At 38.9% G+C, this 132,306-nt stretch overlaps 4 protein-coding genes and 1 non-coding gene across 7 annotated transcripts; 2 read left to right on the forward strand and 3 right to left on the reverse strand.

Moving 5' to 3' along the window:
* Window positions 1–5,385: 5,385 nt before the first annotated feature.
* LOC140227683 (myb-binding protein 1A-like protein) lies at window positions 5,386–52,242 on the reverse strand. The gene is made up of 33 exons (XM_072308097.1): window positions 52,063–52,242; window positions 46,572–46,676; window positions 45,682–45,765; window positions 42,547–42,618; window positions 42,081–42,191; window positions 41,285–41,407; window positions 40,526–40,618; window positions 38,820–38,931; window positions 38,028–38,206; window positions 37,141–37,284; window positions 36,488–36,561; window positions 35,099–35,153; window positions 34,105–34,227; window positions 33,620–33,737; window positions 33,108–33,208; window positions 31,252–31,302; window positions 30,769–30,930; window positions 30,100–30,166; window positions 22,015–22,157; window positions 20,038–20,083; window positions 18,878–18,981; window positions 18,209–18,346; window positions 17,584–17,784; window positions 16,919–17,035; window positions 16,284–16,359; window positions 15,120–15,169; window positions 13,695–13,924; window positions 12,095–12,146; window positions 11,393–11,461; window positions 9,412–9,462; window positions 8,793–8,957; window positions 6,642–6,760; window positions 5,386–5,750 (listed from the first exon to the last, which is right to left on the reverse strand). The coding sequence occupies exons 1-33, from the start codon at window positions 52,240–52,242 to the stop codon at window positions 5,666–5,668; spliced, it is 3,600 nt and encodes a 1,199-aa protein (XP_072164198.1). The 3' UTR covers window positions 5,386–5,665.
* On the reverse strand, window positions 24,117–24,189 carry Trnas-gga (transfer RNA serine (anticodon GGA)). Its single transcript has one exon. It is a non-coding gene; the product is annotated as a tRNA-Ser (tRNA).
* A 205-nt stretch (window positions 52,243–52,447) lies between the features above and the next one.
* On the forward strand, window positions 52,448–76,062 carry LOC140227591 (eukaryotic translation initiation factor 4H-like). Its single transcript, XM_072308010.1, has 8 exons — window positions 52,448–52,551; window positions 61,465–61,669; window positions 62,357–62,405; window positions 63,762–63,826; window positions 64,541–64,613; window positions 65,399–65,461; window positions 66,114–66,407; window positions 73,367–76,062. Exons 1-8 carry the CDS (start codon window positions 52,478–52,480, stop codon window positions 73,531–73,533), a joined length of 990 nt encoding a protein of 329 aa, XP_072164111.1. The 5' UTR covers window positions 52,448–52,477; the 3' UTR covers window positions 73,534–76,062.
* Window positions 76,063–82,561: 6,499 nt separating this feature from the next.
* Window positions 82,562–94,188, reverse strand: LOC140226982 (GPN-loop GTPase 3-like). Its single transcript, XM_072307416.1, has 9 exons — window positions 94,097–94,188; window positions 91,736–91,844; window positions 90,329–90,437; window positions 89,680–89,767; window positions 89,263–89,342; window positions 88,574–88,708; window positions 85,074–85,179; window positions 84,220–84,310; window positions 82,562–83,305 (listed from the first exon to the last, which is right to left on the reverse strand). Exons 2-9 carry the CDS (start codon window positions 91,781–91,783, stop codon window positions 83,132–83,134), a joined length of 831 nt encoding a protein of 276 aa, XP_072163517.1. The 5' UTR covers window positions 91,784–91,844; window positions 94,097–94,188; the 3' UTR covers window positions 82,562–83,131.
* A 9,550-nt stretch (window positions 94,189–103,738) lies between these two features.
* On the forward strand, window positions 103,739–122,916 carry LOC140226983 (sialate:O-sulfotransferase 1-like). Of its 3 annotated transcripts, none has more exons than XM_072307417.1 (5): window positions 103,739–103,831; window positions 109,065–109,499; window positions 114,576–114,740; window positions 118,444–118,647; window positions 120,446–122,916. In XM_072307417.1, exons 2-5 carry the CDS (start codon window positions 109,259–109,261, stop codon window positions 120,799–120,801), a joined length of 966 nt encoding a protein of 321 aa, XP_072163518.1. In that variant the 5' UTR covers window positions 103,739–103,831; window positions 109,065–109,258; the 3' UTR covers window positions 120,802–122,916. The 3 variants fall into 3 exon arrangements, with proteins under 3 accessions (XP_072163518.1, XP_072163519.1, XP_072163520.1); XM_072307418.1 differs by having other exon boundaries at window positions 114,576–114,737; XM_072307419.1 differs by having other exon boundaries at window positions 114,576–114,707.
* The last annotated feature ends 9,390 nt before the right edge of the window (window positions 122,917–132,306 follow it).

Genomic DNA, 132,306 nt, shown 5'->3' on the forward strand with positions numbered 1-132,306 from the left:
GGGAAATCAATTTATTAGTAACTTTATAGGTTGGCTTCGCTTTCACTAACAGCCACAGAAATCCTTGCCGAGGGGAATCTGGTACCATACAAAATAAAAGGATCCACACAGCCAGAAAGGCATGTTCGAAAAGGAGATTGCTGCAAATATCCCACTCACCCTAGCTCTCTCGTCAAGGTCGACACAGCCACTAACATTATTGTAACATGACAAATCTGCTGCTTCTATACCATCTTGCTACAGGCCCTATAATAGGATTGGGAGGCAATGCATACAAAATTAATGCGGCCATTATAATTGATTTTGCGATTTTGTCACTGTAATGGAAAAATCCCTCTATATCACTCAGGGGGATTAATTTTGGATATTAAAGGCCCATACAGTTAACAGCACAGATCGTCTAGTGTAAGATGATAATTAAAGGAAATTCGAAGGGACATTGTCGATTTCTATTTCTCTCACCTCCCTGGTATAACAGTTGTGTGTCTTGAGTGATTCATTCTGACTGCTGTCTTTAATAGGGGATTTTATGAAATGAAGTTTACTTTAATATAAAAGAGGAATAAATATCAGAGGAAATTAGAACTCATGAAAAACACCCTTCTGTCAACGCAATACAAAATACAATACATGTATATCGTTCAGACATACATTATGCAGTTCTGTCCATTGTTATCTTTTTTCCTCAGCAGTACTAAGCCTACCAACAGCCAACATACATCGCACACACAACATACATGATGTACTCGCGTAATGTAAACTTGCGGCATCCCACCGAAGTTGAACTGATGTGCTCAGTGCTAAACTGAACTACTACTGTAAAAGTATTAGTCCCTCCGCCCCCCCCCCCCTTCTTCATATTGGCAGACGGCAGATGAAAGTTTGTACCAATCCCTGGTGAGTGTATGCTTGGGAAAGTCCCTTTTATCAAGATATCCTTTTACATTGTGACAAAGGGGGAAAACTGTAAACTAATGCACCAACGATGGACGAGTGCATTCTATGGGGAAACCCCTTCTGAGATCCAATTGTCTGTTTTCCCTCCACATTGTGACAAAGGGAGAAAACTGTAAAGAAACGCCATTCATCTTTTCACAAAACTGGATTTGATTTGATTTGATTTGATTTGATTTGATTTGATTTGATTTGATTTGATTTGATTTGATTTGATTTGATTTGATTTGATTTGATTTGATTTGATTTGATTTGATTTGATTTGATTTGATTTGATTTGATTTGATTTATTCATTCTCCGTATGGCATCATTTACAATTTTTTTCAACATAATAAAACATAATGATAATATACAAATATGAAACTCATTACAGCTAGTTTCAACAATTTCAACAATTTTGATTACAAATACATTTGAGACATAATTACAATGCATGTGTTATGAATTACCATACAGAACGGATGAGCTGGGTCTTCAGGCAAATCTGCTTCAAAGGAAATTGCTGATGTGCAAATATATCGCGTGTACAGCTTTTTACACTGCAGTTCCGCGGCTGCACGAGCGATTCCAGCAAGTAGTCTTATAGTGCAGTCGCAATGCCACTTTTCGCGAAAAGGACAAAACTGTGGTGTATAAGTAATGATACATGTAATAGCTAAAAAAAAAACTAAAATAAAAAAAATACGTGCAAATGTATAATGAAGAGTTTTTGCAAAATGGGCTAGGCGCCATTTGTAAACATTTCAAAGAAAGTCCATCATCAGATAAAGCAACCTTTCCAGTAATACCTCACTTCTAACATAACAAGGAATAATCTATACATAGAATTTATGATTATAAATACAACTGTATCCTGTATTTTCTTACCATTTTTTGTTTTGTTTTTAGCGGCTTTATTACAAATATTTCAACTTAACAAGAGTGAAGTTAGCTCGTTTTGCGATAAAACTCTTCAAATATACTGTATGTATAATATAGATATATATATATATATATATATATATATATATATATATATATGTGTGTGTGTGTGTGTGTGTGTGTGTGTGGGTGTGTGTGTGTGTGTGTGTGTGTGCGTGTGTGTGTGTGACACTAGCGTTGGAAAGGCAAGCTATCTTTGTCTACGGGCAGTGGAATTGAATGTTTTGCTAAATGCATTTCCTCCAGTTTTCTATATCTCAGTCCAATTAAATATGCCACGGCAAACAACTTACGATTTCTATCTGTCCGTACCTCTCCTCACCAACCACAGACTCCACTGCAGCCAACATAGCAACAGACCAACAAATCACAATTTTTCACTTTGAAATTTACATTAGAAAAGCGAAGTTTATTAATTATAAAGAAAGACGCAAGTCGTTTTTGATCCAGGAGTCAAGCCCTCGAAGTAGAGGTGCAATAGTAAGGCCCGAATTTACGAAGGTGGTACAATGAAATAGTTTAAACCATGTACAAAAACCACGGAGCGCCAAGTGTCGCATATAGAATATTTCTTTACGAAATCAGTCATTTCGTCGATGAAATGAATTACAACATTTTGTAACTAAATGAACATTTCTTCCACGAAATGATAATTTCGCTAACAAAACGGTCATTTTGTCGACGAAATGACTAATTTCGTAACGAAATACTCCATGCGACACTTGGCGCTCCATGGTTTTTGTCTATGGTTTAAACCATGGTTTCATTTGTTCCACCTTCGTGAATTCGGGCCTACGTGTTCATTTCTCGGCATGTATGATTTGTTTTGGGTTACATAAGTGGTGCTAATACATGTATTATGCACACCGCGAGATTGCACAAGTTCAACTTCCCTTCGTCATTTGGTGCTCCTGTCAACACTTTATTCGCCTTTCTTTCTCTATGGTGAAGACTTGCCTGCTTTTGTAGGTCTCTTTGTTTGAATGACCAAGAGGAATTCTTTCATATAATTAAGACAGATGTCATGGTGATGGATGATAATGCTTGAAAGTGGTCGTCCGCTCTTCCACACCCGTTATAGATAATAACGCCACGAACACTTCACTTTGGATTTCATTCCACACACAATAAAGCACTATGGATGAAACTAAAATTAGACAGTATGCACCACAAAGCACTGTCAACCCATCGTACTGCTAAGACAGCACGTACATAACTATCGAGAAAATTCAGGACAGTACTGAACAGCATTTTTTTTTTTATAGATTGGTATTCACTATTTTAATTCCATTACCAGGTCATTTAACGTTCCTTTCAGTTTCACTAATCCACAAAAGGAAATACAGTACTACAGTGTACCGCCTGGCAACATCAAGAACAAAGGAAGGGGCTAATTTTGTTGTTTTTTGTCGAGTGCGATCGTCTGCGTGTGTGTGTTTGTGTGTGTGTGGGCGTTGCTTTGATTTCATGTGATGCCAGGAACTCGTGACTGCAGGGTAAGATTACAGTGGGCAAAAAATCTGACTTGTAGATCACTTGTGTATTTGAGGCATAATCTTCGCATCAATTTTGTGAAAATGTCAGTCGTGTGACCGAGCCTTTCTCATGCCCATGTGTTTTCATTACAGCAAGGAGGAAGCAAGTGCATAAAAAACAACACGAAGGAGGCAACTAGAATAGAGCTGGGCTAGTTAATCACATGCCAACTAATGAACTCTACATAGATTGGGTTGACCAATCAGAGAATATCTAATGAGGAAACTTTGAATTCCTCTTAGAATGGTATGCTGTGTAAATGTATTATTACAATATATTTTGTAAGTGGTTTCTTGGTATCTCACAGAAAGTTAGAAGTCAAATCCTCATCTCTATCGATACTATAACATCCTTTTACAATAACTTTTGAACAGATTGTCCAATTTTCCTCAAACGTATACTAATGTGTTCTCGTAGTATCACTGCATTCACTCACTCCACACATAATATTTGGGTGACCTTGTCCTTTAAGAAACATCAACCATCACCAGGAGGTAAACAAACCACTCACAATCAACACTGATAAATTACTGTGTTATAAGAATGATGTAATTTATTGAATGACACACAAAAACAGAGACAAGAAGTGACAGGGGACCCTCCTAATAAGAACAAGGACCTAAAAATCCTAAAAATTACCTTGTTATATAATGTTTTTCACTATACCAAGGTACATGTACAAATAACTGGGAGATATGATTGTTTTGTTATATCTGACCTTTTAATAGCAAGGTTCTACTGGATAAAAATTCATAAATCTCCACAAATTTATGCTGTGAGTGTTGCCAAGTGTGTGCTAAGACAAATAAGAGGAATACAGTGAAGTACATGTACACTCCTCTATGGATGGATATGTAGTCTATCAATATCTCTTCTAAAAGAATGTCTCCTTCAGTAGTGTACCCATCTGTGATGAAGAATTTAAACAGATGGCAAGGCAAAAAGTGACAGCTTTAATAGAATTTGAGTGACATGGGATTACTGGTAGCAGTTATTGAATTTTTACTCTTGAATTTTGGTAATTGGAATTTTGAAAATTATTGTAAGACAGGGATCTCAATGTAGCTACAATCATAGATATAAAGTGGACTCCTGTTATAACCAAGTCCTTGGGACCAGCGGTTTTCTTTCATTATATCGAAATTTTGTTACAACCAAACATATGAACAATAAAAATTAATAGAGCGGATAATGTTGCGGCCTGAATTCTTACTTCACTGTAACCAGAATTTTGTTATAACCGTGTTTGTTATAATGGGAATGCGCTGTACAACATGTCTTTACTGATGTTGTATTCTTCACTTGTTCTACACTCTATATGGCCTCGTTCGAGCATTCAAAAGCAAACCAAAGCAAACTTATCCCCAATGTGTTATGTATCATACTGTACCAGATTTGGAGAGTTCGAGTGCTCTGTGGAGAAGGCTTACTTCACGAGTTATTTTTAGGGGTGGGGGTCACATATTTTATAGCAACAGGGTCACCTCTTTTAGATGTCCCAAACACAGGAATAAACTCTTTGTATTTTGATGTATGTGTGTGTTATACAAATTCTTCTCATGCCAATTTCTGGTTTGGTTGTGGTACGCTTTTGGAGCTTATCGGGAAGTGGTCCACTTTTGGCACATTATAGTACTGTACACTTTAGGAGCGTTCAAGTGCTCCTCTGGTACGGTATGGTACGGTACAGTACACTTTAAGAGAGGGCTCGAATACATCCTATGTCTAACAATGCATTAATATCAAGTGTTTATGTGAAGGTATTCATTTCTTCTGTTTCCAGAAATGATTGGCATCTTTTTATCTTTGGTACACATGTGTCCTTTAAGAAAAATCATTGGAAGTTTACATGAGGTGACAAAAGGGAGTTATAGGATTATGAGCTGCATATATATATATATATATATATATATATATATATATATATATATATATATATATATATATATGACTAATAACAGCTTAATTGAGGTACCAAGAATATGCAATGTTGGAAGAGTAATGAATATAAAATCCACCCTTACTTTTTATTTGCCAATATCACTCACATTTTCACTGACACGTTTCACTCATTTTACTGATGACATAAAAAAGTTGCAATCCATCATTTAGACTTTAACTTTCACTAGGATATCAATAAGACACCTATAAATATCTTTGTCTCTGATCTTGCAATAAAATTAAGGCTAAAATATTTTGAATATAGAGATATTATTACTACTGCTATCTTGCATCAAGGAGCTAGTCTTTGATCTATGACTGTGATGAGGTAGAGAGGCTTCGTCGCCGCTTCCTGGACTTTTTCCTCCTCTTCTTCCCCTTCCTTGTGGTCTCAGAACTGCGTGTGATGGAACGAAAATTGGATACGAACCAAATAACTCATGAGGTGGTGCAAGAAGATGAATTCTAACATATTTGTCAAGCACAGCTGCTACTCAGACTATGTTCTACTACATCATCAAAATAACTCCTGACTGTTTGAACACTAATGATCAAATACCAGGGGCAGATCCAGGAATTCTGTAAAGGGGGGGCGTGACTAATATTTCTGGTGCCACTTCCAGGTTTCATTTCATTTCTTTCTTTTTATTTCTTTTGTTTTTAACGAAAAATAAAGGGGGGGGGGGCGTGCGCCGGTTGCGCCCCCCTCTGGATACGCCACTGAATACGAAATGCAAAGCAAGATGAACTCCATATTTTTTCACCCGTTTGAAATAGCAGTGGATGGTTCATCTTGCATACATATTACTTGAATACCTCAATGTGGCAGAACTGAACTTTCAGAGGCACTGTTGCTGTCCGATGAACAAAGAAACAGGTAGGAGAATCAAAACTTTAAAACACCTGGCTCTCTACATCAGATAAACATCATTAGTCCTTGAGAATCAATCAAATTCTGTGAAGAACTGTAAAAGCCAAACTAGAACAACAACAACAAGGATCTTGGTCCTCTGAGCTTCAGGACATATTCAATATTGGTGCACACCGCCTGTAATGGCACAGAAGGATATGGGGCATAAAATAAACTTAGAGCCTCCAGGGGCCCTACAAACTTGTGTCTTTGGCTCAGGTGAGCTAAAAAGAAATCACGATATCTGCAATAAATCACAAACAGCACCCAGCTCATCACAGGTAAGCAGGGGGAAAAATAGGGTGATAATACAGTGCATATCCCAAACTAGAGCTAATGAGATGTGACAAGCACCTACTCGGACAGCTGACCACTAACCTGTTGGAGATGGCTGATACTGCTGCGGCCAGGGCTGACCGGAGTTCTCCTGACCTCTTCACCTCTTGTCTCTCCTTGAGTGTCTCCAAGACCGCCGAGATACTCGTGAAATCTGGTGTCTGGATAGTGTGAGATCAAGTACATGAATATGTCTTAACGTTTCTGGTGAATATCTCTTTGCAGTGTTACCGGAATACATTCTCCAAAGCAGGAGAGAAAAGCATTCATTCAGACACATGCACTGAATCTTGTACAGTGGAACATATTTATACAGCGGTCAGATTAGAAGAAAAAAAAAACAAAACACCAAGGTGATTGCACAGGTCCCAGCTCAAAATATTTCTTGGTTCTTGTACACTGATTAAGTGATAAACCTGATATGAAACAGTAATTGTCACGGTTTTTAGGTACTTTGGTTATGACGAGCTTCCCCTTTACCACATCTGAGAGAATATGAATTACAAAGTTTCTGGTCTGTTCACTGTGACCTCATTTGCAATAAAGCTAGTAGTACTACTACTACTGCTACTTCCACCACCACCACCACAACTTTTACTACTCCTGCTACACAACAATAAATAGAAGCTAAACAACAAAAACATTCTTTGCCTAACATAGCAAAGTCCAATGACTACATTAACATAATTTCAACTGACATACCCTGCAAAAAAAGCTTTTATTTCACTTCTGGTTGCCCATACTACCCTGCACAGGTGTTATGTGATGCTTTATCAGTGCAAAGTATTCATGTTTTGTTGCATGGCAGTGACTTGTCTCTGTACGTTATCAGTGCAGACCACATGGTCAGGTCAACACAGTAGCTGTACAGAGTTTTGATGTCCGCAGTGGGAACGCCAGACCGGTCATTGACATACCGGCCCGGAGCAGACCTTTGGTCTGACCTGCGAGATGATGGAGCAATGTCGTAGCTTCAATAAATCAGCACAATACCTGACCAGATTTTACAAGCTACTGCTACATACCTTCAGGCTCAATCACATAAACTTTAACCCTATTCTAACTGGGGGGGGTCAAATTGACCCCCCCCTCGACGTTTCGCGCCATGATTCCGCAACACGCAAAGATTTTGCCGCGTCGTTTCATGACTTTTTTCATTCGAGTCTCCCGCATATTTTGAGACCAAATTTGCGACGTCCGGGTACACCGTTCTGAAGTTATGCAATGTTTTGCATATGCATGTCAACCCGAAAAACGCTCGAATTCATGATTTCGTGTGCAAATCCAATGCAAACTGTGTTTTTTTGTTTAATTGATATAAATTAGATTATTTCAACTTTTAACCATTGAAATAAATCAATTCTAATGTAGATAAGCTTGAAAAAGTGCCTCCAACAAATTTTGGCAAAAAAACAATAGAAAACAAAAGATCGAAAAAACAATAAAATACATAAGAAATTAACAAAACAATAAAAAACAAAAGAAAATGATTTTGATTGCGCTATTTTTTTACTAGAAAATTGTTTGATGTGTCTTGAGGAACTCTGACACAAAAATTTAATAATCCTTCAGTCTTTTTGATGGAGTTATAGGTGAAAATATGATTTCATGCGTTAATTTGCATAATTAATTTATTAAAAAATATGAAATCAAAATTTTTCTACTGTATGACCATGTAATCTTGTAGTTGACATCCGGCTCTATGTTCAGGCAAAATTTTGCGGCGATCGCGCGATCGGCGGCCGAGATCTGAAGGGGGGGTCAAATTGACCCCCCCCCCCCCAGTAAAAACTTGGTCTCAAATAGCCCAGTTAGAATAGGGTTAAATCAACAAAAAAGTGCACCACTGACATAATGCAAGACACAATTTGATCATACATGTGCACATTTCTGTACATTTTCTTTACAATGTTTACTCATGTCCTGAAAATTGTACATGTAACCATTTCTGCACATTCACTTTCTTTACAACATTTGGCAATATCCTGAACTGCACACTGTATACACATACATTCATGACATCTCACACTTAACACAGCTGTCAAGAGACAAGGGAATTAAGTCATTTTCTTTACAATGTTTAGCAATGTCCTGAATTGTATGCTGTACAGACATAAATTTATGATATCTTTCACTATACACACCTGTCAAGATGTACGGGAAAAATGGTTATTCATTCACCACCATCATTACCTTTGAGATGTGATGTCCAAGTGAAGCGCATTGCTGCACAGTGTGCAGGAGTTGAACCACAGACTTTGCCTTGAACTCTGACCCTTCTCCCAGCATGCCTTGCAGGATGAGGGTCAAGACAGACAGGATGTGCTCACTGACCTTTGGCCAGGTAGCAAGGTTGCCCTGGAAATCAGAAAAGAACGAAAACACAGAAAGAGTCATCTCCATGTATGGACCCTGGGGAATGCCACTGGCACAAGATGTCTTGCATAACTGTAAACTCACAAACACGCTTCTCTCATTCAAATTATTCTTGCTCCGAGTTGTCTTTTTCAATGCAACTGACTGACAAATTGCCCTTCATGGACGTAAATGAAGACTTAAAAGTATTCTCTCATGAAAATGTTAATAAGACTCCTATTCTCTAGCATCTCCCAGCAATTCTCCGGCAATTCAATCTACCTCCACCATTGTGTCTAGCAAGCCTGACGACATGTTTTACAAGGACACTTACGGGTGCCCATTTCCAGAGCGAATACAGTCTGCAACTATAAAAGACTTGATCACAACATTGCATAAAAATTTGTAATGAAACAGAAATGAATCTCATGAAGGCATGTGAGAGTAAAATACTCACAGCATAGGGTCTCTTGCTCAGTAAAAGGGACAGCATCCGACATGCCTGTGTCTGCAGGATTAAAAAAAAAGAGAAGAAACATGATTGAATTCAAAAAGGTTGAGACACCACATCAGAAATACAAAAATAATTATTTCACAGAGAACTAGAAATGTCGCTTTGGCGACTGGTATGCCTCCGCCATAATGCATGATTTTCCCAATAGGTCTAGACAGTACATGTGGACAATGTGTAATTACATTTTCACAAAATTGGCAAAATATTGAAATAACAAATTTGTCACAGATGTGTTGAATGTTCACCTTCCTTGACCTAGGTTTAATTGGATGAATAGGAGAGCATGTATCTAGGGATTTAAGGACTTTAACTTGACTTTGACCCATTCATACAATTAGGCATTGAGTAATTTTCAAGGTACAATTGTGGAGAATTGGTGTGAATTTCTGAATTGAATAGTAAATTGTTACCATTTTCATCTGGCCCTTGACCCTAAAATTCATAAGATAATCACTTTCAGGTAGAACATGCATAATATGTACTAAGTTTCAAGATAACTTGAGCCACTTCCGAGATATGGAGGAAAAAGTTAGTTCAGCACTTTCACTTGATCTTTGACCCTTTGACCTTTGAGGCAAAAAAAGAAAACAAAAACTTTCCAGAGAATTTCTATTAGGTTACACATGCATACACCAAGTGTTAAAAAAAATAACCCTGCTGGCATAGCATAAATATGAGGGAAATAGTGAATTTTGAAGTGTTGCACTTGACCTTTGACCCCTGACCTTTGACCCCATGAACCCTACATTCTCTAGATAATCAATTCCAGTCAGTACATTGTATGTATGTTCCATGAAGATACCTTGAACAATTTTCCAAGGTACGGAGAAAAAAAAAGAAGTTTTAATATTTTTACTTGACCTTTGACCTTAAGACCCAAACTTTCACCAGAGAATCTTAATTGGGTAATACATGTATACACTAAGTTTCAAGAAAATATCTTCAGGCATTCAATAGATATGGTGGAAATAGTGAAATTTTATGTATTTGACCCTGACCTTTTGACCTTTGACCACATGACCCAAACTTTCACCAGAGAATCTTAATTGGGTAATACATGTATACACTAAGTTTCAAGAAAATATCTTCAGGCATTCAATAGATATGGTGGAAATAGTGAAATTTTATGTATTTGACCCTGACCTTTTGACCTTTGACCTCATGACCCAAACTTTTACCAGAGAATCTTAATTGGGTAATACATGTATACACTAAGTTTCAAGAAAATATCTTCAGGCATTCAATAGATATGGTGGAAATAGTGAAATTTTATGTATTTGACCTTGACCTTTTGACCTCTGACCATGAGCATGTGCACCCAAAAGTTGATAGGCACAACTTCACCCCCTAATACACATACATGCCAAGTTTCATTAGGATACCTCAACAGGTTTTGATAGTTACCTTGTCCACAAAATTAATTACGGACGGACGGAAGGACGGACAGACGGACGGACAACCCGAAAACATAATGCCTCCGGCACCACTTCGTGGCGGAGGCATAACAAAAACACTGGAGTGTCTATTTGATGTACTAACAAATAAGATATCCTTTGTTTCCATGTGTATGAAAAAAGGAGGAAAAATATCCAAAAGTAAAAAGACGTTCAACAATGCTGCCACGTTCTAGATCTCATGGTGTGGGCCTAACTTACATCACAAACATCACAATTCTGCTAATCACCCTTTTACACCAAAACTGATAGATACTACTTCTTTTCTTCCCTAAATATCGATTGTAAAAATGCAATTTGTTTCTTTTTTTTTTTGGAGGGGGGGAGGGGGAGGACTTCACAGGTTCCCACTGTCTCGGTGACATTAAATGGATCTTCACTACTATATGTGGATATGTACAAGAATCTACTGAGAGGCAGGGAAGTCTGCTGCTTTGTTAAGGTGCAACTGATGTGCATCCAGTCCTCACCCTTCTATAGAGCTGAACTCCATTCTGGACAGACGTTGTGAGTGCATCTGAAAGGTGCCATGCCAAGGCCTGCAGAATGATGAAAAGAAAAACACAGAAAATGTTAACAATAGTATGCAAACACAGAGACAGACTGAGGGAGAGATAGCAGAGAGTGAGTGACAGACAGACAGACAGACAATTATAGGGGATGCACAAGACACTTTACAGAAAAATCAAACATGACATAAAGAAGGATTAACATGTACATGATGGAGATACAGAGAAAACAAGCACCTGACTCAATTGAACATCAGACATGTCACTGACAAACCAGAGAACTATGACAGCGGCACACATATCTTCACATTCAATATATCCCTACACTTTGTTAGTCAAAATCAAATTCATGTGGTCTACAAAGGAAATGGCTCCTGGTGATGGAATAAATAAACAGATAAACACTGTATTCCAAACAGCGCTGATATCACCGTTGTCTGTTAATGACAATGTACCCATGGTATTTTCAACGTCGTTTATAACAGGCTCCCCTACACAGTACTTAACCATAGATTACTTCACAGTCAGCGGCTAGTTCTTCATAGTCCATTGCAATTTCTACTGACCAAAGTCTCAGTCTCTCTATCACATTCCTCTGTCACTATTTCACATTTCTGCAACTTGAAATAGTGACAGACAACTATCTCATACACAAATACTTACTGGAAATCTGTCAATCAAGTCTGTGAAGAGATTAGGGTGCAGACATGTAGCCCTGCAACATGAAGAAAATAGGATGAAATATGAGTAGTTACTACCTGAGAAATCAGGGCATGAACATGAGATGACAGAAATACGTTGGGGAAAAGTGGTGCAAGATGATTTATTGCCAAAAGCCATGACCTGCTTTGGGAGATACTAACAAAAATAAAAGACGACACAACCAAATTAGTATTTCTGTGACTTCAAAAATTACTAAACTGGTGTTGCACCTCGTAAGTAACTAAGTACAGACAGTAGAAATATTTTCATAAATTACAGCTCTTGAGTGACGCCAGGATGCTACAAATAAAACAACAAAACAAAAATGTCTCCATCTTATTGATCTTCCTTTTTCCTCAGTTGCTGTCGTCTAATCATTTACAATGGAAATAAAAGAGCTACATGTTCCTTGCTAAATGTCTGGTAACATGGCAGTGACCTGTCTCTGTACGTTATCAGTGCAGACCACATGGTCAGGTCAACACAGTAGCTGTACAGAGTTTTGATGTCCGCAGTGGGAACGCCAGACCGGTCATCGACATACCGGCCCGGAGCAGACCTTTGGTCTGACCTGCGATGGCAAAATACTGAAAGTGGACATGGGCAGGACACGGGCTTTTCTCCATTTAATATAAAAAACAATGCACTGACTCGTTCTTTGGGGATTGTAGGGACACTCGGTCAGTGTTGTGTCTGTGCAATTATCTCTTCTGTTCACCTCTAATACACTGCACAGAAGCAAATAATGTGGACCCTTTGGAACAAATTCAAAAATGCACTCTACATCAAATCCATGGTTTACATCTAATCATGTAGTGAAACAAGTGCTAAATAGGCATCCTGCATACGCTGGCATCAGGTTGTCCATTATCTGTTGGCATATGCGACGTGTCACATGCATTTGTGCACTAGAAATTTGTATAATCCAAGGACTATATCTACTCTACTTTGGGAAATCCCCGCCTGTGTGGGTCCCCTGAGGAGATTAGCAGTAAACTGTGCATGGTCATCAACCCACACATCCTACCAAACAGATAAATGATCAACAGTGAGTCTTGCTGTCCCTGTATTTTTTTCTGAGTTAATATATGAAGATTTCTTTTCAAAAGTTGCTAAATCCATCTTTTATCAAATTGGAGTTAACAGAAATGTATTCAGTTTCAGTGGTCCCACACCATTAACTCTTCAAAGTCTTAAAATTGTGAGAAAATGGAGAAATCGGGCAAAGGATATTGACTTTTGTTCCAATAAATGTTAAATCCATTTCTGTTTTGTTCCAAAGGGTGCTAAATAGAGCAGGATCAAATCAGAACCAATCAGAAGCCTACGTGCATGCTTGACCGTACTTTGACCCCAGAATAAGGCAAGGCTGGCTTTCTTTCCTGCCTGTGTAGTGTTCCAGATGACCTTTATATTTATTATTTGATTATTGGCCGTGGAATCATCGCATGAAAACACTAAGAAGCTTGAGAAATAAACACCCAGGTTTTTCTCCTTACCATCAAAAGTGGATTCAACACCTTTTGGAAAGGAACTCTTCATACGTCAAAGCTTTACCAACCTATGCATGGTGAAGTCCTCCAATGCCTCAGAGTAAAGACCAGTGATTCTGCCCACATCAATCAGTCCCATCGTTGGCTCTTCACTGCCTGGACTCTCCTCTTTCTCACCCTCCTCCTCCTCTTTCTCCTCCTTCCTGCCCTTCTTCTTCTTTCCCTCCTTTAACCTCTGACCTCTAGTCTTCAGAGGTGATGGGTCGGTGTTGACTTCATTACCCCGCAGAACTCTCATCTGAAAAACAAACAAACAAACAAACATGAAATGGCTGTACACCTTACACACTCCATCTCTGGATATTCTGTAATATCTAAGTAGAAGTGAGTGATTCCTTTAACACTAACTAGGCCGGGCTATTTAGGTAGATGATAGAGCCGGGGGGGCCTCCCAGGCCCACCCTCCAGATCTCGGCCGTCGACTGCGCAATCGCGACGAAAATTGGCACACACATTGCCTATGATGTAATCTAAAGTACCATGAAGTTAATTTTTTCAAAAATGTTTCATTTACACCAAATTCTGCTAATTTATGCATAATGATGCATGAAATCAGACAATTTGGTATAAATCACTAAATAAAGCTCAAAATAGGCACATTTTTTGTGTAAATATTCTTTTTAGTGTCCTTAGCAAATGTAAGAGAAAAAAATTGCGCAATCAGAAAGTATTTTATTGTTTTTTTAATTTCTTATGTATTTCTTTGTTTTTTCGACTTTATGTTTTTCATTGTTTTTTTTTAATGAAATTTGTCCCCGACATTGTTCCGAACAAGAAAATATGTTATTAATTGATTTTAATCAATAAAACCCAAAAATAACCATGCTTTTATGAAATTTGCCTGTAAACACAGTTTGCATTGAAATTGTACACAAATTCACATTTTTGAGCAATTTTTGGTCTGACATGCACGTGCATATTTATGCGCAACTTCGGAACCGCGCACTCGGGCATCGCAAATTTGGTGTCAAAAGATGCGGGAGACTCGAAAGAAAAAAGGTCATGAAACGTCACGGCGATAGCTTATCGCAATAGGGATATATCGCGCGAAACGTCGGGGGGGGGGGGGCCTTGGAGGGCCCCCCCCCCCCCCCCCCCCGGCCTAGTTAGGGTTAAAAGTGTAAAATAGAGCATATATCATCACTTGTCAAATAAAATTAATCAAACAGTGATGCAAGTCAGAAATGGGTTTAACATATCTCTGGTTTCAATTTTCCACAACCTACAGGGTTCTTTCAAGTCTCAGAAACTGAGTTTCTAAATGAATTTAAACATGTTGTGTGTGTGGGTTTTTTTTCCAAACATCCACATGCATAATAATAGCAATGAGAGTGCCCTTACACCAACTCCAGTGAAACAAGAATTTTTAATCGTTAACCTTGACTCTTCGCAACTTGAGGAGATTATCTAAACTGTCAGCTGACTAGACTCACCAAGAAGAGGCAGCCGCTGGAAACCAGGGAGACGATTGTGACAGAGTGAGCTGGGATGGACATAAACATAGAATGATTGCTTAAATACATCTTATTTGATTTGAACTACTATTAGTGTTAAATCCTGACAAAGAAATTCACTGTTAAGAATTCCTTCTCACTTTATATTTGTTTATTACTTACATTCTACCCAATCACAAACAATTAAACACAGATATATCAATGCAGATTTAACTGAAAGTCAACTTTCCCTCTATGAATGTACCATTACTTTATCAAGCATAAGCTTACAAGAATGAGAGAGGAAATTTACGATTCCCCAGTTGTTAGACAAATATAATACAGTCAAACCTGCCATAGCGGACACCCGTCTATCGCGACCACTGAAAAATCCCCCAAGAGAAATGCCCTGTTAAAGACCCTGTGTATAGCGGCCACCTGTCTCACGTGGCCAGCGGCCACAAATTTTGTTTCCCACGGTAGATTTTAGCCTGTCTATAGCAGCCACAGACCCAATGGAGCCGTATCCGAGCCAATAATTCAGTGTGTTTTCTGCTTTGTAGCCATGCCAGTCATTCATGGGCAACGTTCAGTGATCGCCACCTCTGCATTCATCACTAATTCAGTCATAATAATGCACTAGTGTTAAGCTTTCTTCACGACTGTACACATGCTTCTGTGCAACAATTTCATGAACACCAGCATTGTTCAATGCATGAAACACATGTGCGTATACGTATACACACATACATGCAAGTACTTAAAGATGTATACAACGATGATACGTGTACATGTAGGCAATGCACACAAAGTTGGACAACCTGTCTACAGCGGCCACCTGTCTATAACAGCCACTTTTTTTCGTCTCACTTGGGTGGCCGCTATAGACAGGTTCAACTGTATCATGGTCATCACAGAATGGCCACTGCTAACCAACATCCCTGTTTCTGTTCCCTAAGTAAGCAAAGTATTTTTTTTTTTTTCAGTAATTACATATATTTCTCCTACAGAACAATTATTCTTAACACACAATCATATCTAAATGTTCAAAGATGTTTGCTTTTGCATCTGTAAAGAAATGCACCAAGCATGGCATGTATTCAGGAAATGACAGAAGGAGCAAAAGTTGGTGACAAAAATTTCTGTTACAAAGGCAAAACTCACCTTTCTGAGCAATTTGTAAAAGCTCTTTGATGGTTTCATGAATCTTGTCTCTGCTGTCAGACAGATTGTGAGGGTACTGCAGAAAAAAAGTCAAAATTGAGGGAACATTAGATCACTCTGTATGACAGCAAAACAAAGATCTCCCGCAGTTGTTTTTGTTGTAACGTATGATTAAAAACATGACCAATAACTTCATGGTATGACCAATATACAAAAGATGACAAATAGGCAAAATTTATTTCCAACCTCAGAAATAGAATAAAGGATGCTGATTGACAGTCCATCACACGGCATGCCATCCAACAACAGCAGCAAAATTCAGGATTAATAAATTTCTTCATGATTTTTTTTTTTTTTTTCCGAATAGACAACACTTTCCTCATACCTTGAGTTGCAAAATGACCACACTAACAATCTCACTCAGGAGTATAAAATCATCGAAAACTCTTCATTGACAACATGAAGAGCAGCTAGAAATACAATCTTTCGTACACTGAAAAGTACACAAGTACGGTCATAGTGGCATACTCTGAAAGAATGAACTATTGATATGACCCATGTCCCAAAGTCACTGCAAAATCTAGCTGCATCAAGCAAAGCTCTGAGCAGACTCGTCCTACAGTGTTACTACAAACCTTTTTGATGCGGCACAACTTGTTGCGGTAGATGTTGAGGGCTTTCTCCGCCAGCAACTGGTTGTCCTTGTGACCAGCCGAAGAGTCTACTACCCTGAGCAACGGCACCACAAGATCCTGGGGTGCACAGAGAAAGTGGGAAAGGGGGTTGTTAAATTAAACCCTCATCCACCCATGTAGCATCATCCTAAGGCAATTCTCTTGGTACAAAGCCACTTACAATAGCTGGGCATTGCAAAAGTTTGTCCGTCTTCTGTTCGTTGGTGAAGAGCATGACAAAGGACATTTCTCCTACTTGCCCGAAAATACATAATTTATGAGCAAGGGTTCCAGTATTTGCACAGGCAAGTGCCCTTTCAGTTCATTTGCCCCACAGTGACTTTTAGTTGCCAAAAGCAAGTGCTAAGTGGGTCTGCAGCACACTGTGGTGGCTGCAAAGTTTTCATCACCCTCTTTATCTTAATACCCGTCAAACAAGTAGTGCTCTAAATAAATTGTTTCTTTCTCTGAACCTAGTCTATATTTACAAGTGAAATAAGAATGAGAGTCAAGAGAAAAAGAAAAGAAAAACTAAATGGAGAGCTCACTTTGACATTCATTACACCAACAAAACTCAGCATTTTGCATCTCTTGTTAACTTCTCGGACTAAACTGAGCAACCTTACCAGAATGAGAGGGTTTGACTGTTGCCGCTTGATGAAGATATCGAGAAGGTCCAGGACTCTGAGTTTGAAGTGGAGCATCATCGTCGAGGCCTCCTTCTTGTTCTTCCGCGATCTCGCGGTCATTGCCTTGAAGGCCTGGCTGAGAGCACTGTCCGTCTTCATCATAGCATCGTCGTCCAGTTCGAAGTCCGTTCCGCTATCCTTTGAATTACATGGGGGGGGGGGGATACTGTATTAAACTGTACTGCAACTGAAGTGTCACTTTTCCATCAGATAATGCATGAAGTAAAGCTCAAACATATTCTGATTTTAAAAATATGGACACAACTCTCACATTTCCAATTCTAACTCTACTCGATTAACATTTTCGCAAAGTTAGCGCCCTAGACTTCACCTACAACTTGTTGAGTAGACAGACATGATCAGCCGTTACATAGTAACAGCCTGAAGCGAAGGCAATTCAGTGATGCAATTTGAATAGAATAATGCAATTCGATTCGATGACACCTTTTCGTGTCAATTAGTGAAGAAACTATACTGGTATATCAGCAATCTAATCAATCATGGCAAGGGTTAAATTCAATATTCATGCCTTTATGCATCTACTCCCTTGATGCCAGCTTACCTCGGATCCAGACTCTGCAGCAGCGTCCCCCAAGGCAGCCTTAATCTTCTCCTTCATGGCAGGATCGTGGTCCTCATCGTCCTCCTCATCGTCATCGTCATCATCGTCTTCCTCGGATTCATCAGATTCGCCATCATGCTGCACAGATATCAGAGAGCACATTTAGAAAGTTACAAACTTAACGGGCCAGAGCTCTTGGGTGATATCAATTTGAGTACTTTATCTCTGCTTTGTCAAACTATGCAAGCCTCTTCATTCTCTAAACAAATGATTTGTTCTTTTTTGTTCACAATTTACCTCACACTGTGCTTTCATATTTCAAGCAAGCAGGATACAAAGATGAATTGTGCATAGGACCAAATGATCAGGATGCTGAATGCCATTATAGCTTTAAGGATGTGGGATGCTTGATGTTTCATTACAAGCTTCTTCTTTTTTTTTTTTTTTTACTCAGATCAAATACATGGCTTACCTTTATTATTTTGTTTGGTCTCTTGGAAAAAAATCACCATCAAAATTTTGAAAATAATAACTTTACTGTAATACCATTTTTAAAGTCTTAATTTTGAATTCAACTTTGCAGTGACCACATTAATTTGAGGGTAAACTGGCACAGAGCACTTCCATACAAATTATTGAAGCATGGGAGTGTACTGGAAGGGTACGCACCTGTTTGTGTCCGTTTGTCAGTGAGTTCTTGGTCTTGACTTTGGTGAAGGATTCTTCTCCATCGTCCTCCTCATCGTCCTCCCCCTCATCATCATCTTCATTGTCTGAACAAGAGAATTCAAATCAGGAAAATGCATTAACCTTCACTACAAGGAACAAGAAAATGTCTGAACAAGAGAATTCAAATCAGGAAAATGCATTAACCTTCACTACAAGGAACAAGAAATAGGAGTTTCCTGTGCAGTCTATAGTCCTTAAAAGCTACGAGAGAGGGCTGATGTGGTATGGGGGTGAAGTGGTACCCTGGTATAGGGTATAGTCTGAGAATATGAAACTGTTCCTTCAGGGGGATGTTATACGTATCTGCACAATCACATTCAGCAGCTCTGAGTTGGGGGGAGGGGGGAACACTGTTATGCTATAGAGTTATGCTATCACAGTGACCTCTATACTACTTCATCACTCTCAAGTAGGAATACAGTGCACTCCTGTTATAACGAACATGGTTATAACGAAATTCCTGCTACAATGAAGTAAAAATTCAGGTTGCAACATTATCCCCTCTATGTATTTCTACTGTTTTTATGTTCGCTTATAACAAAATTTCGATATAACGAAAGAAAACTGCCGGTCCCCGAGGACTTTTTTATAACGGGAGTCCACTGTATCTGAACAATCATATTACGCAGCTTTGAATATACAGGAAAAAAAAAAAAGAGAGCTGTCAACAAGAGTTATGTGACCATAAAAATTCAATACTAGTGGTGAACTCTACATTACTTCATCTCTCTTCCAGAGAAAAAATTGCTTGTGTACAATGTTCTTACGATGCTAAGCAACTCTTTTTCATAATCAAGTTTATGACAAGAAATAAGGGGAAATATAACCAGACGTCAGAAACTTGTAATTTCATGGTGTCATCTATGCTAGAAATGCCCACTTGATGCCTTGCTGTCAGCTCCAATTGTGCTTAAACAGAAATGAACTGAGAGCCTCCCTTACAGGACTGGACGTCAACTGGACAGATCTTTATTAGCCGAGAACATAAAGGGCTGTAGTGCCGTGTGATCTGTGGAGTTAATGCCTTCTGTTTGGACACCGATGACAGGTAACATTTGAGATCAACAAGAATGATCCAACTGTTCCATCTAACTACTCACCAGATTCCTGTCCCACTTGAACATTGCTCTTGGCAGGATCAAGGACCTGGATGGTAGTGGGATAGAGGAGAAGGAACTGTGAGGAGAGTATCATATCTCATGTATAATCTATTCTTATGTTAAAGGTGAAAGACATAAATTCAATGGATGGTTCATACAGCGTAGCCCAATACGCAAGTATCTGAATAATCTGATCTATATCACATTGCAGAGAATGTTCAATATTCTAAAATAGTACTCCTTATATGTAACATAATACTTTATCAAACTGACAACAGTTTTTGAGGTTTAATCATTTTTTATACATTTGCAAACCTAATTATATGATTCTGTTTCACTAAATTCTTAAAGTTTTATAGATCATGTAAAATATTTCATCAATATCAGGGTTTATGAAGATCAGAGAAAATATGCTATATAATGAGATCTCATCTCATGCTTCAATGAGCACATTTTTGTTTGTTTGTTTTTTAATATGTCCCATTACAAACAAGGGCTACTTCTTTTCACAAAGGGCACATGCAGACATTGCAAATCTCAAGATGTAAAATAAAGGTGAAAGGTCAATGTTCACTCTGACAGGATCCAGGGAGCCTGGGAAACGTTGCAGCGCTCCTGGGTTTTAAAGAGTGATGGAGTTAATCTATCCCCAACGATCATAATACCACGACAACAGATTGAACGCTGTAGACATGGCCGTTGGTGGGGAGATGACACACACACAAAATAAACAATGATTATTTTGGGAAATGATATTCCCATACATCATGAAACCACAAACCCACAGAAATTGTGACAGACAAACTTCACAATGTCCTTGACCTTTTCAGTAGTACAAAGATGAACTGACACATGTCACTTTTTCTTAAACTGTGCTTTAGGATATCTTAAGTATTAATCCTGCTTTATGCACACATACTTTGACAAGATGTTTTACCCACTCTATCTTTGGTGAAAAAAGGGCCATTGAGAACAGTTTGGTAATATAAACTAGTAATGTCGCTACAGCGACTGGTTATTCCCCCGCCAAACAACATTTCATAAGCTTTGGTCAAAAAACTGAGGAAGTAGTTAAATCCGCAAGATCTTTCCTTGATCTTCTGCCATTAATATGCCGTTACCATGGCAACGTACTTTCGGGTACTGTCGAAAAATGCGTCTTGCACATCTACAACCAAAGGCACACATCTGTACCAAGTTTCATGGAAATTGGGCAAAAACTGAGGAAGTAGTTTGCAACACAAAATTTTCCATCATTTTGGCTCATAATATGTGAGCTGTTACCATGGCAACATACTTTTTGTCACTGTCAAGAAATGTGTCATGCTGACCTATATCCTAAGACAAACATTCAATATGAATTCCATGAGAATTGGAAGAACACTGATGAAGCAGTTTTGCCATGAAGCATTTTGCCCTATATTTTACCAATAACATGCCGTTACCATGGCAACGCACTTTTTGCCACTGCGGAAATATGTGTCTTGCACATTAACATATTCAGATGAACATCTGTACCTAATTTCATAAAAATTGATCAAAAACTGTGGGAGGAGTTCGCGACGCAAGATTTGTGCCCATTTTTGCCCATAATATGCCGTTACCATGGCAACGTACTTTTGGGTACTGTAAAAAAATACGTCTTGCACATCTACAACCCAAGGCACACATCTGTGCCAAGTTTTATGGGAATCGGTTGAAAACTGAGGAAGTAGTTCGCGATGCAAGATTTGCAACGGACCGACCGCCCGACCGTCCGCTGATTCCTATATACCCCCTTCAAACTTCGTTTGGCGGGGGTATAATAACAAAACGGGGCCTCCTAGGAGCAAGACCAAAACACTGAAGATACAGCTGGCAAGTAAGACTACATTATCATAATTACTATTATTGTTGCAATAGTAATTTTGTCAAACACAGTGACGTTAGGGGACAGCAAAGGTGAAAGGTCAAAGTCTGCCACAGGACTTGACTCACATCAAGGAGGAGCTGCAGGGCAGGGGAGGTCATACCAGGACACATCATCCTGAAGGCAAGGTCCACTACGGTGCGCAGGAGGTGAGAGGGTTTGGAAAGTAGACTGAGCAGGATTTCGGCGATCACCTCCACCCAGTCTGGCTCTGTGGGCGTTACAAACACACAAAACGTCTACATCAACAAAACGATGCTTACTCTCACTTCAATGGAAAAAGTTAAGAATTTACCCTGTAGCCATTGTTCTTTCAGAGATTTTTATTGTTATATGGCATTTGTTCACACACACATATTTTGGAACAAATGGGGAAAAATAGAGACAATTTCTCTAAACAGCAATTTGTAATTATTAAATGGGGATACCAGGCAGGTCACTGACACATCATCATAGAGCAGATCTTTGGTCTGAAGTGTGATTAAGCTGCCTAGGGTACACAGAAAATCCATATTCCTTTCTCACAGTAGACTTGTAGAGAAAAGCCCCAATAACAGAAATTCCGCTGTGGATAAGCTTTCACAAGACAATAAAATTGTTGACAGTGATCAATCTTCAAATAACAATTGCCAGAAAAACTTTCAGATGGAGAAATGAACCACTAGGAGGACCAATGCTGTCGTACATTATCTTACACATTTCACTTGGGTTAAGTAAATCAGGTAATGCATGTGGCTTCAGGCAGCCAGCATAACACTAATAAATACAAATGGGCATTTCCACAGTAAATGGGTAGTTTTAGGTTGGAAAAACATGAAAAATTAAAATTGTCTTCAGAGTATCCATATTTCAGAGTTTGGTTGCCTAATACCTATATTAAATATTTTTAAGTAGGAAAAGATAACTTTGTATTCAAATAGAGCTTGAGTGGGTATGTAAGTAAGACATGTGTAATAGGTATGGGGCGAACGCGTGTAACACATAGAGTAGGACAGAAATATTGGAATGATATATTCCTCATACAAAGAATACAAATATTGATTTGAAATCATCTGACACTATTTATTGTACTGATACATTATGATAAGAACAATTTAGGTTGTCCATATTTGTGAAAACATTCATTATTTGTGTCATTTTGAAGTGTGCATTCATGATTAATGCCAGAAAATTTGTGCATCATATCCGAAAGGCGAGATCGTGTTTGTACCAAGTTCCTCCATAATCGGGCGAAGTGTTGTCATATTCATATCTGTGTGTATGCATGTGTGTGTGTGAGGAAAAGCCAAAGCTTCATTGCAATAGAGTTTCTTGAAATTCCAAAGTACATGATATGACATGTATCACTGCATTAGTGGTGAACGCATGTAACACAAGAGTAGGACAGAAACTTGAACTTTACAGAGTTTTTTAATTTCCAAGGTTAACAATACACTCCCGTTCTCCAGTATATTGTGTAGTTCATTTTAAACCACAATGTGCAGTATATACAAAGGCTGAAATATCAAAATACTGTATGCAAAGGAGCATTTTGCTGTTGTCATTGGGTTAGCAGTTATCATTTCGTGTCCATTACGCCTTGATATTCCTAGATACACGTATGTAAATCAAGTGGATTGTATTTGCCTGTCCAAATTTAAAACTTTTTTTTACTGATACAAAAATACATGTGTATTGATACAGTTTATAGGGACTAAACTAGAATTTCAGTCATCACATCCCAAACTCAATCAACACACAGGCTCTGGAAACAAGAATTAAAACTTGCATTGTTCATTTTTCTATTGCATTTAATGTCCATCAGCCACAGTTAGAAACATAAAGCAGTTAATGTACCAATAACTGATTTCAATGTGAAAAGAAACTGTTATTTGATAGTGCAACAGGTAAATCTGTTCATTTCAATTTACATTCATTCGAAAATGAATAGTTGTAACATTCATTAGGGAAATAATCCTTATAGGGAATCAATACACAAAGAATGACACTTTCAGAATTGTTCAGGTACTGTACGACAACTCTTAACTTTACAACCCATGAGGTGATTTGTAAATTAGAGAACAAAGCATCCTTTGCAACTGATTGACAATTTGCCCTACATCAACGTAAATAAGCACTGAATTGATCAGTGTTTCTATAGTAGCCATGATATAAAAAATCATGGGCGTACATACTCGAGCAGGATTTGAACCTACGACCCCCTGATCTCCGGACAGGCGTCATCTCCACTAGACCATCGAGCAGCAGAAAAAAAAAAAAAAAATGTTAATAAATCATGGACGTACATGCTCGAGCAGGATTTGAACCTACGACCCCCTGATCTCCGGACAGGCGTCATCTCCACTAGACCACCGAGCTTCTGCCTGACAGCAGTGAAAACATCTTGACGGAAAAATTCCATGAATTTGAAAGCACCCTTTTCTTTGCCTGCCAATTTAATACAGTGTACATTTTTATATGGTGTATAGGGCCTAAACTTGAATTTCAGTTATCACATCTGAAACTACATCAACATACAGGCTCCATAAACAAGAATTAAAACTTGCATTGTTCACTCTTCTATCGTCTTAATGTCCGTCAGCCATAGTTAGAAACACATGCTTTATCAAGAATAATACTGATATCTCCTTATACTTTCGGCTTTATTGCGATCATTTTAAATGGTAGGATATTGTGATACAACAGACTGACACATATGCATCGAATGTGATATCTTGAACATATTTTAAATCATTGCTCCCAAAGGTAAACTGGACCTTTAATGTAAATCAGCCACAGTAAGAAACATAAAGAAGTTAATGTGCCATCAACTGTTTTCAAAGAATAACACTTTCCAAAATGTTCAGGTACTGTCAGAGAACTCTTAACTTTACAACCTATGAGTTGATTTGTAAATTAGACACACACACAAAAAAAAAAAAAAACAAGCACAAAAAAAAAACCACCCTTTTATGTGCCTGCCCATTCGATACATACGTACAATGTATTCAAATGGTGTATAGGGCCCATTCTGGAATTTCAGTCATCATATTCCAAAACTCGATCAACATACAGGCTCTGAACACAATAAAAATTGACATTGTTCATTCTTTTATCGCCTTAATGTTCATCAGCCACAGTAAGAAACAAAGCAGGTAATGTAACAACTTTTTTTATTCAGTTGTATCCCTGTTTATATCTTGCTTTAAAACAAAAGGGATGGTAAGTATTGGTTTAGGTGATGACTCAGCTTTTAACTTTTTGAAATAGCATACAGGGTCTCTTAAAGGCATTGAAAGTTTACTTAAGTGAAAATCGGTTTTGGAAAGGCTGAGATATCCAAAAAGAAAGTTAAACAAAGTGATCCTAATAAAAGTTGAAACCCAGATCTTCTATTTCAATAACATTGGTTTACTTTGTGGCTTCATACCTCAGCCATTTGAAGACCATGTTTCATAAGCTAAACTTTGAATTCCTTGTAGAATTGTATGCTCATAAAAATTTCATAAGTGGTTTCTTAGTACATTGTATTAGATCTTGCAAAAAGTTAAAAGCTAAAGTCATACCATCTGATATACTTTACAACTTGAAGGAAAAAAAATAACAACTGCTGTCTTGTGGTGCTTTGCTCCTCCAAGAGAATGGGATCAGGCATTCTGCACAGGATGTTGTCTGTAGATTCTCCGGAGATGTCGTCTTTGATCGACCACATGAAAACTCCATGCCTCTTTTTTCCCCATTAAGTCATCATCCAGGATGTCTTTTACCTGTCAAAAAAAAAAAAAAAAAAAAAAAAAAAAATATATATATATATATATATATATATATACATAATCAACAAATACACATATTGAAGTTCATTTTATCAAAATTTTTGAAAGTTTGGAATATTCCTATATACTGAGCGCAGATAAAGATTGTTCAAAAGGCATGTACATGTCACCTGCAATTGAAATATAGTTGAATATTTTGCTGCATAGTTATTCCGTAAACCAAGCAATAAAATACACAAACTACAAATACAGTAGACTCTTAAAAAAAAAAAAAAAATATCTATCAACCCACCTAGCAACCTTTCCTGGCCAAAGTTTCAAAAAAAGGATAGGTGTAATTCTTGGTATCACCAATACCTAGGTGCCGTGCGGAGAGCAGTGTTTTAGATGCATTATGAGATAGCCTACGGGACAAACTTGACCTGGTTTTGGCTGCACATGCACTAAGATCATGCTTTATCTTTATCCAGAGATATTTTTTGTTGAAGATTTCTTCGCTTTCCATCATGTGACCAGCACATTGAAGCCTTGCAGTAGTGAACCACGACTCTAGTGACCGCAAATCAGTAAGATTTAGAAACTTTTAACTCTTTTCAGCTGAATTTTAACCAAGAAAAAAAGGGATGGCAATGGAAAAGCAGACGATTAACTCTCTTGAATCATTTGGGAACTGCGACCTCTACTTAGCGTGAGACAACCAGAAGTGAACAAGGGCACAAAAGAATCCCACAGTGTATCTGTGACAGAGCTCTTCAGCATGCACAGAAGTTTTTTTTGCACACTGGCGATACAGAGAATTGATTGCAACGTCATGAAAATATTAAAAAAATTCAAAAAGATATCTATGATAAAATCTTCATAATAAAAAAGAATATGCCATAGTGTAAAAAAATAAAATAAAAATGGAGGCCATGGCTTCTATCTTTGAGGGGTAACAATTAATGTTTGTTTTACACTGTAGAAAGCAATTCAATATCTCCAACAAACATCCTACACAAATTGCTCTGCAATCATTTATTCATGTATGCACTATAAATTTATGTGCTTTAGAAATGAACAAGAAATAGTCCTGTAAATAAAAGGAACCTTTTTTTTTGTCATGGTCTAAAAAAAAAAAAAAATATATATATATATATATATATATATATATATATATATATGCAACCTTAACATATTTAAGAGTGCCAATGTAGCAGCCTTTTTGGCCAAAAGAAAAAAAAAAAAGATTACATAATAAAACGAAAATATGCATTCACACCTTATCACTACAAAGCAGACAGGCTAGGCATGATGAAGGGATGCTCTGGGCACTCAGAAAATCTCCACCACAAGCTGTAGAACAGGGCCATGCAGCTTCTATAAATAAAATGATAATCGTATCAGAAGAAAACTCCAAATAAGCACAGATGTGGCTACATGACAATGGACCAAAATATCATGGAAGACAACAAAATGAAGACTAGTTATGTACCAGTTCTATGACATCTACAAATAAAATATTTACAATACATAATAGCATGGCATTAAAAATATGGAGGCCATGGCTTCTTTGAAAGGTATTACTGTTACTTGTAATGTCTGTTTTCCACTGTAGAGAGAGATTTCATTTCTCCTACACAATTTGCTTAGTGGTCATTAAATCATGTATGCAATACAAATTTACAATCTTCATTAAATAAATACAAAATAGCTCTGTACATAAACATAACATCGGCATCGCAGAATTTCTGCGAAGTGAAGTTGCGGAACTTCGGTCATGTCATATATTTATTAGAGCAGAAAGATTTGGGGCTGATTTCATCACAGGGATCGTTTTTAGGACACAACACAGGCCAGCAAAGAGCAAACATGGTGGATGGTGCAACAGCTGGAATGAGGCTCTGCACAGACAACTGTCCAGGCCACACAAGACAGGGTGTTATGAACAGATTGTACATTGAGTCAGGGTCGCTTAGCTCCAATGAGCCCTCCCGCAAAATCATAAAAATATGTATACACACTCACCGTAACACTGGAAAGCAGACAGGCTGGGCACCGGCATGATGATTGAAGGGACGCTCTCGTCACTCACGACACAGATTGAATCACCACTATTGCACTAAAAGGTGCAGAACAGGCCAGCACATCTTCTCACATAAGTTGCTAGTTGTCTAGTCTACATCAAAACATAGAAATAGAATCTAAATAAATAAATCACATCATGGAAATCATGAGAGAACTGCAATGAGTAGACTGAGCTCATGTGGCTGAAGGACAACATCAACAACGTTGGAAGTCGAGTTTGCACTTTGGTTGCTTACATTGTGTTAGGCAGAAATAATCAAGTCAAATCCTGATGTAAACCTAATAAATTTTCTTTTCTAACTTGTTTGATCATGGGTGTCTACATACACTAACGTTATTGTGTGGTTACACTTGGGACTCGTGTCACTAGCGTAGCGCTAGCCTGGCTTTCTAAATTCTATATTAAAAGTAAAACGTTACAGTTAGATTCTGTTACAGTAAATTTACACTCGTATTATACAGTGCGTCAGCTCACGATGGACAGTGGGAGTTAAACTTGTATTCAGCCATTTAAAGTACCACTCTTGGCTTAGCTTTCGTTCATTGCTATTCTGTCACTGTCAGTTTGGTTTTATTTTGAAGAAAAAAATATTACGAAAAGATGAAAAGAAAGATTATTTGAAGCTGGAAGCAACGAAGAATTTACTGACAAAAAATAACACATGTGGGACTAGGTTCAGTTATCGTCCGTGTAAACTCGAAAACGAGTAGTGAAAGCTAGCATACAGAGAATCTCAAAAGAATTTCTAATAATGCCAGCAGGGCCATTAATCCTAAAACTACGGAAGATTCTACTCTAGAATGCAAAATTTACCTTTTGTCAGCGAGAGTCGTAATCACCTCCGTCATATTCAGATCTGAGCAGTCGATGGGTTGCACATACGCAATTGCAGACATAACACGGGAAATTTCATGCGAACGATACGCAACCTCGGACAGAACGGCGCGAAACAACGAGGTATAAACAAGACATGGGAACAATCTGTCTGAGTTACGCGCGTTCAGAACACACGTAACGAAGACCGATTGGCGATTCTGTCCACCGTTCGTGCGTCCCACCAAGCGGAGCGTACCCACTGAACGCACGTAACATACTGGACAGAATTAGAAAAGGAAGCTGAAGCAAGATAACTAAATGTTCTGAAAAGACAGCTATGCTTGTGGCGCGAAACCGAAGGCAGATGTCTAACTTCAGGGTAGTGTCCGCGTTTCTGTGTTAAATCGAACGACACTGGAGTGTCTCAACTAGCAGTTACGTACGTTCGCGGCGTGGACAGAAAATTGAATTTGGTAACTTTGAATACGGATATTAAATATTTGATTTAATTTTCTGTTGAATTAGTGAAACCTAACTTGAAACTGTCGTCAGCAAAGTGTATTTAACACAAAATAACTGCACTCTGACGCCTGGAAACCAAACGAAATTGAGGCCGAACGTACGTAACTGAAGTAGGACAGAACGCCGATCTTTTCGGTCCAGCTTGCTTTCCACTCTCTCAAAACTCTTGTAATCGTTCAGGGCGAACAAGAAAATGATTTCTCGGTGCGTTGGTGATAAATTTTGAATTATAATCCACCCAGGATGTGTGTCTTCTAAGAAAATTTATTTTATACAAGTTGCAATTTATGTCAATTTTTATTTCAAATTTGCACATTATCAACAATACTAAATAAAAACAAACAAACCAGCACATCACAAAAAAATAACAACAGGACTCAACGAGGTTGAATATTTTATTTCACCTTACCACATGTATTCAAGAAATAAAGAAAAAAAGATGATTCAAACAAATATTTTCAAATGAAATTGCTCCATGTCTTGAGCGCATAAAACTACCCATTTACCGTGGAATTGCCCAAATATGTTTTCTACATGGTTCCTGCACATAATTGTACACTACCTTCTGGCATTACTAAGTACTACAAAAGTAAATAAAAAATAAAAATAATTGTTGATTATTAGTCATATGACCTCTGCTAGTGAGAAACATCTAGCAGGTCACTTTGCGATGACAGCTTCATAAAAAGAATGCTACAACCTGAGAGAAATAGGCCGACATGGCTTAGACACATGTGTAAAATTCTCCAAGTTCCACTGACATACCCTCTAACCCGACAAACACACAATGGTAATAATATCCTTCCAATACTTCCAGTTTATTTAGAAATTTTCGCATGCATGAAACTTTTGCAAATTTCACAAGGAGCCGAGATTTGCGAAAACAAAATGAACACAAAAGTTCTCTCCAACATAATGCACTGAATGCCAGTAGTAATTCACGAAAAGTTTCATGCTGTGAATGTTTCTGTATTTTACAGCATTGTTTACATTCTTACCTTCCTCCTTAGCCTTCTTCACTGATCGCCGTCTCTGCTGCGCTCGTTCGTAGCAAGTCTGCAGATCCTGTAAAAGAAACGCCCAGTGAGCAGGGAATTTATACATTTTAAAGATGGTATCTTGCTGCCTTTGTGTGTGGATTATCACCATAGGGTGTAAATTACAACATACAAGCAATGTCTACGGGAAAATAATAATTGAATCCCTTCACTGAAAAGGAAACGGCCTTCTTGAAATTTTTTAGTTGTATTGAACAAGTTGTCATCTTGACATCTCATGTCTATACAGATAAAAGTTACGATCATTACCTATAGTACTTAACTATCAGCATTCCCATCAATGCATTTGATGAAAACAGAGGTAAAGCAACATGGAAGCTGATTGTTTTGCATAAAATATCACCCAGGCTTGCAAAAAACCAAAAAAACAAATCTGATAACTACTGTAAATTCATCAATTTCAAATAAATTAAGAGAATTAAAAGATGCATGCACAATATACACAACATCGTCAGATAAGTCAGTGCTACAGCCACAACAGACAAGCATGATTTTCCAAGAACATGTAACATGACCACTTTTAAGAGCTTTCAGATAATATCTTCCTTTTCATCACAAATGAGATTTCTCATGTGGCAACATCTTGTATTTATCATAAGTAATGCTTACTTGAAGAATATCAGCCGACTGTTTTGGTTCTGAGAACATCTGCAGTCCCACGTGCAAGAAAAGAAGTTGGAATGCCAGACCAGATGACAAGGCACCAGACTTTGTGGATTTCTGCTGTATTGCCTTCACCGATTTCATCATGGAAGCCCAAGCATCTTTTGCCTGATTCAGTGGGTTGAAAAACAGCAAGAGACTGGATAAAATCACATCATTTTATATGAAGTATTCTTAATGTTAATATCTACAAATATTGTACAACCTGCATTCACATTGAACATATCAATTTAATGTAACCCGCCCGCCCCCCCCCCCAAGAAAAAAAAAAACCTCTAACTTTCCAACAGCTACAGTAACAAGAGTTTAAGTAAAAAATGTACCCAAAATGTCATGAATTTGAACAATCATAGGAAATGATCACATGTCAACAGTCAAAAGGACCTCAGGAATTTTTCCTTTTCTTTCTTTCACAGTGGTCTATCTCACCTTCTCTGGGAACTGCACACAGCAAGTTACACTGGAACTCGACAGCAAATCCTGGAAAATAAAAGCACAGAAATGTCAACATAAAGCACCAATTGCAATTAGTTAAAGATAATATAAAGTTTTGGTACCTCAAAATTTTCCCTGAATTTCCTTGTCTTAGTTTGTGTTTTAGGTTAAAGTACCTTTCATATAACTAACACTGTGAGACTTACTCGCCCCAAAGTGCTCTCATGTCTTAGTAATCATGCAATTAACTGCGACCAGCAGCCCCATGCGCATAGCGTAATGGGGCTTCGCATTGTAGTATTCAGGATCATGAAAGATTTAGTATCGCTGGTAAATATCAACTTCAAATCCAAAAATTTCTTCAATTTGAAGACTTACCAATTAAGTCGAAGTATTGAAAACAGGCTTCGGGCAACATTTGGTTCTGCCAATAGTCCCTTTCTGTTCGAATTGATGACTGAATTTGACTCGGTCGAGAGGACCTTGGGAGAGCTACATACACTGAATACAACGGCCAGTGCATTGGCACACATCACATGCGCACAACTTTCAAATCCATGAACGGATAAGATGTTTGTGTGCGCACGCGCTGGCCATCAATTTAGTGTAGCTCTCCCAAGGTCCTCTCGACTGAGTCACATTCAGTCATCAATTCGAACAGAAAGGGACTACTGGCAAAACCAAATGTTGCTCGAAGCCTGTTTTCAATACTTCAACTTAACTGGTAAGTCTTCAAATTGAAGAAATTTTTGGATTTTAAGTTGATGTTTACCCGCGATACTAAATCTGTCATGATGCTGAATGCTAAAATGCGAAGCCCCATTTAGCTATGCGTACGGGGCTGCTGGTCACAGTTAGCTACACGAATGCGTATGGGGCTGCACGCTACTGGTCGCAGTTGTCATGCAATAATGGTTTTGTACAATACGTGTACTACCTCACCGCCATACGGCGGCGGCTCTGGTACGAAACCATTATTGCATGATTACTAAGACATGAGAGCACTTTGGGGCGAGTAAGTCTCACAGTGTTAGTTATATGAAAGGTACTGTAACCTGAAGCACAAACTAAGACAAGGAAATTCAGGGAAACTTTTGAGGTACCAAAACTTTATATTATCTTTGACCAAGCAAATTTCCACTAATGTGTGGTTTCAATATACATTCCAAGGGATCATGTATTTGAATTTACCTTATTTTTTTTTTATTTGCCCATAACCCCGACACAATATTACTCCTGATGACAATTTTCTAGTAATTCCAGTATATTATTCCATACCTTAAATTCTATACACACTCACTTCCCACATGATGTAAATTGTTGAGTTTATACACACTGATGTTTGATTTGTCCAAGATGCATATTACTTTTTGTGACAAAACTGTATCTGCACGTCGTCAAAAACAACCACAAGGTCAGGTTGTCCAGATAGCGGTACAGATGTTTGATGTCCGCAGTGGGAACGCCAGACCGGTCATTGACATACCGGCCCGGAGCAGACCTTTGGTCTGACCTGCGATCAATCTGTAATCCTTCTCTCCGACTTCACTTTGACTACATCTATAACTTTGATGAAGTATACTTGCTATTGTTCACATATGTCCTGTGAAAGTAATCAAATTACCACTACCATGAAGTTTACAATATCACGACAAAAAGACTGTTTTGAAGTGATTATGACTGATAGTAAAAAAATATAATTTTACTGCATAGTCATTGAAAACAATGCATTCTACTACGAATCACTGTCATGAGCAGCAGTTTGCCACTAGTTGCAGCTAGTCACCAAAGGCAGCATAAGTCACAACACACTTTTTGCTCAAAAGCACCAGACGAAAATATTTCAGTACCTGGGCATAATGCCCGAGAAGTGAGACCCACAGCTCCCCTTCCTTGGTTGTTCCCATGTGTCTCGAATCAGGACTAGCCGAGCGAGTCTCCCCCGAGGTTTCTGCAAAAGAGGTGTAGATGTTTGAAAGTCAGGCCATTCTACAAATCGTCTTCTCTGAATTTACTCTCTTGTAACATCAAATCAGGCCTAATTCAACTGAAAACATCTTGTCTAAGGACTAAGCTTTTGACTGGGTTCAAATTTGAGACCTCAAAATGAAAGTCAAGAGTCTTATCCACTATACTACAGTGGACTTCCGTTACAACAAAGTCCTCGAAAGTCCTCGGGACTGGCAGTTTTCTTTCGTTATATATCGAAATTTGGTTATAACCGAACAAATAAACAATGAAAAAACATACAAGTAATGTTGCGGGCTAAATTTTTACTTTGTTGTAACTGGAATTACGTTATAACCATGTTCATTATAACGGAAGTGCAGTGTACAGTGTCACAAGTAATTTGCCTGTGTACCTGTGTCAGTTTGCGCTCTGGGAGACAGCGTGCTGAGGACACCCAGGGCGCCATAAAACTGGTTTGCTATCGACTTCCTCAGCTCCTCACTGATGGGCTGGTCCAGGACCTGAGAACACTGGGGGAAGAGAGGGGAGTTTGATGACAGGCTTGGATTGAAATCTGCCCCTGTTCTTAATGTCTAAATGGAGACCATTTTGTGGTCAATTTATACACAGGAGTTATCATAAAAAGTACTCTGCATAGACTCAGAGGAAGCAAAAGGCAAACTGATAAAGCTTAGACATTTATAATACAATGTTAAAGCACATTTTAACATTGGTGAGTCATCTGGCACTTATCCTACAAGCAATACTGGTCTCTCATTTGTATCATCATTTCTAAGTTAGGAATTGACAGCAACACAAAACAAAAAATTGCATGAATTTATAACAGACTACTGAAGTGGTTATCTTCTGGTAAAAATTAAGCAAAAGAATCTGTACCTCTGGGATAGCTGGTTCAGGGTGGTCCACATTGAAGAAGGCGTGGAGGAAGAGAAAGCGGCTGGCATCCAGCAGCCAGGAGTCCTCTCGAGGGAGGCTGGGATTTCTGATGAGAGTCAGGATCTGCCTCAGACATAGGAATATACCAGATAACAGGCATGATCAGTGTAATTACACAGAGCACTCTCATAATTATGGTGGAAATAAAAATACCACCTCATCTAAACAAATATCACAATTTTAAAAAAAAGTCTACAAGTCCCTAGTGAAGCACCAAACAAATAATTTTGTTATCACCTGGCAATTCATGCAAATCAGCTCCTAACCTAAATCATCCTCGACAAATTGCACTGTTCTTGAGACATGAACACATCACTGATTTAAGCATAAAAGCATGCAAACGTGAATGACATTTCAAGCAAGCCATAAATCTAAAAATGACACTTCACTTTACTTAGTTACAACTCTGCAGCTCATGTGGGGAAAAAGACTGAAGGAAAAAACTCCTCAAAAGTAGTGGTATCTTGAACTCACTCATTCATTCAACCTCATGTAAGTCACGACTGCTGGACAACTTTATCAACTTCATGTGCATGTCATACATCGACTTCATTATGATCGACCCTTTACATGAACTTTTCATGTGAATAAGTCTTTGACTTTTGCCAGATCCATGAATGGCAGGTTGATTGTATCTTCCTAGAGTTTGCAAGGCCTCCCTCATCACAAGCCCTCTATTACTGTAACTTTGTATGTCACTGTTGTTCATGACTTTCACAAACATCTGCCTCAATGTAGGTAGATAAAATAATTCTGTCATCTCTCATTCATAGCAGAATGCCACACAATATCTTGACACCTGCTGCAGTTGCTGACCAGATTGTTTGATGTCCGCAGTGGGAACGCCAGACCGGTCATTGACATACCAGCCCGGAGCAGACCTTTGGTCTGACCTGCGATCAATCTCTGAAGCCGTTTCGAAATTTTAACTCACCTGCATGCAAACCCAAGCCCTGTCGTCATTTAGGTTGGGCTCCTGCATCCTGTGACTGATGTTAGAAGATGGAGACAAAGCAGAAACATGGAGAGTGGACACATGAATATGAAAAGTTCATCTCTACGGCACTGCCACAATGACCACTGGTTTGTTAATTGATTTATTTCAACATTTTTCAAACACAAACATAATGTGATGCTTCAATAACATGATATACAATTCAGCCAGCGATCAAGTTCCCCCCTAGATCGCGATCACGGGCGATCAGTGATCGCATACGCGATATGTCGCAATCAATTGATTGTATGCCGAATTGCATAAAATCAATGATCGCGTATGCGATCACTGATCGCCCGTGATCGCGATCTAGGGGGAACTTGATCGCTGGCTGAACTGTACACTGAATACACAACTGAATACAAATTACAATACATAATACAACATAACTAAGTAATAAACCAATATAACTATACGCCTTACAAATAACATCAATAACATGTCCACATAGTGAGGTTCTTACTCTCTTGGAAATTGAAAAATATGTGAGACTGTCATCATCAGCAGTTGCCCGATTTCAGATTTTTATGAAAGATCGCTTGATAAGTCTCTACAATACCTGCCAGGTTTTGTTTCAAATCCATCAGTGCAGTTCAGGGGGGCATTTTATGAAAGATTTTTGGACAAATTGGTTGGACAAATTTGCTCTCAGCCAATCAGGTGCAAGGAATTTGATTGCTTATAACAGTTTGTCTGAAAAAAATTATCTGACGAAACTCTTCATGAAATGCCCCCCCCCCCCCCCCGAATAAAAGATGGACACAAGTGGACCCACAATTGACAATGAACTAAGAGCAATGGCAGCAGATCATTTGAACTTAGAGCACGTACCTAAAGGACACATATCACACGGTCACTCCTCCATATGACTTATCTACAGTGTACTGTTTACTCTGACAGGATCCAGCAAGACTTGGGGCATCAAAATCCGCTGGGTTTTAAAGAGTAATGGAGTTACTCTATCCCCAATATTGAAATACCCTGACAACAGACTGAATACTGTAGTCCGGGCCGTTGGTGGGGAACACAGTTATGATCTTTACATGTTATGGAAAATGCTGCTTGAGTCCACACTGCTAAAGTATTGCTGATTTCATCACCGGCAGTGCAGCTTTACTCCCCCCGGTACAAGCAAAAAACATGACTGTCAAACATATAAAAGTGTCTTTAAATGAGGCAAAATTGTATTATTATGGGGTTACCACAGACAGACAAATGGTAAACTTGTTAAGTCTGAAAGTCATTTGCACTTTAAATAAAACAAATTAAAGAGTCTTGGCATTTGTTGCAGTTGCTGTTACTGTTGTTGCTAATGTGTACAGAACAAACCTGATGCTTGCTGTGCCACTGTAGAATAACTTCTTCAGCCACTTCAGGAACAGCTTCAAGGCACCCAAATTGAACTGTATGGGGGGAAAAAAAAATCAGTCATTAGAAAAATACTCCTCAGTTAATGAATATGTCCGCACATGTAAGACACTGCCATTAATTAGCTCATGCAAGAACTTGAGATTTCAACACAACCAACTTTTGAAAAATTACATGGGTGGTAAGAGCATTCACAATATAAGAGGTATCTAGACTCGGAAAAAAATCTCTGATAACAATGCTGATGATGAAGCTACTTTCTTGGAACAAAGACATAAATCTCAAATGAGACTGCAGATGACCTCAGAAGAAATAACATAAAAGGGTCATGTGCACTTATAAGGCATGAATTGTCTCGGGGGCAGCTGGACAACCAACTTGACGCCTGTACTTCCAAGCTTGCACAAAAATTCCATCAATCACTCAGGGATACCAATCTTGTAAGCAGCATTATAGTATTCCGATGGCTGATTTTGGTGGAAAAACAGTATTTTCTGTGAAACCTGCCATACTTTTGGCAAAAAAACAAAAACAACAGAACTAAATACTGCAAACAAGTAGCAGTAATCGGCCTGCACCCCACTGCCTGTCTAAGGTCATGAAGCACTACTCACATTGCTCACAATGGAATGCACAGTCTTGGACTTGGTAATGTCATCAAACTTGATGTGTCCTGGGCTGGACAGCAGGCATTTGACCACACCAAACTGGACATGGGAGTCCTGGATGCCCTTCACTTCCAGGGCCAAATTCTCGCTCTAGGGGGAGAGAAATGTAGACAATGCTGACAAAAATTTCTTTGATTTCAATTCCATGTGGACTAATCAGCCCCAACAGGCTATGATAACTGGGAGGACTTGGGAGAAAATCATCAACACTTTGTTCTGATAAATCATGGATTGAATCAATACCCCAAACTGGGAAGTATTGGGATTATTTAGAACACAAATGAAACAAAACATTACAGCTTGCTGCATGGTACATCACTTAAAAAAAAAAACAACAACAACATACAAAATAACCCCAAAACAAAGACAAAACTCACACTTACAATGATAACAGGGTGAAGGGCAAATCAATTTTCACTACAATTATTTTCTGATGAATAAAGAAGAAGATATTTAATCCCTGCAAGACACAATTGGATTATATGATTGAATCAAAGCTTTGCCATTTTTGTTTTTTTCGTATTGTTTGTGTGTGTGCGTGTGTGTGTGTGTACTCTGGGCATGAAATGCAGCTATGAGACAATGCCCTTCCCAGTGCATATTGAATGATAAGTCAAGTTTGAGAATTCTTACAGCTCTTGGTTTGAAAGGTATCTATCATTAGATATGAGAAAATATGCTCGTCAACACTAAGTTCAAATGAAGTCAACTTTGGAGGAAAGGGATTGTACACGGAATATGTGCATTTCCAGCTAAATGTCAATAGTGAAATTTCCAAAGAGACAGATGATTTTTCAGCTATTTTTGTTAGAATCAATGTTTCTAATGCTTACTAGTTTGACAGCAGCCGAATGAAGGATTGCCTGCTTGTTGGCGAGATTGTTGATCATACTTCGCACAAGTTTCTCACTGAAAAGTGCCCTCAGCTGTTTGGTCTCGCATCTCGGTAAGGCACGCTCGAGGAGAGTAAATGCCAGGAACTTCGACTCGTGCTTGGCTGTGCACAACCCATCTGAACAGGAGAGTACACAATGTGAGAATGTTAGCATTTGAAATGGACAGGCTTCATACATCAGTCATGTCATGACAGCTAAACACAAATCTTTATTACATGTGCAAAGGCTTGCACATTAAAGGCATTCCACAATACATCAATAATTCCAAACACCTTCCATTTCATTCTACATAGCTTGCTCCACCAGCTTTTATGGTTGCTCTATATTGGATGCTTATATTTATTGATACAACAGCTGAAAATTTGGCCCTCATTTCAAAAACTTGATGTCCTCCTGCCAAAGTGAGGAGAGCTGAAATACGGCTTTCACAAAACCAAATGAGTTATTCCACACTTTTTCTTTTTCCAACTGTTCTTTTCTGGGTTTTTTTTTGTTGTTGTTTTTTTTTTTTAGGTATGTGTGAAATAAAAATTAGTTAGTCATGTAGTTTAAGGGATTACACACCCTACTTTGACACATGTCACTATCCAGTCACTTAACACAACACACAAACAGACAAAACTTTATAGGAATGTGATTATGGTCATTTATATCAACTTGTTTTGAATAATGATGAGTCCAAAATGTAATTTCTTTGCTGGCTTGGTGACATATTCCTGGTTGACTTACCATCTACCACCACCTTCCAGAACTGGGAAACCCTGCTGGGATCTTGGAAGACTTGAGTGAGCAGCATATCACATACTGGGTGGATGCTGGGGTGACTCACTGCTGTTGATTTCTACAAGCAAACAAGAAAACTTAATTAACAGACTTTACATGATCCAGAATCTGGCTTTTTTTTCTCTCAACAAAATACAGATTCTTTGTGAGCTTCTTAAAATAGCCGAAGATGATTGTAGAGCAACATACATTTTGCATCAAATCATGCACTGCCTTAGAAGATGTGCAACTCTCCAAAACTAGCACCATAGTGTAAGATTAAGAACCACAGGATGTAAAACAAAGCAAGAGTACATACATATGATGTAGTCTGTCTCATGAAAAAAATAGAAATGTCGCTATGGCGACTGGTGTATGCCTCCGCCATAATACATGGTTCTCCTAATAGGTCTATAGTACAATGTCTTGACAATGTGTGATGACAGTTTCACACAATTGGCAAAATATTAAAATGACAGGTTTGCCACAAATGTGCTGAATGTTCACTTTCCTAGAACTAGGTTCAATTGGATGAATGATTAAAACGTCAGAGTGCAGGTATTTGGGGGAACTGATGATTTTCACTTGACTTTTGACCCTTTTACAAGTTTATGCATTGAGTAATTTTCAAGGTATTGAGAAAAAGTATAATTTCAGTATCAAATGGTAAAATAGTATTATCGAAACCTGGCCTTTGACCTTTGACCCCACAGTTCCAAAGAGAATCACTGTTAGGTAGAACATGCATAAATATGTAAGTTTCATGACAATACCTTGAGTTATTTTTGAGATATGGAGGAAAAAGTGCAATTTAGCACTTTCACTTGACCTTTGACCTTTTGACCTTTGACCTTTTGGCAAGAAACTTCCCACAGAAGATATATTGGGTTATACATGCATACATCAAGTTTAAAAAAAAATCCTTCAGGCATTGCATAAATATAAGGAAAGTAGTTATATTTTGAGGAGTTGACCTTGACCTTTGACCCCTGACCTTTGACCCATGACCCCCCAACTTCCCTAGATAATCACTGCTCATCGGTACAAGCATATATACTAAGTTCCATGAAGATACCTTGAACCATTTGCGAGATATGGAGAAAAACATGAAATTTCATTTTTTTTTCACAAAATAACCTGTGACCTTTGACCTTTGACCCTGTGACCCTAAAATCCACACAAAGTATCATCCCCCAAGGATATACCCTCATACCAAATTTGATGCAAAACCACAACACGGTTCTTGACATATCGACAAAAACAAAACGGGACGGACGGACGTACGGACGTACGGACGAGCCGAAAACATAATGCCTCCGGCCACTTCGTTGGCGGAAGCATAAAAAAAATCTTACTTTGTTTTACTTCTCATGGTGGACTCTGTTGTGACTTTGTGAGTCTACACCTCAAGGTATTACAAAACATTTTTTTGCTCTTTTGCCCAACTGGGCATTATGGTGAGTGCTCTCATACTTTTATTGAGCAAATGACCACGCAGCCTGCTTGCCCAAATAGGAGTTCTAGTTTCCCTGGGCAAGTAATTTCACAGCTGATACCCCTACTTACTGCAGACCATGACACTATGATCATCTTTTTTTTTTTTAAATCAAACCTCCAGCATTACTAACAACCATGTGCTCCACTGAAAACTTTGTCTCAGTATGTCTACTTACAGTGAGGATCCTGACAATGTGCGGAAAATTGCTGGGGTGCACCACATCGGCGTGGCCATAATGGGTCTGCAGAAACTTTGCCTTCACAACATCCTGGTAGAGCAAGAAAGACATGGAAGACTGTTTTGTTTACAAAAGTAGTAGTGCCACTGCTACTTGCTAACTGCTTATAGCAGAAAATCATAAGAATACTCATGATGCAACCTAGTAAACTGATACATAGGCAAGTAGAAAAAAGGCATGAAAAGGAAAGGTTTGTTGACTTGAAAAACATGATACAAAATGATTTGAAAATAGGACAATCATTTTAGAGGTAGTAAATTAATTTGAAAGCATTTGGACAGTCTGCATTTCATGATGCTGTTTCAGAATAGTACACATTTGCCATAGATTTCAATTGTACATAAGCAATATGCAAGTGTACTGTACTAAGTAATAAAATTGTCAAATATTTAAACAAAAAGTTTAAAATGTTCATGTGCAACTTTTGGAACATACAAATAATGCCAGCACTCTTCATTTCAATGCAACACTGTCACACAGAATATAAGGTCTTTCCCTTCTACATACAACCAGTGTGGATAAAATTGAAGGGAAAAAAAAAATGCTTTTAGTACTGTCTACTAATTCTTTGAAGACAAACACAAACAATATTGTCACTAATTAGCCTTGTGTGGACATCAGGCTCTTGACATCAGCACTCAGAAAATTACACCTCCCATTTCTAAAGGGAATGTCATTTTCTTCTCCTTTGCTCACCGGGAACTTTTCTCTGCAGACAAGGAGAAGAGCCAGAGTGCTGGCCGAGACGTCCTCCCATCCCAGCTTGAGATCTGACTTGATCACCGGCCAGATGTGGTTAGAGAACAGCTCCTCAGAGGACTGCATGGGGATGGAAGAGAATGAAGCATTACAGGGTTGTCACACAAGATTGCACACAGTGTACACAGTGTACAGTATATTTTTGTTTTGTTTTGTTTCATTTTGTTTCATTCCATTTCATTATTTTTTTTTTTCTATTTTCAACAACATTGTATACAATCACAGTCACAACATGATTATGTGAATACCAAAATTTCAAATAAAATTATAACATTATAACTATAACAATTAGTATATAAAATCATAAAAGTTTATACCATAACATTATATTCATGAAGACAGTAACATCACATTTCATCAACTCATTTTAGTACAAGTCTTCCTATCCCTTTTGTTCTTTCTCTACTCTCATCCACATTCCAATCTGCTGTGTTACATGTAGCATATTCCTCTGAACATCATCTGCCTGACATGGTATAGCATTAGGAGGGCAGACCACATGAAAATGCCACTTACTTTCTGATTCCAGGGAGGTACAGTTACGAATGGTGTGCAACGAGATCAAACTGGGCACAGCACCACACGTAAAAACAAGCACCTACTACATTTCCAATTCATCAATTTGACATGAGCAACATCCATTGCCATATATCGAGCTTAGTAGCAGTGTCATGAAATGTGAGAATTTTTGTATCAATTAATTGGTTGATAAGTTAGAGAATCACCCACTCACCCTTTTTATGAGGTCAATGACCCCTTGCAATGAGATGAGCTGCAAGTAGGACTTCTGCTTGGCAAGGACCTGCAGCTGTTGGAGAACATGGACTGAACTGGGGCCCTTGTCCTGAGAAATACATCAAAGACAGGAACATAAGTATCAAAATTACATCTATATGCACACTGCTGTACATTACAGAAGTGCACGAATAGCTCAAAAATACGAAGTGTACATTCACAAAAATTGATCAAAGTAAAATGATGCACAGATACATACCTGTAAAAAATATGTTAATAACTGCCTGGAAAAACAAAAGCTTTCAAAGTGTTTTTTTTTTTTTTTTTTTTCCATTTGCAAGCACACCAGGGATAAAGCACTACACAAGACATTTTTCCCAATGTCAATCACTGACATCAGCCATTTAAGAGCCACAAAGCACCTCACAATGTTAGTGTCTACTGACATAGTATCCAATACTCACTTGGCCGAGTCTCCCAGACTGAATGACGGCAAGATAGGCAAAGACCTGTCCAAAGGCATACTCCTTCTCTTCCTGTTATGAATATGGACAAAATATTATAAGCAAAAGAGCACCAAAATATATCAACATTTTCCAACTCAATGCAGCAAAATAGAACAAGACAAAATCAATTCAGTAACAAGATTTCTGAAAAAAAAAAATTGTTTTATCGAACGATTTATATGGATAAATTGGGTAAAGGAGGCAGGATCTTTGAAAACAATTTTTGATAAACCATATGGCCTTGTGGTCTACAGTTTGAGATCATGTGGCATCTTCATGTCTCTGATTCATCACATGGAAGTGGACAATCCGAGATCTTTGATGATTTTTGGGTTATGGACCCATATTATGGATTTAATATCTATTTAATAGCAATTTTCTATTTATTTAGAAAATTTAGAACATAGCAGCAAAAAGGGCATTAAGCCATTGCAGCTCAGAATAAACACACATATTTTCTGTGCTCAAAACATGATCTCATCATTATTATTGTAAAAGAGGAAATTTTTCACATTACCTGTGACATGAAAGTAGCCCCAAAATAAAAGTACTACACATACTTTTTTTTAAAGCTACCTATGTTTGTAGGCATGCTGAATTATGCGCACAAGTATCACGCTACATGTTTACATCAAATAGGGTTAGGCTGCACTTTGGTTTACATAAAATTTTTACCTAAGGAACTTGTGTTATTAGCAAGATTTATTCTTTAGTGTTTTGTGTTTAGTTCTTGTTTATCTTTCTTTTTATTGATTCTGGTTTATTGTTTATTGTTTACTGTTCACATACATGCCCCTTTTAAAAGGAGAGGAAGAAAAAATAGGCTCCCAAAGTCATCTAGTGTTCATGGAATTGAGCCAGCATCAGTACAGAATGCAAATGGTAGCATCAAAGAGGCCCTAAATCTGGGCCACCTGCTGGATGGCCATCATCTCAGACCATAGCTCTCCAGCAAACACGGGGTAAAAGGGAGGGAAGTATGACATATAGCCAAAAGATCTGCACGCAAAGATCAGGTTTGCAGGTGAAATGGGAATCAATGCTCCTTGCAAGGAGATATACATGTATGTAGTAAGAAATAAAATAGACCCGTATATGAAAGCACTGTCAGGGAAATGAAGAGGGCATGTCTCCTTAAAATTGAATCAGGAGGCAGATGTGGGAGCTGTCTCCATCCCCAGCCTGCCACAAAAGTGTAGAGAATTGCCCTTATTTCTTGGCAAAGAGGGTGATAAGCGAGTAAGGAAATTTGTGATAGCCTTGAGAGATAGTGGAGGTCCGATTTCTACTTCAATTGTCATTGTGGCCACAAAAGTTCTGCTCAAAAAGTGTGAGACTCCACTGTTGAAGGATTTTGGTGGTCCGATAACCCTTGAAAAATCTTGGGCCTGTTTACTCCCCCAGCGAATGAACTTCATAAAAAGGAAATTCATCAAGGCTGCCAAGCACCAACCAGATGATCTCGGAGCACTCAGCAGCAAGTTTCATGGGCAGCACCAACCAGATGATCTCGGAGCACTCAGCAGCAAGTTTCATGGACAGATTGAATATAAGGTGAAAAAGCTTGTCATCCCGTATAAACTAATAATCTAGAGGGACCAAACAGCAGGGAAGGTGAAACCATATAGCAATTGGACCATGAATGAAAAGGGGGCAAGTATCAATACACAGCTTTGTTTGCATGTACCCTTAGTGGTGAAACGATGCTTCTACCAATCATCAACCAGAGAATAACAACATTTGTCATCGGAATGCTGACATCCTGGACTAGTGGGATGTTTGGCATTATCCATTGCACTGACAGGCACCACCAGACATCACAATTCACCAAGTTAAGAAGCTCATATCTCCATATGTGCATTGTGCTCAACAAGAACTAGGAACTACTTTGCCCCCTCTTATTGTCAATATTTTGCTGCTCATTGCACAGAAGAAGTCAGCAAAGGTTATTGAAGCTCTTGGTGCAGCTTGTGTCTTCATTCCTCTACACAGCACTGATGAGTTCCAGCCACTAGGATCTATCATGAATGGAAAATACAAGCAACTCAAAAGGAATGAATGCCAGCGATGGTTTGCAGAAAAAAGTTTCAGTGCTGGCCGAAGAAGAGCGCATTGCTGAAGAAATTGCTAGTTTGATTGATCTGCGAACAGCCAAAATCAAACCTGTTCATGCACGGTAGCTAGCGAACACTCATCAACTCCTGCACAATGTGGAGCTGGTCAAACGAGGGTTTGCAGTGACCGGTATTGCCACGGTCATCAACCAAGTGAGGGAAGCTCCTGTTCCCACATGCAATGATAGCAATATGTAAGATGAAGAGTGGGAGGAGTACGGTCATTGTCTGATGCTGAAAAACATCTGTAAATGCATTATATGTTTGACTTCCTAAATTTCACATTTTTGAACATGTTTGTCCAGGTCAAATCCCAAACATTAGATTTTATGAAATATCTTCGGTGACAAGTTATTATTCATTCCGCATGCGTTTGGATTGTCTGCTCAGGTACCGGCTTTATATGGAGAGGTACCATTACTGTACATGCAAGGATGGGCTGACAAGTCATGCCATAAATATTTTCAAGTAAATATATTGCTGATCTCTTTTTATCATCATTATAATTATTTCTTTCAATTTTTCACACGAATGCTAAGAGAACAGGGAAAGAATCAGAATTACTGAATTATGGTTAAAATGTTGGTTGAAAAAGAAACAAAAGAAACATCTAACAAAGGCAAATAAAAGGGGGAATAGGGAAACAATGGCTGAACCCCCCCCCCCCTCTAAAAAAGAAAAAAAAAGAAATAAGAGAAAAATCAGAGGCAATGAATCAACAGCAACAAAAATTAATGATACTAGTAAATAAACAAAAAGTTTCTATATGTTACATTATTCTATATTTTTTATCTCAAGGTAGGTATATTGTAGGGGTATCGCTGTTACGATTTCGTTGTCACATTTACTGGTCCTGCAGCATAAGTAAATGCGCTGTTTTTGCACAACGCAATCACGAAAAATTTTGAACAATACTTCAAGAGGTGGCAACATCGCAGAAGGCACACATTTGCATGTGGCACCATGATCACTGACTTACACTCTTTTTCCCTGATATTTGCAGCTCCTGTTGAACAAGTTTGAAGACATCAGACAGATCTACATCCTTTACCTTGGAGAGAAGCTGCAATATATAAGAAAGCAAATATTAGTTGAATCTTAATCCTCATACACAGCAATGTAGTGTGTATCGTATATATGTATATGCCTACTGTGAGATACTGGAATAATGGTCAACCTTGTTTCCGGCAGTAGTGAAAATCAAACGGCTATACTGTACAATACAATACAATACAATATTAGTATTTCTATAGCGCTCTTACAAATAGTACAAATGTATCACAGCGCTTCACAAATCCATCTTTCACTCGGGAGGTAGGAGAAAAGAAAGATAGGAAAAAAAAAATACAACAAACAAGGAGAGAAAGAAAAAAAAAACTGTAACATGAATCATCTGTGAGACATCATGATTCATTCCTACAGGTACACTCATACATACTTTGGTTTTAAACCTGTTGAAGATAAAATCATTTCATCAAAAACCTGAACAATGTAGGCCTACACAAGGTCATTAAGTAGTAAGTGATGTATGTTTGCAGGGTGACATGACATTTGCTTCTGCGACAATTGCTCCGGTCTTATTTTCACCAAGGACTAAAGGTTAGAGTTGTGATTGGGTACTAGGTTTACTTTTGATGCGAGGATTAGGATTAGGTTTAGGGTTATGTTTATGGGTAGAATTTACTTTTGGCTCAGCTTGCAGATATTTCATGGTAGGAATTGTCGCAGGAACGGATGTCATGGAACCGGTTTGCACCAAGTTGGGGGGAGTCTGATTACATGGTAAATTTACTGAACTAACACAAACATTTAATTCACACATAAAAGAAAACGGAACACACTGGGGATGCCCGCTTCCATACACCATACCTCAGTGAGTGCCACAGCGTATCCTTGTCGAGCTCCCTTCCTTGATGAGGCCAGACCACGTATTAATCTTTTCAGGCTGTACGAGACCTCAGAACAATAGCGTTTCTAGGAAATAAACAAAGATCTCTCCATGTTACTTTACCGTAGTTTCATATTTTCTTTACGACTCACTGGTATCTCAAACACTCTGCTCACTTGATGTATACACCAGTGCAACACAAACATCAGCAGGCATGTTTCACAAGTCAGGACTTGAGAGCCAATTTGAGAGCAATCAACTTAGTAACTGAGAATCACAGTAGTGCAATGAAAAATTAGCATTCTGCAATTTGTACTTGAATTCAATTTTTCAACTCCCAAAGACAAACAACAAACGAATCCTATCAAAGTTGGTATAATGTGCAAGAACTTAGTTTCCAGTTCTTTGTTAGAATGCTGACCAGTACATGAATCCAACAATTGATGTGAACATCATTAGCATCAAATTGAACCCCATATTTTGGCAACTGCTTGGATACATGAACCAACAGTGTGTGGCTAGCAAGTACTTTCAGATATGCTGAATCCAATGGTGTGGTCTCGCAAGCTCAAAGTCTTCTCAAGTATGGACAATACCTTGAAAACACCCCTTACCTTTTTTTTTTATGGCAGCAAATATCTATAGGTGTACCTTTCACAAGCAAGGGCCATGGTAACAACAGTGATAAGGGCCCAGGGCTTTATGCACATAAGTAAATTTAATGCTCATAGGTAAATTTAATGCTCATCGCAGTAACATGGCATTTGTGGCCAAAGCTGTGTAATATGATACTGATTTCAAAGGTAATTTTCTCGAGATAGAATTAGAAACATTGCTTTGCCATGAAATTTGAAATTCATACTCATCATTATCTTTCATAATAATTAATAAATCTAAAATTCATCCTCATCATTATCTTTCATAATTAATAAGATTTTATAGATATTTATAATCTAGTCCATTATCCACTTTTCATGGAATTTCAAAAATTACGAGTCCACCTCAGACACAGCAGAACTAGTCTATTCACAGTTTCTATTGCTGATAAATGGTAGGTCCTAAACCTTCATGCTAATCTTGGATTATAACAAATGTACAAAATTGTACCGGTACTTCTGTGTGATGTCAATGAATTCAAACTTCTGCACAAAGTTGGAAACTCCTTACGTACCCTCAATTTCGAGTTGATCTTTCCCAATATGGCCCTAATACACCTTCATATCCATGCAATATCTCGAATTCCACTGAACCAAATTGCATCAAACTCACAGGATACTTAATTATTTCTAGAATTACACATTGTATGTGAATTTGAACCAAGATCGGTTGTCGGAAATCATCAATATTGATATTCAAATTCATGAAATTCTTCCGTCGAGATGTTTTCATTGCAACTGATTGACAAATTGCCCTACATCGATGTAAATAAGCACTGAATTGATCAGTGTTTTAGTAGTAGCCATGATAACAAGGAAAAGTAGAAATTACGCGGTGCGTAATACATGTCCCCGCCGGAAGTAGCATTTTGTAGCAAATGTACAATACAGGTCAAAAATCAAGGTCAAAGGTCAAAGAAGTCACAGGTCAAAATTCTGTGTAGAAGTTCTGAAGCCCTCACCTAGTGCCATCACATAAAGCAAACGGAATTGAAATCGGGTTAGAAATGGCGAAGGAGTAGCATTTTGTAGCAAAATGTACAATACAGATCAAAAATCAAGGTCAAAGGTCAAAGAAGTCAAAGGTCAAAATTCTGTGTAGAAGTTTTAAAGCCCTCACCTAATGCCATCACATAAAGCAAACGGAATCAAAATCGGGTTAGAAATGGCGAAGGAGTAGCATTTTGTAGCAAAATGTACAATACAGGTCAAAAATCAAGGTCAAAGGTCAAAATTCTGTGTAGAAGTTTTGAAGCCCTCACCTAGTGCCATCACATAAAGTAAACGGAATCGAAATCGGGTTAGAAATGGCGAAGGAGTAGCATTTTGTAGCAAAATTTACAATATAGGTCAAAAATCAAGGTCAAAGGTCAAAGAAGTCAAAGGTCAAAATTCTGTGAAGAAGTTTTGAAGCCCTCACCTAGTGCCATCACATAAAGCAAACGGAATTGAAATCGGGTTAGAAATGGCGAAGGAGTAGCATTTTGAAGCAAAATGTACAATACAGGTCAAATATCAAGGTCAAGGGTCAAAGAAGTCAAAGGTCAAAATTCTGCGTAGAAGTTTTGAAGCCCTTACCTAGTGCCATCACATAAATCAAACGGAATTGAAATCGGGTTAGAAATGGCGAAGGAGTAGCATTTTGTAGCAAAATGTACAATACAGGTCAAAAATCAAGGTCAAAGGTCAAAATTCTGTCTAGCAGTTTTGAAGCCCTCACCTAGTGCCATCACATAAAGCAAATGGAATCGAAATCGGGTTAGAAATGGCTAAGGAGTAGCATTTTGAAGCAAAATGTACAATATAGGTCAAAGGTCAAGGTCAAAGGTCACAACTGAAATTCTGTGTAGAAGTTTCAAAACTCCCATGTAGTGCTATCATATAAAGCAAACAGAATCAAAATCGGCTCATAAATGACAGAGAAGTAGCAAATTGAACATTTTGATCACACACGGACGCACGGACGGACGGACGGACAGACGGACGGACACACACACCTACGGAGCCCGTTTCATAGTCCCCTGCTTGAACTCGTTCGGCAGGGACAAAAAATCATGGGCGTACATACTCGAGCAGGATTAGAACCTACGACCTCCTGATCACCGGACAGGCGTCATCTCCACTAGACCACCAAGCTTTCGCCCGACAGCAAGTGTTGGTTCTAATCCTTATAGCATGCAGCGGGTACTGCTTTGTTATTCAAATTCATGAAATTCTTCTGTCGAGATGTTTTCATTGCAACTGATTGACAAATTGCCCTACATCGACGTAAATAAGCACTGAATTGATCAGTGTTTTAGTAGTAGCCATGATAAAAAATCATGGGCGTACATACTCGAGCAGGATTCGAACCTACGACCTCCTCATGAATCTGAATAACAAAGCAGTACCACCTTTCCTGCAAGTTTCATTCAAATCTGTGCCCAACTTTTTGAGTTATTTTGCACACGGACAAACAAACAAACAAACGGTAATGAAAACATAACCTCCTCCCTTGGCAGAGGTAATAACATCCTCTAGGTGCTCTATTCTCTCCGACATGGATTCAGGCAGAAAAGATCATGTGAGCTCCAGCTGCTTCGCTTCATCAGCAACCGCACAAACAACATAGAAAAGAAAAGACACACTGATGTCATCATCACAGACTTCGGGAAAGCCTTTGATAAAGTTGGACACTGAGAGGCTCCTGCTGAAACTACCCCACTGCGGAATACGAGGGCGCGGAGCAGCAGGTGGATATCCAACTTCCACAGTAAGTGAAAGCAGAGAATTGTTCTTCAAGGATCTCAGTCTACAGAGGAAGAAGTCGATTCAGGTGTCCCACCACAGGGTTCAGTCCTCGGCCCATGCCTCTTTTCTACGTTTACTAGTAAATGATTAAGTCTCCATCACAATCATACTGACCATAGCACATCAAGAGTTGGAGAAATGATCAAACAACTAGGATGGTCTTAAAATACCTGAAGAGAGCACTCATGACTTGCTCTGTTCTACAAAATCCAAAAGGTTGTAGATTTCAACCCGACAAACCACATACATGTAACTCCTGTGAGGAGACCATCAAGGACAGTTTACCAATCACACTGATAGTGATAGGTATCACTCTATCAGCTCCCTAGGTCAAGAACTGAACAATGCAACACAGAAAGCAATCATTCTGTGCAAGGCCAAGGACCTTGCATACATGTACAGTACATGGAACTCTCTCCCAACAAAAAAAAACCTTGTAGAGTCGTACCAAGGACAAGGCTCGATCTCCCATGCCAAAATTTGACCACACACAAAAGCATACGTTTTACTTGTATATCATGATGGCCAGTACCAGCAGACAATTTTGGATGGTGTTATGGGTGGCTTGCTTTATAAGTAAAGGCTCCATTGATTGGTAGAAGTATTTCATTAAATAGCCTAGTAGGCCTTCTGGCAAAATGTTGTGGCATACTCATGAAATAGGCCCCATTACTGCGTGTCTGTACTAATACTACAGCGGCTCGCCCGTTAAATACTCGTGAATTCAGCCCCACGGTGCATGTGGCATTCATAGGTAGATAAGCACGGCAGTTGGGCTTTCTTCCACAGTATAACACTCGTTAATGTGGCTGTCCCCACCAAATGACGGTGTTAACGCAAGATTAATACAGGTGTGGGGCCAATTTCCACAGGCCTCTTTCGTCTGTCCTCCCTCTCTCCAGTTTTTTTTTTTTCTTTGTTTAGTCTTCAACTTTTTATTCTTGGAAAGACTCCCTAATGTCCCTCGACTAATGGCCAATTTAACCATAAATACAACCCTATACCGGTACCTAACCCTAAAAGTAAAACTATATAACCTAACCGTGCTTGCTAATGCACAGGTGCATACACACTGCAGTGGGGCCAATTTCACGATTATATACCGATTTTGCCAATGTTGTGGCTAAGTAAACCAAAACGTAAGTCTAGAATCAGACTGGAAGATTTATTTTTTACTTGCACCTTATTATAGGGCCTAAATTTATTTGGTACTTATTTGGGAACTCTGTCTGCACCTCGCGCCTGCCCTGGCACCTGCACTTCACTTCCTTTGCATTAGCTGCAACACACAGACTACAGCAGGCAGGCGCAGGGCTGCCCACTCTCACTCACCAGCTCACTGAGACTAGTGAGAGTGAGACTCACTCATTTTGGTCCTTTCTCACTCTAAAACTTTATTTCATTTGCATGCACTTCTATTAGTATTGATCTCACTCATTTTGACTCCTAAATTATAGCATTGCCATTGATTGGCCTATGGGAGTCTCACTCTCAACTTAGTTTCCAATGTTGGCAGCCCTGCTACACAGAGTAACAGTAACACTGTAACAGACTTTTAGTAACAATTTAATAACTGTTACAACTACAGAGTGCACACATACATAATACACACACATTTTTTTTTTCTAGCTAACGTTAGAGAAGCATTGTTGGACGTGATTAACACAAGGCACATTTTTTTAATTCCATTTTTTTTTTCTTTACAAGGGGAAGGCATTACAAACCAAATCCTCAACCAAACCACCAACGTTCTGACTAGTAAATTTATAGGCCTAAGTTACACTGTTGTATGTTGTGATCGTCAACGCACGAGGTAGCGGTGGCGGCGCCCCAGTAGCCATGCGGGTTTTAGTGCAGTGCTCGTGCAATGTGGTAGGCGAGGCGATGGCCAAGATCGCGATGGCGCAGGGCGGGCGAGCCCGACTCGATCTCCCATTCATCGTGTGTCTGTGTACCCAAATTGCGACACCCACCCGGCGCCACGCGCACCTTACGATCAGTATACCCGGTCATACCCGATGCTCACCTCGCTCGATTCATTTTGTTTAGAGATCAATATTTCAAGCAAAGTTCTTGCTCCAGAAATCCGTTCCTTGTCAGATGGCACAGCCAATTTCCAAAATGTGTCAAGAAACTGTTTGTCCATTGGCACTTTCGTCGCATTTTCTGAGCCTTTTCCCACGTGGTCTTGCAAATCGGCTGCCATTCTTCTTCACATGCAAATGATGTACTGGTAATATGTAATATTTTTGGTGAGGGTCGTAAGAATGCTATAAATATTTTTCTGAATTGTATTTTATTAGAATTATATCAAAATTGAAAAATATATTTTTGTTGATTTATGTAGGTAGTATCTTTTGGTCAGCATTCAAGTTCTACATTTACCTCTTACAACAACATCATTCTTCAAACCGGCAAGTCCTCTGTAACATTTCTCCAAGATGTCGCACTACACTGACGACGATGATCGATACAATCGAGGTTATTCGGCAGGCGGCGGTGGTGGATATTCAGGGTAAAATATCTAAAGATGTGCCATAAATGCTTGTTGATATACTGCCGGTGTCCTATGCACCGCTAATTTGTTATTAGGAATTTGTTTCCGAGAGATATTTATTGTAATATGTGCAGTATGCCGTTCGTCGAGATCATGTGTGTGTTAGCAAATGTGTGCGCTTCCCATCCCATTCGATCCGAATCGCCCATGGACTTACAGCTGCCTGCGCATACGAAGTGTGGTGACTGATGATGTGAAGTGAGACTCTGCTCTGAAGTCTGATGTGCGAGAGAAGTGCACACACTGCTGAGCTGACTGCTTATACTGTATTATATGCCTACACTACAGATTACAGTCTATATCCCACTACTGTTAGCCAGAATCATGACGGCATGCCAATGAAGAATGTAGTTTCTATAGACTATTATGTCCTACTTCAAGTACTGCTACTGGCCTGGAGTGCCACACGCTCATCATGCTCATGTGCAATATTAAATGTCACCCATACCCATCCAACATACCTACTGATTGTATTTGTATCATGAATGATCATGACATGACATGAATGTGATAGCATTAAACGACCAGTCCATGTGCAAAATAACTCGAGTCAAAAAGTTGTGAAAGGATTTGGATGAAACCTACAGGGTACAGCATGTACAGGAAGGTTGCAAATTACAGAAGGAACAGATGAGTTAAAATAAATTTTGGTAGTGATTTGGAAATTTTTATGGGTTTTACGAACGATTTTTGATATTTTGGTAGAGAGGGTCAATACACTGATGAACTTGGTGAAGTTTGGGAGTTCATATAAGCTGCCCATTTTGGGGTTTTCATACACATACTAAATTGCGTGCTCTAGTTTCTGCTACGCTACTACTGTAGGTACAGTGTAGGGTAAGGAGCGCCGTGCAGCTGGAAGTTGATTTTGATGTAACAAAAGGCTTCTATATTGGGAAATCCGGTGATTTCCACTCATTGATGCATTACTATTCACTGATCTCTGCTGTGTGGAAGAACTAACCCCAGGGCGCTCTTTCACACAGTTGGAGAGCCCTGACTGAGTCAACCTGTACGATGAAAAAGAAACACAAATTCAAGCGCCTCTAAAAGTGTCCTATTTTACCAGCAAATGGTTTACTTTTCTTGTCTTTTTTTTTTCCCCGTATCTAATTCATACCAGTTGTGGACTTGCTCATTTTCAGATTGATCCCATGGTCTTGAAAAGACGTTTTTCCACCCATTCTTCTCCATACCTCCCATTCATTTTTTTGTTTTTTGTTGCAACCTTTGCGTGGCACTTGTACTTGGGTATACTTGGTGTAGAGACTGGAAGCAAAGCTTATTTGTCCATCGTTACTGTTTTGTCCTGTCTCAGGTATGGTTCATACTTGATTGAGTTGTTTTTCCAATGTCTTTTAAGGGAAGACATGAATTGGTTTATGTTGCTCGTGTTGATGACTCCTTGGGTAGTGCATTTCAATTGTTTACCTTTCTTGTTGAGAAAGCAGACTGCCTCAGACTAGAATAGAATGGATATGAATATGCATGGGAGCCGCAATGTCTTTAACCTTTGAACAAGGCCCTTTCACAGTGCGCTGTGTAGTGGCGAGCGAAAGGGTTCGAGTGAAACACGCCCACCAGCAGAGAGCAATCAAGCACCACATGATGTCGCACAGCACAAGAGTGCCTGGTCTAAAAGGCTATGTCATCTACCGGCTAGCGCAAGTGCATAGGTTTCAAATCTGTCCTACGGAGCAGTTGTTCGCTCAAATTCCTCTTGACCAAATCAAAGTCATCAATTTGGACAGAAATGGACTATTAGCAGAACCAAATGTTCACCATATCCTGTTGTCAATAATTGGACTGCATCTGTATGTATTCAAATTGATGTAAATTTCTAGTTTTAATTTGAAATTTAGCCGCGATACTACAGTAGCCCATATGAGACCCAAATCCTATTATCCGCAGCCCGAACGCGGTCTCGGTTACATGTATGGAAGAACAAGATCATTGGTGGAAATAACTACAAACGTAGCCTACTGCTTGGCGGAGGTCTGCGCTCTCGAGAGTGCTTCTCTAGTTAAAATGTTATGATCATTATGATGTAGGTCTATGTCGCGTGTTTCACTAACAGTTAGTAATACATGTATAAGACAATGTAGAAATCTAGATCTAGAAATTGACAGATCTAGATAACTGTATTATTACCTCCACCAAGGGAGGATGTTATGTTTTCATCGGCTTTCATTGGTTTGTTGATTTGTTTGTCCGTGTGCAAAATAACTAAAAAAGTTGTAAACCGATTTAGATGAAACTTACAGGAAAGGTTGAGAATGACACAAGGAACACATAATTAAGTTTTGATGGTGATCTGGGAATTTTTGTGGATTTTACAAAGGATTTTCTGTATTTTGGCAGGTAGGGTCAATGAAATAGGGAGTGCAGGCTGCGCATTTTTTGAGGTTTTCATATGTGCACTAAAGTGTGTTCTCTAGTTTTGGCTAGGGCGAGGCGTGCCGCGCAACTAGATATTCATGACATGTCAAAAGGCTTCTATTATTGGGAAATCGAGCGACTTTCAGCATGTATGACTACTTGTAGGTGAAACTCAAATGCCTGCGCTCACAGAGTGCTTCTCTAGTTATTATTGTAATGACTAACACTAGTGTAGACTAACAACAACAGTTAACCCTGTGTCAAAGACAAGTTCCATGAAATTGACTTGTAGCACATGCAAGAAACCAGCATCAAGTCCAAGGTTCGACCTCCTATCCAGTGCCAGTATTTGACCACAATAAAAAACATGGGATTTACATGTAGTCAGCGCTCAAATTTTGGATGGCATCATGGTTGAGTTACATTGTATGGGCGGCTTGCTTTATTCGCCTTTACTTACACTGTATGAAAAACTTTGTTGACTATCAGGTGGCTACATATGTTTGTACAGCTGTAGTATCACAGTACTTATCATTGATGGTAATTTTAGATTTATTTGAATTCGAATTAGTCTATTGTCTAATCATCCGCCATGACCATGACGATAAGTCATGATAGTACTCCATGTGTCGCTATGAAAATGATTCTTGCCACTCCTACCTGCTCTCTCTCTCTTCATGTAACTATTTGTAACTCAATATAAAGTCAAATTCACATGTTTTTTAAGCTTTTGGAATGGCAAAGTGTGCCACTATCGGAGAGGTGTTGCTTGTGATTCTGTCTGAAAATTTGCTGAACTTTGATTTGAAATATTTCAGTCGTGAAATGTTGGTAAGTCATGAAATCTGAAACGACTTTTTTCTCTAAGTTCCTTAGGCTAGCACTGTGCTGCAGAAACCATTAAATAATTTCATAATGGCCAAAGTGAGAAATACTGTACCATGAATGCTTAGTCCCCCTAACCATCAATATAGGAACTTATGATGTGTCCACAACTGCACAAGATTAGTACCCTTTTCTTCTCTCGTGTAGAATATAAATAGGTAAGGGCATAAGGCCAAGAAAAAAAAAAGAAGAAAGTAATTTCTCATCCTTCAATGAATCAAGTTGAATTGAATTGAATTGATTTTTTGATAAGGTTTATTATTCCTGAAATTGGCAGCCCAAAGGCTGAAATACATTCAGTTTACAGAGTACATGTACAGTGTGTATATAGATAAAAATCACAGTGCTTCACAAATAACATTTGAAGGTGTTTACAATAAACATATTGAGAAATTATACATAAAAATCACACAACTGTTAATCTAAAACAACAAAAACTTACATACATGTATACAGTACAACAACGGAGAAAAAAAAAAACTACTCAATACAATCACTTTCTTTTAAAACTCTGGATTATGAATATTTATTAAAAAAAAAAAACCCTTAATCTAAGCAACAACAACAAAAATACATATGCAGGGGTGTACAAAAATGAGGAGACGTTATTACACAGCAATTACAAAACTTTTCACCAACCCTCAAGCTAAAATCACCAAAATATTGGAAAAAAAAATCAATGACATTATTAAACACCAAAAGCACCTAACATAATATAATTCATCAAATGTTGCATTTATATTTTACTATATTATATCATAACAGAATCTAGTATAACAATTACACTTCATTTCTTTCCACATACATGTATATACATACATCATGTATACATAATAAAATCATGATTACATGTATACAATAGATTCAAAATTGCACTTTCATATTCCTCGTAATATAATTATAGTTGTGCATGTATCAAGATATCCATATACCATCATGCGTCATAAAAAGTGAAAGAAATGTACCTTAAAATGCAGTCCGATAAAAAGGGTGGGAGGGAGAATAAAGCCTAAAAGGCTTCTAGACAAACAAAAGCAACCTTTTCATAAATCAGTTACTGGTTTTGTAGTTAAAAAGGGAAAAGAGTATGAAAATAGAAAGAACAGCAAACACGTGTGGAAGAAAATTGGGGACATCAAATCTTGCAGCTTTCACATACAAATATATAAAACAATTACGAAGATGCCTTTGACAAAATTTATAAACATGTGATTCCACAATAGATTCAAAATTGCACTGTCATATATACTCATAATTGTATGCTTGTATGTACCAACATTTCAATGTATCTCATAAGTCATGAAGAGTGAGAGAAATGCGCCTTAAAATGCAGTCTGATAAAAAGGGTAGGAAAAAAAAAGAAAAAAGGAAAAAAGAGAGAAAGAAAGTTAAGCCTAAAAGGCTTCTATAGATAAACAAAGATGACCTTTTCATAAAACAGTGACTGGTGTTGTGGTTAAGGAGGGAAAGAAATTTGAAAAGAAAAAGAAACATAGGGAGTATATACAACAAACATGTGTGAAAGAAGATAGGAAAAAAACAGTCTTTCAACTTTCACATACGACATACATACAACAACTATAACAAACTAAATACCATAGAAAAAAAAAAACTTATTGTTTATTAAGAAGGCGAACTACAGATGGAATAGTGGATCTACGATAACGTTCAGTTCTGCAAAAAGGAGTGTTCAGGGCATGAGAATTGCGAAGTTGACGTGTGGAGATCTGATTCCGTGGAGGTGGCAAGAAGTCTCTATGGCGGGGGGAATGGAGAAGACCACGTCTGAATGAATGGAGGAGCTGCTCATACCGGGACGTTAAACGTGGGATTTGTAATTCATTGAGAGCGTTTTCATATGAGGTGTACTCATTGCCTAGGATGATGCGACAAACGCGTTTCTGAACTCTTTCCAAGGCATTAGCCTGTCCTTTGGTTATGTTAGGTGCCCAGAGAGGTGACGCATACTCGAGAAGAGGGCGAATATAAGATATGTAGATAGTTATCAGGTCAGCCCGGCTCACACTACACCTACGCAGACGGCAGAGAATGAAGAGTCTCCTCCCCGCCTTCGATATCATATCAGCGACTTGCGTGTCCCAATTAAGGTTTGACTGAAGGGTAACACCGAGGATCTTCTGACACGCAGTTTCCTCCAGGGGCACACCATTGATATCCAAGCGCACATGATGGATCTCGCGTCTGCTGAAATTGATGGTCATTGCATGGCTTTTTGTCACATTGATTTTAACATCGTTTCCAAGACACCAACCGGCAAGATCATCAAGATTTCTCTGTAAAAGGGAAACTGCTGTGGTCGGACGGATTTCAAGGATGCTCAAATCATCAACGTACAGCTGTATTTCCAGCGATTATTGGTGTAACATGCAGCGTCATTGACCAGGGCTAAGAACAGGACGGGTCCCATCTTGGTTCCTTGTGGCACGCCACAGGACAAGGTTTTCATGTCCGAGATAGCGGAGCCAATTCTTACAGCCTGGTTACGATCACTCAAGAAACTGCAAATGATTGGGAGAAGAGCTTCATCAACACCATACTCGATGAGTTTGCGAATGACGATGTTGTGATTCACTCGGTCGAACGCCTTTGAGAAATCGATTGTGCAAAGTGTCGCGCATTGATTCACTTTTTCCAGGTCCTTCAAAATTGTGTCGAGTAAGCTTACAAGGTAGTGTGTCGTCGAGCTGCCGCGAATATTCCCAAACTGACGATTATCTAGATGAGGTGCCAGATCACTCATCAAATGCTGCACAACAAAGGTTTCAAACACACGGGAAAACACGGGTGTAATCGATATTGGTCTCAAATCAGTGCAGCCAGAAACCGGTAACTTCTTTGGTATTGGTGTCACGACAGATGATTTCCAACACAGAGGAAACACCCAAGAAGTGTAGATGGCATTGAAAATGTTGGTAAGTGGTGCCGAAATCTCGAAAGCGAATTCACAAATCAGCCTCATGGGAATGTCGTCTGGGTGGACAGCTTTCGTTGGATCGAGTCGTTTAAGTTCCTTGTAGACTTTGAGCCGAGGAATAAGCGGAAGTGGTTGTCTTGCAGGGAGAAAGGCTGGACATGAAGAAGTGTCGAGTTCAGGCAGATCTCTGCATATCTCTGCAAAGAAATTGTTAATAAAAGAAGCTCGCTGGAAATCGTTCACACCAAACTCGTCAGGAAAGCTGATGGTTTGTTTCGTGTTCATACCAGCCATAGATCGAATTCTGCGGTGCCATTTTCCTGGATTAGAGCTTTTCAAGGGAGTGATCTTTGAGTCATAGAAGGCAGCCTTCCGTTTCTTGATATCACGTGAAACGCGATTTCGTAGAGAGCGAAATGTGACAAAATCTCCTCTATTATAGGCATGCTGTCTTCTTCGGATGAGCGATTTTAGACCGTTAGTTATCCAGGGTTTATCGGTTTTTGCACGTTTGCAGATCACAAGAGGAAAATGTTTTCTGTAAGCCTGTGAGAGCACTGTATTGAGATATTGGGCCATGTCCTCCGGAGAATGTAGTTGCGATATCTCATCAAAATTGTATTCGGTGATCCAGCGGCCAAAGGAGCGCACACAAGAGTCTCGCAAAGGACGATAACTGCGTCTAATTACAGACTTAGCTACGCTAGAGTGTGGTAGTAGGACGATAGTTGCATGATCAGAACGGCCAATTGGTGCTGTCACAATAGGCTCTCGGAAGTACTCCCCAGAGTCTGTGAATATCATGTCCAGGAGACTGTTGTTTCTCGTAGCCTGATTGACCAACTGCTGAAATCCAAGCTGTCCAGAAAATTGGTTGGTATCCAAGTCATTGAAATCACCTAAGACCATTATTGATGCATTGGAGAAGGAGTTCCGAATGCTATTGGTCATAATGATCAGATGGTTGATGATTTCATCCTTGAGAGGAGATGCAGGGGGTGAGTAGACAACACAGGTAAAGAGATCGATAGGTTGCTTTACATAACGACGGAGATTCATTTTAACCCACAGAACTTCGAGATTACCTGGAGTGAGATCACTTCCGTAGATGGTCGCAGAAATGTCATTCCTGACGTAGAGGGCGACGCCACCACCGCGTCTTGCAGATCTGTCTTTATGGAAGAGATTATAGCCGTCCATGAGATTCTCATCAGCAGGATTTGTCTCCGAAAACCAGGTTTCCGTAACTGCAGCTATGTCAGCTCCATGGACCTTGACAGTGGCACAGAATTTGTCTATTTTGTTGCTCAGTGATCGAATATTCGTTAGAAGAAAAGAGGGGAACCTGCATTTGTAGGTGTTAATGCGTTGCAAAGGGATAACATTGTGAGATATGGGCGAAGTCCTGTTGTTGTTACCACAATTAATCCGCCGAAAACGGTGATGCACTATGATCTCAATGGGCTGTCCAATGTCCTGATGAGTGCCCATGTGCACTGATCCATCAAACGTATGAGTTTCAATATCATCAGAAGTATTGGCAGATGACTTGGCCTTTTTTGTGATGACTACAGGGCCGTTGTTAATTTTCCTCTGTCTTCTCCCTCTGTGAGTTTTACGCCTTCGCGCTATACCAAGGTGATGAATAGTTTCCCAAACATCTTTGTGAAGTCTTGAGGGAATTGACAGGCTGGGCTTCAACACGTAAAGGGAGTCAATGTTGTATTTCCTTCACTGGTGCGTATCAAAAAAAAAAAAAAAAAAAAAAAAAAGTTTCGGCTACCACATCAATTCATAACTATTTACTACCAGTATTTTTCAAAATGGCGATGAAAATGTGAAAAATGTGCATTTCTCATCCCTGTCCGCATCCTTTTTTGAGTTGCCACATCAATTTTTCTTATGTTTGCCCTTTTGGGGCTGTTGATAAAAGAAAAAGACAAACAAAAAAAGACTGTCAACTGATATTGATGTCATGCACGCATGTTGGAATCTCCTCTAGTATGTGTAATAGTATATTGCGTAAAATAACATGTACCACAGGTATGCACTATTGTACTGCTAAGCAAGAATGGTCTACAAACTAGCTTTTACTGTGATGGGCCTGGATATGGCTCGCTATTGAGAAAACATCAGCACATACATTGTGAATGGACAAGTTGCCTTTGCACCCTCATACTGTATGTGCATGAGCTTTGCTTGATTTAAAAGCTTATGCTCTTGATCCCACTATTGCAGTAGTTTGCACATGTATGCTGCAGCTCAGATGAGAAAAACTTGGGAGATATCAAATGTGACCAGCGACAACGGTTTCAGGCAAAAGTCAGGAATTTTGAAAATTCATTTTTTCGTTGAATCACTTTGCCCATTTCCCAGTAAGCTTTACATTGTAGTACAGTAGTACAGTGCTGCACACACTGATTAGATGTCTTATGCAACGTGCAATCTGGGAGGGGAAACTGGTTTTAAAAATGCATTCATATTTGGCATTTTCAAAAAATAAACAAATATATTTGTGTGTTCTTGAATATTCACGCTGCACAATTTTCAACCCATTCAAAATGTGCAGAGAAGATTGTGAAGATATTTTTGTAGGTTTCCAATCTATCTCTCTGTTCCTCTGTGCCTTTATCTATTCCATCTCTCTCCCTCCTTCTTCCCCATTGATACAGTGGAGGCGGAGGAGGAGGTGGTGGCCGTTACAATGATGGTGGTCGATATGGTGGTGGAGGAGGTGGAGGGGGAGTCGGAGGAGACAGAGGCGGCGGACGATCAGGAGCAAACTTCCCCACAGCACCCCCCTACACCGCCTACGTAGGAAATCTTCCAGATGACTCGGTTCAAGGGGACCTTGACCACATATTTGAAAATCTGAGTGTAAGTGTATTCAGTTTTTATTTGTATTGTAAGTGCGTGTGTCGTTACTCCATTATGATTTTTCCTCCTTGAATTTCTGACCATGTGAGATATCATGTAGCATTTGTGTCGATGTAAGGGTAAAGGGGGTTGCCTAGAGAATGAAACATTGATGTTGGTGTCATATCCTGCTACTTATAATCGTAATTATGATATCACTCACACAGTGCAGATTCTGTTCCCACAAATTAAAATACTTTTTCCTTCAGTTTTACTTATGAGGCATCTACCTTCAGATGTTTGTACTCATCAGACAAAGCAGAAGTTCCTTGTGCCAGTAAAAATAGATTAAAAAAAAATAAAATAAAATAAAACTACTTTTTTCCTTCAATTTTACTTTTTAGGCATCTAACTTCAGATGTGTGTCCTCAATCTCATCTAAAGCAGAAGAGTTGAGTTCTGTGTGCAAATAAAACAAAACTGTCAAACTGAGCATGTGTATAGTCTTATTTGTTTATTTATTTATTTGTTTATTTTTGCCATGTTTTTATTTTATTTAGAGGAAAGTCCTGAGAGAGATCTAACATTCTTGTTAGATTGAAAAAGATAATAAAGAAAAAAAAAAGATTACTCATGAAGATGCTGTTCTTGTTTGCCCTTGTGTTAATGAACTACTGTGTAATGTCAGGATATTTTTCATCTCGACAGATTCGTAATATTCGCCTTGTACATGACAAAGACACCGGAAAGTTTAAAGGTAAGCTCACAAATGTTTCTTACAGTTAAAACCAAATTTCAGCTGCTTGGTGATTGAGATTTTTTGAACAACACATATCTGGAACATTTAATCTGTTAGGAAGAGCAACTTTCTTCTTATAATATGATTCACACTTTGAGGATTTGTTTTCTGCTTTAATAGCCACAGTCACTATTTGTACCATCGATGATGGTTGCTCTTCTGGCAGTTTCAAGCACCTGGTACGAATTTACAAAAATGTCATGGATGTACTGTTGCTTTGTTTCTGAAGAGCCGACTCCTTGTGAAACTTGAGGTCAAAATAGCTCTCCCAGTTTGGTAGTGTGCCCTACAGATGTTGAACTTCGTTTTGATATGAAGATATCTCTACACTCATGAAGAAAACATGTTTTCGTTGTATTTATTTCATTCAGTTGAATTGGAAGACAGTGAGAGGTTTGCCCAAAGAGTGATGAAGTAATACCATTCAGATATGGCTCTCACTCTCATGAGTACTTCATTGTGTGTATCAAGAAAACTATAAAACACTTGGTAAGTGTGGTATGTTGCCTGTTATGTAGATGACCTTGTGCATATGCATTGATGGAAGTGTGACAGTCCACATATCTGATATCATGATTCATTCTTTAGATTCTGATGGAATCATGCTCAGACTTCCTCCATCAACATGTTTATATGAATATAACAAGTGTGGATATAGCATTTTTATCTCTCTATTCATATATATTAAAGGGAAGATAAACCCCAAGAGCAATGTGGATTGAGTGAAAGCAGCAGCATTAGTAGAACACATCAGTGAAAGTTTGAACAAAATCGGACAATCGATGCAAAAGTTATGAATTTTTAAAGTTTTGGTGTTGGAACCGCTGGATGAGGAGACTACTAGAGGTTATGACGTATGAGTGGACAACAATACCAAGAAAATATAAAGAAAATACTACAAAAATCCATTTTTCGTGAAAATTACAAATTCCATCAACTTGATATTTACATATGTTAAGGGTAGCAATTATTCCCCCTGCTTTCTGAAAGAGGTTGGTCCATTGCTCTTTCATAATTCTAGAAAAGTGAATTTTTGTTGAATTTCCTTTATATTTTCTTTATATTGTAGTCCACTCATACGTAATAACCTCTAGTAGTCTCCTTATCCAGCGGTTCCAACACCAAAACTTTAAAAATTCATAACTTTTGCATCGATTGTCCGATTTTCTTCAAACTTTCACTGATGTGTTCTACTAATGCTGCTGCTTTCACTCAATCCACATTGCTCTTTGGGTTTATCTTCCCTTTAAGTCTTTTGCATATATTCTAATCTAACTATTTGAATTTTCCCACTTTGAATTTTCTGTTTGACAGGTTTCTGCTATGTTGAATTCGAAGATGGGGATACATTAAAAGAGGCCCTTGAACTTGATGGAGCAGTAAGTATGCCTGCAAGTTACTGTGCAGCACGTATGTCAGTATGTTTTTGTGTGTCAATGTTCTAAAATGTGAAATTTCCTGCCAAATGCAGTGTTCAGTCAAAGTGTGTCAAGAAGTTTTGTTTGCATATATATGTATGTAATATGCGGATGAATCAGAAAAGTTTTTGCAGGTTTGGATAATCTTTATGAAATTATCAAAAAGTTGAAATTTATTCCCAAAATGGTTTTCTGTAGTGGCAGCATTTAGTTTTTCATAACCACATTTCATCAGAAAGCAAGTCCTTTGAATAATGAAAATGAAGAAAGCAACAAATCTTTGAACTTGAGCAAAATAGGATATGGTATGAAAAGATTTGAGCAATGTAAAAAAAAAAAAAAAAATAGAAGAATGTGTCATGTGAGGAAATTGACATGGATGTCAATTATGATATTCTGATTGCAGTTGTGATACTTGAAAATTCTGAGACAAGTAAGAATGTAGTATGTCAGCTAACGCCAAGGTTTAAGTCCATGATCTCATCTTTTGTGAAGATTGTGTTCATTCAGAATTTATGCCACCGATTTATTTATTTATTTTTGTGTGTGTGTGTGTGTGTGTGTATGATGAGTATTTAAGAATTCTTGTCCTCATTGTAGCATGATGACCATTATGTGATAGCCACAAGTGCTGCAGGTGATAGTATTAAACATGTTTGTTGGTCATACTTGCAGATCTATGATGGCCGCAAACTCAGAGTAGATATAGCTGAAGGCAGGAAGAATAGGAGAGATGGTCAGAGAGGAGGTAAGTATCATGAACCTTCACAGAATATACTGTTAAAGTGGAAATTTTCAAGTGAGTAATTTTTTATGCTCAACCAAGTAGGATCAATTTTGCATGTTTTCAGTTCCATGGAATAGAAATATCACATATTAATTGCATCCAAGAAACCAAATTTTGTTTGCTTTTGTTTTTGCGGTAGTATCTTGTTGCGTGAAATATGCACAAATTTCTGCACTGCGAAAATTTCCACTTTAAAAGTAAGCAAATTTAGTGAAATTGTTGTATGACAAATGTCTTTCTTACTGCATATGGGAAATGAGCAAATGTGATTATAGCGGCAAACCCTATTTTGATGTGTCTTTAGTCAGTACTTCAAAAGGTAGTAGACAAACTGAAAGCAGACCAAATAGAACTATGTAACATTAGAACAAATATCAAAGTTCATATATGTTGGCCACACCGTTCGATGGCCTGTAGAAGCAGATGTCAATGCACTAAACTTGCTGCTCTTGCACTTATCCAATGTGGAGTCGGGTATATGGACAGAGACGTGGCACTGTGCGTAATGCCAAGCTCGCACCCCTTCAAAGGCATTTTCTTAGGTATTGGGAGTTGGGGAGGGGATTGGGGGGTTTATCAGTATTTCAGCATTGCCAAATGAAATTATTTTCACTGTGGTTGCTCTGGTCCACATTCACCCAGCTCAAACTGACAGACTTCATTGAGGGGTCTAAAACATGACAGAGTGTTCCTATCATCTGTTGAAATCTTTAAATCAATCTAAATACGTCTCATGTGTCCTTTAGGATACTCAGGCGGAGGCCGGGGAGGAGGCAGCAGAGGTGGTTATGGTGGGAATCGTGATGGAGGTGAGATGACTAGCGTGCTTTTAGAGTCCCTAACAACAAGCAAATACTTAAACTTGCATGAAAAGCCAGGACAGGTTGTATGGAAGACAAGAGATAGCATGAAAAGTTGTTGATATTATTGTTGTACATGGTCTTGCCTTTCTAGAGTTTTTACTTGCGTATTGCTAGTACTGGTATGCAAAAATTGTATGAAGCAAAATTATTTGTTGCATCATATCAGCATCATTTGTCATCAAAAGACATGCAACTGTCATGATGGCATCCAAGCACTCGTGTCTGGAAGAGATTTTGGAGACAAGTTTTCCATTTTAAGATGGTAATGAAAGTAATAAGAAATTGTTTCGATGTAATACTGTATTAGGAAACAAGCATTTGCTACAATTTCTTCATAAATAAGCATGTTTAAGGTTTTACATGTTTTACATGCACAGATAAGAGACCAAGCCAAAGGTATTAAGGTATGCTGTATGATAAAAGTTAAAGGCATGACAGTGACAGTAAAGAAGAGAACATACAGATACATACAAGTGTACGGTATCTGCCAAATTTTGTAAGGTCTGTCGTAGACACACCAAATTTCAAAGTGGTAATATCAAGAAATGCAGAAGTTGGATTCTGTGTGAATTCTGTGTGAATTTATACATCCTCCCAGAACGCGGTGGTTACAGAGGTGGTGGAAGCGGGGGCTACGAGAACAGTGGCGGTGGTGGTGGCTGGGATGACAGGAGAGGAGGCTATGGTGGCTATGGAGGAGGCGGAGGAAGGCGAGACAGGGGATACGGTGGGGGAGGAGGTGGCTTCGACGGTGGGCGTGGCGGCTTCGATGGGGGGCGTGGTGGCTCTGATGGCGGGCGTGACAGAGGATACGGTGGCGGAAGAGGAAGACGTGACGGCGACTTCAACCGCCCACCCAGGCAAAGGGAGGAATTTAGGGAACCCACAGCAGGTTTGTGCAGCAGTCAAACTTTTTCCATATGTTATGATCGCCATCCCGTCCAAATGCTGTACACGGCATATACAAGTATGTGCAGGGCTCGACCTTAGCGGGAGCCCGGGGACCATTGGCTCCCCAGAATCGCTACGGGCTCCCTAGAAATGTATGAAAAAAGCCCGGCTGGCTCCTCAAGTTTTTTTGCCGTATAGCCTCACGTTTCAAGACAGAATTTAGTTTATGTACACATCACATTTTGGACGAGCGCGAGCGGCCCCGGCGCGCGCAGCGAGCCCTGACGCTCGAAGTTATTATCCCTGAAATTGCAATATAGACTACACACTGTACATGTTTCATTCTCCAGCCGGCCCGCGTTGCCCGCATGTGTGTGTGTGTGTGTGTGTGTACCCGACGTGTGTGTGTTCGTAATCTTCTATCGTAGAATAGTGTGCGCGCATGCAATTCGCTGCTTGCGTACTGTGTACACCGAACGGAACTTCGCGCACCTGAATCCCTGTCGCCTACGGACCGTGGATGTTGACATCGATCGCCGTGGTATCCCCACGTGTGGCCGGCTGGGGAGCGTGAGTATAGTAGCTTAGCTACTCACTGTAGTCAGCTGCCACTACAAACAGTACCCTATTTCGTTTTGAGTCGGGGTAGAAGCGCTCCGTTGTGCAATGTCTGCTTTTTTTCTCTACTTCTTCCGCTTTTCCCTTGCCTCCCAAGTACGAAATGATTTTGAGAGTGTTGTGTGTGGTTTTTTGTAACGTTATTGCATCATTTTTCTGCAAGGAAGAGGTGAGTTTCTGTTCGTGTATTGATGTGCACTGCAGTATAATGCGCAGGTGAAAAGCGTTCGAATTTTCTTTCCCGAGTACTGTTTGATATCGTTGAAACTCGGTGTATTTCTAGGCCTATTATTAAAGGAGATCTCATATAACAGAATACTTATAACAAACTATTTTCCGGTCAAAATGAATTAATTTCCTTTGTTTTGTATCGTTTATTGACGATCCCAAGGATCCACATCTCGTCGCAATACAGAGTTTCCAATGTGTATTAATTTTCGCGTAGCTTTTGGTGCTGCAAACTTTTGCTAGGGCCTAATCCTACTACTAAACTTATCGTTCTATTTCTGTCGTTTCTCACACCTCGTTTGGTACGATTTCTTCCATTTTATATCACTTTATCCGTTCCCTTTTTACTTTGAAATGTTTAAACGTAATTCTTTCAAGTGTCTCGCACTGTTATTTCGTAACGGCGATTTCTCCGCTTTGCTGCAATGCTTTTTCGAATCGAAGTGACGTGTGTTGTCTTTTCTAAATATTTGTGTTGTTGGGAGGTGTTGATACTTGTTATTTGTATTTGTTATTTATTTTCCTCGGTTTTTATCTCGAGGGACTGTACGTGTTTCTTAATGTTGATAGGAAAAGGCTAAAATGATCTGAGTGATGTCTGATGGTGATGATGAAAACTATGCTGGTACAATTGTATAAAAAGACGGCTTACTGTGAATGCTGTATGAGCGTACGTGCTGTTCGTTTTATTTCACTTTCCCTCTTTCTTCTTTCCCCCTTACTCTTCTTTCCCCTCCAAAGAATGATTAAAAAAAAAACAAATTATATACACCTCACAACAAAAAGATCTACGATCTACCAACCCTCGTAAAGTTAAATCTAAATGTTCAATATCAGCAAAGAAAAAGGGGAAAGCATGAATTACAATAAATCAGAGCGAAGAGATTGTGAAATACTGAATACATGCGCGCAGTCTCTTCGGCTCGAAGAAACTTGACACCCACCCTTACCTTCTCCCCTTGTGGAAATTTCCACAAAAGCAGGTGCCACACCCAGGTGCGTGCCAGACGAAAGAATGCGCGCATTGGAATAAACAGCGTGTAAATATCCTGGAAATATCGATCGAAGAACCAGCTCATTAGTAGAATTAAAGGAATCATTGCAAAGATATCGTGATTCTATAGCCTTTCTTTTGGCGCATAGCAGGAAACATCAAACAGTCGAATATAGTGTACTTAATCGAATATCTTATGTTCCCTGAACAATAAAAAGGGATCGATTAATCAGTCAATTAAAAAGGCAATCACAGAAATACTTAAAAGGTCTCGTATGCCCAGACAAATTCACTCCGAGTAGGTCCAATGAGATGCAGTCATCACCTGGTTAGACAGCAAAATCATGACGATTAATTTAAGTTCATGCTCATCATAACTGCTTATTACTTTTCAAAGTTTTGGCTATCAACAATCGTTCGTGGGTGTTTTTTGTTTGTTGTGTATGTTTTTCCTCTTGAAAGACGTAATGACTTCTTCGTATCGAATGTAAACTACATGTTTACCGTAAACAAGCCATCAGCTCAGCTGTGGCGCATTCGATCCATCGAACTTGCAGTAACCTCTTAGGCAGGAGCACATGGCGCATTCCTTTAAACTTGAAAGTACAACCACGTGTTTGCACATTTGCGCAACCACACACAGCGCGGCATTTCGAGATCGGGATCCAGTCAGGGTAAAAGAAATTGGAATACCGGTACTTTCGGAAAATACTGATGTTTAAAATCCAGTAAAATTAAAAAGCCTGAAAACAACGCATGATTACGTTTTATAGTAAACAATAGTTTGAAACACCGAACAGAGTTTTGCATTCGCTCACACAGAAGCTTTCTTGAGAAGATGAAAACATTCCCCCACCCCTGCTAGATAGTGGAAGCTTCCATAACCAGCCCAGCAAGTTTCTGGAGGTACACAACATGCACTTGTAGTCTTGTACACATGCATTGCGAGAAAGCAATCAATCAACTCTGAACATTGCGTAGTTTGGATTCTTTATCGTGCTGGTGACCAGCTCGATACTTTGGCATGTGTCGTAATGTTTTGTTAAGAGCCTGTAGGCCTTATAAGTCGACGAGTTTAATTCAAAATGGCAAAAAGAGGGAGATGGAAAAAATACGGATTCTGGTGGAAAATACGGATTATGGAGCTGCTGAGTACGGATTTGTGCTTCCAAAGGTTGGCAGCTCTGCTGATCAATCAACATGTGGCGTTACATAATATTTCTAACCCACACCTTGCAGCTAGAAAAAGAAGAACCGAGAAAGAAAGACAATATGAACAGACCAGGGTAAGAAATTACACAAGGGAATGGGAGAGGGACCACACAAAACACCTACACACACACCACGCAGGTGCACGGCAGGCACAGGCACACACACACACGACACACGCACGCACGCACGCACGCACGCACACACACACACACACACACACACTGTGACTGTGCTAAAACCCGTTAGAGACTATCTCAGACTTGTGTCTGTGGAGAAATGCATGTTATATCGAAATGAAATCTTCTCCACCAGGTTAATACATGTAATAGACCTCTCCTGCCGATTGTGACTGAGGGAAACGTGGCTCTCTAAAACTCAATTTGGCTCCCTAAAAAGGTCCCCGAGGAGCCCGGCTGGCTTCCTAGAAAAAAAGTTAAGGTCGAGCCCTGATGTGTCATTAATATTTTGCTTTTTCGCAAATCTTATAAGTCAGGTGCTACTCGAGAAATTAACAGCACGCAAAAAAAACAACATCTACTTTCCATCTCAACACATGAATGCAACTTGGCATACACAGTGCATGTGCAAGGCAGTATTGCCTTATACTGACTTCTCCTTTCATCGCTCTCTTCAGTCATGATTTACCACTCATAAAAATTTCTTACAGGTGAAAAAAACCCATACTACACGTGTGGATTGAGTAAATGCAGCAATATAAGTAGAACACATCAGCGAAGTTTGAGGAAAATCGAACAGTCCATTCAAAAGTTTTACATTTTTAAAGCAGCTATTACTGGATGAGAAGACTACTACAGTTTCATTACATCATGTATTAAAACTACATAAAGAAAATATTTTTTTTAAATTGCACAATATTTCATTTTTTGAAAATTAAAATAACACGTTCCTTTGCTTGTTGCAGATATATGTTCATCTTGCACATATGTCCAGGGTAATATTTGCTGAAAGAGACAACTCCAGTGCTCTTCCATTATGCTAGAAAAGTGAAAATATGTTGAATATTCTTCATATTTTCTTTATATCGTTTTCCATTCATGATGTCACAGAGTATTGTAGTTTTCTCATTTAGCGATGGCAGCACCACTGTTTTAAAAAATGCATGAGTTTTTAACAGATTGTCTGATTTTCCTCTAACTTTCACTGATGTGTTCTGGTAATATTGCTGCATCCCCTCAATTCACATAGATATTTGGGTTTCATTCTCCTTCAACATTCCTCAGCTGGATGTGAGGATGAAGGCATGGCCAGCATGATGATTCCAATCTAGTATCTACTTGCACATCAAAGACTTTGCTCATTGGCATGCCTTGGTATTTGCATTGTAATTGACATGCATGTCCTTTTTGTCTAGCTGTACAAAGCAGCATGTGGCTTGATGCTCTCCCCCATGGTTAGTGGCTTTTTCTCCCCTCCCCTCCCGAAAAGCACTGATGCTAAGCATCACAGTGATCCTCCACATCAGTCCTCCCTCTTGAAGTGAAGAGGGAATTCTATAGACACAGAGACATGTCTTATCTGAGTTAAAGATGTCTCACTTGTCTTAGCCAGTGCAAACGTCAGGTGCTAGTATACAAATATCGACTGCTACAGAGGGAGATGGTAAAACTATTTGCACCAAGGTGATTTCTCAACAGTGCTATGTCCCGAGACGAAGTCGAGGGACATGGCACTGTTGAGAAATCACCGAGGTCAAATAGTTTTACCATGGCCCAAAAGAAAGCAGTCGATATTTGTTTTATATCCCTCTCGAGCATTTTACTAGAGTGATGACAAGGTTCCCTTTTGGAAAAATGTGCAGGTTTAACGTTAACTCTAACGTTAGGCCGTGGCAGTGCAGCAGCAGTGCATGCAGCGCGTGTAGCGAACAACACCGCTGCGCTGTATGTGTAGGCCACCGTAAACCGTTGTTGATTCCTACGCACGAGCTACACTACAGCGTGCAAAACTCCGAAAGATCGAGGAGGTCCAGGACTAGAAGTAGGCTTGAAGTGGCTTCGTTACCCAGATCATCTTCAAAATCGGTTTTAGTTTATTCCTAATTCGTACCTGATATGTTGTCCTGCTGCAATCATTCCTCCGTTACTTTGTCAATTGAGCTGAACTGCATTGATCACACTAACGTTATATACACACACGTTACACGCCATCGCACCACATATTTCTGTAATGCCGTCACGCACCGGACCGCGCTGCTAGCGCTAGCTAGCTACAAGCCACAGGACTGTCGCTAGCTAAAGTATCGCTACTATGCGCACTGCGTACATTCTAAAGTGAGAAATGTAGATATCGATCACACGATCACGATTGGGTGCAGATTGTGGATTCCCAAAAGTACTATATCACGCTGGCTAGTAACTCTTTGCACCGCATCCAGCTGCTCGTAGCTAGCTAGTAAAACTACACCATTTTCGTGCTCTGTGTAATCCTATGGCAAGAAACTTTACATGAGGGATATAGTACAATTTAGTTCTTGGAACTATTCATCTACTGAGTTAGTATCCTTACCACCTTTCTCTTGATGCATCTGCCCGTAGATGATGCAGTGTTTTTAGTGGAAAGCCTCCAGCCACCTACTGGATGCCTTACATTTGTATAGCCCCAACTGTTTGGTGAAGTTGAGAGCTTTCATTTGAAGTACAGGGTGTGATATGGGAATCATGCACGCCATTGCATCCCTATACCCTTCATATGGCATGCAGTTGAGCTCCTCATACCCCATCTGTGGGGTCTTCTTTCTCGTCAAGCAGAACATTGCTCTTGTACTCACTATTAATTCACTCCCTCTTCCTTGCAATGATGTCATCGATTTATGGTTTTCCCACATCTCTGATTGTGGATTCCAAGCTTTTCCATGATCGATCAATATATAGCTCTTCCTATACTCGTCGTGTACTGTATACGCTATATATTTCGCGTGGGTTTTATTTTCGCGAATTTCGCGAGTCGGGAGCTATTCGCGAAATTAACAACACGCGAAAATATTACCTTCCAAAATGAATCCCTTGCCTTGACGATACGATCATTTTACGGCTTACCAAACAGACCATACTGGCTAAGCTTGTTTACGTACATATAGCATGTCCACGTCTAACTAATTTACTAGAATCTCTAGTATACACAGCCCAGTCGCTGTGGTAGCATTCGTTGCTAGTAAGGTGAAAATTCACACTTTCTTTGCCACTTCATATTTTCTCCGGTCCCCCAATCGCGAATTTAACCACTCGCGAAAATGTGTGACATCGGCAATTTGCGAAAATTTATGCACGCGAAAATTATAGCGTATACAGTATCCTTTAATGACCTCCACTTTCATTGTGGTGGAAAGTATGTTCTTTGACTTGGCTATAATTATGGTAGCTGTAGCTAAAACTTCATTTGAGATCTGGTTGAGACTTGAAGACTCAAGAGAAGACAGCTTGAACATTACAGTCTCGGCTGGAAAGTTATCTAGAGCAGATCACAGAGGCATGTGCCCTCAAACGACAGAATGAGAATGACGAAGGCTGCTATCAGCGAATGGCTTTGTATGCTTGGGCAGAAAACTGATGCCTAATTAGTATCACTAAAAATACATCTCTACTCACCAGATAAAGCAGTAGATTTCACCTCCATGTTGCATGCATTTAGATGAATTAATTTTGAATGGATTGTGCAAAGTAGGTTTGTAAAGGGTCGATATAAACCAGGCAACACACATTTTCACATATCGCACTCTACATACGCTCACATGTACATACACACATTGCAGGCTTTGATGGCTTTGCACTGTTCAGATATTTTCAAGTGTTGGCAGGTGCAGTTCAGGGGCAAACCAATGTGTATACTGTTATACAATCTTAATCAAACTATTGTATGTATTAACCATATCCTTTTATTTCTTCTTACAGAGGAGGTAGCCCAAAGACCAAAGCTAAAACTGGCCCCCCGCACTGTAAAGGAACCCGTAGGTCAGGAGGTGGATTCCAGCAAAAGGTCCGCCATTTTTGGCACTGGCAAGCCGAGAGAAGAGAAGCTGTCAGACATGAAGCATGAAGCGTCATCATCATCATCGTAGCTGTAGGCACCAATTGTTGTTTTCAATGCAAAAGTGTACAGTTTGTTTTGCGTTGTAGTTCTCCCAATGGGGTTGATTATCTGTGGAGTTCAAGTAACCCAGGCATCACACCACGGGATATTAAACACTGTGCAGAAGGCATCAGGCATCACATCAGTCATTGGGCACCAGTGGTTCAGCAGAGAAATATCCAAAAACTGTATTGTGTGTGTAAGGACAAGTTTAATAGTTGGTGATACTTGCAATTAAACAAGCAACATTAACCTCTAACTGTTATTGAGGGAAGAGGGGTCAAGGATGAAAATGAATTCACCTTGATAAGAGGTGCTTATGAAAGAAAAAAAAAATGCATTTACTTGCGATGAAGAAGGCAAAATGAAACAATGTGTAAATATTTGTTCTAAAAGGAATGTTGAAATGATTGTACCCTTTAGAAATCTTTATCTATCTTCCTTGCTAAGATATCATTCATCATTATGGAAGCATTTCTTACAGATTTGAGGACTTTTCCAGTTCATGAATTGTAACTCATGTAGAGTAGGCACGAGACTGATCATAAGAAATAATTTGAGATTCTTGATTTTATAAATGGAGGATGTTGTTGAAGGTATTAAGAGATATTTTTCTATGAATGATATTTGGCGTGGTTAGTGCAGAGTGGGGAAAAGCGATGAGACCATCGTACAAGCTTAAAATTACATTCTGTGGTGCAGATGACTTTAGAGCCATGGGTAGCACTTGAACTCATATTGATTATACTCCATCTAGAAAGTATAGTTTACATCTACAGTGTGTTACATTGATAGAAGCAGCATAGCATGCATATCTAAAGTAAAGTTAGCATGCTAGTGTTGGAAGTCACTTTTATATTTCACTGTGCCATGCTTTGTTACGAGTTTGATCTTCTATTATCCCCCTGTAACAATAGGCAACTGGCAAAAGTTAGCTGTAATGGAACGTTTTTAGTGGCTTTCGCACAACATACGAGAAATCTAGAAATCGTCTAAAATTTAAGGCATTCCATGCTTCTCAAGCCGGGATGTTGAATAGACCTAGGGAATGATGTTGATAGCGGTCACTCCATTTTTATTGCCCACAATTTGGAAATTGTCATACAAATCGTGATGGAAGCTCGCTGAAGTGAAGGCGACTCAACAGTTGAGTCACAGTTTATATCAGTGTGTAATCTCTTGTCTTTTTTTTTTTTTCATTTTGCCAAATGAAATCAAGTACATTGACATCAACTCCTGTTAGAGGCTCTTCTTACGTTACCTGAATGTTGCTCAGCTTGCATTTGGAGCCTGAGGGTGAATATATTGAGTGAGAGGAGCCAAGGTTACTCTATCTAGGCACGTCGATTTCTCGCCATCGTGCGAGTGAAAGATTTCAAGTTAACTAAAGTAATGTTTTCCTTCTGAAAAAAGGTGGATTTATGTCTTGTAAATATATAAATTGAGTGCATTGATGTCCAGTATGTATGCTGCTCTGTAATTATGCTTCTTCTTTTGCGCATTTCAAGCTAGGAATATCTTGGTTGTTTTTTTTTACATATCAAGAGGTCCTAGATTGCTAGTAATTTTGGTCTAACTGCATTTATTCATAGGTAATGTCATATAACTTGGCAGGTTTATAGCTATTCAGGTTTTGTTTTGTTTTTTCTCTTCAGTAGATAAGACAGTAAATGTACATGCATTTCCACTTATATATTAGTGCATGTATGTATATTGCAATTGTATTGATATTTGTGTATCTGCTTATAAAGAAATGTGGGAATATATTACATATTTCCATTTCTGTATAGATTATTGAAGCAGAAAGCATTTGGGTATTGATGACTAATTCTGTAGAAGAAGAGAAAAAGTAAAAAAAAAGTAAAAAAAAAAAAAAAAAAAAAAGGAAGAAAAAAAAAAAGATAGATTGAATTTGACATCATTATTCCAAATTATGCTTCCTGGAGCAGCATGTGCTGCTTTGGTGAATGGTCTAGTTCATGTCAGAATGATATGTTTGCTGTTTATCAAACTCACTGGGTAGTGGGAAGTACTTGGTAGTAGATGCATGCAAGACTACGTCCAATACAGAGGACTGTGCATTAACATTGTTTGATTGGTTGTCTCATTTCTAAACACTTTCATGAAGTGATGTTTATACGAAAAGAAACAGTGACGGACAGGTTTCTTGTTTCTTGAGTTGGATGCCAGTTCGGACAAGCGGCACCTTCCTTGTGTCCCTCGTTGAGTGTCGGTTCCTGTTACTTGTGACAGACTTTGCCGTGTTTCATACAACAGTAGGAGTTCTGAAGCTCGGGTGGGCAAGATCATATTTGTGTGCAAGTAGGATAGACGTCAGAATGCTTGTGTTGATCATTAACTAGTTGGCGTGTTGTGCCAGGGAGGGAAAGCCCATATTGGAAATCTGAAACTGTGAAGAATAGTTGCAGAAAGTTTGCGGTCTTCAAAAGGCTGTGAAAGTATGTATATGGACTTTTGTGAGTGCTTTTTTTAATATTTAAAAGAAAAAAAAAGTCAACACACAGAAGTGAGTGTTGCCAAATTACAGGGTGCCTACAGCAGCGTGTACATAGAACAGGTACTCTGTAACTTGACGCCAAGTGTAGCATGGTCTGTTTTTTCCATTTGTATCATAGATATATATCATGCAAGACAAGTTCCACCTTGAATGGTGGACATGTTACGAGCATGATATGATGCTATTATTTGAGGGCAGCACACGCCACGACACGAAGGAGCATGCATAATATCCTTTGCCCACGAGTATTGTATTATTATAGGAATGTAAAATAAAAGAAACGACTCGTCACCCACAGCACTATGTATCTTTGTCAGTATGTGTGTGTGTATGTGTCTGTGTGTGTTGGGACAATCACATGATTGACAAAATTATAATACATGTACTTTAAATTACAGCTTGTATCCTCTTTCTGACATGTGTTTAAAAGGTCGTATCATACAACCTATATTGGACCACTGGTAAGAAAAGCATTTCTAAAGGAACGTCAGAAATAAATGACATTTATCCTCAGTAGATATGGATAAATGTTTCTCCTTATTCTTCCCTCTCTCCTTTTATCGCCACTCGGTGAGTGGTGACTTGAATATTATATTCTTAGTATGTCGTATTGTTTAGACAAGCATTTCTGAGGCCATTATCCTCATCAAGCGTTTGCTTGTGATGGTTTCCTGTATTTCTGTTATATCCAGAGTTGCTTAATTTGTCTTTTGAACGGCAGATACATGTACACAGGATCCAATGTTTGCATATACAGTATGTATTGGTTGTATGCATGAAATAATGCTTGCTTGGTTTCGTTTTACATCATGTTAGAAAAATATTGGATATTCGAATTAATCATTAATTAATCATTTACCTGTCAGATTCAAATTATACTGTGCTCAATTAGTTTGTTCTATTGATTTTGTATTACATTTATGTATGAAGAAGTAATTAAGAAATAAATCAAATCAAACAAATCAATCAAATACAATGGAAGAAGTTAAAATTGACAGAAGACATACAGCAGAAAAGCAAAGGGATTCTGGAATTTTCAACATTTTTCACAAGACTGTGATACTGGTAGAAACCAAACATGTGAATGAGATGGGGTAGTGTCATTACCCCGTGTCTCTTGATATTGGTTTGTATTCAGAAATATACACTGTACCTGTACAAATCATGTTTGGGGGAGATGCTTTAGTAAATACCATTTCCTGTTGGGGGAAAAAATATATATACACTTAATTTGTGTATATATATGTGTGTGTATTATATAATATGTATATATCATTCCCATATGATTTCGTCACTACAATACTTGGCTATTTTTGTTTTCATTTCATTTTAGAAGGAATCTTTGAAATTCAGGTCATTACGAGACTCGAGAGGAAAATTTCACCCCCTCATCAGATTAGCTTATGTAGTTACGTGTACCACCAATACCACTGTTTCATGATAACTATCTGAAATATAAAATCCCTTAATTTCCTTATGGTCCGTTTATAATGAAACTTACCCCATACTATGTTTGATTTCACTCTATTCAACAAATTCAAATTTAAACACTGTGGAGTGTGTTGTTACACTAATCAGCAATACATGTACAAATGGTTGTATCTGGTGTTCATGCTTGTGTCTGTGCCGTGTGTGTGTGTGTGTGTGTGTGAGTGTGCGAGTCTATATTTATGTGTGTGTTTGTCGCTTCTGAAGTATATACTGATCATTTTCCACCACAAAGGACCTATTTCTGTAGAGAGCAATCAATTTACACACTTCATTTACTCAAACGATGTCAAAGATCCACTGTACAAATGTGAACAGGGATGTCTTTCACACAACAAAGACACACAATTGATTCCTTGCTTAGGCCTATACAGTACAGTCAACCTTGCTTTAAGGGGATGGCTAGTAACTGCTCAGTGGGAATGCTCGGGGATGATTGTTCCAATTCTTGTGGGATTCATTTAAGAGTACATTATATATCAGATATCTATTGTGTGAAAATTATTTGCTTCAGAACGGTCTCATATTCAAGTAATGTGCAGTTTAATGCCCTGTCACTGTACAGGCATGCTAACTTGGAAACATTAAACTGCACATTACTTGAATATGAGACCATTCCGAAGCAAATAATTTTCACCCGATAGATATATAATGTACATTGTACTCTTAAATGAATCCCACAAGAATTGGAACAATCGTCCCCCAGCATTCACACCGATTCCCACTGATCAGTTACTAGCCATCCCCTTTTAACCCGGAATCCGCCCCCCCCCCCCTCGACGTTTCGCGCTATAATTCTGTAACGCGAGAAGGCCTCGTTGCGAGGCTTCTTGACTTTGTTTGTTCAAGTCTCGCGCGACTTTTGAGACCAAATTTGCGACGTCCATGTATACTTTTGCGAAGCCACGCCCATTTTTGTAATGGAATGTCGCCCCAAAACGGGCACAATTTTGTGATTTTGTGTACATTTCCTATGGAAAACGGTGCTCTGTCATGAAAGTCATAAAAACCTGATTATTTTTACAATTAATCACTTCCATTGATTAGTTTTGTGCTAATTATGGTAGGAAAGTGGTCAGTGACAATTTCCAATAAAAAAACAAAGAAAAAACAAAAGTTGAAAAACAAGGAAATACATAATAAATTCTGAGAACAATAAAATACATAAGAATTGAAATGAGTTTTGGAAGTTTTTGTGATGTACAATTGTTGAATATGCCAAAACAGATTTACAGATCAAAAATTAGACTCTCAATGCTTTTAATTGGGCTAAAATATGATCTTGAGCTTAATTTGCTTAATTTCCAATAAAAAAACAAAGGAAAAAAAAAGTTGAAAAACAAGGAAATACATAATAAATTCTGAGAACAATAAAATACATAAGAATTGAAATGAGTTTTGGAAGTTTTTGTGATGTACAATTGTTGAATATGCCAAAACAGATTTACAGATCAAAAATTAGACTCTCAATGCTTTTAATTAGGCTAAAATATGATTTTGAGCTTAATTTGCATAATTAATCAATTAAAATTTGAATTTGCTTGTTTCAAAAAATCTTATGACACAATATTGTAGATTATGACGCGGGTCTCACGCAAGTCGAATAACACAAAGTCGAATAATCGCCTGAGTAGGTTGTTTTTTCAAGTCCTCTTCTCTTTATATTAGATTTATTTCAATCCCTCGTAAGTCGAATTTTCTCGAAGTTGAAGCTACAGTGTATTTAGTCCAAATACATGTTATACATGCAAATAATCTTGCTGATACAGACTTGTGCATAACATACTCATTCATCCGTGTTAAGGGTGAAACATCATATGGCTGCAGAAACTGTCAATTTATGCTCTAATCTCAACACATTTACATGTATGCATATTATGAGTGAAATAATACTGTGATAACAGAATATCAGCTGTGATCACGGACAGTGTTTTGCAATCTCAGAGCATGTTTGATCATGGTTGCTACATAATTTTCCATCCCATAGCAGTATCCATTGACTTCCATACAAGTGAATCACATGCAACTTGTTGGGAAGCACTACTGCTCAGGAAAGATTGATCATCATTTAAAGGTAGGGAATCCCATTTGCATGCCTTAAATGAAGAGTTGTATAAATACAGTGGTATGTTGAAGAGAGTATCATTTTAGAAACTCCCATAAAGCATTGAAAGTGGAAGGTAACATTTAGTACATTTTTATTGACCGTAGATTTTGAATTGAATTTTTTTCGGGGCTCACCATAAATTCCAGTACATTACTAGGCTACCTTTGCAGACCCATGCACTGCATGTGTGTCAATCATGTATATTTTGTGAAGAAAGTTCATCAAAACTTACAAACATTTCTATATACATTCTTGCCACACACTCTATATGTTATTACATCAGCTCTTATACTTATAGATTTGTGTTTATAGATTAAAAAAAATACAGAAGACTGCAACAAAAAGGCTTAAGTGTGGCTGACACACAGAACTACTGAGTAGTTGTTTTGTGCATTATTCAAATTGTAGATAACTGTTGACTTCCAAATTTCTCAGCAGTGGCCTAAACAAGTCCCCTGAGGTTCATATTTAATGTTTTGCTGCATTTTGGGAGGTCTGTAAAAGGTATCCCCTACCTTTAACATATCTACTGGTACCCACTACTGAACAGGGCTGGCGGAGCGTTTTCAAAAGTGGGGGGGGGGGGGCCCCACTTCCGGGTTTCATGAGCTAACAAGCAAAAAAAAAAAGGGAGGGGGGGGGTCTTCAGCACATAACCTTACCGCACTCACACTTCAAGATCACTTGTCTATTTCTTTTTCCGGGTTTAAAAAAGTGGGGGGGGGGGGGGCCCCAAAGTGATAACACCTTATGTACTGTATACGCCATACATTTCGCGAGTCTAAATTTTTGTCGTGAGTGGGTTAAATTTGCGATTGTGGAGTCCTGTACTGAACGGAGAAGTGTACATGCGTACGTCACATTCACATCGGGATCAGGTTCAATATTTCCGCGTATCTTTAATTTTGCGAACAGCACCTGACTCGCAAAATTCGTGAAAATTAAAACCTCGCGAAATATTCGGCGTAAACAGTATTCCTTTGTATGGTGCACAAAAAGTGGGGGGGGGGGGGTCCCGAGCCCCCCAGGCCCCCCAGGCCCCCCCGATTCCGCCGGCCATGCTGAAGAGGGAACTCCCTCCAGGATTAAAAGTTGTGTGCTTACGATCAAAACTGTTTCACACTTATGATTTCAAATTCCTCCAAAACAACTCGTTATTCTGGCAGATCACATCAGCCACAAATGTTTCTTGGTAGCTAAACCCTTTTGATTTCGATACAGTATATGGCAAGCAGATTCCTAGTGGTAAAAGATAAATTTTGAGCCCTTCTGCGAACCACATTTTACCTTTAAACATCAAAGACTTGACACGGCATAAGATATCCAATCCTCCATAAGGAGTTACACAATTTATTTTGTTTGAGTGAATAGAACCATGTTCAAGGTAGCTGATGTATTTAACCGTATTTTACATCCTATTGACACTTGGACTGCTTTAGTTGAGAGAAAAAAAAAGAACTTTTTAACTCCAGTCGATGAGATTAATGAGCCAAATGAACATATCAAGACAGTGGCGGATCCAGGCGGAAGCGCACCTGGCGCGCATTCCCCCCCCCCCTTTTATTTTTTGTTAAAACAAAAGAAAGAAAAAGAAAAAAAATTGGGGGAGGGGTGCATGCCCCCCCCCCCACCTTTACTTTGTAAAGGCGCCCCCTCTTTTTACGGAATTCCTGGATTCGCCCCTTCAAGAGACTGCCAAGACTTCACAAATATTTTAGAACTGTGAAACCAGCGAATCAGGATGGAAGTTTTCATTGCAAGCAGAGAATATGTCAGACAATGTGATATGTGAATATCAAAATGGGGCTTTAAAGGTAGGGGATACCTTTTACAGAACTCCCAAAATGCAGCAAAACATTAAAATATGAACCTCAGGGGACTTGTTTAGGCCACTGCTGAGAAATTTGGAAGTCAACAGTTATCTACAATTTGAATAATGCACAAAACTCAACTACTCAGTAGTTCTGTGTGTCAGCCACACTAAGCCTTTTTGTTGCAGTCTTCTGTATTTTTTATCTATAAACACAAATCTAAAAGTACAAGAGCTGATGTAATAGCATATAGTGTGGCAAGAATGTATATAGAAATGTTTGTAAGTTTTGATGAACTTTCTTCACAAAATATACATGATGGACACACATGCAGTGCATGGGTCTGCAGAGGTAGCCTAGCAATGTACGGGAATTTACGGTGAGCCCCGAAAAAATTCAATTCAAAATCTAACGGTCAATAAAAATTTACTAAATGTTACCTTCCACTTTCAATACTTTATGGGAGTTTCTAAAATGATACTCTCTTCAACATACCACTGTATTTATACAACTCTTCATTTAAGGCATGCAAATGGGATTCCCTACCTTTAAAATAGCGCTTCACATGATATTCACAACATCAATGTACAAATCCAAAAGTCCTATATACATGTATGTACTTGCAAGTTATTCCAAATTAGATATGAGACATTCATGATTTACAATTATCACTGTCAAAGATTCTGGTTGAGAACGATGCAACAAATAACTTAGGCAGTTATTGATTAAATGACTTTAATAACATAAGGAGGTCAATCTTTGTTGAAAATAAATGTGGCATGATCAGAATATAATGGTTTACGAAACAAAGTTAATTACATAGCTTGTTATCAGTACTGTCATTTGCTAGTAACGTGACCATTTGTCAAGTTGTGGTACCTACCATTAGGTGCATTGGTAGATTGGTATATTTTGTTACTTTTTTGGTAATGTTTATTTTCCAGTTTCCACTTTATCTACCCCATCCCTTTCTGTCACAGGAATAATTGCAGAAAATACAGAAACCTGCCCATTAACTTACCACGAAATGTTTAGAATGCGTTTAGCGAAAGTATCATTTCTTGTCCCTGTTTTATCAGGAGTAAGAATCTCTGCAGCCAGTGACAACAACTGTTTAGCTGCAGCTATAAGAGTTGCGACAAATTAAAAAAATACACGGTTTCGTGACACTGAAACTCCATCCTCCCTAATTACATCACTCGTGAACTGTGGCTGCAGGCCACAGTGGCAAACTCAATGACATGACCTCATACACTGATCATCTGTAATAGGCTGTGTGGGAGACAGAAAACACTGGCAGTGCCAAGTGCTCCCAAAGTTCGTAACCGAGACGCCACCTCAGCATCTTTCTTCATGCAGCGACTCTCATTCTGGCATAGTCACAATAATGGTGCACCATCAATATGCACAGAGTCCATGATGAGACTGCAGCAAACTGGTGACTACAAGATCCCCCATGTCTCACAGACGGTCTCCTTCAAAAGCCAGAGCTATGAGAGAGAGAGAGAGAGTGAAGCCATTCACATTCTGAGCCTAGTCAAATCAGGTCTAGATCTACCATTCCAGGTGACACAGGTACACGCTTGAGTGCGGACACTTGGGACCTGCCCTGATTCTTCCATCTCCTCAGTCTAGGGAAGTTCTCGAGTTCTGCCTCTAGAGTTCACCAGTCACCTCCGTCTCCATCTTCATCATCTCCATCCTCATCCCTCGGTATCCTGACATCCTGGTCCTCGTCGAACTGGAGGTTGGTGTCGATGCTGAAGAGGATGTCGCTCATGGAGTCTTCCTCTGACGGATCCAACGGCATGAACCTTACCAGGCTGTAGTCATCGATCTGGGTGGAAAATCGTACGAACACAGTGGTCAGATGTGGTGACAAAGTAGTGTGTAAGAGTACAGTGTCAAGATGCAGTGTCAGTGTCAAATATGAGCCACGGTATTTAAGACAAGGTGTCAATGAACGGTGTCAAGACATGGTGTCAAATAGGTGTTTAGGTGTCAAGACAAAGTGTAAAGAAAATATGTCTAAGGGGAAATCAAGACCAGTTAAAAATTAGTCCAAAAATACAGAGTAAAACGCTATATGCACAACAGTGAAAATTTGATCAAAATCAAAATTGCATATCATAGTAGCAAAATGTCACAATTACAATCTAACTTTCATAATTTTAATTAATTTTGATCAAATTTTCACTGCTTTGCTTATCAAATTAGACTTTCTTCATATACTAACTTTTATCTGGTCTGGAATTCCCCTGTAGGGTATAATGCCAGGACAGGGTGTGAATATACGATGTCAATGTGTGTGTCAAGTTGTAAAGAAAAAAGGTCATGGCAATGTGTTAATTTGATGCATCACAGCAACATGAAGACAAAGTATTCATGAAAATGGCCTATGCTTCGCTTCAAGGAATGGAAGCTATGTAACCCCATCTTGGCTCATCTGCAGAACATTCTACAAGCAGCCCACTTTCCTGTCAGCACACTCCATAAAAAGTTAGAGGAAGTCTTTAAATCTTTCCATCACTTCACAGGCTTAAAATTAATTGACATACAAATTATTCTACTTTAAACTGCCAAATGTAATGGAGATTATGCATCACAAGAATCCCACAGCTATACTCTGACTACTTTTCAAAACATCTACATAAAAAAAAAAGTAAACTCATTCCCACAAATATCAAAACAGATTCTATGTATCATCCCTCACTTGCCAAAAAGACTGACAAACAGCAGTTTAGGACATACCAAGTTTGCAATGGACATGTTGAGTTTTTGGAATTTCTCTGACATGTGCTCCTCTTCCATCACTAGCTCCTTGGGGTCAGGATCTAGAAACCTATGTAACAATACAAACAACATGAGACAAAAGGTAGCCATTACAACAGAAAGAGTACGACAAAATTGCATGTAAGTACAAAATCTTGGTAAAGGGAGTATTATAAGTTATACTGCAGTTAATAGAGGCATGCACTAAAATGAATCACAAAATCATTCTAACTTAGGTCAGCTATGTTAATGACAAAGAAAAGACCAATGCAAGTCACTCAAACACAATTTTTAAATTACTTCTGAGCACATTGCACATTATGTTATCTGACTCAGGGCTCATCTAATAGGGGGATTGACACACACAAAACAGAATGTAGCTCTAATTCTGGCAAAGGACATAACAATACCTTCACATCTTGTTCAGTAAAGGTGTACCCGGTATATGTCAAAACCTAGTGCAGACTACCATCAACAAACCTCTCATGAATAATTCCGGATGCAAATGGAATATATTTGTATTCTCCTAGATAGAAATAACATGCAATTGTGCTCTCGGCTGTTTATTCACTTATTTTGCCATTCATATAGTTTTTTCTTTTCTTTTTTTTTTCCAAACACAGCTTGCAATCATTTTGTATCTTCGTATTTGTCCTTGCCTTACTGTGAAAGGAATTCATCACAAAAACTATCAGATACAAACACATCATCATGTATGTCTGCATCTGTTCATACCTGTGATGTTAAAGGAATTCATCACAAAAATAAGACATCTTGTCATTATCTTAAATGCATTCAAGGGACAAGGGATGGGAATAAAGAAACAAAAATACCTTTCTATATTCTTTTTTGACGCAGCATTGAGGAGGTCCATCTTGCTCATGATGTTGATGTGAGGAATCTCCAGGTTGACCATAGTGGAGAGCGCAGACAGCATCCCTACACACAAATAGAACAGTCCATACTACTTGTATCATCAATGGCACACTGTTTATATGAGTTTTGAACAAACAAGGAAAGAAAAGGAGTACCAGTTCCAAATAAATGAGCATTAGCTCATGCACGATAAAATTTCCTGGAGAAAGAAAAGTAGCTCTTTTTTTGCAAAAGGTTCGTCTAGCTCACACACAAATAGTTTTCCAGTTTCATCCTATTTCACATCAAAGATACATAAGGGACAATGGGGCATCTTGCAGCCTTGAAGCTTGCCCAGTGAACTACTGTTTCTTACTCTATAATACAAGGTTGAAATGGAACAAGGAAAAGTAGAAATTACGCGGTGCGTAATATATGTCCCCGCCGGAAGTAGCATTTTGTAGCAAAATGTACAATAAAGGTCAAAAATCAAGGTCAAAGGTCAAAGAAGTCAAAGGTCAAAATTCTGTGTAGAAGTTTTGAAGCGCTCACCTAGTGCCATCACATAAAGCAAAAGGAATCGAAATCGGGTTAGAAATGGCGAAGGAGTAGCATTTTGTAGCAAAATGTACAACAAAACGTAGGTCAAAATTTAAGGTCAAAGGTCAAAATTCTGTGTAGAAGTTTTGAAGCCCTCACCTAGTGCCATCACATAAATCAAACAGAATTGAAATCAGGTAAGAAATGGCGAAGGAGTAGCATTTTGTAGCAACGTGTACAATACAGGCCAAAAAAATCAAGGTCAAAGGTCAAAGAAGTCAAAGGTCAAAATTCTGTGTAGAAGTTTTGAAGCCCTCACCTAGTGCCATCACATAAAGGAAACGGAATCGAAATCGGGTTAGAAATGGCGAAGGAGTAGCATTTTGTAGCCAATGTACAATACAGGTCAAAAATCAAGGTCAAAGGTCAAAGAAGGCAAAGGTCAAAATTCTGTGTAGAAGTTTTGAAGCCCTCACCTAGTGCCATCACATAAAGCAAACGGAATCGAAATCGGGTTAGAAATGGCGAAGGAGTAGCATTTTGTAGCAAAATGTACAATATAGGTCAAAAATCAAGGTCAAAGGTCAAAGAAGGCAAAGGTCAAAATTCTGTGTAGAAGTTTTGAAGCCCTCACCTAGTGCCATCACATAAAGCAAACGGAATCGAAATCGGGTTAGAAATGGCGAAGGAGTAGCATTTTGTAGCAAAATGTACAATAAAGGTCAAAAATCAAGGTCAAAGGTCAAAGAAGTCAAAGGTCAAAATTCTGTGTAGAAGTTTTGAAGCCCTCACCTAGTGCCATCACATAAAGGAAACGGAATCGAAATCGGGTTAGAAATGGCGAAGGAGTAGCATTTTGTAGCCAATGTACAATACAGGTCAAAAATCAAGGTCAAAGGTCAAAGAAGGCAAAGGTCAAAATTCTGTGTAGAAGTTTTGAAGCCCTCACCTAGTGCCATCACATAAAGCAAACGGAATCGAAATCGGGTTAGAAATGGCGAAGGAGTAGCATTTTGTAGCAAAATGTACAACAAAATGTAGGTCAAAATTTAAGGTCAAAGGTCAAAATTCTGTGTAGAAGTTTTGAAGCCCTCACCTAGTGCCATCACATAAATCAAACAGAATTGAAATCAGGTAAGAAATGGCGAAGGAGTAGCATTTTGTAGCAAAGTGTACAATACAGGCCAAAAAAATCAAGGTCAAAAGTCAAAGAAGTCAAAGGTCAAAATTCTGTGTAGAAGTTTTGAAGCCCTCACCTAGTGCCATCACATAAAGGAAACGGAATCGAAATCGGGTTAGAAATGGCGAAAGAGTAGCATTTTGTAGCAAAATGTACAATAAAGGTAAAAAATCAAGGTCAAAGGTCAAAGAAGTCAAAGGTCAAATTTCTGTGTAGAAGTTTTGAAGCGCTCACCTAGTGCCATCACATAAAGCAAACGGAATCGAAATCGGGTTAGAAATGGCGAAGGAGTAGCATTTTGTAGCAAAATGTACAACAAAATGTAGGTCAAAATTTAAGGTCAAAGGTCAAAATTCTGTGTAGAAGTTTTGAAGCCCTCACCTAGTGCCATCACATAAATCAAACAGAATTGAAATTGGGTAAGAAATGGCGAAGGAGTAGCATTTTGTAGCAAAGTGTACAATACAGGCCAAAAAAATCAAGGTCAAAGGTCAAAGAAGTCAAAGGTCAAAATTCTGTGTAGAAGTGTTGAAGCCCTCACCTAGTGCCATCACATAAAGCAAACGGAATCGAAATCGGGTTAGAAATGGCGAAGGAGTAGCATTTTGTAGCAAAGTGTACAATACGGGTCAAAAAATCAAGGTCACAGGTCAAAGAAGTCAAAGGTCAAAATTCTGTGTAGAAGTGTTGAAGCCCTCACCTAGTGCCATCACATAAAGCAAACGGAATCGAAATCGGGTTAGAAATGGCGAAGGAGTAGCATTTTGTAGCAAAATGTACAATATAGGTCAAAAAATCAAGGTCAAAGGTCAAAGAAGTCAAAGGTCAAAATTCTGTGTAGAAGTTTTGAAGCCCTCACCTAGTGCCATCACATAAAGCAAACGGAATCGAAATCGGGTTAGAAATGGAGAAGGAGTAGCATTTTGTAGCAAAACGTACAATACAGGTCAAAAATCAAGGTCAAAGGTCAAAGAAGTCAAAGGTCAAAATTCTGTGTAGAAGTTTTGAAGCCCTCACCTAGTGCCATCATATAAAGCAAACGGAATCGAAATCGGGTTAGAAATGGCGAAGGAGTAGTATTTTGTAGCAAAATGTACAATATAGGTCAAAGGTCAAGGTCAAAGGTCACGACTGAAATTCTGTGTAGAAGTTTCAAAGCTCCCATGTAGTGCTATCATATAAAGCAAACAGAATCAAAATTGGCTCATAAATGACAGAGAAGTAGCAAATTGAAGATTTTGATCACACACGGACGCACACACGGACGGACGGACGGACGGACGGACACACGGACACACACGTACGGAGCCCGTTTCATAGTCCCCTGCTCGAACTCGTTCGGCGGGGACAATAAACCACTCACAGGGGTTAGCCTTTTTCAAAAACTTGCCTGAAATTGCATGAAACTGTCCACTTCCCTGAGTTTTTACCTCACTCTACTCTTTGCAAGAAGTACAGAGGGACTTTAATCACGCAGAGAATGTGACTCTCTCACATGTAGGACTTCCATACTTTGCCCCATCTCTGGAACAATGCACTTTTGCCAACAAACACAAAAAATTGCTTGATGGCATACACTATAACGTCACAGGGGTTTGAACCATAGACCTGCTTACTGAAAACTAGATATGCCACTGACTAAGCAAGCCTGGCTGACTTGCAGGGCTAAAACTAAGCATTTCTTCACTGGAAGGTGTGATGAAACAAGCAAATGTTATCACATAGGTTATTCACAATTAATTGATTGCCAACACTGACCTGAAAAGAACTTGGCGGTGTCCACCATAAACTGGGCATCAATGAGGAAGACACCACAGATGCGGAAGTCCCAGGAGCGAAGAGTGTCAACCAGCTGCCTCATGACTGGGATGTGAGTGTAAAGCTCGATCTGACCTGAATAGTGTAATGAGTGACATATGAGTACATCTCATTTTTTAACCCTTTCGGTGCCAATAAGTTAAAAGTGTACAAATTTCACACACATATCTAAGGACAGGAGATAAAAGTGGCACACAGAGGTTTAAGTGATCAAAGAACACTTGAGAGCATTCATTCTTGTGATCAAACTTTCAGTATCCTAGAATAAGATCACATGAAGGATATGCCTAGAGAAACTTGCATCTTTCTTGCTCTGCAATTTTCGTCATTGTTGATCGTATCTTACCCTACTTCTAATGGAAAGACTCAGTAACTGCTAATGTATGCGTGTCTATGGTTTAGAAGCCAACAGGCTAGATAATCTTACAAATTCCAGAGGTAACATCATCATGTAAAATATAATGTTATCAATATAACAACAACACTGTTTATGTGCTTCTACAGATCTGCAATTTCTATCATATCCAAAAACTGAATACTGACTTAAAAAAAAAACACACACACATACACACAAACAGATTCAGCTTCAAAAGAATGTAGAAGCTGAGCAGAGAAATTGAACTCTTTACCTGGGCAGTCAATGATGATGTAATCACCATCAACTTCTCCAAGTTGTTCTTGCAGCCAGTCAAAGTTTTGGGCAAAGTATCTGCAACAGATTAAAATGAGTACCGTGTCAAAATACACACAGCAAACCTGTGTGATTGATTTTTCATTGACAAATCATCATGTCTAGCAGAATTACACAATACATATTTATGCCATCTCACTCATTAAGACAGGACATTTTTCATGCCATTATGATAGACATACAGGTAATTGTTTCTAACACTACTTCACCACCTCTTCCAAACATTTTGCAATTCCATTTCCTGTAAGACAATGTTCAATTAAACTCCTTCTGTCCTATACTCATGAAATCAAGTTGAATATATATATTGGCCTCTGCAATGCAAGCAACAATGGTGAGACTTTTTGACACTTACTCCATGCAGAATATGAGTCCCCCATTGGGTCCCAGCCTCAGACTCTCATCCTCCATGACATCACCAACTTCAATCAATTCACGGATATCTGAAAATAAAACAAAACCTGCTTCAGGGATTGCAGTATGGACACTAATAATACCTCACACTTCACACCGTGTACTTTGCATCCATTACTAAGTGTGTGTGTGCATAAGTCAATTCTATTTGATCTTTTATCTAGAGACCTACGAGAGTAATGAACTTTCTTTCCCATCAAAACATACATTTTTAAATCTACAATTTTAAAAATGCATTCTTTAAACAGTGTAAGGTCTGAAATTGCAAAGATTTACATAGCAAATAAAACATACTCATTTGGCTTGTTGGTTTCTAATGATTGATCAGCAATAGCCATATACATAACCAGTGATGATTGTGAATTTCATTATGAGAAAGCAATGTCATTTGAATTGAAATGTGATTTTTACACCTAATGGCAGGAATCAGAGCACTTATGCATTACTTACTCCATTAGAACAGGAACAAAAATTGCTCACAAAAAAGTGAAGCTGCTTACTCTGCACGCACATCACAACAGTGTTAAGGAGAGGTAAGCAAGTTACATAAAATGATCTTGTGTCCTGATTGATATATAAAATGGAATTACCAGCAACTGGCTGATAGTCGAAGAACTCTGCTGCCGGATCCAAGTTCACAACATGGGCCTGTCTCCCGATGGTCTCACAGTGTTTCTGGACATTGCTGCAGTAAGTAGACTAAATGGAAACAAAAAAACGCAAGAAAACATACGATTAAGGTCTCTTTTTCATTACCGGTGGCAATCCGAGTCCCATTTCATAAAATGTGTTATAACAGCATCTCTTGCTAGAATAGCAAATTCTTGTAGCAACAGCAAAACAGGAACCAGGATTCATGCAATTACCACGGTACTTGCCACTGCAGAAAGAGATGCTATCATAGCAACCAATGCTATTGCAGTTTCCTGTATGGAATTTTGTGGGATCTGCCACACAAAAAACAGTTTTATAAGTAAAATGTCCTCATGGAAGTCAACCAAGGTGGAAAGGGATTGACATCACATTTTAGGTACTTGATTTTACAAAGTTCCCAATTAATTCAACTTCTCATGTCAGGGCTGCAAATACAAAAACCATATTTCAACCCTTCACAACATACACCACCAAAAGGCCCTACTTATATAATTATACAGCATCATAATAAAAACATCCAGAACCAATTGGAGGGGGGGGGGAATTATTTGATACTCATTATGCTGTAATTTCAAGTGAGATAGGGTACCACTGGTAAATAAGAGCTGCAATACTCTGACACATTGAAGCTAACCCACCACTCCCTAGTACTTGGAATTTAGCTCATTACCTCCGCCAAGGGAGGATATTATGTTTTCACTGCCATTTGTTTGTTTGTTTGTTTGTCTGTGTGCAAAATAAGTAAAAAAGTTGTGAACGGATTTGGATGAAACTTACATGAAAGGCTGAGAATGACACAAGGAACAGATGATTAAATTTTGGAAGTGATTTGGGAATTTTGATGGATTTTATGAAGGATTTTCCATATTTTGGCAGGTAGGGTCAATGAACTTGTAAGATAAAGCCGCATATTTTTTAAGTTTTCATACGCACACTAGAGTGCATGCTCTAGTTTCTACTGGTCCAGGGCGAGGCGCGCCGCGCAGCTGGTATTGATGACGTAACAAAAGGCTTCTAATGTGTTCTATATTGGGCAATTTTTCAGCATACATACGTATGGGTAAAAAGCACTGCTCTCTACAGAAGAAGATCAGTGGTGGAAATGAGCTACCGTACCTGGCGGAGGTCTGCACTCTCAGAAGGCTTCTCTAGTTTATGAAGATTTCATGCATCATTAATCAGTCAAATAAGGTCACCGAATTGACACTGTTCTGTGATGGCACTTCTTTCCAAACTGACCACTGATTTTACATCAAACTAAAAGATTTTTACTATTATTGTTTGCCAACTTTTTATATTAAGTGTTTAAAGCGGCATGGATGTATGCACTGCAGATAACTCACCTTGCCACTCCCTGCAGGTCCCATGACTATCTGAGCATACCGAGGCATCCTGATTCCACACTCTTGATCAAGCTTGTCTCTGTATTCAGGCGGGAATGGTTATTCTGGTCTGAGATGTGTGAAATGATGTTTGAAAAGCATTTAGATGTGAGCCACATAAAAACAGATGTATGATATAGCCACCATTTTGCTTACAATTTGGTGACAAAAAAAAAAAAAAAAAAAAAAAAAACTTTCTACAATGAGAATACAGTGGAAGCACTACTTTCATTGTCTTCCATTGCTTGTATTCTCTACAATGTAAATACAGCTACTGGTAGTTTACTGCCAATTGCAAGTAAGACGTTCCACTGGTACTCTATTTTCCCTCAATTGACATTGATTCAGTTGTCACTTTCTTCACCTGTTTTCAATAAAATTTACCTGTAAACACGTCTCATCATCAAAATGTAAATTTATCATTTAAACTCAATGCTATAAACAAAAACAGGTAAACAGTCTTTGTGAGTCTAAATGATCAAGTTCCATTCAAAGTTTTGGAACTAAAATAGTTGACCTAGTACTCCCAATTGCAAGTCATGAAGGATCAATAATTGCAGCATGCAGTCTCATACACATGCTTACAGCCATGACTCATAGACGTAGGCTCAGATCACAGTCATGACGTCCTACAGAGACACAAATGTCAGAATAGACACACTATAGCTAGTTAAAGGAAACCAAAACCCAAAGAGCAATGTGGAATGAGTGAAAGCAGCAACAGTAGGCCTACATTAATAGCAGAACACATCGGTAAAAGTTTGAGGAAAATCAGACAATCGATGCAAAAGTTATTAATTTTTACAATTTTGGTGTTGTAATGACTGGATAAGGAGACCACTAGACTTCATGATGTCATATGTGTGGACAACAATATACAGAAAATATAAAGAGAATTCCATAAATATTCATTTTTCATGAAAATTACACATTCCATTAACTTCATACTGACATATATTAAGGGGAGTAATTATTCCCCCTGCTTTCTAAAAGCGATTAGTGAAGTGCTTTTTCTTTACACTAGTAGAAAAGTGAAAGCACATTGAATTTTCTTTACATTTTCTTTATACTGCTGTCCACACATGATGAGTTTATGATGTCATAAACTCAACAAGTAGGGATTCTAGTCTCCTTATCCAGAGGTTCCAACAACAAAACTTTTAAAATTCCTAACTTTTGCATTGCCATTGATTGTCTGATTTTCCTCAAACTTTCACTGATGTGCTCTTATGATGTTGCTGCTTTCACTCAATCCACATTTCTCATTGAGACTTTAGGTTTTGGTTTCCTTTCGGGCTTTAATTGAGTGTGAGTAGATCTAACGTTACATCTGTACATAACATATTGAGGAGTGCAGAGCCAGCTGAAGTGTGTAAAACTTTAAGGGCATACTCATGAGATAGGCCCCACCACTGCGTGTCCGTACTGATATTTATTACTACGGCGGCTCGCCCGTTTATACTCGTGAATTCAGCCCCACCGTGTGGCGTTCATCGGTAGATAAGCACGGCAGTGGGACTTTCTTCCACAGTATAATACTCGTGAATGCGACCCCACCAAACGGTGTTTACGCGAGATTGATACAGCGGTGGGGCCGATTTCCACACCATAGCATCTTTCATCCTCCCTTTCTCTCATTTTTTTTTTTCTTTGGTCTTCAACTTTTTATTCTCGGAAGGACTCCCTGGCCTAATGACAGGGACTATTACTAATGTCCCTCAACTAATCTAACGGCCGATTTAACCATAAATACAACCCTACCTAACCATACTAACCCTAACCCTAACCTAACCTTGCTTGCTAACACACGGGTGCACGCGCAATGCGGAGCCAGGGCTAAGGCAGGGGCTGATTTCACGATTTTGCCACAACGGCACAACTTGCCACACACAAGTTCTAGTTCTAAACACTTGCTACAATGACCACGGACACGGTGATGACCAGTGTAAAGTGACGTGTCAGGCAGTGATGATTGTAGCTTCATAGGTATCATGGTTAAAATTTACTATCATCAAAGAAGGTCTAAGATTAAGAATGAGATGGTAGACCATTGCACTGGCACTAAGGAGTGTGTAGTGCAGTGCCCGTGCCTAGTGCCGTGGTGGTAGTATTAGTGTGTTGAATTGACATGCCACATGGCCCGCGGCCGTGGCCATGGATGGATGGGAACTCATAAAATTACCCACGTCAGATTACATATATGGGACTACTCGACACACATTGCCCCGAATTGTGACTCACAGCAGACACTACGCTTAGGAACTAAGTGGACATGGATAATTTCAGTTGTTTTAATAGATAGTTTCAAATACTTGGGTTTACCTTATCAAAAGAATAATCTTGATACAACCTCTGTAGATTCCCTTTTCTTGAAGTTTGGCGACGGTAACCTTCCACATTGTCGTCACAGTACGGAGAAGTAGCGTATGAGGGCGCTATTTGTATTTTTGTATTTTATTTTATTTATTTTATTTACTTTCTTATTTATTTTTTTTTTTTACAGCGCCGTGTTACTAGTATTATGAATTTACTGATGATATTGGATTATAAAGATTTTTGTCACTGCATGTACTCATGACAAGCTCTCTGAGTGCAATTCATAGATATTTGCATTAACAACAACAAAAAAAAAGAAAAGAAAAAGATACCCCCTTTAACCCTAAAAGGGCCGGGGGGGGGGCGGAATCCGCCCCCCCCCCCCCCCCCCGACGTTTCGCGCTATAATTCTGTAACGCGAGAAGGCCTCATCGCGAGGCTTCTTGACTTTCTTCGTTCAAGTCTCGCGCAACTTTTGAGACCAAATTTGCAACGTCCGCGCATACTTTTGCGAAGCCACGCCCATTTTTGTAACGGAATGTCGCTCCAAAACGGGCACGATTTTGTGATTTTGTGTACATTTCCTATGGAAAACAATGCTCTGTCATGAAAGGCATAAAAACCTGATTATTTTTACAATTAATCACTTTCATTGATTAATTTTGTGCTAATTATGGTAGAAAAGTGGTCAGTGATAATTTCCAATGAAAAAACAAAGAAAAAACAAAAGTTGAAAAACAAAGAAATACATAAGAAATTTTGAAAACAATAAAATACATAAGAATTGAAATGAGTTTTGGAAGTTTTTGTGATGTACAATTGTTGAATATGCTAAAACAGATTTACAGATCAAAAATTAGACTCACAATGCTTTTTATTAAGCTAAAATATCACCTTGAGCTTAATTTGCATAATTAATTAATTAAAATTAGAAATTGATTGTTTCAAAAAATCTTATAACACAATCTTGTAGATTATGACGCGGGTCTCACGCATGCAAAATTTCATCGCGATCGCACCACCGATGGCCGAGATCTCGGGGGGGGGGGGGGAATCCGCCCCCCCCCCCCCGGTCTGAGCATAGCCAAAAAAGCCCGGCCCCTTTAGGGTTAATGATGGAAATGGGATACGATTTTGACCCCCTGTCACAGGCTATTCAGAGGGGAGCAATCAAAATTAATATACCAGAGAAGGTGTACTTCCCTACGAAAAGAAGGCCAGCTCGGTATGCTTTGCAGCCAAACAAGCACTTTAAAGCACATTCGGGAAAATAGGGGAAAGTCCGTCAAGAAGTCGCGATACACCTAATTCTGATTTTTGTTTTCGGGGGTTTGAAACTAACCTCATTCGGGACCCTACTTCAGGATTGTTGGGGATACGATTTGAAAACTATATACCCCAGAAAAATAAATTGAAAAAGAACCCACTTTTCTCCCGAATTGAGCCCCTGAAACATGCTCTTTTCCCGAAAAACCGGTAACGCGTATGCAGTACAAAATAATTATCACCTGAGTGGGGGAGGGGTAAGATGTGTTTGTAGTGTCTTTCCCTCGAATTACAGAGATGGATGATGCGACCATTAGATTTTATGTCTACTACTATGAATGGTGTTTTTATGTTTTTACTTGGTTTCTTTTGTTTGAGACTACAGAAATAAAAATATGGTCTCCCATTTAGTTGCAAATGTTTCTAGGCATACAACATAATCATTAGCATCAATGAAGCATTAGGCCTAGTATGAATTACTAGGCCTATTTTTTTTTTCTTAAAAAGGGGGCAGGGGGCACTCCGTGGGGTTCATTTTGATGAAACCTATAGGCTTATTGAACACTGTCAAGCTGCACAATATTGTTTAGCTATAAGAAGTTAATGCTTCATTTCCAGTATCTTGTATTGAATATTAGGCCTACACATGATTTCTGGTTTTTTTTTTAATGTAATATGACTTTCTTGACGTCATTACATTCACTTACACTGGCGTAGCCAGGGGGGGGGGGCGATGGGGGCGGTCGCCCCCCCTAAGATTTGGACCGAGGATTTGGGAGGCGGAAAAAAAAATGCGTGTATACTGTATGCATGCACATGAAACGGGTCTCCTTTGCAACCTTTCATCAAATAAGATATTTTTTTTGAATATTTCACTCAAAGTGTGCACCAGATCGTTGAATTTCAATTCAAAATATGCAAAATCTCTCGTGCTTGGGAGGGGGTATCCCCCTCCCAAACCCTCCCCCTCTATGCCTCTTTCCCTAGCTAAGTACACTTTTTAGATTTACAAAAAATTCCGAATAATTCTGAGTGCACAAGACTTTTCACTAATATTCCGAAAACTGAAGGTTCCCTCATGTATAAGGGGAATTTCCCCTTTTAATCGACCCTTTCCTCCCTCAGCCCCCCCCCCCCCCCCTCCATCAGTTTTTTTTTTTTTTTTGATTACCCAAATGTTGATTCCATCAAATATGCGTATTATGCGTATACGAGATATCTCAATTTCAACCTTAAAAAGATAAAAGCTCCATCGGAAGGGAAGAGTGGAGATAACACTCGCCAACGCCTTCTCCCTGCTCGCCCCCCCCCCCCCCCCCCGCCATGCAAAGAAGTAGACTGTGGCTATACCAAGATCGCTTTATTTCAATTCTAAAAACGCAAAAGCTCCGCGAGCGGGAGGGGGAATCCCCCTTCCCCTAAGTTCTATCTCACTAGACTTTATACATACGCACAGATGGTGCACATTCGGAATAAGAGCTAAATTCCGTGATTTTAACACTTCGATGAAAAAGTGTTGCACCAAAAATTTGCACCAGATCGCTGAATTTCAGGTCTGAAAACGCAAAATCACCTTCGTGTGGGAGGGGATATGCCCCTATCTACACCCTCGTGTGCATGCTTTTTCTGTTTGATTGCTGAACAGACAGTGTTCATGATATTCAGTGTAAGAATTAATACAAGAAGACTAGTGTGTTTGAATGATACTGTTTTATAGGCAAATTGTTCAATAATAATCTACACTAAAATATACTGCAACCTTAAACAAGTGGGACTGTTTCAACTCGTTAAAACACGCAAAAACATGCATCAAATTGCACCATTTGCAACATCAAAATGCAAAAAGTTCTCACCGTAGGAGGGGGGACACCCCCCTCCCACACCCTCCCCTACCCCCTCGCTCGCTCCGCTCGCTCGGGTTCAGTCGAGTTCGTGATATACAGTGAAAAGAATTAATACAAGAAGTGTATCTAAATTATATCATTTTATAGGCAAATTGTTCAATAATAATCTACACTAAAATATACTACTACCTTTAACAAGTGGGACTGTTTCACGTCGATAAAACGAGCAAAAACATGCATCAAATTGCACTATTTGCAAAATCAAAATGCAAAAAGTTCTTACCGTGGGGGGGGGGGGGGGGACACCCCACTCCCACACCCTCCCCTCCCCCCTCGTTCGCTCCGCTCGCTCGGGTTCAGTCGCGTTCATGATATTCAGTGAAAAGAATTGATACAAGAAGTGTATTGGAATTATACCATTTTATAGGCGAATTGTTCAATAATAATCTACACTAAAATATACTGCTACCTTAAACAAGTGGGACTGTTTCACGTCGATAAAACGCGCAAAAACATGCATCAAATTGCACCATTTGCAACATCAAAATGCAAAAACTTCTTATCGTGGGAGGGGGGACACCCCCCTCCCACACCCTCCCCTCCCCCCTCGCTCGCTCCGCTCGCTCGGGTTTAGTCGCGTTCATGATATTCAGTGAAAAGAATTAATACAAGAAGTGTATTGGAATTATACCATTTTATAGACGAATTGTTCAATAATAATCTAAACTAAAATATACTGCAATCTTAAACAAGTGGGACTGTTTCACGTCGTTAAAACACGCAAAAACATGCATCAAATTGCACCATTTGCAAAATCAAAATGTAAAACGTTCTCACCGTGGGAGGGGGGAAACTCCCCTCCCACACCCTCCCCTGCCCCCTCGCTCGCTCCGCTCGCTCGGGTTCAGTCGCGTTCATGATATTCAGTGAAAAGAATTAATACAAGAAGACAAATTATACCATTATATAGGCAAATTGTTCAACAATAATCTACACTATTTTTTTATACTGCAATCTTAAACAAGTGGGACTGTTTCACGTCGTTAAAACACGCAAATACATGCATCAAATTGCACCATAATCAAAATGTAAAAAGTTCTCACCGTGGGAGGGGGGAAACCCCCCTCCCACACCCTCCCCTACCCCCTCGCTCCCTCCGCTCGCTCCGCTCGCTCGGGTTCAGTCGCGTTCATGATATTCAGTGAAAAGAATTAATACAAGAAGTGTATTTGAATTATACCATTTTATAGGCAAATCGTTCAATAATAATCTACACTAAAATATACTGCAATCTTAAACAAGTGGGACTGTTTCACGTCGTTAAAACACGCAAATACATGCATCAAATTGTACCATTTGCAAAATCAAAATGTAAAAAGTTCTCACCGTGGGAGGGGGGAAACCCCCCTCCCACACCCTCCCCTACCCCCTCGCTCGCTCCGCTCGCTCCGCTCGCTCGGGTTCAGTCGCGTTCATGATATTCAGTGAAAAGAATTAATACAAGAAGTGTATTTGAATTATACCATTTTATAGGCAAATTGTTCAATAATAATCTACACTAAAATATACTGCTACCTTAAACAAGTGGGACTGTTTCACGTCGATAAAACGCGCAAAAACATGCATCAAATTGCACCATTTGCAAAATCAAAATGCAAAAAGTTCTTATCGTGGGAGGGGGACACCCCCCTCCCACACCCTCCCCTCCCCCCTCGCTCGCTCCGCTCGCTCGGGTCCAGTCGCGTTCATGATATTCAGTGAAAAGAATTAATACAAGAAGTGTATCTAAATTATACCATTTTATAGGCAAATTGTTCAACAATAATCTACACTAAAATATACTGCTACCATAAACAAGTGGGAATGTTTCACGTCGATAAAACGCGCAAAAACATGCATCAAATTGCACCATTTGCAACATCAAAATGCAAAAAGTTCTTAACGTGGGAGGGGGGACACCCCCTCCCACACAGTCCCCTCCCCCCTCGCTCGCTCCGCTCGCTCGGGTTCAGTCGCGTTCATGATATTCAGTGAACAGAATTAATACAAGAAGTGTATTTAAATTATACCATATTATAGGCAAATTGTTCAATAATAATCTACACTAAAATATACTGCTACCATAAACAAGTGGGAAATGTTTCACGTCGATAAAACGCGCAAAAACATGCATCAAATTGCACCATTTGCAACATCAAAATGCAAAAAGTTCTTACTGTGGGAGGGGGACACCCCCTCCCACACCCTCCCCTATCAGCTCCGCTCGATCGCCCGGGTCCAGTCGGGTTCGTGATATTCAGTGAAAAGAACTAATACAAGAAGTGTATCTAAATTATACCCTTTTAGATAGGCAAATTATTCAATAATAATCTACATCAAAATAAACTGCTACCATAAACAAGTGGGACTGTTTCACGTCGATAAAACGCGCAAAAACATGCATCAAATTGCACCATTTACAACATCCAAATGCAAAAAAGTTCTTACCGTGGGAGGGGGGAAACCCCCCTCCCACACCCTCCCCCCCCCCCCCTCGCTCGCTCCGCTCGCTCGGGCTCGGTCGCTTCGCTCCCTCGCAGACTAACCGCCCCCCCTAAGATGAAATCCTGGCTACGCCGGTGTTCACTTATCCCTATAATTATACATGACGACTTTCGTCATAGAAAATGGTGAATCGACTATCTTCATTATTTACATTGATGATGCAGCGAGAGTAATTTATGCAGGCGGTCTCTACACGTGGAAAGCTTTCGGGTTTTGTCTTCGAGGAACGGGCAGATCCTTCAGTGGGAAGAGATGAACACCGGGTCAAATCCTCTGACAATAGGCGAAATTCCGCACGATAATAACACAATAACTGGTGCCAAATCCATCATCGAAGACCGCGTGGCGGCTCATACACTCTGGCTAAATTCTTGTAACAAACACGTCCACTTGACAATTTCACTAATCTCCGGGAATGAATGAGGGATTAATTTTAGAAGCAGACAAAAAAAAAAAAAAAAAAAAAAAAGGTGAGAGAACTTAATCCAATGAGATGGATACTATTGTCCAGAGTCCATGCACGTTACAGAATCAACCAGCATAACACTATAGATGGACAATATAGGCTTTCTGTCACCACTTTATCAGATTCGTTATTCACTTGTTATTGTTGAAGGTGACGATGATGCTTAAATTGTCGTCTTTTAAAAATAATCATCCTTACATATCATGTATCGTTTTCGTATTTCGAGTGCATTAATATGCGGGTTGGTTCGGTTGACAACACTCTAATTCCAGTTTTGGTTTACTTGTTGATCGAGTGACAATGTATGGAAGTGCAAAAACTTCTTTTTTTTTCCATGGAGCTATCAATGAAGCCAACTCCTTGTGAAACCTCTCGGTCATAACAATTTTGGACTACTCTGCACGAAAGAGACATCCTGAAACTCGTAGAAATAATGCACTTCATAATTATCACAGAGCTCTGCAAGACCGGGGGGGGGGGGGGGAGCGCACTGGGCGCGCATCATCCCTTTATTTTTTGTTAAAACAAAAGAAATAAAAAGAAAATGGGGGGGGGGAGGTGTGCGTGCACCCCCCCCCCTTCAATTTTGTAAAGGCGCCCCCTCTTTACGGAATTCCTAGATCCGCCCCTGGATTTACTAGGGAACTCCACTTCTATGCGGCTTATCGGTAACCTACTACTTCCACCCTCCAAGAGTTTCCTTTCGTCAACTTTTAGCAGCAGGATTCTGAAATATCTTGCTAATGTTACATGTAGGCTAAATCTTCGAACCATAGAGGAATTGAACTTCATTCTTTTAGAGTATAGCAGTCATCGGGGTCTAGCAAACGGTTATGGTCAACCCCGTGCGCCAATATCTCAACATAAAGCCACGGAATATTTCACGAGCGTTTCCTTTTTGATTGCGTCACTGATTCATCCACTTCTCATAATGTTAGTCCCACGTTATGTCTAAAACTGTTTTCATTGGGTGAACAGAGAACAGTCAGATCTACTAGCTCTGTCGTCAAAATTATGTTAAAAAAAAAAAAAAAAAACCTGTTATGTACAAAAAAAAAAAAGTTCTGAAAAGAAAGAGTTCAGGTTGACACCGTCATGCAGGAGGTTCTATTTCCTCTCTTTCCCCTCTCTCTTATTGGCCAAAGACGTGTGAAAAGTCGATCCCTGATGTATAATGATGATACATAGGCTATAATAATTAAATCGAATCGTGCCATGCAATCTGATAAGTTTTGCAAGTTACTGATTATGACATAGCAGTCGGTCAACGTGCTTTCAGGGTAGAATGCTGATAGTTGTGCATGAACTTTATCCCCAAAGTTTGTTTCAATTTTGCCATTCCATTGGAAACTTGTCTTTGTCTCAGTGTTGAGAATCTGTTAATTCATTCATGATTGGCTATTTTGTATGCGGTTGGGCCAGCGAGGAAGGATCTGGAGAGACACTCCCACTTCCCTGGTTGGATTGACAATATCGTTGTTTGTGCAGTGCACGTGTTTTCAGAGGATGATCATGGGAAGACCTTTCTGAAAACACGACGTCTAATTGTATAAATTATCAGACATAGATCTTCACAGGGTTGATCATGCTCCAAGTCTTGTGAAGAGTTGAATGTAATGCTAAGTATTTTATACGCTCTGGCGCTCCGACTCAAGAGGACGTCCATAAATAGGTATACCATCGTTGAATCCAATCCATTAATACTTGCTAAACAATCTCTCTGAACTATCATAATAGATGAACCAATTGAGCTATAAGAGTAGCTCCATGAATAAACACATGAAGTTAGTTTTTGTTTGTAGGTGTCTGGTTTCAACAAACATCACCCTCCTCCACCCGCAACCCCATGGAAAGAATCTCGGAAGTCGTACCAGTATTCTTGGGTGTGTGTGTTCGAGTGCTAACATAAAATTAATTACCTGTCACGCCTGTGATGGAATCATAAGAAAATTGTTATTTTTTTTTACATAGAAGTTATTATAACATAATTATGCACTATAGTGTCCTATATAAGCGTCGATCTATAAATGGGCCCCCATCTGCTGAGCAGTGAGTCAAATTCTCCCCCTCAATGAATATCCTATTATAGCTGCCTGGTCTGTACACGAACGCGTGAATAAAAAGATCGGTCCACCAGCCAGCGTCGTGAGTATCTTTTCTGGATTGGGGGAGAGAGAAAACCCAACAAGTGTAAGTAGAGGTGTTTACGTGGATTAAATTCGCGTCTTTAATCGGTTTCTGGTGTCAAGGGACGCAGATGATCCTGGATATCAATCCTCTCAGAACAGAACGTGAAAGGAAATTCACAAAATCCCAATTCTCTACATGTAATGCTGCGCGTCCAAGATGCAATGGTATTTTTTCTCTCTTATATACCAGTACGCCTATATCCTGCACCTTTGTCTATACCAAATTGCTAATTGTTCCAGATCCATAAGACTTACAAAACTTCGGGTGGCAAAGTCTTTTGAAATTGAATAACAAGGTAGGCCTATAACTCCAACACAACTATTTATATGCTCAGTATTCTGTGCGTGGCAGAAGTTTATTACAAGAACGGCGCAAAACACACACACACACACACACAAACACACACAGTTATGCACATAGAGGAGGCCTACACCCACAGTGTCCACTGGCACAAAGAATGTAAAAAGCAAAAAACAAAAAGCAAAAAACAATAACGAATGATTTCAGAATTAGGTGGATTAATCAACACTACATCCATTAAGTCAATTTATTGTTACCGTTTATCCATATCAGTTTTAAAATTATTTTTTACTGAGTTTCTTTACTGCATGCTGAACTGTATACTCATCCTTTCTCGCCTTATGATACCCTGCCATTCCTGATTTTCTTATCATTTGTATACTTGCATATCTCTTATTCCTTTCTATGTCCTTGTATTGGCTCGAGGCATTAGGAATACATTACTAGGAGTACTATGTCGACAATAACTTTTAATAGATAGGAATGGGGGAGGGGTGTTGGACAGTGAGTACCAAAGAAGAAGAAGAAGATAGTGACAGATGTCGCACAAAGAATTAATCATGACCGAGATCTAGACGTCACGATCCGAGACGCGCTGCATGGCTCATAGCACTGCTACCTTCAGGAGTTGTGGGTGCCTAATTGAAAAACAAGTGGTGCTTGACCATGAAGTGAGCCTGTGTACGTGGCGCCCAGTCTGTATCTCCGATTTCGACTTCAGTGTACCAGTACGAAACAAAGAACAAAACAAATCATTGTACAATGGATTGTACAAAAGTACAATTTTCATCGCTGGGATGACATTTACGCACGCAACAACTTCCTAACACGATGCGGCATTTTTGATGCACCATGTAAAATACTAGTAGCGTACCCGTACGCGCGTCGTGTAGCAGACTATACTAGCATACCGCAAGTCCATGATGATGTGAGCGATGCATGCTCCATGCTAGTGATACTGTACGCATGCTGTACGTAAGCGCTGGCTACATGTTATTTTCACGGGCGCGCGCTGAAGTGTCGTGTGGAGGTACACAGGTAGGTAGAGAACAGTAGCTGACACTTGATGTGGTAATCCCTTGAAGCAGCTTGAAAGAAGCACAGTGCGCGATGAGACACGAAGTATAGCCGGTAAATTTGTTCGGAATCTTTACAAATGTATATTTTGTTTCATGAGGTAGTGTTTGAATGTAGAGCGCTTGGGCTGATTATGAGAGCTGAGTGAGTATGAGGCGATGTAACTGCGACCAGCCCCAACGTTACACACAAGGAGCGCTCGGCCCCGGGGTTAGAGGCGATGCACCTGTGTTGTGTGTATGTACGTACACTCGGTGGTAACAATCAATGGATACTCTGAGTATTCGTGGATATATGCGTGCAACTGGCAGTGTGTGTGGTAGTGCCTAGTGCAGTAGTGGTAGTGATTTCTATGTAGAACCATGTCCATGGTACTGAGTACAATATTGTATTGTCTACACTGTCTATGTGCATACATTATGTGGATATGTGCAGAAGGGTAAAAAATGCTCTTAAATTAGCCTGACAGCTTGATTTTACTTGCGTGCACAACACTTTTATAAAGCCTAGGCCATTTAATATGCTTCAGGGGAAGTAGACAGAAAGATCCGTCTGTCCGGAGGAGTCTTTTATTTTTTTTTGACGTTATCGCTCTCCTCAGGAGGGGATCCGTGAAGCCAGATGCAGTCTCCGTGGAACATTTCCCCTATGACCAGATACAGACCGATCTTTCGGTCAACAGGGGAAGGTGCATTTCGTCACTGGGCTGGGGCGACAAGACCTCGTATCTTACTATCTACAAAATGTCAAATGTTCAGGATAACGATAGCCAAAAAACATGGCGGCCAAAGCACTGTGGTGAATGGGATAGATAGCCTTTCCTTTGACATGCCGTGGTGGCTTCATTTTTAGAGTAAGACAGTTGGGATTTGGAAAGTACATCACTTTAATACTTAACCCATGCATTATTTGACCTGCAAATCCAAAAAAAGTCATTTTCACCAAAATTGCAGATACAAGGTCTTGTCACCCCAGCGACGATTTGTGAATTAATTAGGTTGAGTTTAAAACAACCCTGTTTGCAGCAGGCATGGCCCTTGCCTTGTACACAGGGTGCCTATTTTCGGCAGAGGACGTTTCATTCACATTGATTAAAAGGCCCAATCAGGTGTCACTTCCCATAACACTTGTAACTTCTGCTTATGTTCTAAAGTGGGACCAAAGATCCTACACTCCATAAGATGGTCAATTCTTAGTCGAAAAGTGAAACGCTGCGGCTTGGAATTGTGGGATTTTTAAGGAGTGCGCCAACTAGCGTTTAGCGGGGATAGTTTCCGTATGAGCTGTACTTTCCTGATTGATGGGCAATATGTTTTTGTAGAACCAAGACAGACAGGCTAAGACAAGAAAGAAGGAATTTTCTTAAAGAATCGTGAGTAAATTACCTAAGAATTGGTGCAGTGCATTGAAATGCATCAATAGCTGCACCAAACCATCAGCAAGTTTATCATTGTTTCGATTTCCAAAAGACTGGGCACTGCAAGTTTTCGTCTCGCCTCCCTGGTCACAGTAAGCGGTAGACTCGCACACAGCTTGCTCAGCTCCGCTCGCAGGTCGCTATACACTCGCTGTGACTGTGCACGTGCACAAATTATTGCGAGCTGCCTTTGCAAAAAGCTAATGCTTGCTTGATGTATACCCTCTCAAAGCTAGCGGGCGGCAGCCACTTCTGTTTCACCAGTGGCCGTGTAAAATCGGGAGAGTTGATCATCTTATGGAGTGTAGCCTAGGATCTTTGGTGGAACTGAGCACACATGATGTTCATTTAGTCTTTTAGATCCAACTGTTCTATGAATGAGATTGCCCCTGCCACATCGGCACCCTGCTGCAAACGGGAGTAACACTCTGGTAGTAGTACTAGACCAGTAATCAACAGCTGCTGTCACTTACAGGTACCGGTACTTGACAGAATCTTGGTTTGAAAGGTGGCTGTTTTTAGCTCACCTGAGCCAAAGACTCAAGTGAGCTATTGCGATCGCTCTTCGTCAGGCGTCCGGCGTGCGTCGCGCGTAAACTTTTTACATTTTCATCTTCTTCTTGAGAACCCCAAGACAGATTTTCACCAAACTTGGCAGGTACCTCCCCTAGGGAATAGGATATCAATTTGTTCAAGTGGGCACCATGGCCCACCTGGGGGGCCCCAGGGGGGCCCAAATCCCCCAAAATTAAGGAATCTTTAAAAATCTTCTTCTCTAGAACCAGAAGTGATAGGGCTTAGATAATACTATGAGTTAGTACATTGATGACTGTAGTTGGGCAATTCCGCGGTTAGCAACGTTACATTTGAACAAATTTAGATATTTGTTTTTACCACTAAATTACCATTTATTCATTTAAAGTTAAAATTATGTCAAAAACATGTTCATCCTTCCCATGTTTATGATACAGAAAAGAATGAACACAATCCAAGAAATATTAGAAAAGCTATAGCAACTTAAAGGGCTGGTTAGTAATGTTACGAAAAAAGGACATGACAAAAAAATCAATGTAACAAAAAGTGTGCAAAAATTCAAGTTACTTCAAACAAAGTGTTGCATTAATTTCAATTATTGCATCATGACAAATGTTCATGCAAATTTTTTGAGCAGTTTGACCGATAATTTTTTAGCTAGACCCCCAAAAGCATGGTTAGTAACGTTACGGTTAGTAACGTTACATTTGTCCGGAGTAATTCCGCAGGTCATTTCACCCTTTTGTAATTGACAAAATGTCACAAGACTTCTGGAGTATTTAGATGTATTCATCTTTTACCCTTTAGCAAAACTTTGAGGAAAAAATTTCGAAGGAACCCACTGTAATTTGCATTTAAGTGAATTTCAGCGTCCCCAGTCCCACATGTACATTTTAAATGATGGTTTTAGATCTCGCAAAATCAATAAATACGAAAAATAGAATCTACTGAATTTGAAAGACCCTAATGATTGGTGAACATCCATGACATTAGTTGATACCTAGATCAAAGGGTAAGATAAAGAGGCACATTTCTTTTATCCATGTCATGTCCACCTAACTGCGGAATTGCCCAGTTTCAAGTTTGTTCATGGGATTGGCGGAATCAGGGGTGCCCACCCCCCCCCCCCCCCCCCTTTTGGGACCCAGGAGAGGGGATGGGTCCTAATGGGACCTGAATTGTACATGTTCATCTTTTTGAAAACCTCAGGATGAATTTTGACCAAACTTTAATAGCAGGTAGCATCCCTAGGGGATAGGATCTCATTTCCTTCAAATGGGCACCATGTCCCTCTTGGGGGCTCATAGGGGGCCCACCCCCCCCCCCCCACATTAAGGAATATTTAAAATCTTCTACTCTAGAACCAGAAATGATAAAGCAAAGTTAATGCCATGAGTTTGTACATTGATGACTTTAGTTCCAAGTTTGTTCATTGCAGATCCAGGGCTAGTTGCCCCCCACCCTGGAGTTGAGGGGGGGGGGGGATCCCTGGCAGACCTAAGTTTCCAATGTTCTCAGGTAAGATTGTGCAAGAATGCATGGAAGGTGAAATTGCGATACTCAGGTGAGCGCGTGACCCCTGGGTCTCTTGTTTGTGGATGTATTCAAATAATCTGAGGGGAAAAAAAAATAGAAGAAAATTATTAGAAAGTATGTGGCACGTGATCTTTTGGCCACATAAGTGGTGTCAGGGTAACTTACATACTACCTACTTTAAATTTTATACCAGTCCTTACCAGAGCTACCAAGTCTCACGCATTCTGCGTGAGACTCAAGCATTTAGGGTCTGTCTCACGGTCTCACGCATGGCACCCATTTTTCTCACGCATCTGGTGAAGTCTGCAATTTGGGCCAAAAATAAGGGCCATAGCTCAAAGGATGAAAGTGATAGTTGCAATTGAAGGTATATTTCCCTTTTGCCTTTCAAAATTAGTAAAAAATAGTCACTTAAGTATGCACCAGATCGCATCATTAAGAGCTAATAATTTAAAAAAGCTCCCTACCATGGGAGGGGGACACCCTCCTCGTTCGCGTGCGCATGCGCGCGAGCGCCGAGACGCCGAGTCATAAAAATCTCACTCATAAAAGTTTTTTGAACTTGGCATCTCTGCCCTACTTTACTTTTACTTTTCTGGAATAATGGTGGTCAGAGCCTGTTCATTGATCCAGATTGTATCCTCGGATGCTCTTGATCCTTCCAATACATGTGTATTGCTTGGGCTAATATTTATCTATTCAAATATGTATCTTAAAGTGATATTCTGAAAATCTATGGGACATGCACATGGCAGGGAGGGGTGAAAAACTGCTCAAGACCAAGAACCTAACTTGAAGGAATACAACTCAACGTGCATTTGCAAGGCTGCATAGTCCCTTTAACCCTATTCCCACTGGGGGAGGGGGCATTTTGGCCCCCCTCGACGTTTCGCATGATTATTCTGCAATGTGTGATGCTCTCACCGCGACATTTTATGACTTTTTTCTTTCAAGTATCACACAACTTTTGAGACCAAATTTGTTGCTCCCGGGCATACCGTTTTGAAGCCACGCCCCTTTGAAAAAAATTCATCGACCCCAAAAATTGCTCAAAAACATGATTTTGTGTACAAATCCAATGTACATTGTGTTTTTGCAATTAATTCATATAAAAATAAATATTTTTACTTTCAGTGGCTGATAATGATTTATTTTAGCCTGATTATAAATGCTCTAAAAAGTTTCTGCGACAAATTTTGATGAAAAAACAAAAACAAAAAGTAAAAAAACAAAGAAATACATGCTATTCAATAAACAGTAAAATACATAAGAAATAATTATGAAGCCGAATTTTTGCTTCAATATTATTGTTGAGGATATTGAAAAGAATATGTTTACCAAAAGTAAGAAGTCTTCGAGCTTTATTTTTTGATCTATGGGCAAGAAAATATTTTTTTTGGCGTAAATTAGCGTAAATTAATTAATATAAAATACATAAATTGAAATTTGAGAAATCTAACTGTACAGTCATGTAGATTACATTGGCCTCTACCTTAGTGCAATTTTTCGCGAGGATCGCGCGATCCATGACCGAGATCTGAAGGGGGGGCCAAAAAGGCCCCCCCCCCCCCAGCTGGTTTCAAGTCCCTCGAAAAACCCGGTGGGATTAGGGTTAAGAGAACCATTATGTTTTTTTGAGTTGCTATGTGGTAATAATGATTATGATGATAACAGTAATGGGATTTGAAAATCGGTCACTTATTCTTGATTGTACATGAAGTTTGTTACACACTTAATCCTTGTATTACTTAGTCTTGTCATTATATCTTGTCTGTTTTGTATTTTGTCAATAATTCATAGATTCCTGATGATACAGATGGCATGCTCGGATGATGCCTGCATCTGTAATCCCGATTTCTACACCAGGAATTGCAGTATAACAAGACTCTGTCTCTGTACACTTTGAGTACTTTAATAAGGAATTGTCCAAGTGCATCAGCTGTTGCTGTGATAAGGAAGATCAGGGTCAACTACTGTACCAGCATTATTTCACAATGGCTGGGACTGGGAAAAGCACTCAGCATGGCTCAAACAGTCTACCGTTCTGGCTGATGTCTCGCCTGTATGCGGCTCGTGTCACCATTCTATGGGTCATGACCTTTCTGATGTTAACAGGATTCATTCTCAAGGGAGTTGTGGAGGAATTCTGTGAACAGTGTGAATTAGAGGATAAGCTGGCAAGAAAATCTGTCCCAACATCACCACAGGAAGCCGCAAGAGCAGTGTCAAATTCATGTAAGTTGTGAGGGTAATATTATTTCCACTACCTTCTACAGGAGGTAGGACAAGTGCTCTGTTATTATGTTAAAAAAGTGAAAAAAAAAAATCTTTATATTATTCTACACATACGGCCTTTTTTACGATCAGTGGTGTAACTTTTGTACTCAGAGGGTCAAAATTTCAAACAAAATATTTTTTCATTATTCTGTTTGATTCCTGTTGGAAAGTATTCAAATTTTTGAAAAAATAACATTTCAGACCTTAAAGCTGAAGAGTTATTAGTGTAATTTAAGGAAAACCCTGGCACCTGAAGTAAATTTAAGCAAAATTGTGTTTTCATGAATTGCACCATAATGACAAAACTGTAGTCAAACTTCACCATGCAAAGTTTATATGGCTAACAACAATACATAGTTTGTGAATCAAAACTATTTGGGGGTTGAATATAAAGTGAATTTAAAAAAAAATACATGAGATTTACAAATTTTTGGTAAAAATACCAATTGACATGCAATTTTTAAGATTTTAACTATTTTTTGGAGGGCAAGCCAGGTCAAACTCTATACTATAACAAGTCTTTAAGAAGGGCTACCTTCCTATGTAGGTTAAATGAAATTCCAATCATTTCTTTAAATCTTGGATTTTTCACACATGGATGTTTCGGAGGTGACAGTTAACATAATAGAATGTTTCGGAGGTGACATTAATATTAACACTCAGTTTTTTTGAGAATAAGTGACAATAACACAAAACTTCTTCTTTTTATCAATGTTTTTGATAATTATAACTCGAGAACAAGAAATTAACTCCTGTTTCAAGCAGATAAACCACACAGAACAAGTGTTTTTTTAACACTTCATTAATTAGCATGGGCACCGGTAGTTTGCCTTCCATTTGGACGAAGGTTGTAAGCTAAATATTGTAATCTGAAGAAACATGGCATTCCATTTTCTACCTTACATTGAGATGAGGGTGTGAGATCATTTTAGTAATGTTTCTTTGCTCTCAGAACATTTTATTCCACAACACCAGGGAAGAATCACTTCGTTTCGGAGGTGACATTCAATGTTAACATTGTGTTGAAATATTCATTTACAGTAAGAATATGACGGACATATTTAAAGCTAGATATTGTAACCTGAAGAAACATGGCATTCCATTTTCTACCTTAAATTGAAATGAGTGTGTAAGATCATTTTAGTAATGTTTCTTTGCTCTCAGAACATTTTATTCCACAACACCAGGGAAGAATAACTTTGTTTCGGTGGTGACATTCAATGTTAACATTGTGTTCAAGTATTCATAGTATAATGTCCCCCCCCCCCCCCCCCCAAAAAAAAAAAAAAAAAAATACAATTAGACTTTTTCATTGATATCACCCAATATGATTAAATCAGCTAAAATCTACTTTGGGGTCTTAAATTATAACATCTTAGCTCTATTTTGCAGAAAGCCCCTGTCAATTTGGTTAAGTGGTCTCAAAGAAATGTGGATTGTTATAAAGGATGTCAAGAGTCTGATTCTTCCAAGTTTAGCACTTGGATGCTCTTGGAACTGCATATTAATGTGTAAACACAATATACAGAACTTGGAGGGAAGGGATTCCTGACATGCTCTACAAAAATCCTCATTTGTCTTTGACCTCTGAAGCAAATTGAATGGGGTTTTCTGTATTAAAGGTGTGGGCAATGAGTTATAGTTTCAATCCCTCAAATTGTATTTTAGATTGATTCACTATCTTTAAAGTTATCGTTGCGGAGGGTACCATTGTAATTTTTTAGTGGGGACATAGGTTATGAATGCCAAAAGCAAAAATTCTTATTTGACTTGTATTATGTTTTTGTTTGCACATAGTATTATAAATAGATTAATTCAAGGATGTTCATGAATTCTTCATCATTCTTGATAGCCACCATACAAATGTTATGATACTGGTGAAAGGTGTTTGGTTCATCTGGGATAAATTTTCTATATACCAGACTCATTTAAACTGTTGACATTACTAAAATATATTTTATGTATCTTTCTGAATTGCTTGAAAATTAACAGCAAATCATATATATTAGTCACTTTTGAGAGTAAAAAGTATAAGATAAGAAAAAATCATTTTATTGTTTTGGAGGTGACACAACACAGAGACAACCCAACTTCTCAGGTGTTAGCTAATACAATTGTGAACATTCATGTCTTTCCTCATGGCTTTAATTTTCAAATATAAGCTCTTTCTTTCAGTTCTTACTTGTTATTTTGTTTAGTTATTCTCTTTCGTGATAGTGGATACCAGCTCATATTTTGTTTTAGATTGTAATTCATACTAATCTTTAGCAAATTTTTACAGTTTGGTTAAGACAACAGTTTGTGTTTCCCAGCTGAAGAGAGCAGCATAATGCGTTTGTGTGAACTTATGGGGAAATTTTTTTTTAGTTCAGTAATTTTACCCATCAACTTCACAGAAGGTCCCGGACACAAACTGGTATCAAATAACCCTATAAGGGACCGAAAAAGGACAAGTTCACCTCAGTAGACACGAGAGTTGAGTAGATACAGCAATATTAGTAAAACACATCAGTGAGAGTTTGAGGAAAATAAGGCAATCCGTTCCAGAGTTATGAATTTTTGAAGTTTCTGCTCAGTCAAAGCTGAATGAGAAGACTTCTATAGCTTGTGATGTCACACGTGTACAAGGATATAGACAAAGTATCAAGAAAATTCAACATATTTTCACTTTTCTTGCATAACAAAAGAACACTTGACTTCTCTCTTTTGGAAGGCAGGGTGAATAATATTGCCCTAACATACATCAGTAGCAAGTTGAAGAGATGTGCACTTTTTCAAAAAGTAAAGTTTTGTGAAATTCACTTATATTTTCTTTTTATCGTTGTATGCATGTGACATCATACATTGTCGTAGTCGTCTCATCCAGCAGTGATTGCATCGATATTTAAAAAAGACCATAACTTTTGAATGGATTGTCCAATTTCCCGAACTTTCAATGATGTGTTCTACTAATGTTGTTGCATTCACTCAATCCACATGTATATGAAGGTGGACTTGTCCTTTAAGAAACCATTTTCTTTTCCTTGAAATTCCAGTACTTAAAGCCAAATTCTAAGATAAAACATAATAACAAAACAAGGTAAACACGTCATCAAAATTATATTGAGATAGAACTACAAATCTTGTTTTTGGATCTTTCCCTTTCCAGTCCTGGGGACTTGTTCCTCTGTTCACTTTAGTTGTCAGATAACTTCAATAATATTTAAAAATACAATGTCATAAACAGTTGGTTCAACTTGGAAAATGTAATAATTATTGTCATATTTAAAAAAAAAAAGTCACACAATTTTGTTTATGATTACCATGTTGTACATGGAAAAACAACAACTAAGAATTCAAGAACAAGTTGTGCACCAGCTATAGGCATGTGGCCTTTTTGTGGAGTTTGATTATTTTATGATTTTTTTTTTAAGATTGTGGACTAGGGCATGCATGAACTGCCACATGTATCACTTTGGTATCAAGGGAATTCTGGTGAGCTAGGTATACAAAAGTCACTTCTACTGTGATGATTTTGTAGATATTAAATGTATTTGAAAATGTTAATAGATAGTGAAAAGGAACTGAAGTCTTGCCTTTCACTATCACATAACAATATGGTGTTAACAAACAATGTCACCTCCGAAACACAAGAAAAAGCAACCTACATGGAAAGCTGTGATTGGTAAATCTTCACAACTAAATTGCTTAAATTGGAAATCAAGTTTCTAAGATGAAAGCATCTATATGTTTACTTAACTAAAGCAGGAGAATTGATCTTGATTACAATATTATATATACAACAGATGGGTGTATTTTGTGCATTCTCTTTGTTAAAAAAGTGAAAAAATGTAAATTTGCACTAAAACGTACAGTATAGTGATAAAAATAAGAGTGAGAGTGTGTTAGTTGATTTCTCCACTTTGAGACTGATGTTACTAAAATAAATGAAACCATTGGTGTACATGATATGGTTTCTCTTCAATAGAAATGAGCAAAAACTCTTGTTAATAGTGTTTTGTCACCTCCGAAACAGTAATTCTTAGTTTTTATCAGATCTTTTATTAATCTCTAGAAAATTCTCACTTCCTGTTGCCATATTACTATTTTCATCTAAAAGAGATTCCTGTCAATTGGACAGAATGAAACAAAATTGCTTTGTCTTCGAGAAATTATCAAATATAATACGCTTGTTGTTTCGGAGGTGACGATTGTTTCGGAGGTGACAAGTGTTAACGGAAAATTGTAAATTGCTCCGAAATGAAAACAGGAGGCTACATTTCTACTACCTTCCTTCTGAGATAATGTGAGGGGATATGTTACATGTAGGCATGAGACTTGGTAGGTCTGGACGTCACAAAGCTTTAGTACCAAGTGGTAGTCTTCTCATCCAGTGATGGCAGCAATGAAACTTTAACAATTCATAACTTTTTGAACAGATTGTCTGATCTTCCTCAAAATTTCACTGATCATTGTGTTCTATTGAAATTGCTGCATTTTCTCAAACCTTATATTAGATGAACTTGTCTTTTAAGAGCATTCTGCAGTATCTGTGGATATTTTTTTTTTTTTTAAATGGTAATAATGGTCTGTGTCAAACTTGCTTGTATTCAACTGTGAGTGCCATCTGTTAGAGATTTGAAGAAGTGCCATGAAATTTGAGTGTGTTATTTAAAATACTGAATATGCCTGATAGTAACTACAATGTAGTATCCAGTGAATGATCTCATGCTCTTCACTGATTAGCTTTACAAATGCTTGTTCAAGTCATGGTCTGATTTAGGGAATCTAAAACATGCTACAGAGTGAGTGGAACATTACTACATGTATCTGTGAATGAATAGCTATATTTGTCACATAGATAAACTCCACATTGTTTTTTTTCTTCTTATTTTTCTCACCACAATCAATATCAGCAAGGTGTAATATTACACAAATGTGCCCCTTTCTGTAATATAGCATGTTTATTGCACATTGTAGTCGAGTAACCAAATGCTGCATATTTTGATCAAGAGAGTAACATACACCCTCTGAATTACTTTGTTTTTTCCTCAGCCGCATCCTGTCTGACAGTGGATTTTGCAAAAGAAGGAAGCCAGGAGCTGGTGGCACTGGCAAGCTACCCTGGGTCAGGGAATACTTGGTTACGGCATCTGATAGAACACTCCACTGGCATATACACAGGCAGTGTGTATACTGACAAGAAGCTGTTGTCAGGTGGTGGGTCCTTGCTTTGAATGATAGTCAATCCACGGACCCCGTTTACAGTGCGAGGCTCGGCCGTGGCCGAGCCGCAGCCGAGCCCATCCCCGCTTCATTGTAAACGCACGAAAGGCCAAATGCGAGGCCAAAATTGGCCTCGCATTTGGCCTCGCTCTGGAGGTGGTCTCGGCCGCGGCCGAGCCGCAACCGAGCCGCGGCCGAGCCCGGCCTCTTCTTGGTGTAAACGCAAACTGGGCCAAATGCGCGGCCAATTTTAGTCTGCCTTCCAGATCCTCTGCCCGTACTATTTCGCTATTCACGATATTAACCCCCTCAACGTCGACAACTAGTATAGTTTAAGGTGGTTTTGTCCTGCAAAGGATTTTTCCTTCGGCAAAGGCCTTTGCCCGAACGGCGACTTTGTCGCAACGGAATCCAGTTGGCAAAGGGTCTGAAAACCAGACTATACCAAATTGCGTTTGTTTACAAGCAGAGCGCCACTACGACAAAATATTGAAAGGTTTGAATTAAAAGCGCGGCCGAGCCCAGCAGTGTAAACGGACAAAATTGCGAGGCTCGGCCGTGCAATTGAGGCCGGGCTGTAAACGGGGTCTTAGAGACATGGTTGCCCAAATAGCAGTCCACGTTTAATTAACCCATTGAGGACGGTTTGATTTTGCTACAACATGCATTTCCCATAGACTCCTGACCGAGTGTTCGCGGGACTCGTCCTCAACGGGTTCAGATGGGCAACTCCCCTTAAAAGACAGTCCTCAGGACTGGAAGTTTTCTTTTGTTATATCAAAACTTTCTTCTAGCTGAACAAATAAAGTATATTATACAAAGATGTAGATGATAATTTTTGGACATGAGAATTTTTGCTTTGTTGTTATTACCTCCCCCCAAGGAAGGAGGAGGTTAAGTGATCATCGGAGTTGGTTTGTCTGTTTGCAAAATAACTCAAAAAGATGAGTACGGATTAAAATGAAACTTGCAAAAAAAAGTTGACATTGACACAAGGAACACCTCATTCAATTTTTGTAGTGATCTGGGGATTTTTGGCATATAAGGTCTACAAACTTGGGGTTCAAGCTGTGCGTACTGGAGTTTATATTAAAAATGTGCACTAAAGGGCATACTCTGCTCGGGCAAGGCACCGTGCAATGACACAAACAAAATGCTTCTATTTGGGGAAATTGCATGCGTGTAAGGGTGGAAATGAGTTGCTGGCTTGGCAGAGGTCTGTGCTCTCCAAGTACTTTTCTAGTTGTGTTTGCTATCATGCACTTGTCAATGTAATGACTCACCCCACTACCCCCGGACATGGGTGCGTCATTTCCTCGTTTGGTCCGTCAAATTTGTGACCCAGGTGTTCGTCATTTTACCAGCTTTGTCCGTCAAATTTTTGACCGAGGGGTGCGTCAAAATCCCATCATTGTCGGTCAAATTTTTGACCGAGGGGTGCGTCATGGTACGTCACTTGGCTATGGAAAATAACACGCATTATTCTGAACCGAGGGGTGCGTCACTTGGCTATGGAAAACTGCACACATTTTTGCACGCTACCAGTACCGTATACACGTACCGCGAGTGAAATTACAGCGAGCGTTTTCCCGCGGCAAGTGAAAATCAAAGTCGGGAAGCGTTTTGGAATAAGAGGGAAAAATGCTTGCCAGAATCTGGCAAGCAAATAATTTAAAAGCCACCCTTTCTCCTCACATTTTCTATCCAACAAACCCATGAAATCACGCATACTCAATCTCAAACCAGGGACTGTTTAGCGATGTAACAATTTCAACCTTACTGTCGAACACTGTATTAGTGCCTATTGCATATTGCGATGCAACACCAACACACATTGCTATCGAAGAAAGTTCATTTATATTCCAATACAATGTGCGTCTAAATAATGTTTTGTGGTGACAAAGGCGAAGTTTTGACAGTAAAAGAAGCGGCAGCAGAAGAAACTGCCTGCCGCATGCCATTTTCTGCTCGCGGGATTAGCCCGACGAGACGCGCGACGCTGTTAGTACGCTGTGCGAATCTCTACGTACAGCGACTGGGCTGTGTATACTCGCGGGAATGCCATGGCGTGGTGTGTGTACCTGCGCTACAGTACGCATCCACCGGACTAGCAAAGGCCGCGCACACACAGCGCATCTGCACACGTGATTGTCATGTATGGATTGCATGCACAGAATACATACACACTGTACGGAATATCGTAGCAGCAGCGTGATGTACGGTGAATGACGGTGTGGTGCTTACAGGGCCAGGGTAAGGGAAACTTGCCGAAACTTTTACAAATTATGTTTACGAACCAAAACAAAATGAAATTGCTTGAATAAAACGTATGCAAAAATCGTTTCAGTATTTTCGGGGGTGCGTCAAATGTCCCGAGGATGTCCGTCAAAAAAGTGACCGAGGTGTGCGTCACTTTCAACGTGTTGTCCGTCAAAAAAGTGACTGTGGTGTTCGTCACTTGCAGCGTTTTGTCTGTCAAACAAGTGACTGTGGTGTCCATCAAAAACCCTGTGTGGTCAGTCAAAAAATGACCATGACGCACCCATGTCCGGGGGTAGTGGGGTGCGTCATTACATTGACAAGTGCATAATTGGAGCATGCTGTATATATTGATGATGAGTGGCAGAAGATGGAGCATACAGAATGTTCCATCCAAAGAATCTTGAAACACTCTGGAGGTCAAGATCAAAAAGTCCCAGGTCAAAGGTTACTTGTTGCCCTCCTGAAAGAGCATTTCTAACCCAAGGCTGTAGATCTTCTGTACACTCCTGACAAAGGTCATTGTGTCATGCATGTACAATGTATTTCAAATGGGTGTCTGTGGTATTTCTATGTAGATTTTCTGTTGTAACCATTTTTGCAGCATTATACAATTGTATATTGTACCTTTAAGCTCACAATGTGCTCAGAACAGCTTGTGCACCTCATAATACAGTAAATTTGTAGTGCGCTTAATCACAGTTCTTATCCAATACTTCGTGCTTCCCAAAGTCACTCTGGAATATGAAAAATATCATTTTTCTTTTGTTAATTATCATTTGCCATTTATGCTAACATGTGGAAACATTCTTGCATGGGAGAGCATCCAAAAATAGTTTTGTGAAATGTTAAAAAAGATCCAGTATCAATTTATCAAGTTAGTCTAACTCCAGACTGATATTTGACTAACCCATATAATTACTGTAAAACGAGAAATGTTCGGCTGCATTTTAATTTCGCGAATTTCACGAGCGCCAACATTCGCAGAATCAAAGTGCATGCGAAAGTTCTTGCCTACACAATATGCATTGGATGCCAGGGGTAATTCGCAAAAATTTCATGCTGCATGAAAGGCCATCGGCTCCAATTCTCAAAATTTTCATGCAGCGAATTTATTGTGTTTTAAAGTATATGGTGCCCCATTTTTGTATGATAAATGCAGATAAGTGTGATGTGTTTTGTGTTTTGCCCTTGTAATTTGTAATTTTGATAATGATGAGAACCATGCATAAACTCTTGAGCATGACAATGTGAAAGATATGAATGATTCTTTGTGTGTATACCAGCTGTAATGGGATCACGAGAAATTCCGTTGAATTATGCGTGAGTGTCTCACAAGTACAATGTCTGTCACAGACTTCTCACACCTACTGTTGGTTTTTTCTTGGTCTAGTTAATGCAATTTCTCGGTTGCCTTCTTCTGTTTATGAATGACCAGGTTTTCATGGCGAAGAGAGGGACTTTATGGAAAGATCAGTTTTGGGAGTGAAAATGCATCGCTGCAGCAAAAGAGAGTTGAAGAAGTTTGATGCTGTTGTGTTCCTGGTGAGGAACCCATACAACGCCATGGTCTCCGAATGGCACAGATACCATTCTTCCCAACACACCGGCACAGTGGACCTTGATACGTTTAAGAGCAAAGGTATGACTTATGGACGATTGCATCACAAAACCAACAACAAAGTCGCCCAAGAAGATTATTTTGTTGTGATCAGATATTGGTGGAAGAGATTCTCAGTTTACAGAGAGTGATAAAAGACTCATCCTGATTGGATTCTCTTTAATCCTTGAAAGAAGAGATGGAAGTAGAAATTACTGTTGAGAAAACATGACTATTGAAGTAAATATTCAGTGTATATTTATTCACTCGTTGTTTTCCGTAGTGATAAAACTATTTCAAACTTTAACATATTATGCTATAAAGGGGTGATTAGATTATCCTTAAACTGGGCATGATCATTTGGTCCATTTAATGCAGGATTACTGGGCCCCGTTTTATCAAAAGATATAATCGATTATAAATTTCCTTACCGCACAGGCTACTATTAGAAATCACCTATATTATCAATTATAACTCTTCATAAAACAGGGGCCTGGTGTGTCAAAGTGTCTTTACTTTGCTTTGTGCAAGAGTTTCAAATGCATGTCTCGTACACCACATGGGGAGAAACCAAAGTTGAATCATGGTTATTACCAAAAATGCTTGAAGCGTGTTGTTAAGTATTACTTGCAGACGTACATGTTGGAAGGGTTACTCTTGAAGATTGCACAGAGAAACTTTAAAGGTCCTTTTTGATCAAGAACACATTATTTGTTAAACTACTGGAAAATCAACCTTTGGAATGGTTTTGTTTTTGGATTGGTTTTGTGATATGTTGTCACACATAATCTCTCTGTGTAGCACACAGTGCTTACATGTATATCTAATCCCCAAATCCGACCCATTTTGTGTTTCTTTCTGTTCCTACAACAAATGCTTCAGAGTGAACCAAACGTACACTCTGGGGACAGTGGCTTGCTTGTTGTCTGTAGCACTTTGTGTTTTTGTTGTTTTTTTATGATAGTTATTTTCATTTGAAAATAACCAAGTCTGATACTAGATATCAATGTGATGATTTTATCCTGCAAAGGGTATCAGTCTGAGAAGTGAAATTTAATTGAAAAGTAATCCTTTTCAAATATTGATGATGGAATTACGTAGTAGGATAAACTTGTTCTCAGTGAGAGTAATGCTAGCAAGTATATTGGCAGATGGGTTAATATTTTAGTGTAATTGGACAAATGATATGAGAGTTGTGACTGTATCAATAGTTGTATATTTTCCAGAATGGCATAAAAGGCATGTTATATAAATGCCATGTTTTACAAGTCAAGTTTGGTTTGATGAACCATTACTGAAATGCAACATGCCACAGAACACCATTATTTGATGCATTGACTGTTGGATATAATGCGGTTGTCACATTTCTTATTTGTTTCTCTTAACTGCTGCCTTTGACTGAAATCTGTGAAGACTGAATGTACTTTGCAACTGATTTATGTTGATGTAGGGCAAATTGTCAATCAGTTGCAATGAAAACATATCAACGGAAGAATTTCATGAATTTGAATAATTACGCAGTACCCGCTGCATGCTATAGCCTAAGGATCAGAAGCAACACTTGCTGTCGGGCGAAAGCTCGGTGGTCTAGTGGAGATGACGCCTGTCCGGTGATCAGGAGGTCCTAAGTTCGCATCCTGCTCGAGTATGTACGCCCATGATTTTTTTTTTTCATCATGGCTACTAAAACACTGATCAATTCAGTGCTTATTTACGTCGATGTAGGGCAAATTGTCAATCAGCTGCAAGGAAAACATTTTGGAAGAATTTCATGAATTTGAATGAATGTACTTTTTTTGCAGTTTTCATTAACGTTCATATATCCTTGCGTCTTATGCAGAGTGGGAAGAATTTGTGGAGGAGGAAAGCATTCACTGGGAGAAAATGATGCGGAACTGTTTGAAAAAAAACGGGCGCCGCCTTGTCATCTTCTACGAGAACCTCCAGACCAACCTATTGATCGAACTTGCGCGCCTCATGGAGTTCTTCAAGAAGCCGGTCAACATCGATCGATTGAGATGCACGATTGAGAACGCCGAGGGCAAATTCCACCGCTCCAGCTCGTTTGACTTTGATCCCTTCACCCCAGAGATGGTGGTAGCAGTCAACCAAAGAATACAAAGTGCCGCAGCGACGCTGAAGAGCCTTACGGAGTTAGAGTTTCCAGAGGATTATAGGAGACCAGTAAAGTCATAGCAAAAAAAAAAAAAAAGTCACAGACATTGGACATGACGGTTAAAGATTCCAGTGGAGCTATCTCCTGGGTCAGTGTGGCATGACATCAACTTCTAGAAAAAGACTTGCGCATCCCGCAACCCATGCTGAAAATCAACAACTCAAACTTGTTCTGATGATCATGCACTTCTCTGGCACATCATATATTGACACCTGTAGTATTTTCAAAGCCACTGGAATTTTTTCCTCATTTTTTTTTTCTCCAAAGGCATTGGTATTAATGTTTTCAGTGTATTTGTCTGTGTCATTTTTTCTTCTTTTTTTTTAATTTCATGCTTTCCATGAACATAAAAATGACTTCAGCACTCTGGATACTGATACTTCATGTACATGTTAATAGCTTGATGATCATGCTGAAATTATAGAAATGTGGTCAAATCTAATGGTTACCTGTTGGAGATTACTACAAAATGTATTGTTTCAAGCAAAAATATGAGTTATTTGATGACATTGGTCATGCTTCGTACAAAAATCGTCTAGACTGTAGACGGGGCATTTCTGGAGTGCGATTAGCCTGTATGATTGTTTACAGTTAATCATCAAAAAGTTTGTCATGCCACACCATTTGCAGCAAGTGAAGTAATGTTTGAAGGCTTAAGCCATAGCAGACAGTTTCAATAGGATAACTTCAAGCATTGTGTGTTCAAGTTTGGAGTCACAAAGTTCCAAGGTCACAGAAGAGTCACAGTCACTCACATTGAAATTAATTGTGGTTTGTATGTGTATGATTCAATGGTAAAAAAAAAAAAAAAAAAAAAAAAAAAAAAAAAAAAAAAAAAAAAAAATGCGACATTACATTGCCAACCTGTGCATCCTGGTAAACTAAAAACATCCAGGAATTTTATGAGCCGAGCTTCCTCTTTTTTTTTTGTTTGTAAAGAAACCATTATTTCTTGATCTCTTTTGCTACAAAACAAAAATGTTGCAAAAGATGTGGGAAAATATGGTTTGAGGTACAAAAATAATGGGAAAAAGATTTGGCATTTTGAAGACAATTGTGTATGTAATAACAAAGCTCAACTCAATCCCATTCAGTTAAACTGATAGTTAGAATGACAAATATTATAAGTGACATCAACAACTCACATGAATTGAAGTCACTGAGATGTAAGAAAATGATTTGCTACCATCTCCATTCTAGACCCATGTTGAAATGTTTATGGAGCTCCTGCATAGCCGAGCATTTGTTCGGTGGGGGATCAATTTTGTGAGATAGACTGTATTACCATTCTGCTCCTAGAGTAATTAATTTCAAACATCAGTACTTTTTATATCGATCACCATATACAGGTAAACCTCCTTTCCTTTTCTGCCTAGACACCAAGGCTACTTGAGTTCTCACATTCTTGTTGCACTTTATATGTCAAGTTTCTTTTTTGTCTCTTTTTTTTTTTTTTGGGTAACTCTAAGTGTTCCTCAGATGTAGTGTTGAAGACTTTGTAGGTACAGTTGTATTAATGACGGAAATTTATGTCACTGCTAACACAATGACTTAACAGGTGCTCTAGTGATTTCATCAAACATTCTGCATGGTAACAGCTGCTTGATACTTTATATTAACCATGTGTACACGGTTCTAACCAAAAATTGAAGACGCAATTAATGTAAGATGTAATGTAATATAATCAATGTAAGGTACAATTTACAGACTTTACAAGTCTCGCTGATTCTGCAATAGGCTCTCTGAAAACTGTTATATCCTGTTATGTTTGAACAAGGGAATATACAGTAAAGGTCTTCCTTACTTGGGAATTTGCCCATTGAGTGCATGGTGATACACAAGTATATGCCTGATTGCTCTCTGGAACCTCCCTGGTTATGATGTGCAAAAGTCAGACAGTTTAATTTTATGTCCAGTGTTGAGGTGCAGCGTGGCAAATGGTGAATTCCTTGACAAGGTAGGGCCGACATAGAAGTCGGCTCTTCACAATACATTGTGACCTCTCCTATCCGGCCTCCCTTTATCCAGAGCTCTATTATCCGGATGCGATCTCTGCGGGATTTCTTTTTTTTGTTTTGTTATAATTACGGGGAAAAGGGGATTTCAAACAATTCCAAACAGTGTCCACTTTGCTGTTTAGTTTCGTCAACTCACTTTGTTTCTTTCCAAGACTGCTTGATATATTCCTCAATATTCAAGCAGCTATATTTGACATCAAATTGACTCCATTTTGGTTAAAACAAAACAACCACTGACAATTTTGCACTGACAGCAAAGAAAGAGTTTCAGTGTACGCTACCTGCTATAGCATGTACAGTGTACATGTGTAACTACTATTGGGAAGGCAGCTGTGTGTAGTAAACATTGAAACATTGAGTCTCCCATATAATTTGGCCAAATCCCTTATCCGGATGAGCGCTGGTCGCGACATGTCCGGAAGGGAGAGATCAGACCGTTTAACATTTTTGTTGTTGCTGTTTGCGCCATAGTCAAGGTTACGCATGACTTCATAGAAATTATGGTGCATGGCAGTGTGATTAGGGCAAATTTCACAGTGTGTGGCTGAAACAAATTAGGGGTGTGTGGAGGCATTTTTCTCAACACCTTGATGTCAATTTTATCTCTTCAACACAAAAGTATTTATATGTATGGATCAAAGGGCTTCTAAATTAATGATTATGAGAGCATCGTCTGCCATATACTCAAATTATTACTTATTGAGCCTCCCTCTATAAAATGTAAATTTGATATTTTCATAGTGTCTAAGATATCACTTGCATGCTTGCCCTTGCCAAGTGACTTTCCCTTCACTGTCACTGTTTCTGTACTGTGAAACAAGGAATGTTCACATGCATTTTAATTTTGCCAAGGCCAAGCTTCCCGAAATTAAAATGCACACGAAAGTTCTTGTCTATACTGTATGCATTGAATGCCAGGGGCAATTCTCGAAAATTCGTGCTGCAAGAAAGGCCATCTGCTCCAATTCGTGAAAATTTCATGCCACGAATATATCATGTTTTACAGTAATTAAATTTTTTCCTTGTGTTGTCACCCTGAATGATGATATCCCATTATACAGTATATGTATGGTTTGTTGTTGTTGTTTGTATATCAGAGCAAAACAAAATAACAAAAATTACCAGTACCATGGTATTCTTTCTACAGAATTCACAATTTCTTAAACTTCAATAATTGTAACTACCGGTAGTTTAGTTTTTGTTCCTCCAGTAGGACATAATGTTCAGGTTACTAGTATTTTTGTGTGTTTTAGCAGGTTTTGAAGTCATCCCACTTTTTGCACTTTAGATAGTAACAAGTGTTACAGAAGTGCCAAAGGGAAAAAAAGTTAACATGATTCATGACAGTGATAATTAAAGACTTACCATCTTTGATTCCAGATGTCTACATATCCCAAGGAAAGTAAAGCTATACTAATCTAAACTTTTAAAGTCAGTTATGTATACATAATTATATATATGACAGACAAGATTGAATATTGAAATTTAGTGTGGGTAAAATGCCCTTGATTTCTCCCATTGCAAATACTGACATAGATGAGGACAGGAAGAAAACATGCAAACGGAGATTTAAAGTGTTGGGACTAATGAATAAAATTGTGTATTGACTTATTGAAAGAAGTACAATATTGTTGAAATAGTTCTTTGTCCTGTCACTTTGCAGGCATTTACTCCCATTTTGTGTATGCTATAATTTCGGGTATTATGCATCCATTTGACTATGGATCAAATTGTACAGCATGTTTGGACGATATGTTTTGGAGGAAGGCATCTTTTGCTGTAGAGGTACAATGCAGTGTAAGGTAAATCAGTGCTGGTATCTCCAGTTCAATATCTTAGATCATCAACCATTTCCCTTGATAACTGCTTCTTGAATGAGTTTCCTTGAACACTTATGCGCCATAGTGCTTCAAGATCCCACTCTACTTTATTTTGTTTTTTAATTGATAATATTCAGCTATAACGATAGGGTCATATATTGCACATGTCTGTGAATCATGCCATATCAAGCCCTAGCCTGTGCAATACACTGTAATCTATGTTATTCAATCCCATCAAATTAGAAGATGATTAGTTATGGTAACAAATACAGCCCTTTCATTTATGAAATTAAATTTAAATCATGAAATTAAATGATTCACAGTCATCAGTAGGCCAAAGGTCAGTTCACTGTTGGATGTCATTTTTCAGCATATGAGTTGACAAAGTAATTTCTGTATATTTCTGTTTCTGTTCTAAAGTGCTGACATAATACTACTAGTAGAGTGGCATGAGTGTATAAGAGGCTGAATGTGAAGTATGTCATCCTTTTTGTGTGATTGAAAGGGATTTCTCCCCACAGTAAAGGTAATATGAATGGATTTAGATCAACTGTCTTAAAAAAAGAAAAAAAAAACATGTCTATGAAAACTGACAACTTCAAATGTTTAGAAGGCATCTTACATTTGTAATGGGAAATGGAAACAAAAAAAAAAAACGCCTTGCGATTCTGTTATGTTATTATAGCATCATTTGCATTTGAAACCCTTACCTACTCTGTACTGAAAAGGCAAACTGTGATTATTTTTTCTGTGTGTTTTTTTTATATTGTATGGCAGAATCAGAATGAGCAAAATTTCATGCACAAAACAAGTGGAGGTATGATAAGAAAGTCACTAAGACAGTCAGCATGTTAGAGGCTTACTTGCACTAAAAACGTCTAAACTTTCCTGATTCAAATCTGGTTTCATTGAATGCTTTCAAATCACTCACTAATATTTCCTTTATTTATGCAATATGAATTGCGCCTGCAGGGTATATTTCCCTCGCTCCTTGCATTACCCACAAGTATCTTTTGCATTTGGTATCATTCATCGAGCTGATACTTTTTCATGTCTAGTAGGGTATAAGTATCAGAGATTAATTACGTTATTTATAGCTGTGATTAACTCTGTTGTCTTTCAAGTACTAATGCTCTTAGCTCTCCACCTGGTAAATGTTTAATTTTTGTGCACATATTATTTCTAATGCTCTGTTATTTGAGATACAACTTCCTTGCTTGGATGTGTATGCAATATACATGTATTATTATGCATATTTTGTTATTGTTTATATTTTGTCTGTTGACTATAATACATGTATTTAATACCTATGTTACTAACAGGGTACAATGGCAGATAATGCATGATTGTAGTTTTCACATATTGGAGTACATTATACTGTTAATGCAGCATGGGTATTGGAGCTACTTGTCAAAAATTTCACTTGATTTCTTGACCATAGAACTTAACAGAGCAAAATAAAATTAAGAAAATTTAGCAGACTACTATGCACAATAACCCAAACTCCGAATGTATCTGCTACGGTTGTACCATGGTTTAGCAGTGCTTAGCTGATTTTCAGAAAATTAACAAGCGTAAAAAGTATGTTCAAAGTGTATGAACATTAAACCTTTGTAGGTCATTCCTCTTGAAATCCACAGGTTGTACTATTCGCATGGACTCTGTTATGTGAATTACAGTTTACCGACCTCACTACGATAACAGGAGTGAAATAACCAATCATTGTAAGTGTGTATACTTCTTAACTCGTACCAGAATTCTGCACACTTGATTCTAAGTGCACTATAGGAAAGTAGCCTGGGGTCACAAGATTTAGTTATGAGACTGCAGCACAGAGAGTTGTGTATCATTTCTTCTTCTCGATAAGCATCCTTGCCAAAACTTGATATTTGTTTTATTGCAGGTCTGCCAACATTACTTCCACTTTATTAAAGGACAAGTTCACCTTCATGTACATGTGGATTGAGTGAATGCTACAATATTAGTAGAACACATCAGTGAAAGTTTGAGGAAAATCCGACAATCCGTTCAAAAGTTATGAATTTTTTAAGTATTTGCGCAATTACTGCTGGATGAGAAGACTACTACAGTGTGTGATGTCACATGCGTACAACGATATAATGAAAATAAAGAGAATTTCACAAAATTTTACTTTTTGAATAAAGTGCACATTTCTTGGACTTGTTACTGATGTATGTTAAGGATAATATTATTCCACTTGCCTTCTGAAAGAGAGAAGTTGAGTGTTCTTTTGTTATGCAAAAAAAAGTGAAAATAAGGTGAATTTTCTTATACTTTCTTTATGCCATTGTACTCATGTGACATCACAAGCTATAGTAGTTTTCTCATCCAGCCATGACTGAGCAGAAACTTTAAAAATTCATAACTTTTGAACGGATTGTCGGATTTTCCTCAAACTCTCACTGATGTGTTCTACATACTAATATTGCTGCATTCACTCAATCCACATGTATATGAAGGTGGACTTGTCCTTTAAGTATGAAGGTTAACTTCCTGGAGTGAAGGCTCACATTCAACAGGGGCAAGAGTGGGAGATCTCCCTGCATCTTTAATAGCAAACTTTCTCTGTTCACTTTCTGGGCATTCACACGTACCGAGTTTGCTTAATTTGAAACAATTCTGTAATTAAGCAAACTCAAATCAAGTTTGTAATTAAGCAAATTTGCCGTGTGAATGGAAACTGGAATTTGCGGAGGGTGATTTAAAACTTGATTACAATTAAGTTTCAAATCACGGTCTGGAGGTGTTTTTCAATCACGTTTCGCCAGAATTAAGCAATGAAACTATAGCGTCTGAACGTGATTGACCTCCAATCAAGTTTTTTGGGGGCGAAGCTTACGTGACCCTTCAACCACTTCTGGAGAAAACCTGCATTGCTACAAAGGCTATAAGACTGATGACGGGAACTTGGAAAGAAGCCACACCTTCCCTCCTCGCTCTGATATTCAAAACTGCAGAATCCGCAAAGCTTCTTTCTGCGTGTGAGCGGACGGTGATTTGAAACTTATAAACAAGATTGTAATCGAGTTTGTAATTAAGCAACTTGGTACGTGTGAAAAGGCTCGTTGATTAAACTTCATTTCAAGTGATTTTTTTTTTTTTTTTGCTCCATGTATGATGATGCTCTGTTTCTTCCTGAAAGGCTCAACTTCACCCCTGTTACTAGCTGTGTATCATGTGTCTCTTTATTTTGTCACTCAATCACATAGAAAATGCTTGTCCAACTTACTGCCAGTATTTCGTGGTTAAGGAGCACACAAGTTTGCACCATTCTCAGAGCTCGGTGTAATTTTTTTGCTGCATGAATATGTGAGTGAAAATTACAATTGCTGACATGAAATATTGGAAGTGTAGAGTATATGACTTGGACAAGCAAAATGTGTCTATGCATTATTGGATTGGAAAAACATGATTTGATTTTAACTCCAGATATAATCATGATTTTTACCCGAAATACATTTCTGATCATCCGGTAAATTTCATTCAGTGAGTGTCAAAATGATATTTTGAAATCCATTCCAACCCATACAAATCAAATCGCACACCTACCGAACCTGTGCTCCATGAAGATTTAATGTCCTTACCTGAAAGAAATGGGAATAATTTTTTCCTCATTGTGTATATTCAGTTTGTGTGATGTAAATGTATTTTCCTTGGTTCAAGTCAATATGGCATATGCAACATGAAGTTTGAGTTAAATTTTTGAACCTGTAAACTTGTCCCATCTAGCAGCTACTATTGTATGTATATGAATGTCATGCAGTGGCAGATCCGGGGGGGGGGGGGGGGGGGGGCACACCAGGAGTGCCACCTTAATTTTTTTTTTTTGTGTGTGTTAAAACAAAAGAAATAAAAAAAAATGGGGGGGGGGGTGTGCCCTCCCTTTTAATTTTGTAAAGGTGCCCCCTCACGGAATTCCTGGATCCGCCCCTGGTCATGGAGGCACCAATATGCTTTTACTTGCCCTCTATTGCATCTCTGTATGTGGCGACGATTGTAACTTGATTGATGTGATGACTTGGCATGTAGTAAAACGGGATGAAATCGGAGTACCTGATTCATATGCTTTGTAAACTCCAGCACTTACGTTATCAGTAAAATTAATATGCACTTAGGTCACAGGGGTTGGGAAATAAAAGGCATAAGCTGAGAACTTTATTTTACACAATTTTTGTGCAACTGCGCAGTTCTTTGATTGTTGAATCAGTTGTGTGTGTGTGTGTGTGTGTGTTTTTAATAGTCATTGTTGCTAGTGTTTGACAGGAATCTATGACACTGGTTTGTGTGTGTGTGTGTGTGTGAGGTGGAGGGCAGATTCTAGTTCCTTGCATGTTTTATATAAAGAGCAACATAATTATACAGACTTTTTGTGTGTGTGTGCATTTGTTTGTGTGTGTATAATATATGCATGAGTGTGAAGTAACATCAATACAGTTCAGTACAATGTACTTTGCATGGAGGTACAAGTAACTCCATGATCAAAGCCAGAGCAGAGCCCAGAGTCAAGGGAGACGAAAACCTGTGTGTCATTTAGGTCCTACTTGGTTGAACAGGAACACACATACAGAGCTCACGCACATGCTCAAACATTTCTCTTGTCTTTGTACCTATAAGGGTCACCACACTTACCATCGAGGCAACTCATTGATGATTCATACAACGGCTTTAATGGATCCTCTGTCTGATCAAATACTAACGCCGAATCAAGATAACTGATTGCTAATTTCATAATTATGCTCTCAAAGGTGTCAAGATGTTGTTCTCGTAACGTTCGCAGATTCGACATATTGTTGATCAATAGGTGACTAGTTTATCTTTCAATGACTTTTTTTTTTTTTTTTTTGTATCATTGGTAAAAGCATGTACATAGGCCTGCAGGCGCGGCATTAATCTGCGCAATTGCGCTGAGTATGTTGAGATGCGCCTACGTCACAGTACACTAGTACAGAAAATTGCGCCTACGTCACAATATGAAATAAGAGATGTTGAATTGTGACGTCTTCCCAACGATGTAGTAAGGTTATCAAGTTACCTGGCAACGCGCATCATCTCCGAGTTACTTGGTAGCGAGCGCATTTCGATTGGGGCACAAAGAGGATCTTTGATTACACTTTACTATAAAATCTCTTATCGTGGGGGCATGTGATATTATGTTTGATATGGATGCGCGCAAGGAATCAAACTACAAGTATCAGATGAGATGAATACCAACCGAGCAATACGCTGCACGTGAGTTGATTCAACCAATAAATTTTGATAGTTTCAATAATATACGCTGTCGTAACAGTGTCAGAATTTTCGGTATAATAGTGTGCATCATTGACGATCAATGGATTTGCAGTGAGCCCCTAATGAAACGATAATTTTTACCAAGGTCCTACAACGAACAGAAACTCAGTTTGAATATTTTCGGTTTTCGCAATTATTGTGAAAACTAAACATGTTCAAGTAGTGAAGACACAGAAGAAGAAAATCATTAGAGCCTCATTAGGAAGTTTTGCCGCTTGATCACACGTAAAATTCAATATTAGCAATATTACACACATACACACACGCACACACACACGCGCATAATACTCAATTCCAAATTCAACAAGTAGTGCATTGTTTTCTCACTTAATGTATCATATCTTGTACAGCACGTAATGATGTTACGGCGGAATAATGATATTATGCAAAGCAGTATAAACGCAGTCACATTGTTCAATTTCCTTTAAACATCAAAGTATGTTATACATTATTCCACTCATTTCCGTGTTAGAATATTCCTCATATTACAATCACCGAAATTGAGTAAAACGTAGAATGCATCTGCATGTACCAATTAAACAAAATAATATATATCTCAAATTGAATAGGCCTAAATACATTTTTGACTATTAGGCTGTTGTGTTTTTTTTTTCAACACATTTACGAAAGAAATCAACCTGAAATCAATTAAATGTTTTCACAGGTGCGAAATTCCAACTAATTGAGACCCCTGTCTGTTTTGTGCGTTTGGCGTTGGGTGTATTTAATTTAAAGTGTTTGATAGTAATTACCAACGCTTTGATCAATCTCTTGCGTAAAATTAACTTAGTTTTACGTCGCTCTTGAACTTTATCACAGGTATTAAGTGATGTGAGAGTTTGTAATATCACAGTATACATCATGTGTGTATCAGAATTCCATGAGGAAGGGTGACTATCGGTTGCTATCCGATGAGACTACACTGGCGAGAGCAATTTCACAAAGTGATGGGATTCGGCAGTGTGATTCCATCTGGGTTCTTGATGAAATTTCGAGGAAAGGGGCGACCCATCACTATACTTAGTGATTTCCTAAAGGAATTTGAGGAGGCGATCGCTGGACTGAGTTTGACTGAAACTGAGAAGTCTAAGCCATAAGTGTTAATAGATCATTAATTGGTGGGACCGCGGCAAGGGATGGGATTTTGTGCTCACCTGTCGAACATGCAATAAAAGAAAGTGACGCTCAGGTAGGATGCACTTGGCATGTGCTTTAGACATAAGTTGACATCTTTAACAACCATCTGTGCAGGATGATGAGACGCCGATAGATTCCAGGCAGCTCACTGATGATGTGTACAATAGTTTAGGGTCTAAACACATAAGAACGCCGAATCAAGATGACTGATGGTTATAGTAAATTATAATAAGTATTCTCAAAGTTGCCAAAGTTTTGTTCTCGTACGTCTTGAAGATTCGACTGACTGTTTTGTGTGTTGATTCATTTATGTAGGTGACTGAATGTACTTTTTATATCTTCATTATTTTTTTTTTTTGTATCGATGGTAACAATGATTAGACGCATTGATGGCAATATGCGCCGTTGAGATGCGTCTATATACGTCACAGTGGTGCAGATAATTAAGTGCGCCTATACGTCACAATGTGAAGTAAGCGTTATTGTATTGTGACGTGTACAATATACAGGCTGTACTACAATAAGAGGGAGAGGTTATTACTCAGCTATACTTTAGGTATGTTGTACTTAATGTGCCAGTGATATATTCCTCAATGTTAATGGTGTGCTTTCTGTGACTTTTGCAGCATTTTGCAATTTTATAAACAGAGAGTTGGAAAGGTTTTCGCCTCGACATCTGCTCTGGCGACAATTATTGCTCACATGAAATATCTGCACGCTAAACAACCCCCCTTAAAAAACCAAAAACAAACAAACAAACAAACAAACAAACAACCAAACAAACAACCTTATCCATAACATAACCCTTATCCCAATCCTAATCCTCACATCAAACTAAACCTAAAACCCTATCACAACCCTAACCTTAAAGGGACTGTCCAGTACTGGTTGAGATGGGGATTCATGATGTTTTGAACATTCCTAAGTGAGATAGTGAGAAACCTCTTATGAAATATGAAAGAGCGTGTAACCTTAAGAAGGATTCAACGTTTATTTGATGAAAATTGGTTTTCAAATGGCTGAGATATCCAAAAAAAATGATAATAATAAAAGGCGACAGGGCACGCCTTTTATTAGGATCTCTTTGTTTCACCTTGTTTTTGGATATCTCAGCCATTTCCAAACCGATTTTCATCGAATAAACTTTTGACACCCCTTAGAATTGCATGCTCTTTGACATCTCATAGAGTGGTTTCTGAATATCTCGCAAAACATTAAACACATGTTAAAAGCTAAATCC

Source organism: Diadema setosum, chromosome 4 (assembly GCF_964275005.1).
Source record: "Diadema setosum chromosome 4, eeDiaSeto1, whole genome shotgun sequence".
Classification (NCBI taxonomy): domain Eukaryota; kingdom Metazoa; phylum Echinodermata; class Echinoidea; order Diadematoida; family Diadematidae; genus Diadema; species Diadema setosum.

Coding starts and splice junctions, on each gene's coding strand:
- LOC140227683 (XM_072308097.1), bottom strand. CDS start 52,242: ATGGCAGCCGATTTGCAAGACCACGTGGGAAAAGGCTCAGAAAATGCG. Junction 41,408..42,080: donor TCATTGACCTCATAAAAAGG/GTGAGTGGGTGA, acceptor ATCCCCATGCAG/TCCTCTGAGGAGCTGTTCTC. Junction 18,982..20,037: donor TCAAGTGGGACAGGAATCTG/GTGAGTAGTTAG, acceptor TCTCTTGTTCAG/ACAATGAAGATGATGATGAG.
- LOC140227591 (XM_072308010.1), top strand. CDS start 52,478: ATGTCGCACTACACTGACGACGATGATCGATACAATCGAGGTTATTCG. Junction 61,670..62,356: donor ACATATTTGAAAATCTGAGT/GTAAGTGTATTC, acceptor TCATCTCGACAG/ATTCGTAATATTCGCCTTGT. Junction 63,827..64,540: donor CCCTTGAACTTGATGGAGCA/GTAAGTATGCCT, acceptor TCATACTTGCAG/ATCTATGATGGCCGCAAACT.
- LOC140226982 (XM_072307416.1), bottom strand. CDS start 91,783: ATGCCTCGGTATGCTCAGATAGTCATGGGACCTGCAGGGAGTGGCAAG. Junction 85,180..88,573: donor CACCGCCAAGTTCTTTTCAG/GTCAGTGTTGGC, acceptor ATTTGTGTGTAG/GGATGCTGTCTGCGCTCTCC. Junction 84,311..85,073: donor TCAAAAAAGAATATAGAAAG/GTATTTTTGTTT, acceptor ATTGTTACATAG/GTTTCTAGATCCTGACCCCA.
- LOC140226983 (XM_072307417.1), top strand. CDS start 109,259: ATGGCTGGGACTGGGAAAAGCACTCAGCATGGCTCAAACAGTCTACCG. Junction 114,741..118,443: donor CAAGAAGCTGTTGTCAGGTG/GTGGGTCCTTGC, acceptor ATGAATGACCAG/GTTTTCATGGCGAAGAGAGG. Junction 118,648..120,445: donor TGATACGTTTAAGAGCAAAG/GTATGACTTATG, acceptor CGTCTTATGCAG/AGTGGGAAGAATTTGTGGAG.